The following is a 127744-nucleotide window of genomic DNA, read 5'->3' as shown; positions in this document are numbered from 1 at the left end:
ACATATGACATATGGATGTATTATATGCATTAATTTTTTATGTATCGAAGAATTTACACAGAAACTATACTATTTAATTTGATAAATGTGTATTATTATGGATTAGAAAATATTGTTTCATCAGATGAAGAAGTATATTCTTATTTATTATTAAAACAAATAATTGTTTATTCTTTGAATATGATATACTACTTTTTACTGTTATTATAAATTCATTTTTGAAAGGAAAAATTTAAATATTTTTAATGTTAATTTTGTGTTCCAAATTTTCAGAAACAAAATTTAAAGGAGCTACCTTCATATAAAATATATGTCGAGTTTAATAAGAATGAACATTTAAGTAGTTATTACAGTGATTGTAATGTATTAGAAAGCTACGGGAAAGATGTTAAGACACTATGCACAAAATTTTTAAGAAATTAAAATAAAAATTACAACAGAAGAAAAAGAAAAAGTTAAAATTCAATATTTATTTCTTATATACTGGTTATATTATGCATTCAAGGAAATCAACAGTACTAAATTAGTAAATACTGATGTAAATGTAATTAATTAAAAACTTAATGATTTACAGTTTCTTATTAATTTAAAGGCAACTAAATATACATGATATCATACTTTCGAAGATTATCGAGTTTAATGGCAAGAACAAAAATGTTTGTATTAATATTTTTGTAATTATATTAAAATAGATAGTACCGTTAAATCTGATAAAACTAGGGGTAACAAATATACTGATAACGTTAAATATATTAGTAAATTTTATATTAAAGAAAAAAAAAAGTGACGAAGAATGCTGTTATTCTAATTATGAACTCTGTGAAAATTATTTTAATTGAGATAAAAAATATGATCCATTTGAACTTTTAGTTTACTTAAATAGTCAAGTTGCAATATATGCAATATAATCAAAAGACATAGGTACATGCGAAAATAGTGTAAACTCATAGTTTCCAATGAATGTAGGTTCAAAATTTAGAACATTAATTGAATATCATAGGTGTTATATGTATTATCATTTTAAAGATAAACATTACACATGCATATTATATAATAAAGGTCTAACAGTTTCACAAAATATTGAATACATTATTCCACCTACAAATATGCAAAAAAGATAAGATTCCAAGAATCCTCAAGCAGAAGGTAGAACTTCTTCGTAAAAAGAATTTTAGTGAAGAACTGAAACTAAACTTCAGACAAAACAGTTAAAAAATCCTGAAATAAAAGTAAATAATTCGTGGTCTCCTAAAGTTTCAAAAAAGAAAAATCGAAAGAAATTAATGGAATAATAAATAATTGTGGTAATTCTACATCAGAGGATAACGGTATATCGAAAATTCAAAACCTAATACATTTTGGTACATCTGTGAAAGGGGTATCCAATATAATATTTAAGTATTTTTATCCAAAATATATCAAATCATTCTTACATAAAGATATAGAGAACACAAAAAATCACAAAGCACAATGGAAACAAGGATTTATAAGGGTTTAAGATAAATTAATATCATTTTGCGTACAAAAAAACATAATTTTAATAATATATAACAATATTCAACTGGAATAATAAATTCCAATATTTTCGTGTCATCATCTCAGTTTTTTCCATAATGAGAATAATTACTATTTTTTTCCTTTTTTATAGAGTAATAAAGATTTTTATATAAAATTATAAATTATTCACTTTCCTGTATATAGACTTTCTTCCTAAGAACTTGTAATTCCATAGTAAATGTATAATATATATTTATATATCTCCTTTACATATTAGTTTTCTTTTTTTGGGTCCAAAATACATAAAAGGAAACAGTACAAAAAAAAAAAATCAGTGCAAATATAAAAAATAAGTATGTTTACTCAATAGAATCTACAACAAAATGGAACATAAACATTCGAAAGGTAGAAAAATTCTTAGAGTTAATAGGAAAACACAGTAATCTCAGATTTAATGTCACATAGAATATCAAGCGAATTAGAGCAAAACAATTAGCATTTATATAAATATAATTCTATTTGTAATTCTATCTCAACGAAAGAAAGTAAAATTAAAAACGAAATAAAGAAGATACGAAAAACATATCTAAATATTTTACATTTAATATATAAAAAGTTATTAAATTATTTTATATACATAAAAGGAACAATATTAAAGAAATGTTAAAATGGATAACAAGGAAGCATATGAATTTTTTATTAAATTATGTATAAAATATATAAATACATAACAAATACATTGTTATTGCGTGAAGAAAAAAGAATAGAACTTAATAAATATAAACGAAAAAACATAAAAGTATTCATTTCATGTATCAGTTATATGAATTAGTTTTCTATATAGAGTGTATTTCTTCATACTATATATTGAATCATACTTTTAATAAATCCATAATAATATTTACAATAAAAAAATAATACACTTGTACTTACTTAATTATTAAATAGTAGTCAATTCCATAAACCCAAGCAAAACAAAATATTTCAGTTTTTGCAGAGAACATAAATAAAATAAACATGAATTAAATATAAAAATATAATACATTTATTAATAATAATATAAAGTGATCTTTCTTTTAGACACTATAAATCTAATAAGGGGATACATATTTTAATGTTATGTATTTGAATATATGGAACTATTTATACAAATTGAACAAACGTTTTATTTTTCATAAATATGAATAAATTAATAAAAAAAATATACTTAAAAACTAATATATTATTGTTTTATTTAATCTCTAAATTACATTTAAATAATAGTATTTATATATTTATCTAAATATAAAAAAAACAAAATTTTTATATAATAGTGTTCATTATATTTAAATTTACATATCTTGTTAATGCACATTGCTTTTCCCTTAAAAAATTATTATCTTATTAATATGGTTAATATATATCTTTAAACATTTCTAAAAGAAATAGAAATAAAAATGAAATACAAATTTAAAATTTCTCTTAAAAATAAATATATATTACAAAATAATGAGATATATAATTATAATATTTTCATATAAAAATATAAGCAATTTGTTTAATAATGTAAATATTTATTTTAACATTGTACAAAGACTATTACCAAAATAAGGAAAAGGAACATTTTATAATAATTAATAAAAAAACATTTATTTAACTCTATAAACAATATAAACTACCTGATTTCACTTTAATTTTATTTAATCTAACAGAAAAAAACGGTTAAAAGAGCATGCATAATATATTTTAAGTGTTAAGAAATCGATTCATTATTAATTTAATCAAATCATAATTCATTTTTCAGTATTATAAGAACTATTACTATATTAATTCTCCAAATTTGTTGTTATATTAAAACATAAGGTAAATTTACCATGGTATTTCCCTAATATGACATATCAAATTACAATTAAAATAAGGTTGCTTATAGTTTTTGTAATATAAAACCAATAAAAGTATATTAAATACGGAAACTGAATACATTCATATATGTATTAAATATAATATTAGTAAATTTTTTAAATAGATTTTTTAACAAATAAAATGAAAAAAAAAAAAAATTGACATAAGTATTTATATATAAATGAATTCGTATTAATAAATAAAATATAATTAACATAATGGAACATAATTTTAATAGTCATATAATGAAACAAACACATATTTTTTATAGGAAAAAATACATAATAAAATAAAAAGAACGAACAATTAATGAGAAAAAAAAATATTCATGAAAATCGAAATAATGCAAATGTGGTATTATTAGAATAAATGACTTCTGATTTGTGTATGTTCTATTTTAAAAATTGAATAATTTATTAATCATAATAAAGAGTTTATAAGGTATTTTAACAATTCCATGGAATATATAGTATTAAACAAATTAGTGTGAATGCCATGAAAATAGAATGAATTGTTATAATAATTATAAAATTTATTCTAAATATATTTAATTTATTCCTTTTTTTCTTTGTTTCTATTTGCAAATATAGTATATATAATAATATATTCATCCATGTTTAATTAACGGATATATTTCAGTTCATTAAAAAATTATTAAGAAAAGGAGAAAATAAAGAAAATATCCATTTGATAAATATATGAAAAAAAAAACATAATGAATTAAATATAGAAATCCAACAAAAACTTTTTGGAAATTCATAATTATTATTATACTTTATTATAACTTTTTTTATAATTATTAAAGTATTTATTTTTAACCATTATCAAATTTAATAATATATTCTTTTGAACAATCGCATTTATAATTAGAAAACTTATAAATTCTAACTTAATAGTTCAAATATGTAATATGTACAAATGTAATATATCAAACGAATATTATAGAGGGGTAATAAGGAGATAATTCAAATGAAATATAAACTCTTATATATTGAATTAACGAAAAAAAATAATATATGATTATATTCCACTCTGGTGTATATTTATAAAATTGTATATTATATACTATTATAATATTTTTATAAATAAATTCTATTTCGTAATATAACTTTCATATTTATGGAGTTAGTACATACATAATTATAACACCTACATATACACTTAAATGCAATTAAAGGGGAATATAACGTAATTAAAAAATAATTGCTCATAAGAAAGGTTCAATATAATTATAACATAGGAAAGATGTGTATCCAAAAAAAAAAAATTAACTTATATATAAAAAATAAACTTAAAACTGACGAACAATTATAAGTACTCTTATATATGTATATACTTATAATTATTATTATTAAAATTAATATTTGCTATAATAGATATATAAATTTGTTTTCCTGTATATGTATAGATGAACAATCTGCAAAATATTTCCTTTAATTTTATTTTTTATAATTCATTATATCAATAAATTTTTTATTTTATTCTATATATTAATATTAATTTACCTTATATTTTCTATATTATATCAAGCGATTATTATATAAGCATTAAAAGATATATTAACACAAACAAAATTTTTAGATTTACGAATTATTATTAAATATATATGATATATTATTAAGTCATATTATTTTTAATGTATTAATAATTAAATGCTGAAACTTCTAATTGTTGTTCTATTTTGTATAACATCTACTTAATTACAATTTTAAAAATGGAAACCATAAGGAATAATAATATTCTTTTAAAATAACTATTAATAAATATTTGTACGGATATGTTATTTAATAAATAATACATAAAAAGACTGGACTTTGAAATAAACGTTTACATATTTAATGCTTTAATAATTCATACGACAGCTTATATTTGTTACTTTCTATACTTTGTAAAATATTGCTGTATTAATTCCCTTATAATTACTGTTCATTATATAAAAAGTTTCATTAGTGAATGAAGAATTATCCAAAAATAATGAAATTAATGATGCTTTAAATAAACTTAGCAATATATTTTATATTGATAATGACAATCTAGAATAAAACGAATATCATGAATATTTATACTCCTGTATAGGATATGTAATAGTTGGTAAATTAAATATATCTTATAAATCATTTAAAGGAAAAAACCTTGTACTTCATGAAAGTTTAGATAATGAATACAAAACTCATAAATGTAAAAGTTAGTTTTTAATATAAGTATTCAATTTTTAAAATAACGTAAGCATAGCAAGAATATTTTAAATATTCTTTAATAATTAAATTAAATATTCATAATTCTACTATACATTACGATAAAACATATAAATATATACTTAATGAACATGTTAGCATATATGTGTTAATACACAGTATTTGTGATATAGAAAAAAGGTATGAAATTTACTGGAGCGCGTTTTAAGGAACATTTTAAGTAACCATACAGATTTAATTTCACTGACAAGTGTACAAAAAGGGAGTTTGCAATTTTCTCCATATATATTAAGAAAATCAACACCGTAATGAAATTTCTTCATTATAGCATTGTTATTCTAGTGGTTCTGTAATTTTTGTGACCAAATTTTTTACTATTTAAAAATTTTTACATTTCTTTTCTTTTATATAAAGTTATTACAACATATATTTAAAAGGGAAGATATTATAATTTAAATCAAGTTATTTTTCTTTCATTTAATAAAAGAGTTATAATATATATGTATATTATACATGATATTTTCAAACTATTTTAGTCCAGTGGGATCTTAAAAAAAATAAAGAATAGGAAAAATAAAAATAATAAATAGTAAATTATATGGTATGACTGCACGTAAATTAGCAAAACTACCTTCTGAATATGATCTAGATAAATTGCGAAGGATATAAATCAATATAAGTTATCTTAATATGTGAAACTACTAACTCTGAAATCATGAATATATTTAATTGTAATAATATCAATAAATCTCACAGCAAATATGCTCCTTATATAATTCCATACAAAAGGAAAGAAAATATATTTATTTTACAAAAAAACGTGGTGTTCACAAGTAAATAAAAAAAAAAGGGAAAAAAAGAAGAAATAAACTTTATAATAGTTAAATCACTATATCATAATTATAATTTATTATCATTAATACCGTTACCATGTGCATATTAATAACCACATTAAACCAAAATGCTCTTTAATTATAGACATTTTTCATAACTTAAAACATGATATAATGAATATATAAGTAAAAATAAGCATTATAATATACAGGTTATCATAGCATTTTAATAATAATATTAAGTGAAAATGAATTAAGAATTATTAATTGTGATATTGATGTATTTAGAAAAAAATCATACAATAGATATATATTTCACAATCATTAAATAATAAATGCAGTAACATTAATTTTTATAAAAATAAAAAATAATTTTATTTTCTTATAGTTCTTATAATCAAATTTTTTCACTCTTCCCATGAAAAAATATTCCTATATGTTACTTTCTTATACCCTTAATAATTCTTACAGAGAAAAAAATACCCGTGTATTTTTAAATTCCCTAATAGATGTCTTTTAAGGTGATATGTTAGTGATAATTAAAGAATATAAATATATCATATAATTATTTCATTTAAATATATGAAAAGCAAAATATAAAAAATGAAATTTAATAATGAAAATTACTTGAAAAAATATTATATGGAAACATTAAATATTACTCTTATTTAATCAATGGTTGTAAAAAAAATAGATTAATTTTTTAAATAGATCTATTAAAACTTATATAACATAAAAACATAATTGAAGCATTTATTATCTCTAAAAAAAATAATTCATTCATAAATATTTATTTTATTTAAAAAGTGTGCCTTATAAATATAAAAAAATTAGTAATTGTCAATATAAACTATATATATTTATACACATCTTTAAAATAACGTTAACTCTTTATATAGTATATTTAAAAACAACAATAAATAAAAAATATATAAATTAACACCTACGCATAAAGCAAAGTTTGTTTAATATATATATTTGTTTTAATTATTCATAATATATTTTATATTTTCACAGAAATAAAACACAATTATACAAATCTATAATTATAAAAAGCAAAGAAAAAAGAATTACAAAATAATGTATAATAATATAATAATCATGAATAGAAAAGAAAAAAACAAAAATATAAATAACAAAAATAAAAAAATTTTAAATAATTTTACTTTTAAAAATTCTGTTAAAAATAAGTAATGACAAAAATAAATGATACATACAACAAAAATTAATAATACATGTAAACATCGAAATTTTTTTTTTTTAACTTACATTGTACAACAAAATTTAAACATTTTATAGTTTTTAATTTATTTATTTATAGACTGTTTAATGTTATACATAATTAATAAATTATAAGAATATATTTATGTTACATTTTTTTTTACTTTTCACCAGCTTTATTTTTAAAAAGGAAAAAATAAAAATTATATAGAGTTGTCCAAGATGGTATATATATGTATATATAATTAATACATAGTTAGTTGAACATTTTATTACATTAACATTTTTTCTTTTTTTATATATATACTAATATTTATGAAAACTCATTTAAAAATTCATTTAATGATAATAAGAATATATATAATTTCCATGAGAAGCATTTTTCTTAAGCTTGTAGGGTGTTAACACATGTTAATTATATTTTTATATATATTTATCCTTCTTTCATTTAATATGGAAACAAAAAATGTGCATTTACAAAATATACATTGAATGAATCAAATTTAAATAATTATTAAAATTGAACTAAGAACAATAAATATAATATTCATGTAAATTAATAAAATTAATTTATAAATATAAAATATAATTCTTTTTTTTTTTTTTACTACATTCTTCCATATTTTCACACTGTCATATTTATTTTCTTATTCTTTTACTAATAATGTTGTAAACAATTCTTTTAATTGGAGTATATTTATAACTTACATGAAAGGTGGGCATTATATTCTATTTATTTATAAATATATATACTCGGTTTAACTATTGAACATCTTTAAAGCATACATTTTTACTATTATTTTCTTTAATCTTTTAAAATAAATAAAAAAAATGGAATAAATATAGGCGAATAAATGCAAAAGGAATTTGTACCATTTTTTATATTCATTAATCATGACCGTTTCAAGAACTTTAAGGAATGTTTATATATAATATATATGTTGTTTATTGTCTTAATTATTTCGTATTTATATTTTTTTATGGAATATTAAGAAATAAGTTTTAAGAAAGGAAAAATTATTCAATTATATACTTTGTATAATAATTCTTATTAAACTAATATTGCTTGACATCTTTTTTAAAGATAATAAATAATAATATTTTTATTTATATAATAGAAAAATAATGAATTATGTATAATGATAAAAATGTTACATGTTCATGAAACAAAGTTAAGAATTATTTTATGGTCATCATTATATATATATAAAGAATAAATAACAAGATAAAAAAATTATTATCTATGAAAATTCGAGTAAGGTAAAATTTTTTAGAACTTACAAAAAAATATATAATTACATATTAATAGAAAATATATTAAATAGAACAATTATTACATAATCGTTGCATAAAATAACTATTCGTAATTATTTATGCAATTTTCATTAACCATAGGATTTTTTTAATGACATAACATTTTTTGAAAATCTTTTAATGTATTAAGTGTAATAGTTGTGTTATATTTCAGAAATTATCTAATTATAAATATAATTATAAAGTTATCACTTAAAAAAAAAAGGATTATGTAATATAATCTTATCTTAGAAAAGCGAACAAACGTAATATAATACTAAGGTATTTCAGATGGTGAATATAGGTGTTTTGCAAAAAACAAAAAAAGAAAAGTATTATGGTAATATACCAATTACTTTACACTTTTGTTTGCGAATTATTTTATAAGAAAAAAAAAAAAAAGATTTAATTTTGGATACACCATGTATGTTTTAGTATCAAAATAAAGGTTAACCATTAAATTAGAAGTATAATCTTATATAATATAGGTATTATATACATTTTTATCAAGAATTAATTATTAGATTAAAATTATTAGATGATGTAATAAATCATTATTTTTTTTCTATTATTAAATATGTATATATATATATATATATATATATATATTCATTTTTCTTATATCTTTTTACACCGAAAAACTTTTGCTTCGAATAAGTGTTTAGTAATAATGTTACAAAACAAACGTTTATATTTTTCTATGTAATATAATATCCTTTCTCTTTGGTTTTCTCATTTCCTCTTAATAAGTTACTTTGTAAAGAGCGTATCCTTATAATTAAAAATCTATGAAAACATAATATATTTCTTAATTATTTTATTTTATGGCACTTTGGTAAAGAGATATATACTTTTGAATATAAATTTATTTCCCCTCTTTAATCTTCAAACTAAGCTAATTTATGCTAATCTATATGTAAGCTAATTATTCCTTTTTATTTTATAAAGAAATTCTTTTGATCAATAATCCATTTTAGCTATTTATTCCTTTTATTGTTCATGAATGTACAAACCTTAAAGTGTAGTTAATTCAATTATTCCCCCTTTTCCATATTAATCTATTCCTTCCATTTGAACAATTTCCACCTTTCTGTTATATATATATATATATATATAAACCCTTCTACTAATGTGTTAAGATTCAATATTACCAAGTAAAAACCTATTTTATATATCTATTTTCTTTCTAGGCATTTTATGATTATGCCACTTTTCCAATGAATTCATTTTTTCAAATATGCTGCATTCTAAAATAGTGCTTTCCTATTAATTGAATATTCTTATTCTATTATTATCCAATCTTCCTATTGAGAATAATATCATGGTAGTGATGTTCTTAATGTAGAAGATTTATATTCATTGGGCATATATTTCTTATAACACATCCATTTACTTTCCGTTTATTTTATTCGTTATTTCCATTCCTTTTTTTTTCCTTTAACTAGTTTGTTTTTCCGAACGTTCTTTGCATCTTTGAATCTTTTAAAATTCTTCTCTAGTTTTCCCATATAAACTTCTTTTATTTATCTTTTTATTCCCCTATAGACTGAATGCATTTTTCCTAGAGCTGTTCTAATGTGGGTGGAACATTTACTAATGGTATCATTTTCATTTCCTGATCCTGTCAAAACGATAAAAAAAATATATGTATTATTATGTTTAAGTTGAATTATAAATTTCGATTCATAAAGAATCAATAAAGTATTTTATATAATTTAAAATTTATTTTTTATGTCTTATAGTTGGAGAAACATAATTTAAAAAAAAATCAGAAGAAAAGAATAAATAAAGGAACAGATATGCTTGAAATATTGTAGAACCCGTTCACTTTTGATAGTATTATAGTAACTTTTTATTTTTCATTGTAAAATTTCGAAAAAAAGTTTTCATTTATAATTATAATATAAATGATATATTCTTAATAATTTTCCTCTTTTTTTACATTTTAGTAAAGGTCAGCAGTAAATGGGAACTAGGGGTTAAAAAAAAATATTTCGTCTTGTTCTAAAAAATATTTATATAAAATTCAAAATAGAATTTATATAAGAATTTAAAGGTTCCATATTTTATCATATCCCTCGTTAAAAAAGAAAATTCATCTATATCTATAAAATAGATTATTGTAAAACAATGAAATAAACAAAATAAAATTAGAAAATAGTATGAAAAAAAAATTAAATTAGTTTTTTTATTATGACCATTCAAAAAAAAAAAAAAACATAAATATATGCAAAAAGTTAAAGAGTGTGCAAATTAAACCCTAAAAAATATTGAATTCATAAAAAAGCCAAGTTCATTTTTTTTTTTTTCAGAATTAGGTTTTGGGTTACTTTAATTTAAAAAATTTATAGACATTATATTTACTTTTATGATGTGTTTTTATTTTAACAGTAATCTTTTTTAATAGTATCCAGATTAATTTCCCCGATTTTTAGTTTTAAAAATATTTTCTTCTAAAAAAAAAAATATAATAGTTTTCTCTGCTATAGTTATATATATATTGGTTAAAAATACATTAATTCATTACTCATTTATTTTATAATTCATTTTATGATTATTAATATTTTAATGTAAAGGTATATATTATTTATTTTTGAACATTTTTTATTAACAATTTAATTTTATAAATTTATTTGTTTACGGAAACGTGCTATTTGTAATTATAAAAGATCTGTCTTTATTTTATTTTCTCTTTCTTTTTTTTTTTTTTATAATTATAATTAAATTTTTTTGTATAAAATAGCCCAATTGTATTTATGTCATTTTGTCGTTTACGCAACATAAACTAATTACAAGTTTTAAAATTATACTATTTATTAAATTTAAATTATTATTTTATTGTAAACATGTAAAATGGATATTATAACATACATAAAAAATTTCATGTAAAATTTAATATAAATAACTATTTTTACGTTTTAAGTATTTTTTTTTTTTTTTTCAATTAACAACGTTGTTAGAATAAATCTTATTTTTTTGTCCTTTTTTTGTTACCTTGTATTATTTATTTTTGCAATATTATGTAATTTGTTTAGTTAAAGGAGAATTATTTGGTATATACTTTTTTGTTTTTACAAATTAATTTTTATCGACTTTTAATATATTACTTTATTTTTTTCATTTATGTGTATTACTCTATTATTTTACTTCTTTACTTTTCGTATTTATTTATTTACATTTTTTTTTTTTTTGAATAAAATTGTTCCTATTAAGGTTTAAAAATAAAAAAAAAAAAAAAAAAAAAATTCAAAACATTGTTAAAAAATATATTTATTTTTCGTTTTCGTCTGTTTAATGTATTTAAAACAAGCAAACTAACATAAAAATTTTATTTTTTTTAGAAAAATATTAAATGTATCGTATTTTTATAATAATAAAATCATATGTACGTTTTTTATATGTTGTTAAAATAACAAATGTGTAAAAGTAAAATTACGTAATGGTATTTAAAACAGAATGCCAATTAATTTACATTTATAGCAAAATAAAAATAAAAAAAATAATGGTACAAAAAAAAACTGTTAATAAACAAAATGGGAAAAAGGATATCGTCTCATAAAATTTTTTAAAAAAATTAAAAATGGAATAATCGCAATTTAATGAAAATTAATATATTAAATAGAACCATTGTTGTTATATATTTTTTGTGATGATTTAATTGTTTTGTAACATTTATAACATAAAAAAAAATTTGGTGTGGATTTTTTAATGATTATATTTTTGAATAATATTTAATTAAAATAACATTATGAAAATGATAATTCTAAGCAATTATTATAAATATAAAATAAAAACATTCAAAATATAAGTATTTTTGATATATAATTTAAGTAAAAGAAAAAAAAAAAAAAAAAAAAGAGTTCCTATTATATTTATGTAATACTCTTTATTCTAAAATAATGTATACAAAAACTGTAAAAAGTTAAAGTATTTTACAATAATATGTTGTACCCTTATATAATATATATATATATATATATATTTATTTATTTATTTATTTTTATAAAAGGAGTTAATATAGGGTAGCTAAAAGACAAAATAAATAGCAAGCAGTAAACAAATACCAATGTCGTCACACTTGTACGTTTACAAATTATTTTTTAGAAAAAAAAATAAGGCTATTTAGTTCATATTATTATCTATTTTGAAATGGTAAAATCATTTTTTCCATGAATAGGTACTTTTTAAAGGTAAAATAACAAATAATTCTTTATATAATAAAGTAAAAATTATTTTGTTTTATTGAATAATGATAAAACATATATTTTTATGAAGTAATTATTCTATTTTATTAAAATGTAAAATGTGCTTGGTATATTAGATGTTTTAACGTTACACAATTTCATTATAACAGTATTATATTTTTAATTTTATGTCATCTTTTCCTTTTATTTAAAAATATATTATTTTGTTCTTTAAGAATTGTATTAAAACATAAAATAATTACAAAATGAAAAAAAATAAATAATTATTTACAAACATGCTAATTAACAAATTAATAAATCATTTAAAAGAAAAAAAATGATATTTATTTTTATGTTGTACAATGTGCATGATGTTTACCATGTTAAGATACAATGCACAATTATTGTTAGTGTTATTCGCATTGATATATTAGACGTTTCACTTTTTAAATAAAATAGTACAAATGAAAAAAATGGTAGGAATAATTATAAGAATTACTTAAATATATGACCAAGATTTAGGAGAAAAATTAATTTAATATATAAAAAAAATAAATGTACTATAAAAATTTTAATAAATAAGTAAAATGTGTTTATTATAACAACTGATTTTGAATACATATTAATCCATCTGAAAAAAATACATATAATGTATATAAAATAAATATGTCTAAAATATTGGTTAAATTTTGAACGGTACTATCTCGAAATGAAAAACTAGCACATGTGACAAAGAAGTAGGAACAATAGTTATCTTTTTATACAAGTTGGGAAAAACAACAAATATACAATTTTTAATAATATCCAAGTTAACAGATTACAAGAGACGAAAGATATTTGTTTAAACTTTTATAAATAAGTAATAATCGTATTGTTCGAAAAAAAGAATTTATAAAAAGATTAAAAATTCTAAATAATATAAGAATGAAAATATACGAAACTTTGTGGCAAGCTCATTATTTATTTTACAAAAAAATAAAATAAAATAATAAAGTTAAACATAATTTAGCGAATATTAATTAGTACAATCCTAAAAATTAACGGCAACAATAAAAAGGTATGGAAATATAAAAAAACACAAAATATTTTAAATTCCAAATTTATGGTTGCGATCCTATACATATTATGAAATCAAAAACCAAAAAAGTAATATCAAAAAGTTTAACTTATTTATAAAATAATCATATATAATTTTTTAATGTAATGAGTTTTTTTTTTTTTTTTTTTTTTTTTTTTTTTTTTTTAAAAAACATTATATTATGTTATGTTATTCTAATAAAGACAATGGTTGTAATTTTGTAAGTTCTAAAACAAATTAAAAATGAAAAAAATAACATTTTTATAGAACTCAAGCTACTATATTATGAAGATATGCAAATCTAACTATATTATAAAAAATAGATAATAAATATAGTCTAATAATGAAAAATCCCTAAATGAAATTCCATTTCAATACCTAATTTTTATATTTAAGTACAAACAAAGTAATTATTTTAAAATATATTTGATTTTCTTCAATAATTAAAGAAAGACATATATATATATATATATCAATCTAGTGGATGTAAAACGCATTCTATATAATTAAAAATGGTATATTCAAAATAAATTATTTATAATAGATATTTCCCAAATTATATTTCGTATTTTGTAACACATCTTCCATATTGTTAAATATATTTTCAATTTGTTTACCTTTTCGAATATAAACATCTAATATTCATATATTTTATAATTTTTTAGTGATTTTTTTTTTAATACAAATACTGTTTAAAAAGAATTTATATGGGACAAATTAATATATATAAGACAGAAAGTGTGAGGTTTCTACTTTTTTACTTTTTCTATTATTAATTTTTATTTCCAATTTTTAATTTGCAAGTTTCCAAGTGATCTAAGATATACAAAGAGATAGAAAATTGAAATAACTCATTCTCATTAATTATATATATCACATTAAAAAAAAACTAACTCATTTTGTAAGAATATTTTTTTTATAGTTAATATGATTTGTTTCAACTATGAACTGCGTCTACATTTATTTCGTTTTTCTGCTCTAACTCTTTTAGCCATACGTTCCATTGTTTGTCATCTATCCATATATAAGTAAAATCTTTTTTCCATTGATTAAATTTCGGTGTCCTTTCTCTTTTCCAGTTTTCCATATCTTCTCTAATTGTGTTAGTAATTTTTTTTTCCATTTTATTAACATTATTGAACCAACAATTTATTTTTCCGTTTTTCTCTTGTTCATTCCATACATTTTTGTCGAGTTCACACTCTCTTGTTAACAACCATTTTCTCCATTCATTCCTTATCCAAAAATATAATGTGTATATATTATAATCCATCCATTTTTTAAATTGTTTATCCAAATGTCTCTGTCCATTATCTTTTATCCATTTAATCCAAAGTTCATCATTCCATTTTTTAGAGATCGACAAAAAGTCAGACTTATAATATGAATTTATATTTCCATTAAAATGCATCCATCTCTTTTCTAAGTATATAGTAAATTTTTTGAATTCATCATTTTTCACTGTCTTCCACCATTTTTCGTAATTCTTAACATGTTTCATGAAGGCTGATTTTTCTCTCTTAGCATTATTTATCCACGTACTCCAGAAATTAATCTTTTCTACTGGTACATAGACACCTTGGACCGCGTCTATGAAAGAAACATCTGAACCACTGTCATCAAGGGGTTCTGCTAACTTTTCATCATGTTCATTTATCATATCTACATTTTGTTGTTGTTGTTCTTGCATATCATTATCACCGTAATTTCCTTCGTCTCCTTCAGTAAGTTGAAGTGCATCTATATCATCAATTGGTTGATCATTTTCTCCTGCATTCTAAATGTTAATTTTTAAAAAATTGAAAAAATAGTTTTTCCTTTTCAAGTTAAAAATTAATAGATAATACGAATTTAAACCATTCTCATTTATATATATTATAATAATATATATTATATTTATATGGGATTTTTATCTTACTACAGCAGAAACATATTTTATAAGAACATTTGGAGTTAAAATATATAAGATTCCTGATATAAAAAAGAATGCTAATATTACTCTCATTTTGGGTAAAATTTACATATAATTCTTGATAATATATTCTGTGAATATAATATTTTTAAATAATAAAAATTTATAGCTCTTCTATATTATATTTTTGTATATATTTTAATTTAAAAAAAAAATAGTCTCCCTTTTATTTATTTAGAAATAATGAAAATCTCTAATTGAAAAAAAAAATTTAATAAATTAAGGATCACCGTTTTTCTTTAAATATTATTTTGTATTGTAAATTTTTTTATCTAAAATAAATTATTTTATAATTAAGTATATTTGCAGAATAGGATAATATTTATAATGAACATGAAATAAAAGAGAAAAAAAAAACAAAAAAAAAAAATTCACAAAAAATTGAGATTAATAAAATATATATATTAGTATTAAATTTTTTTATAAATTAAATTGTTTGTAAATTTTTTTTTTATTATGTTTTTTTTTTATATTTTTCTTTTTCTTTTTATTATTATTTTTTTTTAATTTTTATTTAAATTTTTTTTTTTTTTATTTTGTGTTATTTATAAGTATTATCCTATTTTGCAAATATACTTAATTATAAAATAATCTATTTAAAATAAAAAAATCTACGATAAAAAATAATATTTAAAGAAAAACTTATATCCTTAATTTATTAATTTTAGACTTTCATTATATCTAAACAATAAGAAAGGGGGAGGGAGGACTATATATATTTTTTTTAAATTAAAATATATACAAAAATATAATATAGAAGAACTATAAATTTTTATTATTTAAAAATATTGTATTCACAGAATATATTAATAAGAATTATATGTAAAATTTACCCAAAATGAGAGTAATATTAGCATTCTTTTTTATATCAGGAATCTTATATATTTTAACTCCAAATGTTCTTATAAAATATGTTTCTGCTGTAGTAAGATAAAAATCCCATATAAATATAATATATATTATTATAATATATATAAATGAGAATGGTTTAAATTCGTATTATCTATTAATTTTTAACTTGAAAAGGAAAAACTATTTTTTCAATTTTTTAAAAATTAACATTTAGAATGCAGGAGAAAATGATCAACCAATTGATGATATAGATGCACTTCAACTTACTGAAGGAGACGAAGGAAATTACGGTGATAATGATATGCAAGAACAACAACAACAAAATGTAGATATGATAAATGAACATGATGAAAAGTTAGCAGAACCCCTTGATGACAGTGGTTCAGATGTTTCTTTCATAGACGCGGTCCAAGGTGTCTATGTACCAGTAGAAAAGATTAATTTCTGGAGTACGTGGATAAATAATGCTAAGAGAGAAAAATCAGCCTTCATGAAACATGTTAAGAATTACGAAAAATGGTGGAAGACAGTGAAAAATGATGAATTCAAAAAATTTACTATATACTTAGAAAAGAGATGGATGCATTTTAATGGAAATATAAATTCATATTATAAGTCTGACTTTTTGTCGATCTCTAAAAAATGGAATGATGAACTTTGGATTAAATGGATAAAAGATAATGGACAGAGACATTTGGATAAACAATTTAAAAAATGGATGGATTATAATATATACACATTATATTTTTGGATAAGGAATGAATGGAGAAAATGGTTGTTAACAAGAGAGTGTGAACTCGACAAAAATGTATGGAATGAACAAGAGAAAAACGGAAAAATAAATTGTTGGTTCAATAATGTTAATAAAATGGAAAAAAAAATTACTAACACAATTAGAGAAGATATGGAAAACTGGAAAAGAGAAAGGACACCGAAATTTAATCAATGGAAAAAAGATTTTACTTATATATGGATAGATGACAAACAATGGAACGTATGGCTAAAAGAGTTAGAGCAGAAAAACGAAATAAATGTAGACGCAGTTCATAGTTGAAACAAATCATATTAACTATAAAAAAAATATTCTTACAAAATGAGTTAGTTTTTTTTTAATGTGATATATATAATTAATGAGAATGAGTTATTTCAATTTTCTATCTCTTTGTATATCTTAGATCACTTGGAAACTTGCAAATTAAAAATTGGAAATAAAAATTAATAATAGAAAAAGTAAAAAAGTAGAAACCTCACACTTTCTGTCTTATATATATTAATTTGTCCCATATAAATTCTTTTTAAACAGTATTTGTATTAAAAAAAAAATCACTAAAAAATTATAAAATATATGAATATTAGATGTTTATATTCGAAAAGGTAAACAAATTGAAAATATATTTAACAATATGGAAGATGTGTTACAAAATACGAAATATAATTTGGGAAATATCTATTATAAATAATTTATTTTGAATATACCATTTTTAATTATATAGAATGCGTTTTACATCCACTAGATTGATATATATATATATATGTCTTTCTTTAATTATTGAAGAAAATCAAATATATTTTAAAATAATTACTTTGTTTGTACTTAAATATAAAAATTAGGTATTGAAATGGAATTTCATTTAGGGATTTTTCATTATTAGACTATATTTATTATCTATTTTTTATAATATAGTTAGATTTGCATATCTTCATAATATAGTAGCTTGAGTTCTATAAAAATGTTATTTTTTTCATTTTTAATTTGTTTTAGAACTTACAAAATTACAACCATTGTCTTTATTAGAATAACATAACATAATATAATGTTTTTTACAAAAAAAAAAAAAAAAAAAAAAAAAAAAAAAAATTACATTAAAAAATTATATATGATTATTTTATAAATAAGTTAAACTTTTTGATATTACTTTTTTGGTTTTTGATTTCATAATATGTATAGGATCGCAACCATAAATTTGGAATTTAAAATATTTTGTGTTTTTTTATATTTCCATACCTTTTTATTGTTGCCGTTAATTTTTAGGATTGTACTAATTAATATTCGCTAAATTATGTTTAACTTTATTATTTTATTTTATTTTTTTGTAAAATAAATAATGAGCTTGCCACAAAGTTTCGTATATTTTCATTCTTATATTATTTAGAATTTTTAATCTTTTTATAAATTCTTTTTTTCGAACAATACGATTATTACTTATTTATAAAAGTTTAAACAAATATCTTTCGTCTCTTGTAATCTGTTAACTTGGATATTATTAAAAATTGTATATTTGTTGTTTTTCCCAACTTGTATAAAAAGATAACTATTGTTCCTACTTCTTTGTCACATGTGCTAGTTTTTCATTTCGAGATAGTACCGTTCAAAATTTAACCAATATTTTAGACATATTTATTTTATATACATTATATGTATTTTTTTCAGATGGATTAATATGTATTCAAAATCAGTTGTTATAATAAACACATTTTACTTATTTATTAAAATTTTTATAGTACATTTATTTTTTTTATATATTAAATTAATTTTTCTCCTAAATCTTGGTCATATATTTAAGTAATTCTTATAATTATTCCTACCATTTTTTTCATTTGTACTATTTTATTTAAAAAGTGAAACGTCTAATATATCAATGCGAATAACACTAACAATAATTGTGCATTGTATCTTAACATGGTAAACATCATGCACATTGTACAACATAAAAATAAATATCATTTTTTTTCTTTTAAATGATTTATTAATTTGTTAATTAGCATGTTTGTAAATAATTATTTATTTTTTTTCATTTTGTAATTATTTTATGTTTTAATACAATTCTTAAAGAACAAAATAATATATTTTTAAATAAAAGGAAAAGATGACATAAAATTAAAAATATAATACTGTTATAATGAAATTGTGTAACGTTAAAACATCTAATATACCAAGCACATTTTACATTTTAATAAAATAGAATAATTACTTCATAAAAATATATGTTTTATCATTATTCAATAAAACAAAATAATTTTTACTTTATTATATAAAGAATTATTTGTTATTTTACCTTTAAAAAGTACCTATTCATGGAAAAAATGATTTTACCATTTCAAAATAGATAATAATATGAACTAAATAGCCTTATTTTTTTTTCTAAAAAATAATTTGTAAACGTACAAGTGTGACGACATTGGTATTTGTTTACTGCTTGCTATTTATTTTGTCTTTTAGCTACCCTATATTAACTCCTTTTATAAAAATAAATAAATAAATAAATATATATATATATATATATATTATATAAGGGTACAACATATTATTGTAAAATACTTTAACTTTTTACAGTTTTTGTATACATTATTTTAGAATAAAGAGTATTACATAAATATAATAGGAACTCTTTTTTTTTTTTTTTTTTTCTTTTACTTAAATTATATATCAAAAATACTTATATTTTGAATGTTTTTATTTTATATTTATAATAATTGCTTAGAATTATCATTTTCATAATGTTATTTTAATTAAATATTATTCAAAAATATAATCATTAAAAAATCCACACCAAATTTTTTTTTATGTTATAAATGTTACAAAACAATTAAATCATCACAAAAAATATATAACAACAATGGTTCTATTTAATATATTAATTTTCATTAAATTGCGATTATTCCATTTTTAATTTTTTTAAAAAATTTTATGAGACGATATCCTTTTTCCCATTTTGTTTATTAACAGTTTTTTTTTGTACCATTATTTTTTTTATTTTTATTTTGCTATAAATGTAAATTAATTGGCATTCTGTTTTAAATACCATTACGTAATTTTACTTTTACACATTTGTTATTTTAACAACATATAAAAAACGTACATATGATTTTATTATTATAAAAATACGATACATTTAATATTTTTCTAAAAAAAATAAAATTTTTATGTTAGTTTGCTTGTTTTAAATACATTAAACAGACGAAAACGAAAAATAAATATATTTTTTAACAATGTTTTGAATTTTTTTTTTTTTTTTTTTTTCTTTTTAAACCTTAATAGGAACAATTTTATTCAAAAAAAAAAAAAATGTAAATAAATAAATACGAAAAGTAAAGAAGTAAAATAATAGAGTAATACACATAAATGAAAAAAATAAAGTAATATATTAAAAGTCGATAAAAATTAATTTGTAAAAACAAAAAAGTATATACCAAATAATTCTCCTTTAACTAAACAAATTACATAATATTGCAAAAATAAATAATACAAGGTAACAAAAAAAGGACAAAAAAATAAGATTTATTCTAACAACGTTGTTAATTGAAAAAAAAAAAAAAAATACTTAAAACGTAAAAATAGTTATTTATATTAAATTTTACATGAAATTTTTTATGTATGTTATAATATCCATTTTACATGTTTACAATAAAATAATAATTTAAATTTAATAAATAGTATAATTTTAAAACTTGTAATTAGTTTATGTTGCGTAAACGACAAAATGACATAAATACAATTGGGCTATTTTATACAAAAAAATTTAATTATAATTATAAAAAAAAAAAAAAGAAAGAGAAAATAAAATAAAGACAGATCTTTTATAATTACAAATAGCACGTTTCCGTAAACAAATAAATTTATAAAATTAAATTGTTAATAAAAAATGTTCAAAAATAAATAATATATACCTTTACATTAAAATATTAATAATCATAAAATGAATTATAAAATAAATGAGTAATGAATTAATGTATTTTTAACCAATATATATATAACTATAGCAGAGAAAACTATTATATTTTTTTTTTTAGAAGAAAATATTTTTAAAACTAAAAATCGGGGAAATTAATCTGGATACTATTAAAAAAGATTACTGTTAAAATAAAAACACATCATAAAAGTAAATATAATGTCTATAAATTTTTTAAATTAAAGTAACCCAAAACCTAATTCTGAAAAAAAAAAAAATGAACTTGGCTTTTTTATGAATTCAATATTTTTTAGGGTTTAATTTGCACACTCTTTAACTTTTTGCATATATTTATGTTTTTTTTTTTTTTTGAATGGTCATAATAAAAAAACTAATTTAATTTTTTTTTCATACTATTTTCTAATTTTATTTTGTTTATTTCATTGTTTTACAATAATCTATTTTATAGATATAGATGAATTTTCTTTTTTAACGAGGGATATGATAAAATATGGAACCTTTAAATTCTTATATAAATTCTATTTTGAATTTTATATAAATATTTTTTAGAACAAGACGAAATATTTTTTTTTAACCCCTAGTTCCCATTTACTGCTGACCTTTACTAAAATGTAAAAAAAGAGGAAAATTATTAAGAATATATCATTTATATTATAATTATAAATGAAAACTTTTTTTCGAAATTTTACAATGAAAAATAAAAAGTTACTATAATACTATCAAAAGTGAACGGGTTCTACAATATTTCAAGCATATCTGTTCCTTTATTTATTCTTTTCTTCTGATTTTTTTTTAAATTATGTTTCTCCAACTATAAGACATAAAAAATAAATTTTAAATTATATAAAATACTTTATTGATTCTTTATGAATCGAAATTTATAATTCAACTTAAACATAATAATACATATATTTTTTTTATCGTTTTGACAGGATCAGGAAATGAAAATGATACCATTAGTAAATGTTCCACCCACATTAGAACAGCTCTAGGAAAAATGCATTCAGTCTATAGGGGAATAAAAAGATAAATAAAAGAAGTTTATATGGGAAAACTAGAGAAGAATTTTAAAAGATTCAAAGATGCAAAGAACGTTCGGAAAAACAAACTAGTTAAAGGAAAAAAAAAGGAATGGAAATAACGAATAAAATAAACGGAAAGTAAATGGATGTGTTATAAGAAATATATGCCCAATGAATATAAATCTTCTACATTAAGAACATCACTACCATGATATTATTCTCAATAGGAAGATTGGATAATAATAGAATAAGAATATTCAATTAATAGGAAAGCACTATTTTAGAATGCAGCATATTTGAAAAAATGAATTCATTGGAAAAGTGGCATAATCATAAAATGCCTAGAAAGAAAATAGATATATAAAATAGGTTTTTACTTGGTAATATTGAATCTTAACACATTAGTAGAAGGGTTATATATATATATATATATATATAACAGAAAGGTGGAAATTGTTCAAATGGAAGGAATAGATTAATATGGAAAAGGGGGAATAATTGAATTAACTACACTTTAAGGTTTGTACATTCATGAACAATAAAAGGAATAAATAGCTAAAATGGATTATTGATCAAAAGAATTTCTTTATAAAATAAAAAGGAATAATTAGCTTACATATAGATTAGCATAAATTAGCTTAGTTTGAAGATTAAAGAGGGGAAATAAATTTATATTCAAAAGTATATATCTCTTTACCAAAGTGCCATAAAATAAAATAATTAAGAAATATATTATGTTTTCATAGATTTTTAATTATAAGGATACGCTCTTTACAAAGTAACTTATTAAGAGGAAATGAGAAAACCAAAGAGAAAGGATATTATATTACATAGAAAAATATAAACGTTTGTTTTGTAACATTATTACTAAACACTTATTCGAAGCAAAAGTTTTTCGGTGTAAAAAGATATAAGAAAAATGAATATATATATATATATATATATATATATACATATTTAATAATAGAAAAAAAATAATGATTTATTACATCATCTAATAATTTTAATCTAATAATTAATTCTTGATAAAAATGTATATAATACCTATATTATATAAGATTATACTTCTAATTTAATGGTTAACCTTTATTTTGATACTAAAACATACATGGTGTATCCAAAATTAAATCTTTTTTTTTTTTTTCTTATAAAATAATTCGCAAACAAAAGTGTAAAGTAATTGGTATATTACCATAATACTTTTCTTTTTTTGTTTTTTGCAAAACACCTATATTCACCATCTGAAATACCTTAGTATTATATTACGTTTGTTCGCTTTTCTAAGATAAGATTATATTACATAATCCTTTTTTTTTTAAGTGATAACTTTATAATTATATTTATAATTAGATAATTTCTGAAATATAACACAACTATTACACTTAATACATTAAAAGATTTTCAAAAAATGTTATGTCATTAAAAAAATCCTATGGTTAATGAAAATTGCATAAATAATTACGAATAGTTATTTTATGCAACGATTATGTAATAATTGTTCTATTTAATATATTTTCTATTAATATGTAATTATATATTTTTTTGTAAGTTCTAAAAAATTTTACCTTACTCGAATTTTCATAGATAATAATTTTTTTATCTTGTTATTTATTCTTTATATATATATAATGATGACCATAAAATAATTCTTAACTTTGTTTCATGAACATGTAACATTTTTATCATTATACATAATTCATTATTTTTCTATTATATAAATAAAAATATTATTATTTATTATCTTTAAAAAAGATGTCAAGCAATATTAGTTTAATAAGAATTATTATACAAAGTATATAATTGAATAATTTTTCCTTTCTTAAAACTTATTTCTTAATATTCCATAAAAAAATATAAATACGAAATAATTAAGACAATAAACAACATATATATTATATATAAACATTCCTTAAAGTTCTTGAAACGGTCATGATTAATGAATATAAAAAATGGTACAAATTCCTTTTGCATTTATTCGCCTATATTTATTCCATTTTTTTTATTTATTTTAAAAGATTAAAGAAAATAATAGTAAAAATGTATGCTTTAAAGATGTTCAATAGTTAAACCGAGTATATATATTTATAAATAAATAGAATATAATGCCCACCTTTCATGTAAGTTATAAATATACTCCAATTAAAAGAATTGTTTACAACATTATTAGTAAAAGAATAAGAAAATAAATATGACAGTGTGAAAATATGGAAGAATGTAGTAAAAAAAAAAAAAGAATTATATTTTATATTTATAAATTAATTTTATTAATTTACATGAATATTATATTTATTGTTCTTAGTTCAATTTTAATAATTATTTAAATTTGATTCATTCAATGTATATTTTGTAAATGCACATTTTTTGTTTCCATATTAAATGAAAGAAGGATAAATATATATAAAAATATAATTAACATGTGTTAACACCCTACAAGCTTAAGAAAAATGCTTCTCATGGAAATTATATATATTCTTATTATCATTAAATGAATTTTTAAATGAGTTTTCATAAATATTAGTATATATATAAAAAAAGAAAAAATGTTAATGTAATAAAATGTTCAACTAACTATGTATTAATTATATATACATATATATACCATCTTGGACAACTCTATATAATTTTTATTTTTTCCTTTTTAAAAATAAAGCTGGTGAAAAGTAAAAAAAAATGTAACATAAATATATTCTTATAATTTATTAATTATGTATAACATTAAACAGTCTATAAATAAATAAATTAAAAACTATAAAATGTTTAAATTTTGTTGTACAATGTAAGTTAAAAAAAAAAAATTTCGATGTTTACATGTATTATTAATTTTTGTTGTATGTATCATTTATTTTTGTCATTACTTATTTTTAACAGAATTTTTAAAAGTAAAATTATTTAAAATTTTTTTATTTTTGTTATTTATATTTTTGTTTTTTTCTTTTCTATTCATGATTATTATAATGTAAATATAAAGCCTTCATTTTTTTTTTTTTTTACAAAGATAAAATTAGAAATATGGATTTGCATATTAATAAATTTACGTAAAAATATAACTTTAAATATTAATTAAATTATTAAAGAAGTGTTCTTGTTGAAAAGATCTATTTTTCTTGTTAAAAAAGACAGAAAAAGGATGGATACATAGAACAACAGTACAATGTATTGTTCTTACAAATCCTTCTATTTCTACCTTAATGTTAAATTATAACAATATACTATTTTGTGTTAATAAATCATTCTTTAATTCTTCTGTATATATTCTTTTTTTTTTTTTTTCTTATTTTAAAAATAAATTTTCTCGTCAGAAAAATTACATAAAAGGTTTTACAAATAATGTAATGTTTTCAGTTTGTTTGTACAATTTAAAGTAAAAATGCCACTAATAAAAAAGGAAAAAAAGAAAAAAGTGTATATATTTATATAAATATTTTTTTTAAAACTTTTTTTAATTTTTTTTAATTTTTTATTGAAATAGGAAAGAATATATTAAATGATGTATTTTTTACTGTAAAAGTTCCTGATGAAGAAAATGTGGAAAAAATATTAGGAAAATAGAACAAATTTTTAGAAAATAAAGTAGAAGAAAAATTTGAAGATGTTTTTGAATATATAGACACAAATGACAAGACGATAGAAGTAGAAAGAGAAGAAATTAAAGAAGAAGGATCATGTAATGATAAGACAAAAGAAGATGGCGAAAGTATGGACAAAATGAGAACAAATAATACCTAATGCATGAATGAAGATGAAATAAGTATAGATAATAAGACAAAAAATGACATTAATTAAATAAAAGGTGTACAAGATAATAAAAAAAGATAATAAATTGATGCTGATATAAAGGAATCAGTACATAAAATAGAAAAGGAAGAAACAGAGAATAATAAGAACATCAACCACGGTGTAGAAAATTTAGATGAAAACACAAAAAATGATAATACTGTGAATAAAGGTGAACATGATATTAAAAAAACAAAATCAAACGATGTTGATATAAAGAATATTATACATGGTATTAAAAAATAAGATATAATTGACAGTAAGATAAAAGAAGTTATGGATAAAAAAGAAATAAATGAAAAGAGTTAAGAAAAAAGAGAAAAAATCTTTGACAATGTAATTGGAGATAATAACACAAAAAGGGTTGTAAAAATTATTTAAAAAAAAGGAGCTGTTTTCTATTCAGAGGAAAAGGAAATAAAATAACTAGACAAGAAAGGAAAAGTTTATCATAAATCAAACGATCAAAAAGACTAGCACAATAATTTAAATACTGTTGACAACACAAAAGAAAATAGAAAACCTTTGCATAAAAAGGAACCAAATGATGCTAAGTTAAATGGTAATGAGTTTTATAAATAAATATAATCGGAAAATGGTAATAAAATAGAAGTAGATAAAATAAAAGCACAAAAAGAAATAATAAAGGGGAAAAAAAAAGTAAAAGAAGGACAAGCAAAAGATATTAAAAGGTCAGTATGAGAAGATGTAATATGTAAGAATGACTATGATTCCAAAGAAAAATAATTTCATGATGAAAAATCAAAAGAATGGAAAAGAAATGAATGACATAACAATTTGATTAAAGTAATGGAGGATTGGAAACTATTTACCCTCCAATCGAATATACAAAGAATAAGTGGATATGTGAAAAAAACAAAGAATTGGAAGAATGGTTATTAAAAATTGAAAATGAAGCATGTGTTATAAAGAAAATATGGATAATGAATATATATTTGACATTGTGAAAAAAGTATTCAACACGAAATGATGAAGAACAAGAGTAATGCATTAAAACGGAAGGGAAATAATTTATAGAAATGAATTTGAAAAATTGGATTTATGAAAATGAATCCTATTTGGATGAATTAGGTACTACGAAATAAATCTGCTGAAATGGAAAGAAAATTATTTAGTGCCTAAAGGTTGAATGGAAACAAATGGAAGATAAAATTTGGGGAAAACGGGAAATATACAAAGTTTACGAATATATTATTTAATAAAAAGAGAAACATTGGTTCAAATGTAAAGAAAGGACAGACGAAGAAAGCGAAGAATGGAAGATTTAGATCCAGTAGAAAGAATCCTTATATGTAAATACTTAATGGGATAAATGAATAAAATGGAAAAAAGATAAGTGTGGTTTGTTTAATTAAAGATATGGGACTTTTTGTTAACAAGTGTTTAAGTTAAACATTATGGATATTATGGGATGAAATTCGAAAAAGTTTAACTTCTTCATAAGAATTCTTATTAATTAAACGATGAAATAAAATTATTAAGAAAATTTTCCATATTTTCTTTATGCAGCATTTTTCGTTGTTACATAACATATTATTAAGGTAAGAACAATAATTTAATGACCAATAAGGTAAAATAAAGGTATAACTTACAAAAATTTATGATTTTTGTATGTATCAACTGTTCAAGTATTTTTCATTTAAAAGAAGTTTAGGATCGATATAAATGAAAAAAAAGGAGAATAGGTATCAAGATTTAAGAACAAATAATTTAGAAACTCAACTGAAAATTGTGACTTTTAAAAATTATGACATATGGTTATAAATAATATGAAGGAATTTTATTTTATAATTATACTAATAAAATATATTTTTATATAAAAGATTTTTAGAAGTGTCATTTTTTTATATGACTTTTCACTAATATTAAAAAAAACAGTATTTTTTTTAATAATTTAAAAATTTTTCTCATTATATATATAATAAATATACCTGAAAATTACATTAGATATATAGTTTCTTTTTAAAGTATTTATATATATATTGTTTATGTTTTTTTTTTGTTACTTTGAAATACATACTAATGTATTATAGATCAAGCTCACCATTTACTTGTAAAAACATATGAATAAATGACTTATCAGTTTAGGATAATCCTTTTATCCATTTAATTGTGTCATTATATATATATGTATAAAATTTATCTATTAAACACAAATATTCCAATATATAATTAAAAATATTACTAAAAAGGATTAATATTTCATAAATACTCCGTATGAAATCTAAAATAATTCTCTAAACAAAAAGAATCATAAAAATTTTTACCTTTCAATTAATATAATAAGGATAAAAATGTTATAAAAGAACGCCAAATAGATTAATAACAATACATGGGATTTGTCATATTAGCATTAAATGCATTTTTCAGTGCTTATTTGTTTTTTATGCAATTGTTCACATCATATATCAAGAATACTTTATACACGCATTTTATAGTACCAGCTGTTGAATAATATATTACAAAAAAAATAATATAAGTATATAATGAGTGTAATTTTTCCGCATTATTTGCCATGTTTGAACATATATATTTTGTTTGTTTGTTTGTTTTTTTTTTTTTGGAGTAAGGATAAAACTTCTGTAAGAAATACTGTTATATGTGTATTACTACAAAATTATTATATTATAAATTCTAAATGACAACACATATCCACTGTGTTCATATCACATATATATGTTACTGAGACAGAGTTGTAATTATACAAGATCTTTTTTGAGAACATGATTAATTTATCAATTATTATTCTTTTCGTTAATTCAGTTATATACTATTACAATTGATTAATTAATATGCTAGGAAAATTTTTGTTAGTAATATTTTTCATCTATAGTAATGTTTTAGAGAAGAGGTGTGTTTTTAGTCATTGGATTAGTAACCAATTTTTTTGTTTTCAATAATATAATAAAGTGATATATGTGATAACTGTCCAGAATTATTGTTTTTAATGATAAGTGTTTTTAATACACTTTTGTTTAAATTTAGTTTAAGAAAAATATCCTTTTGTAATATAGTTGTTAATATTAAACAATAATTCATCCGTTATAAAGTGTTCTTGCAATTATTTCTTTGATTATATGTCATTCAAAGTTTTTTAAACGGGATTTTTACTGAAGCGATTAGATAAATCACATTTTTAATATGTATTAGCACAAACTTTTTAAAATATAACAATTATTTAAAAATTGCACATAATAATTTGCCTTCATAATTCAGATAGCATTTCTGTATATCATATGAAATAATATTATAATATATGAATGATAAATAATGTTTTTTTTTTTCTATGGTTGTAAAAATCTTTATTTTCGTTCGAAATATTATTCACAAATAATTATTACTTGAACAGGATGAATCTAAATATTTATATGATTTGTGAAGTTATAAACCTTTCACCTATTTAAGAGTGTTTTCAAAACTCTACATAAAGTTGTTATATGTATATGTATAATAACTTCAATAATGATTCATCTATATTTAATGTAAAGGAACCAATAAATAGGGGGTAACTACTCATATAAATGGGTTACAAGAGTATGCATTCTTTTTTACTTTATTATTTTAATATCATGAACGAATGAATAATATAAATTAGAAATACTTCATAAAGAAAATATTATATCTTTCTATGGTTATCAATTTGTATCAGTAAGTAGGTTATAGTACCTATATATAAATCTGCATAATTACACGTATAAAGACGTGATTTAAAGTTCTAAATGGCATCTTTGAGAAACTAAATAATTTAACTTTTTATTTTATTTTTATTATTCTTAATAAAGAATGAATTTTCTTGTAAAAATACACTTATATATTGAACTTCTTCACTAATAAAAACATTATATTTTGTATTATTTTTATAAACATATTATTGAATCTGATTAGGGACAATCAGATAAATTTTTTGCTCTTTTTTTTTCAGATAAAGAAAACAAATTATATTTTTAAGGAGTTTCATATATCATATGAAAAATATTCATTTTTTTGTCAGAGTGACAAAACTCATATCTTACTTAATCATGATATATGTGAATCTAATAATAATAAATTTTATTTTAATTGTAAAATACATCTATGCATTAATTAGAACAATGATTGAGATAATTCATAAATAATAAGAAAAGTTTTAATCACCTATGGACAATTCAAGATTCAAAGAAGCTTAAATACAATAAAGACGCTTTGAAAATATTTAACAGAAATGTTTAATAAAAATATCCTCCTATTTCTAAGGAACGCTATATAATAATAAAGTGTTAAACAACATTTATTCTTCCGTTTGTTCAATTTTCAACAATAGGTAACATATATATAAATTTAAACTAGAAATATAAAAATTAACAGAATTTTTAATCGTTAGAATAAAAACTTGGAGTATAAAATTACAGAAATATGTGTATATATTTTTTTTCTTTTATATAGAGATTTTTTATACTAAATTATTAATAAAATATAATTTCCTCTGTAATTTTTCATTTTAAAAATTATATATTCAGTTTCACAAACATATTTTAATATAATTTAAAACTGAATTACATAAAAAAGCAAATAAACTACAAAATATAATAATTATTATTTTACATATAGAAATATTAAATTTAAAAACATAAAAATGATGTATAATAATGTATGGAAAATAAAATATAAAATTTAGACATTTATGTAGGTTATCTAAGTGCAATCAAAATTTATCTAATGGAGTGGATGCACTTTTTGGAAAAAAGATATTCAATCATTTATGTCGCATAGATATAGTTGAAAATAAATGGGAAATTAATAAAAGAACTGCAAGAAAAATGGCTAACAGAAAGGTGGATTTAGATGTTTCTCCACGCTTTTTAGTTTATTTAACAGAATTAGTTCTTTTTATAATATTTATTATATTAGCTTCAATATACATTAAAGGAGATATAAGACCAATTATCAAAGACATACAAAATGCATTATATCTTGTAATTTTAGTGTTTTTAACATCTCTAAGAATTTTGATTATATTAGCTTTTATTTTTATTCTTATAAAAATTGCAAAATAAGAGAAAATAAGAGCAAATAATCCTAAAATTTGTTATAATATTGTTAAATCCTTTAGTAAGAGATACTTTTAATATGAAATTTGATGATTTATAGTACCATTAAAAATAATGAACATATAATAGAAATACATATAGCCAGAATATTATTATAATACCAAATATATACACATATCTATTGTGATGTAAAATAAAAGAATATGTATTTTTAATTTTTACTGAATTTGAATATTTTATTTTTTAGATTTATACTTTAAGAAGTTGTTTGAACATAATATTTTGGTATAATTGTTACATGTGTATGAAGATGTATTTGCACACGAAATATATGCATGTTGCATAAAGTTCACATAAAAAAGTGAATTTAGTATATTTTCTTTAAATTAATAGGAAATTTCACATTGTTAATCTTAAAAAGTGGATGTAATTTCTTGTCATTTTTTTTACGTTCATTTAGTCTAAAATGATTGTTTCGTGACATAGAATAGTGTATTATCTTTACTAAATTGGTTGTACATATTTTCTACCGTATTTAAAAAAAAAAAAGAGCATATAGTTTTTGAAGAGTTCGAAAAAAGAAAATTTAATTAATTTTAATTATAGGTGCTATTGTAATATATGTAATACAATACATATCTAGTACAAAAACGTTTTTATTATATGTTTTAATTTTTGAATATTTTGTACATGAAAATATAAATATATCATAAAATAATATTGTTTTTAAGAATGAATTAATTACAGATGAATTATAATTTTGAATTTTGTGCTAATTTTACTTAAAATTTTTATTTTTTTTAATTTTATTACTTTTCTAAAAGTATATATATTATTAAAAAATACAAAATATACAAATAGAATATGAATTTTAGAACATTTGACTTAGAAATAATGATATAAATAAAACTTAATATGAAATTATAATTTTAGTAAATTATAAAACAAATATAAGAACTTTGGTTTTTTTATTTTCCTTTAAAATTAGAATTTTATTGTACAATAGATAGTATCCTATAATTATGATTTTTTAGATACACAATAAATCATAAAAATACGAATTTCATAATTAATGTAACAAAAAATTCATAAAAATATTTCTTTTTTGGTTTATTATAACTCCAATTATGTTGTTATGATAATTAATATTTTTTATAAGCAATGCACGGTTTTCTATTATTGTAATGTTAATAAAATTTGTATTATTAGCAGGAAAAAATATCAATATAATTAGCAAATATTTATTTAATATATAGAACAATGTTTTATCGATATTTTATAGATTGTGCATAGTATGTACAATAAATATTTCTAAATAGTGAAAAATCATATTTTTTTTTTTTATTATATATTTATAGAATTAATAAAAATATTATTTAATTACAATATTATTAATTAATTAAATTATATATTTTGAACATTTATGAATACAAAGTGAAATTTTATTATTTTAATTAATCTTAGTTTTTTATAAAAAACAGTGGGATGAAAATTTATCTATGAATTTTTAAATCTGTTTTACTTCGTCTATGTTGTAAAACGAAATTTATTTATATATATTTTATTAGATTTTTACAAAAATAAATTTTTAAATAAACATAGTACCATATATCTTTAAAATATTGTTTTGTTATTGTTAATTTTTTCTTGAGCATATATATTACTATATAAAAAATCTACAGGATGAAACAAAAATAGACGTTAAAATTTTTTATTAAAATTTTAGGGTTTATCCTTTTAACTTGGATATGTCATATTTACAATAATGTAGTATAATGATTTTATTTAAGAACATTTTATATTATTCATATTTTTCGTGTTCAAATTTTATTAATTCTTTTTTTTAGTAAGATATTTTTTATATTTTTAAATTATAAATTTTTAATCAATTTTTTTTAGTGTAAATTTAATAAATGTTTGGATATGATGAATACTATTTATAGAAAATATCATATAAGAACATGTTGATAACTAGGAAGATGTAAACATGGGAAAGTTTAGGTTATTATAAGGGTAAAAGGATACATGTATACTATTGATGAATATGATAAATTATATACATCTAACAACGTATAATTGAAAGAGCTACACAATAAACTTCTAAATGAATATTTATTACTTAATGTAGTAGGCTATTAAGAAGCTAACATGAGCAAATATGATGTATACAATGGAGGGGAATCATATAATGATAAAGAAATATTATATAAAATATATTATAAAAATAATACTACATGTTTTGTGATTACTGATCATAATAAATGAAGGATGAATATAGATATATATTATACTCTACTTTTTGTTTTACCTGGATTGCTTACATTAGTTGGATTGATAATTAATTTTGTTATGTGTAAATTTGGTTTTTCTGAATATGATTATTAGTTTTATGTATTATTTACTATGTCATTAGGAAGTTTGTGTGTTATATTAATATTGGCGCTTATTATTATATTTTCTTAAAAAAAAATTGTAAAAAATGGAAAGTTCATATCTTTAATGAGTGAATTTTGTAATTAGAAAAATTGTTTTTTTGCTAATGTTAGCTTCTAAAATAATTAAGTTCTGTAATATACTTACAGATATTCGCACATGAAGAACATTCCTATAACTGCTTACGCCTCGTAAATCCACCTACGTCTGAATAATCGTTTCAATTCAAAATAGTAAAAATATTATTCTTTAATAATTTTGTAAATTTGAGGGTTTTAATATTTTTAATTTGTATTTAATGTAAGTTTTAGGTTAACACAATACCATGATTAATATATATATTTGTATGTCTACATAGATTTTCATGAAATATATATATATATACACGTTAAGATTGATATTCAAGAGAAGATCTCATATAATTTCACTAATATAATGTATTGATTTGTATTTGTGTAAGTAAAAAATTACCTAATTTTTGCGAAATTGTAGAATTAAATGTTTACTTTTTTACGTATATGAAAAAATGTATTATTTGTTTTAAATTACAAAAGAATATATATATTTTTTGTATTTATTAAAACTAAAAGAATACAAATTATTGCTTTGTTATGGATTAACTTACATTTCATTTTTTACTTAAAAATATACTTAATATTTATTCTACATAAGTTTTATAAGAAATACGTAAAAACATATATGTGTTGTAAGAATTTAACAGGATTTAATGTTTTTTTTTGTCGCATATATTTAAAATTATAAATATACGTTGAAATAATATCATTTTAAAATATGGATAATTTATGAATGTTTAACAAGTTGTGTACTATGAAACTTTATAATAAATTGAAGAGTGAAAACCAATAATTATGTTATTATTTTTCCTAATTGTAGTGTTAATTCTATTTTTGTATAAATTATCTTAATGTATATTATATTGAAAATATATAAATATTTTGCATAATGCTTTTATTTTTTATATCATTAAAAAATAAAATTGATGATTTAGATTTAATCAGATATGAATAGGTAACATTTTTACTTATTTAGATTGTAATACTTAACATTAAAATCTCTATTAGAAGAATATAGAATGTTTATATTAATATCTTGAAACGGAATATATAATATATATATTCATGTTTGTTTTTGTAAATTTATATAAAAGTAATTTTGTTTAATTTTATCTATATTTTCTAAAACATTCTAAGCATTTTGTTAAAAAAATGTAACATTGTTGTATGTTTACTTTTTTAATCTTTTAATATAATAGTATTTCTTATTTTTAATTAGCGAGAATATTATGAGAACAAATAAAGTTTTCAAATTATCAATGATATAACATTTTTTATAAAATTTTTTTATAATTATTTGACTAGTATAATATATTTTATTGGATGTTTATATTAAACACATTTGAGTTCAATGTCCAAAAAATATTTTATCATTTATATTTTGTATATATATTATTTCATATTACTTATTATATCCATGATTGAATATTTACGGAACAAAATATATGTTGAATCATTTGAAATGATAGTTATATAATAGGTATATATAAACTATATAGCTTAAATATATTTTTATATTAATATAAATATTTTTAATTTAATTTAGCTTAAATATATCAAAGCTTCTAATTTTATTTTCTGATAATATCTTTGCAATTACTTTCATAAATCAATAATAATTACATTATATATACTGAATTTTTGATATATTTAATGTGACAAAAATATTGAATTGATAACAGTAAAATCCTTATTTTTATTAATAATATATGTTACAAGTTTTGTTATTTTATGTAATTTTGTCAATATTTTTTTGGATAAATTTTTGTATAACTTTATTTTATTATCTTACTATAGCAAGAATTATGTGCTTGTTTCAGTATCTTCTAAACATTACAATAATGAATTCTGATTTCGCAGATTATGTGCTATTAAAAATACAATTATTTAAAATTTTTTTTAAAATTATACTAACTTGTTTTAATATATGGAACATTTATAACAAATATCTAATTAAAAAATGACTAACATATTTTTAAGGGTTCCATTTCATTTACTCTATTCCGTATGTTATTATATTATAAAATCTGAATCTTAATCACAGTATTGTAAGAATAAAACATTAATAATATACCCATGAAATGTATTAACTTTAGTAGTTAAATATTGGAAAATTTTATAAGTGTTTTAATATTTATTGTTAGATATACTATTGTTTGTTTTATCCCCATTTTCTTTCTAATTTATAGCCTTTTGTTAAATGGGGGTTACAAATTCCTTGTTTATTATTACTAATTTTCTTAACAAAAAAACACTTGCATTAATTAAAAAAAGGAGTTTACCAATTTTTTGTTTTTTCTCTACTTTTAAAATATTTAATTAAATATGATTTTTGTAAATTACTTACCAATTTTTTCTACTGCTTCGCTTCTTTGCGAATCCTTTCCCCCCTTATCAGTCACTTTTTCTGTATGTATGCACAAAAGTCATCATTACATGCCATTCCCATAACACACCAACTTTTCCACCATTTATATGCGTAATATTTGGTTTATGTATGAGTTAAATCATGATATATATGTTTTGTCTACGAACGTACTTCATTATATATTAAATTATTAAATTTTTTTATTTTTCGTTAATATGGAATATTGCATTACAATATATATTGGAAAATGAGGAAAAAAGGGAAAAATATTGCCTTTTATTTTTTGTTATTAAAAATTAAACAAAAAAAAAGGATATATATTTGTATGTAAAGAGGTAATACAATGAAATATATTTTTAAAGGGATACTTTATTAGAAGAAATGAAGAAAAAAGGAAATAATAAAATTTTAGATAATATATTAACTCTGCGACTGTAGAAAAAAGAAATATTCAATTGAAAACCATCTTCCAGAAGTATAATAAATAAAATAAATATAAAAATGTACTAGAGAATATTTAAATATTTTAATCCTTTATAATAATGGTTAAATATATAGCGTGTAATCCTTTCAATTTATATTATATAAAATAATACAGAAACTTCATATACATAATTTTGAATAATATTATTAAATGTCATAATGTGCAACATTATGATTAAAAATGATTATTAACTCTTATTTATCTAATAAAAATATAATAACCTTAAAGTCAATAAATTGAGGGTAATTTATATATATACTTTTACAAATTAAACAAACACAGCTCATGTTATAAGGTGCAAAGTACACTTTTTTATATTCAATTTTTTTTTAATATTAAAGAGATAAAAAAATTTATTCAAATGAGGATTTATATACTTTTTTTTTTAATTTTAATTGTACAGTGAAATGTTTATATTCTCACTAATAAATTTAAATCTAAAGATAAGTGTTTAATTATATGAGATATACTAATTATAGAAGTATGATTATGATATATGGAAATAAATATAGTAATAACTAAGAATTATCTGTGTAATAAAAACCCATAATGGTATATATGATTATAAATATTAAATTATTTTTATGACTTACAAGAAAAAAACAAAAGTACTTTATTAAAATATTATATTTTACATATACTAAATAAATTCAATAACAAAAAAGAATGTAAAAGAACAAACACTATTTAAACACAAATACAATAAATGCTAATAAATTTAAAAATAAATTATGATTTTTTATTTAGGTTTCTAAAATTACAGTTACCATTATATAAGCATTCTATGTTTTGAGTTAATGTGATTTTTCAAATGTAATCACTACCCTCTTCAATTTTTGTTTTCATTGATCCAGCTTTATTTTTATTCTACTTTTTTTTTTTTTTTTTAGAATAGCCATCTTCTTCCTTTAAGAAAAATATAAGATATTCACTTCACATGGCTCTATAATGAAATATAGTTAATTTATAAATCTCTATTATATATATTTTCCATTATGCATATTTGTCTGTCTCATAGCCTTTATTTGTACATGATGAAATATCTACCTTGGAAATTAAATAGAAGAAAATTTTGTAATTACATTCCGTTCATTTTTATATAATATTTATTATTTTTATTCACACGTCTATTTCATCTTTTTTTCTTCAATCCACCTATTCCAGTATTTATTTTCTATCCAATTTATATAAAAGGATATTAACCAATTATTATAAGCCCCCGTAATTTTTTTGCACCACTGTGTCGCTGGGATTTTATTATCTACATATTTCTTTTTAATACGCTTAATTAAATGTTCCCACTGCTTCTTTTCCTTTTTTCTTCTTTTTATCCAATATAAATAGTCTGAAACTTTTATATTAATATCTGGATCTTCATGTAATGCTTTTTCATTCCAATGTACCCAATAGCGCGCTTCGTAAAATCTATATGGATCTGAATTCCATTCATATTTCTTCCTTTTACTGAACTCAATCAATTTGGATGTCATAATTTTATTGTAGGCGGACATATTTATATTTTTGTTGAACCAACTTTCAAAATCTGATATTATATAATCTAATCCACGTGTTCTGAACCACTCTATCCATTCGTCGTCACTCCAGTTAGAACATACATCATAAAGATCTGATTGATATTCTTCGTGCATTCTGGGATTATAATGCGACCATTTTTCCTCTAATCTGTTCAAAAAATTATTAAATGCCTCATTTTTGTTTTTAAACCAAGCAGCATGTTCCTTTTCAAAATCTTCTATCATTTCTTTTTGTTGTTTCCTCAACCATAATTCCCAATCAAATGTTTTACGTGATTCTGATAGCATGTTTTTCTCTATCGTTTGTCTTAAATATGCTATTGGCATATCTTCAGAAGTAGTATAAGATTTGCAAAGTGCAGGTTTTGTTTTTCCACTACATATCTAAATAAAATATAAAAAAGAATATATGTTTTTTATATTAACATAATTTTTAAATAGAATTAACTAAAATTTAAATATATTTATTTGAAATATTTTATATTACCCCACTACAGCAACCATCACTTGAACTGGTTGATGATAAATTAAATATGACAGCAGAAGCCAATAAAAAAAAGAATAGTCCATTCATCTTTAATAATATATAGTTTTATTTTATATTATTTATTTTCCAATAAAATATATTAAATTACAAAAGCATACATCCTAAAATAATAAGTATCAGAATAAAAGGTAACAATAGAAAATGTTTTCTAAAAAATATTTAAAATACTATATAAAAAAAAATAATAATATAAAAATTTTTAAATTAAAAAAGTATATATAAAAACAATTAAAAATTATAATTTTTACAAAGAATTAATTTTTTAGATTATAACTTTTTTATAGAGAAATGTTTATATCTATGCTTATAACTAAATATTTATTTATTTACATGTATCCCCTTATAATAATTTTAATAATATTTTTAATTTTTTTTATTATTATTATTTTTTTCTTAAGTATCTAGTTTTAAAATATAAATAATAATAATATATAAAATTACTGTAAAACATAATCTAAATATATGTATAGATAGATAAGCAAAACTTCAAGTGTTATCATAGCTTATCTCATTTGTTTCTATTCAGCATGTAGAAATATCATTAATATGTGCTATATATGTTTTATTAATAAATGGAGCACACTGCATGAAAATTCTTATGATACTTATTTTTTTTTTTATTAAAATATTATACTGTATAATTATATTATTATATTAAATATACTGATATAGAAATGAAGAAAAGAATTAAATTAGAAAAAAATACAAAAATAAATAATTAAAATATAGAACTCAAACTTATATTAAGTTTAAACATAAATGACAATTATATAAAGGAAACTAATAAGTCAAAAGAACTTTTTAACATTTAAAATGGACTATATTTTCCTTATATTCTTTTACAATTTTTTTCAAGAATCTTTTTAAATTATTTTTTGAGCTTTTGTAATATTATTTTTTATTCTTCTAATTCTTCTATTATTTTTATTCTCTTTTTTGCTTCATCTTTGAATTTTTGGAAATTTTATATGCTATTTATTTTTGCATTTTTTTATTTTTTTTTTTTGCTTCATATTTTATGTTTTTTTTCCAATTTTTTTTCAATTAATAAAATTTCAGTAGAATGCATTTTTATTCATGGCATTATTGCGACACACTTTGTTTAATTAAAAGAAACGTTATTTAGATATTTTTATTATTTTCCTTTTTTTCTGAATGAATAATTCTGATATCGTAAATTAAGAATAAATATAAAGAAATACTCTTGGAAAAGATAATTATATATCTCTTTATTTTGTATGAATTCTAATGAATTTAAAATAAAGAAAACGAAATAAATGTTTCCTTGTATAATTTTTTTTTATTATATTTCCATAAAAGGAATATTTTATGCTATAATAGTAAAATGTACTAATATAATTATTTTTTATTTATGAATATATCATAAGAATTGTAATTTTAAAAAAATTTAATTAATATTTTTGGAATAACGTTAAAAGATCATTTAAACAAAAAAAAATTTTTACTAAAAGGAAGTATAATAATATAGAAAATATTGTTACCGAACAACTATTTATGAATGTTGAAATATGCATAACAATGTAAAAAAGATTTTATATTTTAAAAGTAAATATTAGATTATTTAATATGAAAGTGAATAATTACATAAAAATTGCACAGTACATTAAAGGATAATTAATAACATGTTTTAATGAAGAAAGAGTATGATAATATAATAAAATATACTTTTATAAAATATCATAACACAACAAATAAATAATAATTTTGTATATAGTATTTGTTATATAATTCCCATGATTTACTATATGGTTGTTTTTTTTAGTAATATTTCATATATCATCAATAATAATTGTTCTACCTATTAGCAATTTATAAGTAATATAATAAATAATTGAATCCTTTATAAATGTTATTTATTCCATACCACCTTCTAATTGAGAATTACTAATGCAAGTGTAGTATAATATAAAGCATAATGATTTATGGTATCTTTTTCTTATTCTCCTAAAAATAAAGAAAGACTCTTAAAAAAAATTAAAAATAAAAATTTATAACTATAATATTCCTTTATATTTAATAGAACTCCATAAATAAAAAAGTAAAAAGTGAATGATTCTATTTTGATATATGTTTTTTTCTATGGGACAATAGAATAATATACTATGGAGAGGCTAATACCATAAGTATTAAATACATATAATTTTCAATATAGTAATAGTTAAGTTAGAAATTATTTTATTGAGAAGTTAATTATGACATCTATTTCTTTTACATTTAACAATATTTTTATATTATTAAAAGGTAATCAGCATAGTATATTGAATATTGAGGTATGTTGCATTTTATTACAGAAACTGAATTTATTATATCACATAAAATTTTTTATTTATGCATAATGATTTGCTGTTGTAGTAGATATTTAACAGCCCTCGTAAATGCATAAAAATAATAGTTACATAGTGAACCATTTATAGGTGTGTTTACTAGTAATTTAATAAGTGTATAAAGGAAACATATCATATAAAAACATTTTAAAATTACTTTGAGAGTGTTTATGCTAGAGTAAAATGTAGAACTGCTAATAGATATCACGTTAATTATGAAATTTTATTATTTCATTATTTTGTATAGCATGATTAATAAGTAAAGTAATATCCGATATATATATAATTATAAAATTATCATGAACCCTTGAGAATATTAAAAACGAATTAGTAAAATATATAAGTGTTTTGTTATGTCTAAAGTTGAATTAGTAGTTGTACATAGTAGTTATGCTAATATTAATATTATAAATATTAATTTATACAAAAGAATTAGTACAAATTATGTAGAGTAAATATACTAGGAAGTTTGGTTAAAATTCATAATATATAAATTTGTATTAAAAATGAGGTAAAATATTTTGAAAAAAGAACGAACGTATATTTATCTTTTTATAAAAATGAAAAAAAGGATGATTGTAAATTTTGGAATAATAAATGATATATTTTATTAGTAAGAAAAAATGACAATTGAAAAATTTACACGTTGTGTATATATCTATTGAATATTAATAAAAATTTTATTCCCTCAAATTATTATTATTTATTTGATATCAAACATATTTTTATGTTATTTTTCGACACATTAAAAATCTGTTGAATTTATAATTTTATATTTTTGAATTATTTTTAAATTATTTTTCTAAAGTGTATTAATAACTTTTTAATTTTTGTTTAATCAGTGATGCCTTTGGCGAAATGCTATAAAAGTTCCCCAATTTGTCCTTTTTCTTACGTATATATATTTCCCACAAATTGAGAATTCTGCAAAAGTTATCTATATTGGATTATGTAAGAATATTTTAAGTACATTGAATCCGCAATATATTTAAAAATTTATTAAAAAAAATATAGTAATATGACGTATATTTCTTTATATATAAGAATTACCGTATTAAGGAAATATATATGCATCAAAAATATGAAAGAACAAGTAGAAGAAAGATCAGAAAAAAAAAATTAGAAAGATAATGAAAGTAGTGGATACTTTGAGTTATATTCATTTTTATAGAGAAGTATATTTTAAATTATATATATTTGTTCCAATGAATTAAAGATAAAATAAAATGCATAGTGTGCGAAAAAATTAATATGTTAAAAAATTCTTTCTCATATCTACAATATAACTTTTTATTTAGAAGTTATTATATAAATTAATATTATATTATCATTATTACGAAAACGCTCTTGTACAAAAATTAATATAGCTTTATAATACATTTTCTTTTCTTAAGGGGTACTTATTAAATACATAAAGAGAGATCTCTGAATTGAAATGAATAAGTATTAACAATATATTTATTATAAATTTTTTATAGTTAAATATTGTATAAATATATTGTGATCTGAGTTTTATAAATAGGTTTAATTTACTAATATCTTTATCCGTAAAACTATCTTTCAAAAGACAGTAAAAGTTAAATTTCTGTTGAATTGATACAAACTATTATGTACTTTAATTTGAGTGTCCTATTCCTATTTAAATGTAATATATAAATTATCAATAAAAATATATATTTATATATATATTATAATTTTGTTAATTCTTTAATAATTTCCAAAGGATGAATTGTGTGTTTGCACATTTTATTAAACACATTTAAAATAAAGTAAATTTGCCGAATATGTTCATTAAATTTATATAATTCACCCATGAAAACTAAAAGAGGACAATAATTTTTGTTAAACAAGTATTTTAAAAAATTTCTAAGATATTATAAATCTATCTTCTACAGAAATAGAAGCTCATACAAATAGGGTTATTCAAGGGATACTAATTACTGTTCAAAATGAAGGGTAAATCACTATATTATGCGAAAGTATAGAAACACCTTAATTCTTATTTAGAGTATTTATGTTGAAAAAAAATTAATTAGAAATATATAATAAAAATGTTAAATGTAAGAGGAAAAAGGCTAATTTATTAGGTGAGACACATTTGGGGGGAATGAATTATGTTTTTATATTCGAATATTTATACTAGGTTGAAAATATTTCAAAGGGGAGATATATAAAATATAAGTTATAAAAATATTTTAATTACATGAAGAACAAAAAAAATTCAACTAATAGTAATGAAACATATATATTTAATAATTTATATGGATTCACCACAATCATCGTTATTTCTAATAAATATAGCTAAAAAACTTGAATAGTGTATACTCTAATCTATATTTACAACTAATGAAATACATAAAAATGTAATTATAATGTATATATTGAAATATGTTATTTATTAAGTAACGTGATAGTGTTGTATATTTATTTAAATATTGGTAAAATACTATATATAAGAGGAATTATAGTTTTATGCTTATAACAAGAACATGTTGAATTTATAATATAGATTTGTCATATTTTTAAATTTCATTATTAATTTTTGTTCCATTTTTAGGTTATGTTTGTATCTGATTTTTTATATAATTTGTAAAATGAAAAAAACACCAAGGAATACGAATACTGTAAATTAAATCGAAAGATTTTTTTTGATTAAAAAAATTTTTAAGTGCAAGCGTGATATATATATAGTTAATTCTTCATTTTTTCTGTAGAACTCTATTTTGAGGTTATCATTATATAAGTATAAACAAAAAAAGACAAGTTTATACAGAATTATAAATATGTAATTAAGGAGGGAGCAGTTATTTCTTGCCATTTTATTACATTTAATTGCTCATTTTTGAAAAAATTTTTTACAAAATAATTTGTCATGTTCTTTTATTATTTTCTTATTTATGTATATTCTTTAATAATAAAAATTATATAGAATGTACACACAATATCTAGAAAGGTGTAATCTATGATGAAATAGAATATTTAGATCGTGTATGTTAAATTATATGGACAAAGAATGAACATTTAAGCAATGATAAGTTATAGACTATTTTTCAAATAACACTTTTGTAATTAAGCGGAATTTTCAAATATTGATATCTTTTACTAGAGAAAATAGATATTAATTTTTGTGCATTTCAATTACTTTTAAAAAATGTATTCCTTATATTTTGAAAAAATTTTTACTTATGCAGTATGTCTTAAGTTAATGATACTGTATAAAAAAAATATTTTTATAATGAGTGATAATTATTCTAGAACAGTTTCATCTGCATAGCGTTTATCTTAAAATACAAATAATTGTTAATAACAAATGAATAATTTAATAATCGAAGATTATCTAAAAGTAATATATTAAAATAACAAAAAATACAAATGAATATTTTTATACAAAAAATAATATATATAGATTAATATGTATAAAAAGCTAATTTGTTATATTATTCAACAAAATAATAGGATTGTGTAATAATTTGAGTTTTAAATTTTTGAAAAATGCTATTTCAGTATATAGAATTATTTTTTAAATACTATTCTGCAGCCAAAAACTTCATGTTAATTTTTTGTAGATAAAATTTACACATATTATATCATATGAGAGGTATTATTATCATTATTTAACCATAATAGATGACTACGAAGAAGATATTGCGTAGAAACTCTTCTTTATTTATTTGCAAATAGTTAAAAATAAAATATATATAATTATACAAAAAAATTATGTACTCCTTTTATTCATATAGACTTAAATAACCCCTTATAAAACTTTTTATGCCATTTAATTAAGATGGAAACATAAATTCAGGATAGTACCCTTGAGTTTATAACTGATGAGGTAAATTTTTATATTTTAATTAAATAAACAGTTTCCATAAAAAACTTGAATAGTTTCATTTCTCATTCACCAGAATAAACAAATTCATTCCTTAAAATCTTCATTAATATATGTACAAATTTTAACAATTCCACTAATTGACAAATTTTTTATTATAATAAATGAGATTTATATAAGTTTTATTATCATTTTAATATTGCTACTTATATTTTAGATACTTCTGAAAAATGTGGTAATTCAAATAACCCTATGTTGCTTTAACTTTGTTGCAGTAATGAATTATATTAGTACGGAGTTATAAGTTTTTAGTGGTCTTACAGTATGCTCATAGAAGTTATAGCACATGCTGTGATTATTTGAACAGTGGGTTATATAAAATATTAAGAGACAATAATTATAATATCAGAAATATTAGTGTAATTCATAATTTATGGAAGAAATTGTAAATGGAACTTCTGTTAAGAATAATTATAAAGAACGTTCTTATAAGTTAAAATAGTTTTGAATAATGAGATACTAAAAAATAAGAAAAAATTATCCAATTTTATAGAATATTATGAATGTAAAAAAAGTGTAAAGAAAAATAGTAAGTATTCCATTGACAAAAATGATTCCTATAAAATAAGCCATTTTTTTGTATTTAACAAGAAATGAAAAATGATAATGATTCACATGTATGTAAAGTAGATATGTATTTTAATGGAAAAATAATAAGGGATAAGTTACGTTACGTGCGTTTTCAATTCTTGAGTATTTGTTTTGATTTTGTGTTCAATACTAATAATGAAACTATATACACATTAAAGGAACTAGAGCCTATTAAACCTGTGGATGTGCGTGAATAATGTAAAATTAGAATATTGTTTAAAACTAATGGAGCTTCTGAAATCGTAACAATTTGAAGAAAAATTCTTTAATTAAAATTATTCTTATAACCAATTAATTGTATATTTTTTCCTTGATATAGTAAATAGCATTTTGGGATTACAAACATCAAAATATACTAATACATATTTTTTTTATTTTGTTTTTTTGTTGAATGTTTAGGAATTTATTTTTTATCTTCATATGTAGCGTATAATTTTCTGAGTCTATAACATACTACCACTATTTAAATTAAATACTCTAAAGATATTAATGTTTTAGAAAATAAATACCATGGAATATGTGGTACCTGTAAAAAAAAAATGTAAGAAATTTACTAGAAATGGAGAATTAAGGAATTTGTAATGAAAATGAGGATATCTCACCGTGTGAATAAACAAATATTGTAAGGTTTAAAACTATTAATTATGATAATTATGACCAAACATTTGTTCGTAAAATTTTAAAAGTAGTCTATTATATTATTGATAAACAAATTTTTAATGGTTGTAAATATTAATATAACACTAATTTTAGTTTTAGAGTATGGAAGACAATGAAAAATTTGTATGATTACTTAAAACAGTATGGTAGTAGCATTGAATGTATAAGAGAAAGTGAAAGAAATTACTAAAATTATTGCTTATATTTCTGTAACATTAATGATATATATTAAAAGCATAACCAGAGGAGTTATATATTTTTTAATCATTCTGATGATCAGTAGAATATCTGAAAAAATTACTTTAAAATATATTTGTTTTTCCAAAGAAGTCTTACCAAAAATAGTTTATAAAGAAGAATCCAATGAAATGAAGACAACATATTTAAAGAATTAACTATTAATTGTGAAATTATATCAAAAAGTTGAAAAAGAATGGTAAAAATATGTAAAAAATAAATGTGTTTTTTTATTGTTATCAGATTTCTTTCCTTTTGCATTAATTGGAAGTTTTTTCATATTTTTCGTTTTTCACAATCTATGGATGAAATTCATTTATAATGGTGAATATTTTATGCGGGTATTTATAATTTATTCTTATAAAATTTTATCATAAGGAAATTAATAAATATATATATATATTTCTATTTACATGTATGTTTTATATTTTTGTTTTTATATTAGTTTACTACACTTTGATAGTGTATATGTAAAATTAAAAAAACGAAAAAAAAATATAATAATAATTTAAATCGTATAAACCTACAACATCTATTATAATGTAGCTCCAGATGTACTTATATGAATTTAGACAAGTAAAGATTTAATGCAGTACATCAAGTAGAATGAGATATATTACTTTAGTGTTATACAGAATATGAACTGATTTATATATAAAATACTAATAACTATGTAAATTTGTGAGAGGAAAAACATTTTTCTTCACTACCAAAGATAGGGGAAACAAAAAGATGAGATATATTTGAAATATAACATTTTTTTATTGTTCTTTTAATATTTATTTGAGTATATTTTTTTGTCTTTTTTTTTTTTTTTTTTTTTTTTTTTTTTTTTTTTTTATAATTTTAATATAATATTTTTATTTTTTGTGTAAAACTTCTTTTTTTTATTTAAAAAAAAATAAATAAATAATTTTAATTAGAATATATGCTAATATTATGTCTTATATGTAATGAAATAAACATTATTTTAATATTTGATAATAATTTAAGGCTCTAATACACTATATATTGCAAAAATATATTCAGAAAATATATGTATATATTTTTTAATTATATGCATGATATGCTTAAATTACTAAATTATATGCTTTGTCAATTCTTCATATAGAAAAGTTATATTATGGTTATAGTTAATATAAAAATGAATCTTAAGTTTTGACTTTAATTATTTCATATGAAAAAAGTAAATTAGTATATAAATTAAGTTTATGTATACCTTAGAATGTAAACTTGATAGAACACATAAAATAAAAATCCACAGATTAATTTATTTTTGTAAAACAAATATTTATAAATATCAAATAATGACTAAAAATTATATTATCATCCACAAAGAAACATGATGTATTTCCTATAAAATATGCGTATTATTATTTTACATAATTTTTTGGATAAAATAATATTCCATTATTGTAAAACTAATTTTAAATGTCTAAAACTAAGTATATTAATTATATTATTTCTGTATTTTATAATACATTTATTAAATACATAAAAAGGGAAAGTTGCATATTAAAATTATTTGTTTAAATATTTTATTATTATATGTTAATTATAAGACTAATATATTATAATTATAATAGAAAAATTAAAAAAAGTTCATAATTAAATATTTTAGTAAAATTATTTGCGTCAAATAAAAAGCATCATGATAAAAATAAATATCGCACAAGAAAATTAAACACATTGTCCTTAAAAAATTATATCTTACTTTTATTAATTGACATAATTATAAATAAAATTTTAATTGATGTTTTATAAGAAATTGTTAAATATGTAATTTTTTATTATTCAGATATTCAATATAAAAAATTTTTTTTTTTTAATTTTACGGTTATGGAAAAGTAAAAATAAAATAAAAAAAAAATTTATAAAGAAATTCAATATGAACTTAAAAATAATATAATAAAAAGATAATTGGAAATCAAAAAATTGTGGGAAATACTTTTATTTGTCGGTGCATTTTATAAATGTATTGATAAATATTAATATATAACATAAAAAATGTAATATTGTTTATCTTATATGATATATATTTGTTTTATGAACTTTAAAATTATTATTTAAATTCATTTACTTTACTTTATACACCCATATTTTTTATATATTTTTTTTTATTCTTGTAATATTACTTTTAATATATTACATTTAAAATATTATGCTATATATAAAATTTGTTTTCTAATTTTTTATAAGTTACAGTTCCGGAATATATGAATAATAAAGCACTGTGAATATAATTTTATCTTTATATTATAAAATGATATTCCTAAAGATATTTTTATTAGCTTGATTCAATTTTACTTATAATACAAACGATATATATTATTATTGTAAAAAAATGAATAAATATTATATGATATAATATTATACGTAATAAAAAAAATATTATAATAAAGGAAAAAAAAGGTTTTATTCATTTAGTTTGTATCCTCGTTTATATGTTTTATAATTATCCTTTCTTAAAATAAGTTATATTTACTAATTACAAACTAATTCACGTTGTATCAGAAATGAAATTATTGGGGGAAAAAATAGCACTACAATATAATTGTTAATAGTTGCGAGAGAATCATAATTATTTTTGTAAAGTCACTTTTATATATATATTAATTATTTTTCATTTGCATTTTTCCTTTTAATTTCAAATTTTTTGAATTAATGATAGCAATAAATACTATAATTAATAAGAACTATTTTGTCCTTAATTTTGATAAATATGTAATATTTTGTAGATATAGAGACCTCTATTGTACAATAATCAATTTTCTATTATGATTTATTATTACAAAACGGAAATTAGGAACAAGTATTGATATTGTTTGAATAGTACATAATTCTTAATACAAATATGTATAAGATACATTATTCATATATCTATACTATAGTTAGTGAATATTATATATATTAATTATATATGGATCAACCATTTAAGTTTTATATATAGGTGTTAGTTATAGAATTATTTTAACATATTTATATTAACCCTATAAATATACAATTTTATTTCTATACTTAATAAATATTATTGCGAATATATTTTAAGAATAAAAATTTTAATATAGTTTTTGTGATAAAAAATACCATTAGTAGTTATTAAAAGGGAAATTTAATTAATAATTTACATCAGAATAATTATAGGTATTTATTATAAAAAATTTATAAGAACAATAAGTTTAAAGAAAAAATAGCTTATTTATTTTTTACATAATAACGATTAATTCACTGTCATATAGACTAATTTATATTACATTATAAAATATAGAATAACAGAATTCTTATTTCATTTTTATGTGAATGGAAAATTCTAGGTTAATATATTAATAATACTTTACTGCTTTTTTTTCTTTCTAATATATTTATATTTATTCTAGATATAAAAATTTAATTAAAAAAAAAAAAAAATGAATTTGAAAATTTTCATTTAGAAATAATTTTATACATTAAGCTAATTAAAATTATAATTTTTAAAAACTATCTATCTCATCAGAATGTTAAATTAGCCTTTGCTAATCTTTAAAACACATTTTAATTTATAAATTAAGAATAATATTATACATTAGATTATTTAAATATATTATGGATGATAAAAGAACACATATTATATACGAGGAAACTAATGGAACACTATAAATGTTATATCATGTAGTGTTGTACGGAATATTTTTATTTTTATATATTATCACAATTATTATATAGTTGTAATAATATTTTATTAAAAATAACTTTTTAGACAGTATAGTATTTATGAAATTAAAATTATTAATAAGAAATCATCATTAAAATTAGATATCAAATTTTTATTTTATACAGAAATGCCTAATTTGCGTTCTACATATTCTATATTTTGTATTATTTGAATATTTATAAACATTAAGAAAACACATATATCTTTTATACATTGAAAATTAATAAAAATCAAATTATTTAATTTTTGTACTATATTGAATAATTTTAAATTCTATATTTTTAATAATTTGGAATAAATATAAATTATATTATTTTTATTAAAAATAATTTTTTATAAATAACATTAAGATAATAATCATATAACATATTTAAAAAGTTTCAATTCTTGGTGTCTTTTGTAAAAAACATTTTGTTATATATATTTTATTATGTTATTATAAATAAATAAAAAATTAATAAAATTAATATAATAGTATTTGTTATAATTAAAAAAATATTATAACATTGCTTGTTCTTTTTCTAATGAATATATTAAAATTTTAAAAATATATAACATGGAACAAAAAATGATGTCAATCTTTTTTATTAAAATTGTTATGTTTGTCCTTTCAACTTGGATATGTAATTTTTATAATGATGAGATATGATAATATTATTTAAAGATATATGTATTTTTTATTTGTGCTATTTTTATTTTAATGAATTCTAATTTTGAGAATTATATTATTTATGCATTTAAATAATAAATATTTTCGTTTTTTATTAGAGTATGTTTATTATATCGAAGGAAGAGCATAAATATAATAAGAAATTAGATTTAAGAAATTTTCGATTATTAGAAGAATACGAAGAAGAAAATGATTCAAATATTATAAAATCATTACAAGGGTTATTTAATGTTGAAGAGAAAGACGAGAAAATTATATCTAACAAAGGGGATGAATAGGAAAAACATACCCTCAAGAAGTTCATTATATGAAGAAGAATTCAATATGAAATATAAGAAACGTAGTAATTTTATATATGGTAAGAAAAAATTATCTCACTTTGAATGAAGTTTTTATAAGAAACTTGATTTCATAGATTTTATTAGAAAAAAACGGTCAATTACTAATAAAACATACCAAAAATTAGTAATTAAAAAGTTGGGACTAATGATATATTTACCTGGATTAGTATTCTCGTTTTTATTATTAACAGCATTAGGAGGTGTAATTGTTGGTTTTATTGATGGAAAAAATTTACATATATCAGTAATATGTGTGGCATTTGGGGGTATATTATTTTTCATATTGATTATATGGTCATCTTTTACTTATATGAAATTTAGAAAACATAAAAGAAATATAAAGAGGAAATGATAGAATGGATTAAATAAATATTTTTATTTTTGTATACTAATTAATATAAATAAATAAATATAATATAGTTATTTACTAAATAAACTTGTGAATGATTGCTTAAATTACATAAATGTACGCATGAATAGCTAAAATTTTTGATACACAGTAGTAAATAAATATTTTATTAGTATTTTTGTGATTTTAAAGGTTTTATTGTTTTTCAATATGTATTATATAGTGTTTCTTCAATTATAATAAGTATCATTGGGTGATACTTTTATTTATGTATTTAGATAGATTATTACGAATATTATATATGTGTACGTTCAAATTAATATAAAATAGTATAGTTCATGGATTTTTTTTGAGATATGTTAATATGTGCTTTAAATAAGAAGTGATCGTTTCAATTTTTTATGTTATTCTGTTTAAAATTTGTTATTTGATTACATAATTTTAACACGATTATCGTTAGTTTTAAAATAAAATAAATGTGTCTTACGCTATATTTAATAAGACAAAGTCAAAATATTATGTTATATTGACATAAATATATATTAACTTAAAAAAAATTAGAACTTATTTTGTAACAATTATTTATAGGATGCTTTATATTCATTTTTAACGTAAAAATCTATTTATAAATGTGTATTATTTTTTTATTGTATAATTGTAAATTTATAAAAATAAATGGAAGTATATACTGTATAATTGAGTATTATATATAATAATTAACCATGCGAAACCACGTCTTTATAATTAAATGAAATATTAATTTCATATATAATTTTATTGTCTTTTCTAATTGTTGAGTTAATTATATTTTTCTTCAATTATTTAATATTTTTTACAATAAAAATTTATAGTTATATATACTGTATATAATTCTTACATTTCATGCTGTGCTAGAATTATATTGGTAATTTAAATTTTATTAGAAATTATTAGATAATGTGCAGAAATACCTCTTTTTATATGCTAATTGTAAATTTCTAAGGATGAATTATATATATGTAGAAATTTACATGACTTTATAACTATCTACAATATATTTCTAATTTTCACAATGCTCTAATAATTAGTGATAATTTATTTATATATTTGTAATACAATTTATAGTTGTCTATAAATATATCAAGCAATGATTTTATATAATTATAAGGATATATAAAAATACATATAGCTTATAATGACTATTGCTTATTCTTTAATATTTATAACTTTTTTTTTTTTTATAATATAAAATTAGAAGAAAATTCATTTTTTTTTATATATAATTCATAATATTTATTCAAGTATTACATTATTCTCAAGAAATATTAATTACTTATTAGAGTAATTTTATTTTTAATAGTATATTTATATAAGATATTATTTATTTTGTTTATTGTTATGTTGTTTCGATAAATATGAGGATATCAAGTTATATATTTATATTGTTACACATGTAAATTTGATTTAACTCTATAAAAATTACATACGTATGTAAGATAAAATAAATTAATAACAAAAAACGTATGTATATTTATTCTTTAATAAATTATGCAAATAAATCAAAAAATATTTGTAATATATTAGAAAATATAAAAGAAAAAGATTAAGAAATATAAATATTCCCAAGGATACTTGAGAATGTGAATAAATTAACACATTGACTTCATTGTATTAAATAAAATATATACGTTATTGTATTTTATATCGTAAAATAGGTTATAAATTGTTAGTTTTTTTTTAAATATTTTATATATTATATAATTTTAAATGTAGAAAATTTGGTTTAATAGCTTAAAATATAGTTCGATGAAATGATATATGTTTAGAATGATATTATAACAGTCCCATTATGATTATTGCAATATATAAAAATAATGTAATATAATGAAAATACATCTACTTTATTTTTTGTAAATTAATATAGTAATTTAATATTATTTAAAATATGACCATGATTTTATTTATTTTTTTTTATTAAAAATATAATATTTTTTCATGTTATAAATTATAATAATTAAGAACTGTGTTATGTTTTACAAAGGATAAAAATAATGTAATACAAAATAATTACGTTGTTATAAAATTTCTTTTTGTTATATATAAATGTTTAGTATTTGTGATAAATCTTAAAAAAATTCATTTTAAAAAAATTGTATATTACGAAATCTTTCATTATATCTCTATCAGAAAAATTATTGAATTTTAAATATACTTAAATTTTTTTTCATTATCCTTTTATATATTTTTAATTTTTATGATATATAACACTTTTATTTGTTATTTTATATGCCTATAAATAATTGTGATATTATTGAATTTCATGCAATGATTTCATAATTGATTTATTTATATCTTAAATTATTATTTTTTATTATATTAGTATTTCTTAAACATATGTGTTTGACCTTTTAAAATTGAACTTAAATACGAAATTTATAGGTTTTAAAACTTTTCATTAAATAGCTATAAATTTTTATTTGTATATAGCTAAAAATTATAATACTATACAAATTTTATACAAAAATATATAGTTTGATATTGTAGAAATTTTATAAATATACTTAATAACAGATTTGTGGCTAACAGTAATTTTTAATAATATATAATAACGATAGAACATTTTTATTTTTTTTGTTAGATATTAATGTATATTTTATGTAGCAAAAAGTATTTTTGGTTACTTTATTTCTTTTTATATTATTTTTTCTGTCATAATAATTAATATTATCTAACTATATCACTGAAAGCTATAGAAAATCATGTATAAAATTAGAAAAATTAAGTGAACACAACATAAGAGTTCAAATCTAGCTTTTATATATCCATTAAGAATAATTTCTACATTTTAAAATCAATTTTAAATTAATCAGAACTATTAATGAATGATTAAATAATTTTTATTCTATTTTATAAATTTAATAATCGCATTATCTTATTTTGTTTTTGTTTTTTTTTAATGATTAATAAATTGAAAATTTTATTTATTTATTATCAAATATTTAATTTGAAAAGTTATGAAGCATCAGGATTTATTTTTATTTCAACTAATTTCACAATTAATTTTTTTTTTTTTATAATAAACACTATATAGAATATGTACTTAAGCTATTTTAAGGTTATACTGCAATTATAACTTGTAATATAAGTTATATATATATAATTAATTTTATTAAAATTAAAATAAAATGAACAAGTAAAAAATAGTGAATTAAACTATTTATTTTATTATTTTTAAGTTTTATAATGTTAACATTTTCATTTGTTTATACATAATAACAATGAAGAAATATACATTGAAAAAAACATTTGAATATCCTATATTTATTAAAATTTCTACTATTACCCTATTAATTTGAATATATTGTTATAACGATAATTTGTTATTATCATAATATTTCGATAATTCTTTTTCGTTTTTTTTTTTTTGTTTTATTTTTAAAACTGTATTTTCTTATTATTGAAAATATATTTCCTTGTAAAAAATAAATGAGTACTTTTTTTTTTTTTTAGAATAACTGTAGTGAATTATTTTGTAAGAAGTATAAGTTAGATGTGCGCTTATCTTTATTATATAATGGACACTTATTAGAGGATTTAGAATATGTAAAATCCATTAATGATATATCATGTAACAGGAAGAATACTAAATTACTATACGAAATAAGAAGATATATTTGTAAATGAAAATAATCACGTAACAGAAAGAGAAGAATTAATAGAATGCGCATTAAATAGGGGGAGATGGGATAAGATATCTAGGGAAAAAAAGCATCCTTTACATATTAGAATTGATATATTTTTTGAAATACAAATTTTCAGTATATTAGATTCCATGGATAAAATTATGACTAACGTTTATATTAATAAAACCTTTAAATGAATAAGGCTATTTGGTACGATAATTTTAGTATGTTTTCCTTCCTTCTTTATTTTTCTCTGAAGGATTGATTTTAATAAAAATTTTATCTTCATTATTTTATAATATTAAATTTAAGAACAATCAATAATAGGTAATTTAAATTTCATATTTACCTCTTTCTGCAGTATGCCATATATTAATTGTATGTATACAACTATGTAAATTATATTAGGTATATGTATATTTTGAAGAAATTAGGAAAATATCAAAAAATAAAGCTAAGAATTTCTAAAATTTGCTATAAAGTTGATAATAACATGGGTAAGAAAAGCATAATATTATGTAATAACGTACATACTATCCTAAAAAGTATTAGGTACAAATAACAAATGTACATAATATTTCTTAAATTCTATAATGACATTTATATACAGATAACTACTTTGATATAAAATATATAAAAGTATATTCTTAATCTTGAATAAATGTGATTATTTTATATTTTAAACTTACATTTGCTGAACTGTTGGAACTTAATTCAATATTTCAATATAATATATATACATGCATATTTGCGGACATTTGTATGTAAAACTTATGTATTCTCTATTAAGTTCATATAAAAAAAAGTGCAGTTATTATTATTTTATTAATTATTAAAAAAATTAATGTTGTTACTATTAAAAATTATACCTTTTTAGTTTTTATATCTGTTAATTTTATATAATCCAAATTATTTGCTTTGTGATTTAATTAATGAAATATTTAATTTGATTTAAAATAATTGTAAATGTCTTTTTTTGTATATAATAAATAGAAAATAATTTATTTTATCGTTTTGTAATAAGAAAATTTATTTAATATTTATTATAAATGGTATTATGATAAAAGTATCGTAATACGTATTTGATGAAGAATCCTTTTTAATATATGTTTAAAACATTAAATATTTTATATAGAAAATATAAATAGTTATTAAAATATTATTCTTTTTAAGAATGAATTATTTATATTTGTTTTCTAATTTTGAGAATTATTAAAACTTGTAACTAAATAAGGGATAGGTCTACTTAATATTTTGCTTAAAGTATTATTTTAATACAGTATTAAAATATTACATAAATATTTATTATATAGAAACATTAAAAATTTTTATTTAACTTCTATTTTTACTATTTAGTTAATATTAAATATTGCAATATTCTATTAAGTTATTGAATGCGATGTATACATTATATATATAATTTCGTTGAAAAATATTATAAATACAAATAATTTTCGTAAGAGAATAAATTATATTTTACATAGAGAATTTTTAAGTGGAACTGATGCATATGTTTAAGGTTCCTATATACATTCATTTATAATAAGATAAAAAGTATACTATAATAAAAATTATATTTCAGCTTTTTCTTTTTTGTGAGTTTTACTTGATAGATTATATATATTTATATAATGAAATTTATAAAAAAGAATATATATATTCAAACGAATATAAATTTTTTTTTTAATTTCCTTTAAACTATATATTTTTATAAAACGTTTTTGAGCATACTTTAGTACAGTTTTAATCTCCAGTGTGAAATATATTTACACTTGATAACGGTTTCATTTCCATTTTCATTAAGGTGTTAGTTATTTAAGTAAGGTATACAAGATATATGGACATACATTTACTAAAAAATTAGAATTTAAACAATTTAAAATGTTTTTGGGAATAATTAACTAGTAATATTCATCAAAACTCAAGGGGAGAAATTTGTGTATAGGAAGGTCTTTATAGAAAGTTATTTTATTTTTTATATATTTTGTTGAACCTTACAAGGAAATATTGAAAATATAATTTATTGTATTTTTTAAAGTATAATTATGTATATTAATAATAATTTAAGTATTAAAATATTACATATGATTGTAATTATTATGGATGAATTAGAAACAATTATTAAAAGTTTTAAAATACTTTTTTTTTTATTATAATAAGCGATAAATGAATACAATTAATGTACATGATATACTTATTTTTAATGCCTGTGATGAATTAAAATAATCCATAGAAATTATATAATTATTGAAATATTTTTTCATTTTAATATATTATTATATTTTATTTTTTGTTAAAAGAGCTTAATACATGAAGAACTAAAGAAAAAGAAAAACGAATATATTTAAATAAAGTACATAATGAAATAATAAAAGAAAGGAAAAAATTATGAATAAGTACATTAATATAAATACGACAAAAATCAACATGGTAAATAGTTATATTGGCATTAAGATACGTTTGAGAAATTGAATAGTGTATTAAATTTTGTATTTTAACATGTAACATGGAGAATATTATTTAAACAAATGTTTATTGGAGAAGACACCTACATTAAATTACCTAGTAGATGATTAATACGTACTTATTTTAAAACGTTCTAATATGTACAGTAACTTTTATAGAAGGAAAAGAATATATTATTAACAAAATTATGTGCAAATATAAGTGTAAATTGTCCTTTTTATATTATTTATATAGGTCATTTGTATATATAGAATTTTATATAAAACATTAGAATAAATTAGTATGTGAAGAGAAGGTTATATTATACATGGCATATCCTATAAGTGAGATTCATAATATATATATTACTATAGAGTATGTTAATGGAAATAAGTATAAGAATGCCTATAATAAATATTTGTATAATAGAGAATTACATAATTTATAAATAATATATTAATATATAAAGTTCCCTAAGAAATTGACAAACTTATCGTAACCTGTTATAAATTAAAAGATGACAATTAAATTCTACTATATTTTTTAGTATTTAAGTTTTATTTTATATAAGTAAAAGAAAAAATATACATAAACAAACACTGTAAATTTATATTTAAGTAATTGATCAATTTGAAAAATACAAACATACTTTTTGTTTTTTTTTCATTATATATATGTGAATTTGTAAGTACATAGTACAGTAAAATCCATATATATTATGGATTATTTATAACGTCTTGCAAATATTTGATCTTTAAAACATTACAATTAAATAAATGGTTACACCGATTATAATATTACTATTGTTCCTAATTGTTATATTAATTCAATTTTAGTAAAATGATATAAATATAAATTATATGAAAATTTTACAAATTAATGTAATATATATATATATTTTATTTCCCACAATTAAAATATTAAACTAATAAATTAAATACAGGCAAACATTAATAGAAAATATGTATAAAGGTCTTTTGACGATTATACATTAAAAAACAAATTTAAATGTGTGAATATGTATTTAAAAAGTTAATTAATCATTAAAGGTAACTATAATAGCTATGTATGTTATTAAATAATATAATAATATGTATATTTTTTAATATATATATATTTTTTTACTTAATAGGTATATAAATATATTTAATAAAGTTTTAATGTTTTTTTAATGATACATTAAAATATATATAGGTTATATTGATCATAATAGTTTTTTTATGTTGAAAATGTTCATTTTTTAATTAAAGTAAAAAAAAAAAAAAAAAAAATTATTTTTTAATATATAATTCTTAAATGCAGGTTATGTACTCAAGTCAATTCTACATGATACAGCAGATTTATTAGTGTAATTTTATTTTTAATAGAATATTTGTGTTAAGTATTATTAGTTATATGTTATTATTCCTTTTCAATAAATAATGGAATCTTTACATTTATTTTTTTATAATTATGCATGGATAATTATTAATTCAATTTTATTTTTTAAAAATACTTCAATATCTCTTATAATACAAATTAATAGCATAAAACGTTTTGTATCTTTAATCTTGATAAAATTTAACAAAAATAAATCAATAAACATTTTTATTAGAAAAAGGAAAAATTAAGAAAAATTTTAAGATAAATAAGTGTTAGTGTGAAGTCTTAATAATACAAAAAAATTAACTCATTTACTACAGTATATCTAATAAAACTTATATGTAATTATAATATTTTTTATAATAAAATTTATATACTGTTTATATTATTAATTTTTATGTATTAACAAATTTAAATGTAAAATAAATTTGTTAATTCATTAATATATTTTTGGATGAAATTGTTTTAGCAAATAAATAATACTAAGAATGAAACTATTCAAATGTTAAAATATGCCAATATAATGAAAAGGAATAAAAATATATTTATACCATTTTTTGGAACTTAGTAATTTAGAATAATAATTTTAACTGCAATAATTATTTCCTTTTTTTGTTTTACTTAAGTAATATTAAATTTTTTTATATAATAAATTTATAATTCTTTGCTGCTGTGTTACAATGTACAAAGCGTAAAAACCTTAAGATGTAAAATAATTTTCTGGTTATAAGAAATTTTTATGTTATATAAAAGTGTTAATTGTTTTTATTTCCTTTTAATGATATATTTTTTTAAAATTTATTCATATAAAATAGTTTAATATGTATTCTGTCAAAAATATTCTTCTACAAATTTAGTGTATCATCTATATTACAAAAAGTTTTTTATCACTCTTTTATATAAAACAAATATCAAATTTATGTTTTTTGAGCCTATATTTTTTATAATATTATATTGCTATAATTATTTTAAAAATTAATGAAATACATACAATAATTTTATAGTGTATATATTTTTACCTCCATTTTTTTTTTTGGACGTATTAATATTTCTCTAAATAAATGCTAATTTATATTTTAAAAAAAACATAATACATGGCCGTTTATAAATTTAAAAATATTTCATTAAATAAAAATGAACTTTATTAGTATTTAAATATATGGCATAATATTATAAAAATATAACGCTTATTATTATAGTACTTTGAAATATATACATAAATTGAATATTTTTTACTAGATATAAATTTTATTTTATAAATATATAACATGTTATAAAAAAAATATTATTTTAGAAGTGTAATAATATATATAATATAATAAATTATATATTACTTGATCCATATTATTTTAGTATTATTTTTATTTTTATAATAATTATTATTATTTATCTATAAAACAAAACGCTAGAAAAAACATGTATAATATGTGAATTACAAATTAAATATAATATATAATTCACAGTTAGCTTTTAAATATATAACTCTAGATATTTTCTGAAGGATATACTCTCTTATAAATAAAAGAAATATTATTATAACTTATTAGATAATTTTATATTTTATTCTATCTAAACTTTTTTTTTTTTCTTTTTAAAACAATCAAAAAAAAAAAAAAATTCATCTATTCATAATAAATACATGAAATACTTATGAATGTGTTTTATTTAAATAATATTCTAATATTCCTTTTTCTTTTTTTTAATTGTAACAAATATAAATTATAATAAATCAATTTCAATGTTTTTTTGTATTTTGCTACTGAATAAGTGCTGTATATATATAAATTCATTTTCCTATATTTAAGAAAAATAAATCAAAAATAATTATACGAACAGATCCTTATATAATTTTAAGTATTTTAATTATAATTATTTTTTTATTATTCAATATATATTAGCATTAAAGTAAACAATAGATGATATATACAAGTCTCTCTTCTTAATTAAAATCCTTGTATTCATCATTTTATTTTTGATATGCCACTTTAGCAATAATTCGGCATCATAATAATATTTAGTAATTTTCTTATTTTTATTTATATTTTGCTTTCAAAAATAATTGCTTAGCATAGAAATATGTATATTTAGAAATAATAAATGTTTACTTTTATTTTTACTTTAGAATAACTATAGTAAATCATTAGATAAGACGTATAAATTAGATAGAATTATATATTTAACAAAAAATTGAGTACTAAGAGAGAATTCAACATTTCTAAATTTAAGAGAAGATACATTATGCAAAGGATGGAATATTAAATTGCTAAATGAAGGAGAACATATACATAAAAATGACGAAGATAAGGTATCAGAAATAAAAGAATTAGAATCAAGTACATTAAGTACGAAGGAATGGAATAAGGTAGTTAGGGAAAAAAAAATCATATTGCGTTAGAAGAAAGGATAACTATTTTGAAAAGTGTATATTCAGTATATTAGATTCCTTTGACAAAATTAGGAATAATATGACAATTAACAAAAGGACTGAAAATAGAACGTTACGAAAGAAAATAGTTTCATTAGTTACTCCAATCTTTTTATTTTTATTGATAGTATTAAAGTTTTTATTATCTAGTAATTCATTTAATTATGTAGATAATAAGTGTGATGTAGTAACTCAAATAACCAAACAATCTAGTGAAGGTACAGAAGCTCAGTATCTTTTAAGAGTGGGCTCAATATTTTTCGCATTTGAAATTTTCATACTTATAACAGGTATTATTTATACTTTTATAAAAATTCTAAAATATAAAATTATAAAGGAAAATAATCCTAAAATTTGTTACAATGATTTATGTTCTATCATAAGTATGTCTTTTATAGTCTAAAAAAAATTTATGTAGCATTCTTAAAAGTATTACATTGAAAAGAAGAGTACATGAAATTAGATAATTATTATAATATGAACGAGTATACATTAATATTTTGATATAAAATATAAATATATATATTCTTAATCTTCAATTAATATCATTTCTTTATTTTATAAATTTGTATTTTAAAAAATAAATTGTATGTAATTTAATACATTGAAATAATATACGTATTCTTTTTTTTATATATTTTTTTAAATATATATATATATATATATATATATATATATATATATGTTTAATTAAATTCATTTAAAAAGATACAATCATTCTTATTTCGTTAAATTAGTAGGAATGTTCATATTTCTGTATTATATATTGTCCTTTTTTTTTTGTTTGTTTTTGTTTTTTTTAGTAAAAAGTGATTACTTCGTTGTCCAGTTAAAAATGTATGATTTGTTTTAACTTAATTTTAGATGTCATTTTGTGTTATATATTATAAAAAGAGAGTATTTTTTTTGTTTTTTTAAGAAAAGAATATTTAATTAATATGAATTACAAATATCATTATTATGAATATATTTAAATAAGTATTTTTTACAAAAGGACTCACAGTATATATTTATATTTTAGAATGATTTATATTTGGAATTATAATTGTGTAATAGTATCACATTTTTAGTAAGAAAAAATTATTTATTTATGATAGTCAATTGTAGGAATTATAAATAATTGTAACTAATTATGGAATAAGTACTCTAAATATTTTGATTATTCAAAATGTGCTTTTAATTCAGTTTATAAGAATTACTTAAATATATGTTATAATGTAAATTTCTATATATATATATATATATTATACTTGTATATAATAATTTATTTTTAGTGATAAATTTGAGAGTACTAATGAATTTAGATTACTATTTGATTTACTTTTCCTATAGATATATACTTTTTTTTTCTTTGCAATAATAATAATTTTCTAAATATGAATTATAATACATAATGTTTCAAGAGCGAATAAGAACAAAGGGTATAAATACATTTTTTTGGGATACTTAGTTAAATAAGAATATATTATTATCTATTTTATTTATGATATTATCTGGAATTATTTATGTATGAGCTGAAAATATCATTAGTAAGTTAAAAGTTTTTTTAAATATGCCTAATTAATAATAAAAATATATCTGTACTATAATATTAACTGTGCTCCTCTTGTATATAATGAGACGCGTTAAATACTAACCTATATCAATTACTCTTTATATACAATAATATAATTTGGTTCTTATTAATTTGATAGATTATAATATAACTTATCAAATGTATAATAATATATCCATAAATATTTCATTAAAAAAGGAGTAAATATTGCATTTCTTACGCCATGTACATAACTTTATGGAATTATATATTAAATCAAATTTGTTCCTATATATGTTCTAAAAAAAACGGATGTTTTATTTAAAATTTGTATTATTTATTGGATTTATAATGATATTATCATTTCTTAGCATTGATTCAATATAAATTTGTCTTATTCATATGTGTAAGGTTTAAGAGCTATGAAAGTTTAACAAACAAAATATTATTATTTCGGAAATTTATAATAATGATAATGAAAATTTAAATAAATTATATATTTTTTTTTTTTTTGTTTAATATTAATTATTACAGCATTCTATAAATTATTTAATTTTTTATTTAGTATGATTCCATTTTGAAAAATATTATAAATAAAAATGACTATATGTAACAGAACCTATTTATTTTTACGCAGTGCACATCTGAGAAGGCATAATATACATAATTAGGGCTTGCTCATATGTTAATTTTTCTGGGAAAATCTGTATATCATAAAAGAAACTTTAATGTAACTTTGTTTTTACATGAGTACTACTTTATATTTTGTATTTATTTATATAAAAATATTTAAGAAATAAAATATATGCATCAGAACAAATACAATTTTTTAATTACATTTAAACTATTTATTTTTGTAAATTATTTTAAATATATTGTAGAACAATTATGTAATTTAAGATTCTGTATATTCACAGTTGGCATAAGTGTAGTCTTACATTTTCCGTTAATTATTATGTATAATGGCTACTTATACACGTATGAATCCAGATGAATTTTTAAGATAAAGAAATTTATGCTATAGTTTAAATAATTTTATAGAACTATTAACTTATGATATCTATCACTTCTCATATAAATATTGTATAGCTGAAATTTATCATACAATATATGCATTATTTTATTTTTTATCAATATTGTTCATCCGAAGAGGAATTAGTATGCATATAATTTATGATGTCCGTCCATATAATCTTAGTATATTAATAATCTATGTATTATAATATTATCTATAGTTATAACTATTTTGAATAATTAGTATATAGTGCCATAGCATATAAAATACCTTTATTTATGATATTAAAAATCAGTAAAAATTATTAATATACATAATGCACTTATTTTTTATTGAATTTTGAGGAATTAAAATAATCCACAGAAATTTTAATTAACTGAAATCAATTTTTAACTTAGGTTATGTTATAATTTATATTGTAAAAAATAGTACTTGTAATATTAAAAATAAATAAAAATAACAGAATTATGCAGAACGCATGAAAATAAATATTGTTTTAATTTATATTTTTCTATATAAATTATATTTTATTTTAATATAATAATAAAAAAGTTTATTTCATTTTTTTATAATTATGAATGCTAATTTTATTCTCCATTAATAGAATTATATTTTAAACTTGAATGATATTTTATTCGTTATTACTAATATATATTAATATTAATTTATGTATTGATTTAAGTACTTGTAAATGAAATGAATTTATTCCTTTATATTTTTTTAATTTTGATATTGTATTCTACAAAATTTTTTCTTTGATCTAATAAACATATATTAAAGCTGAATTGATAATAAATATAAGAATTTATAAGTATATATTAGGTTAACATTGAAATAATTATGAAAATCTCATTATAAATATCCTATTTTAATTGAAGAATTATAAGCTGTTTTTAAAAAACTCAACATAGTTTATAACATTTATTTCCATTATTTTTTGTAATATGTTTTAAAAAAGTTAATTTTATATTAAAAATATGATGAATACCATAAAAGAATCATTAATAATGATTTCCATAAATATTGTTGTGAAAGTATTACATTTAGAACAATTGGGGAATTGAAAAATTAATAAAGTAATTGCAAGAATTTTTAAGAATATAATTAAAATAAAAAATGAAAAACACCTAGATTCTTATTCATATTTCATATGCTAATTGTATGATGAATTATTGAAACATTTTAAGAATGTTTCTTGAGGAAATTTTATATCGTTACATGATATCAAATTTAAAATACTGAAGAATTTTATTTTTATTTATACATTTCATTGATCTTGTCCCCATTATAATGAGTATTATAATTTGGATTACTTTTTTTATGAGGATTATATCTATAATAATTTAAAATTATGTTGTAGTACTGAGATTGATATTAATTTTGATATTGATATTCCCGAAAAACTAATAGATATATTAAATATATTATTGAAATATATGAAAAACATATGAGAAAAGGGAACTGAAGTGATATTTGTAGATGACATGAGGAGTATTTCTATTGAAATAGAAAAAATAATCTCAAAAAAATGGTATCTACATGAAAATTAAGTGTAATTAACCGCATGGTAACTAATAAAAAATTAAGAATAAGATCTCGGGGTAAGCTGAGAACTTTGAGGATTCATTTTCAGATATTCTGAGTATCATTAATATTTTTAAGGGTGATAAAAGGATTTGTAAATTGTACACATTGTGTATTTTATCTTTGATAACTAAGGAAAATTCTAATAAAGTAATGTTAGGTTCGAGTTCTCAAGACACATAGAATAATAAAGATTTGTATTCGGTATTTGGAAATTCAGAAAATATATTAGCTAGGATATGAGATATTAAGAATATGGTGATGAAAATGATAAATCTATAAACAGAACTTTCAATAAATTAGGAAGTGAATATCACAGTCAAATAAATTACAGATGAAAGGCTTCGTTAGAAATTCACATAAAAATATCTTTATGGAGATTGAAACAAGACAGATAAACGCTATGGAAAAACAGTTCGACTAATTTTGAAAAATATTAAGGCAATATCATGCATTAAAATTAAAAACAGTTTTAAAAACAAAATTTTTAGTATATTAATAACCAATGCTGATTCATAATATGATGTTAATTCTGACAATCTTATTAGTTCTGTAAGTACGTACAATATAAGTAAAACTTCTCCGTTATAAATTTATGTGCTAGTTGGTTTTGGCAACTGGAATATGTTTTCTCCTGTTTTTTATTTTAGAAATTTAACAAAAAAATACTTTTTAATATATAAATTCTTTTTTTTATTATTTATGTTTTAGTTTAGTGAATTAAATTTAAATATAAACTAGATTTTGATTATACATGTTGCATATTTTTAATAAGCATAATAATATATGGATTTGGGATCGCGGTTAAGTAGGATACTATTAGGGAAAACAAACGTCAAAGGTGAGAACAATAATATATTTAGGCATGAATTATAGAGTAATATGTTACAGTTTTATTGCATAAGTAAAGGTACATATACAATAATGCATACCATCTATTATTTCAATCCTTCTTTCAGAGCAACATAATGGGAGATTATTTAGAATAAATATTTTATAATGTAAATATAGCTTTTTTATTTAAATTTTTTTATAATCAGAATGAAATAAAAATTAATATATTATTGAATTAAAACATATAATATTTGATGTTAACCTTCATGTTAGTATAATTTGTTTTGTGTATTTTTAAATAATAAACTTATTTGAATAATTTGATTATTATAATATTGCTTTTATAAAAAAAGGTAATTAATTTTTTTTAATGCTTTTTTTTTCTTCATTTTTTTAATAAATATCATAAAAAAATATACTGTAATTAAATTAATACGTGTAAAAATGTATTGTACAATATTGAACATATTTTGGCTATTGTATTATATCATAAATTATAATTATAAGAAGAATAATTATTTTAATTTTATTTATTATATTAATCTAGAATATTAGATATTTGAATTTTGGTTTAAGTATTTTATTTCAGCATTCAAAATATTGGTGAAAATATATTAAAATTTGTATAAATTTAACTTTAATGAGATGTACGTAGGGCGTTATTAGTTGTGAGTATTACAATGCTATAATAGTAAATGGAAGAATACTTAATTTATTATTTAATTGTTATAATTACGTAATTTAATATATATTATATACTACAAAAATAACGAAATATATATAATATAATAAATTGATAGGAAAAAAAGAATATGAATTACATTATTGAGAGGACAAATATATTTTTGAAAAAGGTTTATTTTGAAAATAATACGTTTAATACAAAATTTACGCATTTTGGTGGTTTTTGTTTTTAATTAATTAATTTAAAGTTTCTTATATGTATTTGTATAAAAAAAAAAGAAACATTGTAGAATTAAGACGAAGAATTTGAAAGCATCCCATTTACGTATATTAATATTAATTAAATATAAAAATTATATTTTATTTACCTTTAAAATATATTTATTTCTATAGATTTTGTAATAAGCTGTAAATTTTATTTTTTAAATATAATATATAGCATTAAAATTTAAATTCTTATAAATATTATAAAATAAAACGTTTTACAAAATACTGATTTCTTCTTTTGTAGTTACTATTAATATATCATTATTATATTTAATGTTATTTAAAATTACCTTTTTTTCAAAAATATAATTTTTATAAAATTATAATTATAGATTTAAAAACGTCTAAAAGTATGTTGTTATTCTTCTAATTTTTACAATGATATATTACATATATTATGTAAAAACTCAGTATTTATAAATATTAAGAGAGTTTATAATTATTTTTAATTACATTTTTGAGAGAGCTAATAAAAATCATTTAACTATTCTACTAAAATAAACAGTTAATTATATTTTTCAATATTTATAAAAAATTTTAAATTATTTTATTATAGATTATATTATTAAGTATAAAATTGAGATAAAAATTATATAATATATATTTTCAATTGCTTCTTTTCATTTTACCTTTTTTTTGGATTTTCTGTAAACAGTATTATAGTTACATACTTTTTATTATTTTTCTATAAAAATATAATTAACGAAAACTAATAAATAATGTATTCTTTATAATTATGAGAATACTACATTAATTTTAATTATTTCCTTAATGAATATATTCGATTCTTAATTATATATATATACCATGCAACAAAAAATTAGGACAACTTTTTTTATTAAATTTGGTATGTTTATTCTTTTAACTTGGATATGTTATTTTTATAATAATATAGTATGACAATATTAATTAAGGCAATTTTTGTTTTTTACTTTTCTGCTTATATTTATTAATACAATTCTTTAGAATGAGGTTATTTATTGTTTAAATAATAAATTTTAATTACTTTTTTATAATAATTTTAATATAATATTCAGGGAGTAAAGCTCTATAGAAAAACAGATATAGAGAATTATAGATTACTATCAGAATATGAAGAATAAAATGATTAAGATATTGTAGAGTTTAATGAAGAGATACTTAATGATGAAAAGTATGAAGAAGTTATATATAACAATGAAAAGAGGGACAAAGAAATAAAAAAGCAGTCGTGTAGTAGTTCATCATATTAGGTGGAATTTGATAAATAATATATTAAATATAAAATAACAAAATATAGGGGAAAATACTTAAGGCATTTTGAGTAAAAGTTATATAAGCATCTTGATTATCTATATTTTCTTAAAAAAAAAACCGTTATTTAGTAGTAAGACTTACAAAAAAATAATGAGTAAAAGGTTTGGAGTACTAATGCTTTTATCTGCTTTGTTTATCTTTTCTGGATTATCTTCTAAGTTGGGATGTGACAATTTTAGCAAATCAGATAAATTTATTGTTAATGGATCAATAGTTTCTGCATTATTTGTTGAATGAGGTTTTATGTTTTTGTTAAGGATTGATTTCACACTGATAAGTATTATATAACACAAAAGAATTACAGAGAGTAAATGGAAAAATAAATAGTAAGTAATGTTTTTCATTTTATAGAGTATCTTTTAAAATTAACTGAAAAATATAGTATTATTGGCATATCTTTTATAAACACATACGTAATTGCTTAATTTTCATGAATGAATTTATGCACATAAGGAATTTTTTATAATCAACTTAAAAAAAAATAATTTCTTAGTTCTGTGAATTTGAAAACATTAACTTTTTAAAATTTTGTATTTTAGTGTACTATCTCAGTTTAATTAAATATTATGGCATAATATACACGTATGAATATTAATATATATTTTTATGAAAAATATATGTTTGTTCCTTAATATTAATATATAATATAAGAACAACTTTAATTTTATACGAGTCATATGTTAATTACTTACCAGAACATGATATAAAATATATCGTAGAATTTTTTATAGTTCACATATAGATGATTCCTTGTTGCATAATTAAAAGTATATTATTAGTTTTAAATTAAAAATAAATGTCTTTTTTGTGTTTTTTGAAAAAAATTGAATGTATATTTGAATTAATATATTTATATCTTTTATATAGAAACAAACTTGATATTTATCCTATAAAATAAGTTTTATAAATATTATATTCTAGAATATATTTATTGAAGAAAGCTTTTTAAAAGCGATTTGTCTTTTTTAATGTTTTAAAAAGAAACTTATAAATATAAAATAAAATGATATTTCTGTTGAATATTGATTATTTGTAATTATTTACTAAATTCAATTTTCTAATTCTTTACAATTAAATGATGATTTAATATCACCTAATTTTTTCTAATTCTGGTTAATATGGGTTTTTATACAATTTTGCAAAAATATTTAAATATATAGTGTATTGAAGATTTATAAATAAATATGCTATATGCTTTTTCTTATTTTCTACATGATTAAAGAATAAACTTAATCAACTAAATATAATCATATTTTTATAGATATAATGTGTAAATATATTTTTTGCTTTATCATAATAAGATTTTATATATTTGTACATGTCCCTGAAAAGCTATATTATCATTAGAGGAATAAATAAAAATATATATATATTCTACATTTATATGATATTGTGTATGTATATATATATATAGATTGATATAGAAAGTATACTTTTACATAAATTATGAAATTTTAATAATGTAAGAAGGATCATATGAAAAATTTACTTATACTACTATATATGAACAATTATATTAAGACGACATTCTAAAATTATATATGAAAAAATAAAAAATTCTAATATTATGTAATTGTATTAGGCATATATTTTTTTACTATTAAATATGTATAATTTTATATACTTTTAAATTACTATAATAAATTTTAAAAATTTATAAGTTTAATTTTTCACAGTGAATATTTTTTTCATATTTATTACTAGTTTTAGATTTATTTATTAAGTTGTTTTATACACTTTAAGTTAAACGTATCCATCTACTATATTTGAATGTGTACTGAACAAAATTTTTAGCATCTGGATGTGATTGCTCACAGAACAGTAACATTGTAATAATAATACATAATATAATTAAAGTAAAACATACTAATAATCTCTTTTTAATCCATTTTTTGTTTAATTTAACTGAACAATATACATGGCGGCTTTTTCTGAAATATAAAAGATTTTTATCTATATCTTGATGTTTAAATGAACGATGATTATTACTTGTTCTGTTTTGGAATAAATATAACTCATTATTTGAGCCTAATTTTTTTTAAAATATTTGTGAGTTTTGATGTTTTTCAAAATTATTATAATGTTTTAAATAATTATATTTCTTTTTTAAATTATGTTCGATGTTGTGTGAATCATGTTGCTTTTTACATTTTGTATATTTCATGAAATCATTAAATTCTTGCTCATAAATGTCTCGTTGCGTTAAATTTGTTAATCTTTTTCGAAATTCATCATCATGATATAATGAATTTAGTCCTTTTATATATGATTTATCACTTTCGTATAATAAATAATTTATTTTTTTTTTAATATTTCACCTTTTAGTTCTTCCGCTGTTTTTGTTTCATTGCTTAATAATCTTTTAAATCTTACATTGAATGTGTTATTTTCGTTGAATTATTTGTACTATGATTTATTACAAATGGTTAACTAAAAGTGAAGATTCACATCCAATATTCAAGAGTATATTTATATATTATTTTAATAAATTTGTTTTTTTTTTTTATATAAAAAATTAAAATAGCAAAGGATAATAAAAAAAGTTTATAAAAAATGATTATGGTACCTCGTCTAAATATTTTAAAGTTCGTATTAAAATAGAAAAAATAATTTCAGTAAAAAAGTCAAACATATTTGTATATTGTTTTATAATTATATTTTTAAGGTTGATAAAATATTTCCAATAACGATGGTATTAGATATATATAATATTTTTGATAATAATAAGTAAATGTTTGGTTTGTAATTTATATTAATTGTTTTTTATTATGTCAATACAAAAAAAATTTATATATTTTTTAAAATAAGTATAATTGTAGTATATAATAAAGAACAAAAAATTATATATAATTAAAAAAATTAATATGTGTTTTATTTAAAATATTTAAAAAAACATATTAAAATAGAATTAATAAAATAGGGTTTATTAAATTTTAACTGTATAAAATTGTATAAAAATCGTAAATCTACAACATACAACTTATTTCGAAAAATTAAAAATCATATATACTATATACAGATAAAATACGTCATTAAGGATATAATAGAGGACAAAATTCTAGTAATATATTTTGCATTAGCACATATGGAAAGAATTTTATTAGAACAACTTTTTTTAAATATATTGTTATATCATGAATAATAAATGATTATCTAGAGATTATATACTAATTGTATTGTAATATTTTTTAGAAATACTTATGATAAATATTATAAGTGGACAAGGAAGACTATATATATACATAACAAAATTCTAATATATCACTCATGTTTATATATATATATATATACTATTAATTTTAAGTATAATTGCATATTAATGAAGACTGTGTTTTCGAAATATAATATATAAGTAGTTTTACTTTATTTAATAAAAAATATAAAAAATTTTCGACATGTATAAGAATTTTATACTATTCTCCATTTACTCCTTGAAAATGTTGTATATTCATATATAAGGTTAACAATTCTAATAATATAGTTCTCAAAATAATATTAGAACGGTAAATTATATACTCTTATTATGGCTAGTTTTATTAAGATAGCAATTATACAATTAATATGATATATATTAAGAAATATGAACAACTAAATAAAAAAATATTTTTCTATAACATACATTTTTGGTTTCAACATTTTACTCGTATTATTTTTTGTTCTTTTTCATGTATTTGTAATTTTAGGAGAGTACTTTTATTTTCATTTTTTTTTTACCATTTAATAAATTTATTTTGTTTTTGTTAAATAATTTTGTACTTTTAATTAAACACAAATAACATCAGAAAAAAAATCCATGAAATTAATTGAAATATCTTTTAAAACTATGTTAACCAAATTTTGATAGAATGAATGTTATTTGATAAAATTAAAATGCGAAGGAAAAAAAAATAAAAAGGAAAGAGTTTTATATTGTGTTAATATGAAATATTTTATTTGTTTACAATTTTTTGTATATATATGAAATTCTTTTTTCTTTTTTAATGTACGTTTTATTTTTGTTTTTAATATATTATGAAAACCATAGCTTTATACTGCAAATTAAGTATGATATTTATTTAAAAGTGATATAAATTTAATAACAATTCATATGATTTAATGAATCCTTTTTTATAGCTTAAGAAATATATTATATATTTATTTATTCGTTTATTTATTAAAAATATAATATTAAAATTGATATGTTCAATATATATATTTTTAACGTAATATAAATGGAAATATTGTAATCATGAAAAGTAACACAAAACAAAAAAAGTATAATTAAATGTAATTATAATTAAGAGAATATATCTGTTTAAATAACCAATTCTTTTTTTCTTTTTTTTATTTAATGTATATAAATGCCCAAGGTAAGAATTGTTGCATATCTTATTAAAATATATTACTTACATATTTAAACTTGTAGTTCATATTATTTCATTCTTGACTTAATAATTACCTACATGTTATGATAGGGAATACTATATTAAAGAATTAAATAACTTCAAAATAAAATAAAAAATATTTATTTTGAAGATAAATATAATTTTATTTTATGTACATACTTTTAGTTATACATATAAATATAGAGTCATGGAATACCTTAAAATAAGCTTGTTTTATATTTGATTATACTGAATATGACGTAAATAATATTTATATATGTTATATAAATATAATATACGTCATATTATTGTTATATTCAATTAATGTCGTTTAATCTTATTGGATTACAAATTTTCGTTATATATATAATATGTTTAATATCAAGTCGTGTAACTCTAGCACTGATATATCGAAAAATATTATATAATATTTTATCACATAACTGTCTAATTAGTTAACATAATATAAATATTATTATATTTGTATTAATTCTACATTAACTTATAACATATTTTTTTATTATTACAACTTATTAGATAATATAAGGAAAATTTTTATTTTTCACTGTGCCTAGTAATAGTGTTATACATAATCATTTATTGAATTATCCTTTTATAGATTATATAGATTAATATTTCATAAGAAATATCATATATACGATGTTAAGCTTAAGTAATAACATTAGTATTATTAATTAATATTAATGTATTTTTAAACTGTAAGTTATTTTCGTTCATGACATAAAAAATTTCCACAAAAGAATTATTATTTAAATTCAGGTTGTTTTTCTTATCTCACTAAAATAGATAACACTTTTCTTTATATAAGAACGCTTTATAATTATCTATGAATCGTGCTCAGTTGTATTCTACCATTTTGTAATATTATTATTATAAAAATTTATTTTATAATTTTTGTTTTCTTGTATTTTTTTATAATGCTCTTCATTAAACTAGTTAAACTATTTATTTTCTATTTTCATTGGCTATTATAATTTAAAAATTACCAATTATAAATTTTTGCAATACGATATGTTATATAGTTTGTGCTGTTACTTATACACATCTGATAGTTTTTAGAACAACGACTACTTAATTGATCATTTTGTTCATCTACGTAATTAGAAATTCTTATATTTTTTATATTGAAGACAAAATCATTTTCCAATGATATTAAAATAATGCTAATAAATACATATTCTTAAATGTATCACCATTACAGTATTAATTCTATCATATATTCAATTAAAAGGATTGTATAAGAGTATTATTATTTTTAATTGAAAAAATTTATAGTTTGAGAAAAAAAAATTTGAAAAATAATACAATATATGTTAATGTAATTATATTTAATTTTTAGATAAATTGATGCTAATCATTATCCATATATACATATTCTAGTGAGTAAACTGCTTGAGTGTAGTTTTTTACAGGAAATGAGTTACATTGATATTGAGTGGGTTCATTCCATTAATTGACGTATTTTAAGAATTGTACACTATAGGACATAGTCATATAAATCTTACAAGTACCATATTCATAATTAAATTTTTGTAATTTTGTGGAAAAGTAATTACTCTTTTATATAATACTGCTTTATATAGATTATTATATAAGTCTTATATTACAGCATATATCTAAAGCCTATTTGTATTTACTGAAAAATAATAACTTTTTGGTATAGTAAAACTAATAATTAATATTAAAAATATAAGAAGAAAATTAATAGTGAGCTTTCCCTTTTTAAAATAAAAAATTATAGATACATATAAATAGCTAATAGTTGTAAACATATAAGCGATATATTAGAGTGTATAAAAATTAAATATTTAAACGAATTTTTAGTTTTTTGTAGTTATTTTACTATACAGATATAGTATAAATATGATAACAATATTTTGACATATGATATTATTTAGTATTTAGCTAGTTTTATTTGTGCTTATTAATTATAAGAAATAATATTTATAATATGTAAAATAATCATAATATATAAAAAAAAAAAAATTTTTATTAATATATATATGTATTTAATAGTACATCTAACTTATAATATATATGCTTAATAAGGTGAAAATTTAATATTATAAAACGAAATTAAATTATTAGCAAATAATTTCTTAATTAAAAAAAAAAAAATTATATAATTTAAGGAAGTATATATGTATTATTTAAAAATATAGAACAAGAAATATTTAGATATGTTTAGTGTTTGTAAAATTGAAGAGTCCTATTTATAGTTGAATTTTTAGAAAAATTATATTATGTAATTCACTCATTTTTTATTTTTATTTTATATTTTTTTTATTTATATTTGAATAATTATTAAAAACAGAATATTATACACTTTATATAGTAACATTAACTGTTATATAAAGATAAGAAGTTTCAATTGTGAGAAAATCTAAAAGAAATTAAACTTACGTCTTCGTAAATGTTATAAGGAGTATAATATGTGTACACTGAAAAATAAAATATAATAATTATAATTTTTGTATTTTAAAAATAGCTTTGTAAATTTAGCTGTTTTTTCTCTTTTTTAATTTTTTAATTATACACATAGAGGTTTATTCTTCTTCATAATAATACTATAAAATTATATTTTGTATAATTAAAATAATATCTCGTGTATATAATATTTTTGTATTTATAATTTCCTTCTACCTAATACAAAATATATATAAAATTTTGGAATAATATATTCTTGTTGTTAAATGTTCTTTTAATAGAATATTATTTATTCATATATTCATATAGTTTTGTAATGATGTATCAATGAAATATATTCCTAACACCATGAATTTAAAAAAAAAACAAAAAATATTTTCTTCGTAACGTTTTTAATAAAAAAAGTATATTAACACATATATTAGTAGATTATATTATTTTTTGTTTTTATTTGTTATGTGCTTGTTACATCCTGTATAATGTTGATAAATTTATTACATTTGATATATTTTTATATAATAAAAAAGTATAAAATATTTTTATAACAATATTATTTTTCTTTTAATTTCTCTCTTTTTTTTTTTTTTTCCGTATTAATATTTCTTATAAACACATATAATTAATTTAAAAAAATTAAATAAATAAATATATGAATATAAACCTTTTTTTTTAAATAATGGCATAAATTAAATTTAAAATTAATTTTTTAAAAAATTGTGACAGAAAAATAAAAAATTAAATACTTATGTTACTTTAAAATATGTGTTTATTCATATAATATGTAGTAGAATATAAATAGGATTTTTTAATTGTATTATAGTTTAGGAAAGAGTTAATATACTCAAGGAGTACATAATGAATTTTTTATATTTAATATAACACGGAATGCTTTTTTTTTTTTTTATTATTACTTTATTATATTGTTACAATAAATTACATTTTATTAAAAGTAATTATTTTTTCAGAATAGAATGCTCTTAAAATAAAAACTATTAACATGAGAAAATAATTAAATTTAGTAATTGTTTTAAAATTTAAACCAATATACTATTATATATATATACATATTGTATACATTCTATATTTTATATAAAATGAATATTTCCAAAAAGTAGGAAATACAATATTTTTTTAATTTGTTCTGAAAAGGATTAGCAAAAATTTCATTTAATTAGTACACTAAATGAAATAATTAAATAATATATTTAAAATAATTACGAATAAATTTAAATTATTTTATTTTAGTGAAGATATATTTTTTATAAATGTTGTTAAGGTAAAATTTTGTAATACCTTTATAAATATTTATGTTTCTTTCCATATATTTGGTTAAATGAATTACAGTTATATAAATTTCATTAATTACGAAGTAATAATAATTTTTTTTTTATGAAATTTATTAATAATATAGAAAATGTATATTATGGAACGAAATATCAAAATTCTGTTTTTATTTAAAATTTCTGGGCTTATTCTATTAGCATTATTATGTTATTTTGTGAATGATATGGTACAATAATATTATATAAGGATATTTTTGTGGTACACATTTTGTTAGTGTTATTTTTTTATTAATACATCTTTTTATTATGGAATTATTTATTCTATAAAAAGTGAAATATTTTATTTTTTTTTTTTTAGAATGGGTTTATCAGTTCTTCAGATGAGAGCTATACTCTTGATGAAAATTTAAATAAAGGAACCTATAGATTACTAGATGAGTATAAACAGAGTATAAATCCCAATAATGTAGTATTTAAAGAAGATATACCAAATTATAGTGAGCATGAAAAAAAGGATATATATAATAATAAAAGAAGGGGAATACGAAGAAGCGAAAAACTTAATAAATCTTTAAATAATGAGAGATTTTATACACATGTTACGGATTATAATAAGGAAATGTTTGATAGAAAATACTTCCGTTTTGAAAAAAAATGGGTTAATAAAAAATATTATGGGGTTTCTAAAGAACAAAATGGAAGAATTCGTGATATAGATATAAAAAAAATAAAATTTAGAAGTTACAAATTTTTAGTTGCAGTTATTTTTCTTTTTTTCTTGTTTGGAATAGGATATCCCATATTACAAGGATTAGAGAAGTTGAAAACTTTAAGGGCGTATCTTCTAAGTATACTAGGTTATTTTATGAATGATCCTAGTCCAGCACAACACCTTGTTTTATCAATATTTTTTGGAGCACTTATCATTATATTAGCTATCATAATTATAATAACGATACCTAAGATCCTAATAAATAATGAAAAATGTAACAAATTTAAGTTTATGAATGTACAAAAAGAATAATAATTTGCATTTTTCTGTAAGGAGTTTATTATAATGAAGGAAGAGCTATAATATCTTTTGATATATATTCTTTGCGAATACAGCTATAATTTAAAAAATTTTTAATGGATGCACATGTATATATCATATTAGGTTTTTATGATACGTAAAAAATTATATTTTTAACCGTTTTGGTAATTTGAAAGTTTTAAAGTTTTTCGTTTTGTATTATAAAAAATAATTTCAGAATAGTTAAATATGATTGATTAATATAAATATTTGTTGATTAAAACATATTCTTATATAGAATATATATATTGGAATTGAAATTAGTATATAATATAAAAATTATTATAATTTCATGGATGTCCTGTAATAATTCATATTTTAAATGAAAAAGGGTTTTCTCTTTTTTTATTTTATTCTTGTCTTAAAAGATTATTTGTAAATAAAATAGACTAAATACATAACTATCTTTATATTAAAAATAAATATGTCTTTTTTCCTATTTATTGGAGCAAAGTGAACGAATTATATGATATATATATATATGTCGTTAGAAAGTATATTTTTACGTTAATTTTGAAACTTTAATAATTTAAAATAAAAATTAAAATCCAAATAATTTACTTATATTATAAGAAATATAAAATCATATGAAGACAAATTTTTAAGATAAAATAAAAAAAAAAAAAATTAATTCATATATTAGATAATTGTATTGGCGGCATATATTTTTTACACTTGAACTCATAAAATTTCATTCAATTTCAGGTAACTATAATAAATTAATAGAATAAATTTTTTACAGTGACTATCTTTTTATCACTTTATACTAGATTTAGATTAATTTATTAGATAATTTGATGTATATTAATTTAAAAAAATTTAATTATCCATAGAAGAACATAATATTAAAAGAATTTTACTAGGTATACTGATAAATGGTGGACTATAACATAAAGGAGAAGCAGACATAATTATAATATGGAAAGAATGAGAGTACGGTTTTCAATTAAGAATCCAATTAAACATACAATTAGGAAAATGAATATTGTTAATACCAAATAAATAGGGAAGAACAAATTTTCATTTTTTGCTGGATGTTTTTGCTTAGAATTTAAAGTAGTATTAATCTTATCTTCCTAATTAAAAGAACTATATTTACTTCTCATGTTGATATAGTGTAAAGACGATCAATTCTTTGATGGAAATTTTTTTAAAGATATTGACAGGTTTCTATTGTTCTGAATATTATCATAACGTTTTAATGTAGGAGATTTTTCTTTGGAATTATGCTTAAAGTTAAAAGCTCCATATTTTTGAGGTTTTTTATGTTGCATTAAATAATTCATTTCTTCTTGGTAAGTATCACTGTAGAATGATTCATTATCTTGTTCTTGGAAAAGGCTATTATGCTCTAATGCATATTGTTTTTTTTCCCATACTTCAGTACCTTCGTCTTATAAATCCTTTATTTTTTCTTTTAAAAATTTACGTTTATCTTTCGCTGATGATCTTGTTTGACCACATAAGAATCTGTTAAATTTAACATTTAATATATTATTTCGCTTCATTTCCTTGTTCCATGATTTATCATAGATGGTTGAATAAAAGTAAAGATTCATGTTAAAATTTCAAAAAGTGTATATTTATATAGTATATAAATAAAATTTTCTTCTCAAATAGAAACATAAATTAAAAAAGAAAAAGAATCATATTTAAGTACAATAACTATGATATCACGTCCGTATATTTGAATGCCTATATTAGACAGGAAAAAATAAAAGCTTTGATAAAAAAAGATTAACATTTTGTATGTTGTCTTATAATGAATTTTTTAAAGTTGTTAACTCTTATAAAAATAATTTACTAGATATATCTGATATTTTCAAAAAGACTGAATAAATGATTAATTTACAAGTTGTCTTAATTATTTTCTGTTTTGTCTATATAACAAGTTTTTATATATTTTTTTAAAATAAATATAACTGAAGTAATACTGAAGTACAAGAAAAACGTTATAATAAAAAGGAATATAATTTAGTAAGAGCTAAATTTAAAAATGTCAGTAATTAATAGAATTCAAAGTAAACAAATAAAAAAAGATTTAATATGTATTTTAAGACAAAATCGTATTAGTATTATAACTGAATATATAAAAATTTTATTTCAAAAAAAATTATATATATATATATATACATAACATAAATTGATAAAATATTGCTTTGATCTGGGCATACTATGAGATAAAATTTTAATAATCAAATATACATAAAAATAAATTCGAAAAATATTTTTAGAAGAATTATGTTTAGTTCTGTTGTTAATAAATACCTTGTAAAAACTTTTTAGAAATTATATATTATCTTGTTGTAATTATTTTTGAAAATATTTTTTATAAAAATTATTAATTATAGAGGGGAAGGCTTATATATAGGAGTAACAAAATTATAATATATTACGTACGTTTAATATTATATGTTGTATTGTATTCTGATAAATTTTATAGAGATTAATTAATAAAAACTAAGATGATAAAATATAATTATTTAACATGTATATAGTTTTAGTTTTATTTTATAAATAATGTATTAAATTTTTATTTTGAATTATAACTTAAAACTTGTTATTTTCTATGCAGATAATGTATAATTATATTTTATGTTAATAATTCCTTTAATATATTGATAAAAATTAATATATAAACTATAAAAGTTGAAAGGCCTTTATACTTTATTTTATAATAGTTTCATTTATAAAATAATATATGATATATTAAGAACAAAAGAAATTAAATTAAAAGTAGTATATTTAAAATATACTTTTAATTTTTTAATATTTTATTGGTATTATTTGGGTACACTATTTTTATTGTTTTATTTTTTTTCATGCAATAAGCTTATTTGTTTTTTGCTAATTTATATTTTATTTATTTTTTCATTACAAAGAACATTATCAATAATTTTGATAAAGAGAAATATTGGTTAAGTATATTTCAACGAAATCTTTGAACAACCATTTTTTTTTAAGATAAGATGGCAATTAGAAGAAAAAAAAAGAAAAGTATAATGAAAGAGTTTTATTTTGGGTTTTTATGAAATATTTTATTTATTTATTATTTTTTTTTGTTTTAGATTTGTTTTTACTATAATGTACAAGAAGTAATATTTATAATTTATAAAAATTTATTTAAAATAAAATTTTACTAATTTAAAATTAAGAAGGTCTTACAATAAAAATACAAATTAAAAATTTTTCGTATGCTAATATTATATGTAATATTACTCTGAAAACATGTACATGATAAAAAAAAAACACTCTTTGCTAATTTTATTTTATATTTATACCTAATATATATATATATATACATAATTATTAACAGAAGTATAAATGAACTATTTACTATTATTCATAAGAAATTAACATTTAAACATTTTTAAAGAAAAAATATATGGAGGATGTAGATATCTTTGAGTAGAAGTAAATAAAAAGAAAAAAAAAAGATGTTTTATTGTTAATTTTTCAATTACCCTACTCTTACTAATTTACGTTATTCTATTAGCTTTATCTATTCTTTAATTATAGAATAACTAGTTTAATATTTAAAAAAAAATAAAATTTGCAGTTTTTTGTGTATATATATATTTTTAATTTTAATCGTAAGAAATATAAAATAAAGTAAAAAATACCAATATGCATTAAAATACATCAGAGCTTTGAAATGGACATCTAAATTAAAAACTTTAATCTTGATTGTATGATATTTAATATGTAGATTGTAGAAAATATTGATGTGTTTAATGAAAATTTAAATATAATTTAGCATATATATATTCTTTAAAAATGTGTTTATTCCCTGTATATTTTATATTAGAATTAAGTAGAAAATATTTTATACTTATATTATTTCGACGTTCTAAGCAGTTTGTTTGAAGTGGAATTGTAACATTATACTATAGTTATACCAACTATCAGTAAAAATAGTGATATTCTTGAATTTCAAAAAATCATAGTTTATTTCTGGAAAAAAGAAAATGAAAAGAAAAAAGATATGGAAATAAAAATTTTAAAAAATATTTTTTTTAATTTTAATAAAATATTTCTTTACTTACGTTTTATATTTTTTATTATACATGAAGGTAATTTGATTACTCCTGTAATTATTTATTACAAAAAAATAACCTTATTAGTAAAATTTTGAATTGGCTAATATTCTAACTAATATTTATAGGCTATGTTTAAATAATTTTGAGTCGATATTATGGAAAAAAAAACTATGAAGAAAAATTGCTATGTAACTATTGCATTTTCTACTTCTTTATGTTATAGTTTAATACCCAATGTACCCATATATATAAATATATAGTTTAATAAATAACTTCCACAAATTAAAAAAAATAAGTAAAACGTTATAAGAGACTAAATAAAGACTTTTATTTAAGTAGAAGTAAGAAAAATGTACTGAACACTTTCTTAAGTACTAAATTTATGATTACTATAGAAAAATGGCTTGAAAAATAAAAATAAGTTCCTCCTTATCGTAAAAATTTTTTAATTTGTTTTTTTTATATGAGCTTGTTGCTGTTACAATAATATGGTATAATTAGAGTATACAAATTTTTTGTTAATCATTTTATTTATTTTTTGTTGTTTCTTTTTTGATTTTGTAAAAAAACTTTTTTCTTTTGAGGTGAAACACTTTCTGAAATTATAATATATCTTTAAGTCTTATTTTTATTTCCCCATTGGAAAAACTATAAACTTTGGGAAAAAAATAGACTTTGCATTAAATTACAAAACTGATATATTATTAGTAAAATAGATAAAGAAAACTGAAGAAAAAAATGGAATTTTGAAAAAAAAAGACAATCAAATTTTCAGTAAGGAAATAAAGAAAAGAAAAATATAAACCAAAGTTAGAAAAAATTAGAGAAAATATTAATTTAAAGAAAATACAAAGACTGAATAAATTAAAAGATATAAGGAATAACTCAAACCAGAATACAAACAGTTAAAACATACATTTAGAGTTATAAATGGAAATAAATTTATTACTGAAAAAATAAATTATATGTCAAAATATCTCAAAAAAAATAGAACATATATTTTGAAAATTGCGTAATGGACATACAGTATTACACAGATGAAAATAGAAAAATCCGAAATTTAATTAATGTATTTAAAATAAAACCGATTTACACAATTTACTAATATTAATTGATGTTCCTCTTTTTTTTTATTATTCTTGTTTCTTTGTTTCCTAAATCAAGTTTATGAAGTTTTAATATTCACTAGTACATTTAAGATAATAATTACCTGTTTTTACATAGGCACTCTAGAATATGATATATGAACAAAAAATTGTTTATTAAATTATATAAATAGACTATTTGTAATCTTACTAATAAAACATACTGGAAATATTTTTAGGAAACGTGTAATCATTATGATATCAACAAGATGTACTTTAATGTTTTGATATACAATAAAAAATTTAATGGGTATTCTTAAATATTATTAGAATTCGGACAGATGTTCTTCATATTTATTATATATAGCGTTTTTTTAAGATGTATAAATGTTCTTATTTATTATATAAATATATATATATGTATATATTAATTTAGTTATACTAATTATATATAAAATATATATTTTCCTAGGAACAATTTAAATATTTAGAGAATAAATGTAAATTATTTTTAAATGATACTTTTATTTGAATGAATATAAATAATTAATTTAGAATGTCGAGAATAATTTATTAGATATCGTATACAAAAAAATTATTTATGAATAAATAAAAACGCCTAAAAATATACATATAAATTAGTTATAGAAGAATATGGAAAATTTTTATTAAATAAAAAGTTATATGCTTACATAATTTGTATTTATATGTATTAACAGTAATATATTGCACTAGTTATTATGATGTGCTTTTCTATTTTTTTATATAAATAAAAATTTGTAAAACATGACAAATTAAAATTAAGTGAAGTAATATAATATATTATGGTTATGAAGAGTTTATTCTTCCAAATGCTTTTTAATTATACATATAATATATATAAATATACATACTATACACATATGAAAACATGAAATAAAAAAATAATTATCTTATTTTAATTTAGTGTCATAGGGTAATAAGAATAATATCGCAAAAATAAAAATATAATATGTTTTTTATTCTTATATATAATTTATTTTTTAGAATAATTATTTAATTTGTCAAATTATATTAACATAATATTCCATAATAAAAAAAAAAATTTATTTAATTTATTTAGTTTATAGATTTCTTTAATATAAAATATAACCTTGTGTAGTAATCATTTATAAACAAATAAAAAATAAATGTATCGTTTCTCTTTTATAAATTTTTCAACAACAAGAATTATATATCAGATATTTTCCTAAATTTTATTATATATTTTTTTATATTTTATCTCTTATTATTTTTTTACGTTATTATTTTTTGTTGTAAATTATTTTTTTTACAATAATTTTCTAGTGGAATTATTTTTTAAGTATCATATTTACTAAAATTTATATTATATTACATTTTTCTTCTTTTTTAATTTAGTCATTCCTATAGATCTTATAAATTTATATTTTTATTTAATAAAAAAAAGTAAATTACTTAATTCATAAATCTAATAAATTTCACTTTAGTCATGATAAATAAAATGCATTGTTTTAAATTACATTAAAATTATAGTGTGTCATTTATAAGAAGATAGTACAAATATATAAAAGTGTTAAATTGGATAATATTTTTTAAAACAGTAAAGTTTGCACGTTAGTTAAATCCTAGAATATAAATTTTATATAATTACAGTATAAATGTTCTACATGTCATAGGTTTATGTCATATGCTAGATTAATTATATGCCATATAAATAATTTGTCATTTTTTATTTTTTATTTTGGTTATTTCCTATTCATACTATTTTATTCTATGAACCAATTTATTTTTTTAAATTAATATATAACATTTTAATGATATAAACCATATAAAGTAGTAAGATCATTCTTAGATGCTAAGAAAAGAATTAATAACTATATTCCAAATATAAGCCAATGTATCTATTTTCACCGCATACATTTTATTATTCTAAGTGTAAAAAAAAAATTTTTACGAACTAAAAAAGTCTTTTTATTTTAATTTTATTATAGAATTATTGATAATAAAATTTTAAAATTGTTCTCTAAGTATATAAATATATATATATATTCTTTTTTTTTGAGATTTTATGAATGATATTAGATTTACAAAAAATGATTTATTTTATGTTGATTTCTCTATATTAGCTTTCTTGGAAATATTTACGAAGGTATATGTACAATTATACTTCATTACTTATAATCTCTATTTGTATTTTATTTATGTAATTTTAAGCTTTTTTAAAATATAAAATAAAAATGTAATAAATATGTATTTTTATCGCTACCATGCAAATAAGCAGTTGTTATTTTACTTAATTAAAAATATTATAACATCAAGCAATTCTAATAAGTAAAAAAAAATGTAATCTTTTACTATATTAAAAACTTTTATAATTATATTTTTTATATGGCGATGTTCTAATTCATGTTGTACGGTGTAATGATAGCTTAGCTTAAAATTTACCTTATATTTTTTTATATCTCACGTTAAATGTATTATCAGGAAATTCTCATTATACGGAAGTAGATTTATCATATCATAAATAATAAAAATATATTTTTTTCATTGTAGTGTATCTTAGATTAACCATTATGTAATTAGAACTACGAATATGGTTACCTTAGATTCAATAAATTATATATTATTATCATAAAATGAAAAAGGAACAAATAATATACTATTAAAGATATATTAATTGAAAATTGATAGGATAATTCAGATAATGAAGGTGATGATATTGAATCAGCATATGGTGGAAATGTTAGTGTATGTTTAAAGATGATTCAAATACTACAGAAAACAAGTTAATCAACAAACGAAAATCTATTATATGTGAGTCATATGAAGTGATAAATATATTTTTATTTTTGAAAAACATTTGTATTGAGGATTTAGTTCTATATACTAATGTCGAATATATATCAAAACTACCAATAAAAAAAATATAAAATGTTTAGCATGTATGACTAACTTTTTATTATTTAATCTATAGGAATACTTTCATTTATAATATTTATTTTACTTTTTTTATATCTAATACCATTGGGAATTTATTGCTTATTAGGAATGAATTATGAAGAACGTTATTTTACTCTAATGGAGATATAGATACTCTGTAGTTAGTTATTTCATTTTTTAATTTAATATCTATTTATATACTGGTAAAATTTAAAAAATAAACCGTTGTAATATGAGGTAATTAAATTATATCATATTCGCATTATATATATTATTTTCAGAAAAAATATTCTTCATGAATCTAATGAAGTTTTTCTTTATACTCAATGAAATTATATTCTTGTCAAGAACAACTATTGTATAACTATAAATTGTTTCTTATGCGCCCTAGATATTATACATATATATATTGATGTACGAAAGTTAAGAAAAATATATTAAATAATATTAACATTTTGCATGTTTCTACATTAGCTTTATAATAATAATGAATTATTTTGGCGTAATTTAATATTCTTATGTATTAAATATAAATATATATTTTTCTAAACATATAAATGTAACATTGATGTTTCTCAATATAGACAATATAAATATGTGCTTTATAAGAAAAAATTATATATATAATATGTATCATATAGATTTACATTATGATAAATATATAATAGTTTAATTTAATGTATAAAATCGAAGTTAATATAGCATCACTAATATAGTGTAGTAATTTATGTTTTTAAAAATAATTTTTTTTTTTATGATTTTAAGTGATCTTTTGAATGATCTTTTAATAACATTTTTGAACATTATTTTAAATTTCTATATATTACGTTGTTCTTCTTATACCAAAATCAGCACCATATTTATTTTTGTGTTTATATGTATTTTTTATATAGAAGTAAATATAACAAGTCATATTTATAAAAAATTTATTATGCGAAATATATGTTTCAGAAGTTATTTGATATAATGTTTTATTAAACGGATATTTTTTATTGTTCACGTAAAATATTATGAATAAATAATAATATAATTATCCTTTAATGTATCAACTATTAATGGAATATTATTGATTTAAGAATTCTTGAGTAATTATTTTTAAATGAAGATCTTAAATATTTGTAAGAGTACTTTTTATTATTATGTAATTGTTGGATTTAACTTTTTAAAAATTTACTTAAATGTATTTATAACAAAAAATTATATTTATTTTACTATCATAATAATTGAACAACTAAATTTATTACCTATTATAGTCTTATATAATATATTTTGTACAAAATTAATCTTTAAATATTTATTTCTATTTTATTATATTTTTTTTATATATAAATATGGCATTAAAAAAATAAAAAGTAATAGAAAAAAAAGTCACCTAATTCATAAGCGTTTCTATTATATATAATAGTGTAAATAATATCTAATTAAACACTATAACGTTCAGAAGATATATTGAAAAAGGATTAGTTTTATATATTTTCTAAATATATACATATTCAGTAGTTCATATACTATACAAATTATAATATAAATACTTTATAAATCATAAAATAAAAAATATGTTTATGAAGGAACTAATGACAGCACTACAAAGGAAATAAAACGAAAATTTATACAGAATAGTTTTTTTTTCATTTATTGTTTAATTGATATAATAATCAATAAATTTTTGTGAATAACCTGTTTTTCCATAGTATAAATGTTATGCAGTTATAATAATTTATAAGGAAACATCAATTAAGTAACTAATATTTCACTTAATATACAGAAGAATCTATTATCTATATTCTATACATTCTATATCATATATATACATCGAACTTCGAAATATTAAGAAATCATATATATTTTTTTTATTTTATTTTGTAAATTAAAAAAATAATTATTAAATTCATTTATTATATTAAATAGATAATTTATATATTTTGAATATTTATTATGGAACTTAATTTATAATAAATTTTATAAACTTACATTCTCCTAAATAATATTCATATAACAATTTTAGTATATATTTTTAAGGTTACTTTTCTTTGTCTCTGCTTTAAATGAAATTGCATATACATGTTTTAAATTTGGGTTTATGAAAATATAATAAAACAAAATAGTTAAATAAATAATAAATAAATAATAATAGTGTCCTTTAGCATTAAAAGTATATTATATTATTGTTAATTATATCCTTTTCCGGCATATTATACAATATAAAAGATATATATTATGGAACAACTAATTAAGTCATTGTTATTTGTTAAAATTGTTGCTTTTGTCATTTTAAGTTGGATATGTCATTTTTACATATATATGGTATAATAATATAACTTAAAGGAATTTTGTATTATTTATATTTTTTGTATTTTATTTTAATAATTCTGTTTTTTAGAATGATATTATTTAATCGTATACATAATAATTACTAATTTTATTTTTTTCAGAGGGAATTTAACAAACTTTTGATATTAACTACAATCATCATAGAGAATTATGTTCAAGAAATTATCGTTTATCAAATGAAGTGAAAAATAATAATAATATACCTATTAATGAAAAATGTGATGAATGAAAAAAGGAACAATCAAATGGAATTTTACCAACTAACACAAGAAGTCATAAAAAATATACAAAAAATAAATCTTGTATATTTGAAACAAAAAAATATTCCCGTTTAGAAAAAAAAATATTCAAAGAATTTGATTATGAATATTTTTTTAAAAACAACAGTACAATTAGTGATAATGTTTATAAAAAAATAATATTTAAAAAATGCGGATTACGATTTGCTTTACCTTTGTTACTATTTTTGGTGTTAGCATTATCTCTTATATTAGATAAATTTTGTGGATATGGACTTACATATGGTTTTCTTAAAGTGATACTTCATTTTTCACCCGTTTCAACTGCAGCAAATGTGCAAGGTGTAAATATGTCCCCAGCAATAAAATCATTATATGATTTTTTGAATAAACCATCTTTAAAATGGTTCACAGAAGTTTTGGTAAAGAAAAGCGTTAAAACTGTTAACTACTGTGTGCGATATTTTTTTGGATTTCTAATATATTTTGTGCCTTTATTCATATTAGGTATCATATTTATATCAGCGGTTTTTTATTATAATAAAAAAGTTAAAAAGTTCGAAAAAATTAAGTTCAGGAAAAAGTAAAATGAATAATAAGTAATATTTTTTTATGTGTAATGAAATACTCAATATGAATAGTTATCTGTAATATTTTGAATTGTATTCATAAAATATATACTCATAGTTGAATAATGGTTATAAGTGTAAATACATATACCTGTTCTAAATGATACACACCAGTAAAAAAAAATCTTATTTTTTTTATGAATTTTAATATATAATATTTTTTGGTTTTTAGTTTAACGTATCGTTTTATCCAAATTGAATATTATGGATTACTGCAAATATTTGTATATTTTCATATATTCGTACGAAAAATATGTCTTCGGGCATTATAATTAATATTAAGTAGAACAATTTATATAATTTTATTTATTGTTTGCGTTAATTTATATTTTAAATATAAAAATACTTTTTTTTATGTTTTTGTTTTTCTCTAGTTTAAAATGAATATTTGTTGGCATAATTTGAAATATATTTTATTACAATTAATATAAAAGTAAATACGTCTACATTTATTTTTATTGACACGATAAAGATGTATTTCGTTGAATTGTAGTACCTATATATATTGTATAAAAGAAAACATAATATTCATTATACAAAATAGGTTTTATGATAAATAAACTGTGTTAAATTTACGTTATATATATTTATAAAAGAAACATAATATTCATTATACAAAATAGGTTTTATGATAAATAAACTGTGTTAAATTTACGTTGTAAATTCTTTTTTAACGGGTTTTTATTTTTTATTTTTTTGCTTGACATAAAAAATAAAATATAAATATAATACCTTTATTAATTTTCAGGTACTTATAATAGTTAAATAACATATTAATACTAAATATCAACAATTAATTGAAAGGTAAACTATTTATTATTTACCTTAATAGTAGAGTTAATTTTATATCTAAAAAATTAAATAAATATATATTATATGGGAAATTTATAAATATACCATATATATTTTATAATTTTTACAGTATTAAACGTTTAAATTAATGAATTAAATGTAATCAAATATTAAAAAATAATATGCATAAATACTTTTTTTTTTTCATAATATTAAAATTTTATATACATTCATATCTATGGAAAAAGGTATATTATCATTACGGGTAATGAAGAAGTATGTAATTTTTCTACTTTTATATAATAATCTATCTGTGTTTTTTATTTATATTTCTTCATTTTTTATGTCCAATAATATATTATGTAAATGATTAATATTATATTATAGATGCATAGAAATATATGTAGTTTATATTGAAAATTACTAATAAGTTTATATTGATAACACTTTTTTTTTTAAATAAAATTAAATTAAAAAGAAAGAGTATCTTTTTTTTAAATAATACATATGTACATTAATTTTTTTTTTGGTTACATATGTTTTAACTGTGTCTGTTAAAAAAAATTTCCTTATATTTTTGTAGATGTTTTAATTAAAGAAGTGTAATGATTTATTATTAAGTATATGAAGAATTTGTAATCGTTAAAAAATAAAAAAATGTTGTAAAATTACTATTGTAAATGTAAGAATATGTTAATTTCTTTTTATACAAAATTAATGAGGGGAAAAAAAAGAATTATTTTAAATGCTTTTATATTTGAAAACCATAATGAAAAACACAATGCATTAGTAAAATAATTAAATTCAGAAGTTAATATTGCAAAAAACAATATTGAATCTACAATGAATGAAATAATAATAAAACGTTAATAAAATATATATATAAGAGAACATTGCATTTATGGTTTACATATTAAAGAAGTATAAAATTAAATATTATATAAAGATATTAATCTATTTATATATTATTACTTAATTTAGCAAAAACACAAATAATATAGAAAAATATAAAATATTTTAAAAAAATAGGAGCAAAAAATATTTAGTTATCGTAAATGTTGCTCAAACAGAAAAATTGTATTTTTAATAATTTTTTAGCACAATTATATGTTTTACTGTGCTTATATTGCGTAATTAATTTTATAATATATTTACATATAATTATTATATTACATTTAAAAACTTAGTTTCCTTATATATTTACATGAAAATATTATATTAGAAAAATGTTAGACGATAAAAGTATGGAAACATATAAACTAGTTAAATATGTGTCTTAATAAGTTTACTATGAGTGTATTAATAATGTAAAATTATAAAAATATAATAGTATTAGTATTTGTAATATTTTCAACCTATTAGTTATTTAATTATTCAATTGTAGGAATAAAATTTTTTAAAAAGAACAATAATAAATATTATATATCAGATAATTACAATAATTATCTGTGCATATCATGTTTTCATAATTATCACTGTTATGTTTTAGTACTACGGAATATATATATTGGACTATAATATTTTTTTATTGGTAAATATATTTTCAATAAAGCATTTACTGTTTATATATTTATGCCTATTTATTATATGATCGTTTAAATTTGTTCTTGACTTCATGTATCTATAAAAAATATATAAAATATAAAATATCCGTCTAAAGATAAAAATAGAAAAATTACTAAATCATACATTTAAGTAAATTACAGTGCTATCCTTTCTTATTTGTAAATTTATTTCATTTGTAGTATCCTTAAATTAATGTGAATAAAGTAATATCTTTGTAACAATTTTTTCATTAGGCAATTTTTTTTCTTTTTTTACAATATTATATTAATACTCCAATAATTATATACATAATTTAAAAAAAATTATAAAACTAAGTACATAAATATAAGAGTTTTAATTTAAATATAGTGACACATTTTGATCTTATTTAAAAATTGTAATATTCAAAAATTATTTACGAAAATAAAAATCAATCCTTATTTGCTTTTAGAATACATATATCTTCATTTATAAAGTAGTGCTGTATAAATTTTACATTTTAAAAAATATTATACAAATAAAATATAGTTGTTTATTGGAATCTAATGCACTTTTTATAATTAACGCAAAACAAAATGTTGTTTCTTTCATTTAATAATATTATTATTATAATAATATTTTATTTAAAATAAATATGTTTTCCAAAATACAATGTTTGAAATTTTTGAATTATTAATACGATAATATCCTTAAATCAGTAATTATTATTTTAACATACAGAGAGATACATTATATATATATTCTCTATATTCCGTATAGTAGATGAATTCAATATTTACATATAATAAGAAATAGCATATATAATTGTTTATTCTGAAATTGATAAACAAAACGTATAGATTAATTATTGCTATATATGAAGTATATTGTATACTTTAAATATTTGTGAATAAATTCAAATTATTTTGTTTTAATGAAATTTATTTTTTTTTTTTTTTTAAATAATATTATGATAAAAATATATAATATATTTTAAAAGTTATATTATTTTGTATGTGGTAAAATCAATTATAGATATATACTTTTTATTATATATTTATGAAACAGTAATAAATAAAATTTTTTAAATAAATATAGTATCTTTTGTCATTAGATGCATTTTATATTTTTATTAATTATTTTCTTTTTGAATTAATAAAAATATTTAATATCTATATAATGGTTCATAAAATTAAGCTGCTCTTTTCTATAAAAATTTCTACATTTATACTTTTAACATGGATGTATCATTTTAACAGTGAGCTGGTACAATTATATAATTTATAGTTATTTAAGTTATTTATATTTTTAATGTTTTATTTTATTAATAATTTTACGTAGCGTGAATTTTTTATCTTTTATAAAACAAATATATTTTTTTTATTTTAGTGTACGTTCAACAAATCTGTTGATAAAAGCTATAAACTTAGTGAAACATTAGATATAAGATGTTATCGAATACTGGCAAAATATAAACAGCATAATGATTCAAATAATGTGTATTCAAAAGAAACGTTTACAAATAATGAAGAAAATAATCAAAAAGAAATATATAAAAACGAAATGTGCAGAAAACGAAAGAGCATACAATCAAACAGAAGTATGTTAAATAAGGCGCAATACTATACAGAAGTTATAGATTATAATAATGGAATTTTTGATGGAAAACATTTCCATTTTCAAAAGAAATGGATAAAAAAAAAAATTATGATACTTTTCTTGAAAAAAAAGGAGAATTTGTAATATAGCTTTAAAAAAAATAAGATTTAGAAGATACAGATATGCGGTTTTTATGCTCTTTTTTTTTTTCTTTTGGGAATAGGATTACCAATGTCATGTACATTCGGGACTTCTGGAGAAGCAGGCGCTAGTAGTGGAGCAGATAATCAGATTTTACAATTCCTTAAAAAAATACTAAGTTTAAATAATGAAGGACATGCTTTTATATTATTATTTGCAGTAACTTTCATTATGTTATCAATCTTAATTATAATAGCTATTTATAAGATCTTAAGAAATAATGAAAAATATCAAAAATTTAAATTGATGACAGAGTAAAATAAACAAAAGAAATTTGTATTTTTATATAAATTAATTATTAGTAAAAAGTATTATATGTAATATCTTTATTGTTGTGTACTTTATAGTCATACTTATTATTGATATAATTTTATAAATATACATATGTATAAGGCATTATTTTTATACGAACAATAATAAATTATGTTTTTCGCTTTTTTGTGTATTTGAATATTATAGTGGTTTTCATTTTGTATTATAACTTATTGTTGCAGAATAATTAAATATTACTGCATAATATATATATTTGTGTGTTAAATATACTGTTATTAAAAATGTATATATTGAATCAAAATTAATATATAATATTAAAATTAATATAATTTTGTTGATTATATATTAGAATTTATTTATTAAATAAAAATTACATGTGTTCTATTTTTTACGTTCTTTAACTATAAAATGACTAATGGTAAACGTAATTAAACAGGTACATGGTTGACTTTATATTAAAAATATAAATGTTCTTTTTTGTATTTAATCAAACGAAGCGAATTTATTATATTTTATTACATATATTTTGCTTAAAAGGAAAAAGATAATTTTTATTATATAAAATAAATTTTATTAGAAAAATATTATAAAATATATTTATTACTTAACCTTTTTAAAAAAATGTCTTTTTTTTTTACATTGTATGTGGGGAATTATAAATATATAATAAAATAATAGCATATCTAAATAAAATACTGAGTATAATATGTTATATAATACATGCTACATCAATAACACGTCTTATCTTTTTCAGAAGTACTTGTTGTTATGGGGTTATTGTATTCATCTATATATTTCCATGAACTTTCTTTCTTAATGAATACAACATAATTTTCCAGATGAGGTGGTGTAGTTGACAAAAAATTACATATTCGTAAATTCAATACTACTACAGTAGTAATTTTATGTCCTAGTAAATTAGAGAGATTATGGATGTTCATTGATTATTTTAATTGGAATATTTTATAGTGTTAACAAAACAAAAAATGCGAAAAATGCTGTATTAGTTGTTAATGTAATTATTAGAAATTAATAAATAATTTCATATCTTTTAACATGAGTATTTTTTTTATTCATGGTTGTGATTACTAATGAATTTCTTATAGAAACCTGGATCTATTTAGATTTAAGGGTCTCACTTTTATTCTTAATAAATTGTTAAAATGGCATACTTTTGCTTTTAATCATAGGTATTTTTTAAGTAATATGTTCAATTTTAATGTTTTGCATTTGAATAAAAAAATTATTGCCATTTTACACTATACATTTATATATATGATTGTTTTATAAACAGTAACATGTTTCATAATACATGAGAAGATATCGTGTTTAAATTATATTAGTGTAGCTTTTTCGAAATTGTAAAACATATAGTATATATGACAAATTATAAAAAAGGAGATCATTTTATGTATTTTTTGTTTTGTTATAGAAGAAAAAAACTTACGTTTCACTATATGAATTATATTGAAAATATAAAATTTATTAGATTAAATAAAAATTTAATATTTAAATTAATATTTTTTATCTTTAATAGTGTACAGCTACTATAAATATGGAAATTATGTTTGAAAATTGAAAATTATTATTGCTTTATATTTAACTTGTTTTATTATTATGCAATAAAATTTTTTATTAAATATAAAGAAGTTATAATGGTAAATATATGTGTAATTTATTGAGTTATGCATATACATATATATATATATATATAAGAATACAATTGTCTATTAGCATGTATAATTAATAAGAAATTTTAAGATATTACTAGGAAGTTAGAGTATTTGTGTACTATTTTTTTAATTTAAGAATAACATAAATAATTCATACAGATAAATAATTATTTTTTAAGAAAAAGACTCATAAATATGTTTACAACAATGAATGTTACTATTTGGGAAAAGTTGTGTCCATATGCAAATGTTTATCATGATTTTATAATATATGCATTTATTTTCCATAAATTATTTAGTAATTTTACTATATAGGTTATTGTAAAATTTTAATTGGTTTATCTTATACTATACATTAAATTATTAGCTACGTAAAAAATTGACATAATCCAAATATACTAAAACCTATAAGAAACTAAATAAGATATTTCACAAATGCTAGTCTTATAGTGAATTTAACTGAAAACAATATATATAGAAAAATTTTAATTTTAAGTATATTTTTTTTTTTTAATTTTTTAAGTTTATCCTTAGAATAGAAACATTTTAAAAGAAAAGAATTGAGTTCTATATTAAATGATCTATATTAAATTATTAATTATATAATATTTTTGTAATTTATAATTTTTCTTTCTCCAAAATATATAGAAATATAAATATGTTAATAGAGAATAATTTTGCTGTTATAGATATATTTATCAATATATAGTTTTATGTTCATTAATTTGTATTTCTAAAAACTGTTTTTAATATAATGTATATGTAAATGAATTAACTAAAAATTATTTATTTTTTCAAATATTATTAGCAGTAAAATTACTAAATCATACATTTTACAAAATTACTATGTTATATTTTTATTTATTATATACATTTAAAAACGCGTATATAATATTCAAATGGTAAATATATTTCGTTAAAAATATCTATTACTTTATTATATTGTATACACAATTTTTACACCAATTTTAATTTTAATCTCCATTTCTTTTTATTTTTCTTTAAATTTTATTAATATTTCTTAAAAAAGTATACTTTTTATTAAAAAAAAAATATATAAAGAGGAAATTTTTAAAAATTTTCATTTAGAAGTACTGGAATAAATTAAAAGATAATTATAAATTATAATTTATAACATTTATTATACGAATATAAGAACTCTATTTTTTTTAATTGATTTTAAAATTCATATTTTTTTAGTACATAGGTATCATATAATAATGATTTTTCAAATATAAATAAAACTGTAAAAATTACAATTTTTAAAATTAAAATTATACAATATTTGTAAAAATGTTTCTATTTTAGTTCATTATTACTATTATTATATTACTATAATGTTTTTTAAAAATAATAAACTTTTGTTCCAAAATACAATGTTTATCTAAAAGTAATTATTAGTAAGGAAATATAATTATAATTAGCATTTATTCTCTTAATATACAGAAAATTGTATAATGCACATTTTATACATTGTATATTTTATATAAAATGAATGTTTTCAATTATTGAGAACTCATATATTTTTTTTTATTTTATTTTGAAAAGGATTGGTATAATAATTATTTAGTTATTTTACTGCGATAAATAACAAAATTAAGTATTTTATATAATTATTAATACATTAAAATTATGTTATTAAATTAGTGTTTGCCTTTTGTGAATAATATTAAGGTTAAAATATTTTAATACAATTCTAGAGTTCCGTTACATTTTCCATGTTGTAATATGTATTATACTTATTATATGCATATTATTATTTTTTTATTAAAAAAATTTAGTGTCCCTTTTCAATGAAAATATATTTATTGTCAATAATTTGTTATTATCAAGGCTTAATACTATATTAAAAATATACAGTATGAAAGTGAAATCTAAGCTATTCTTATTTATTAAAATCGAGACATTTATCATTTTAACGTGGATATATCGTTTTAATAGTGATGCCGTATGACCTATTTTAATTAAAGATACCTTTGTTGTTGATTTTTGTGATTTTTATATTTCTATTGATATTTCATATTACGATTTATTTATTTTTCTATATTTTGAATATTTCTTTTGTTATTTTAGAGTAACATTTGTAAATATTTGGATGAGAAGGACGTTATTGATGAAAAATTATGTAAAAAAAAATTATCGCCTACTAGCAAGGTATAAAAAGGAAAAGTGTTCAAATATCGTATGGGAAAAAAAAGATATTCTAAATAATGACGAATACGAAAAGAAATATATATCTAGGAATGGAAGGGTATCCAAAGGAAAAAATAAATTGCCAAAAGTGTATGCGTCAGATACTATAGGAGGCTGTAAACAAGCAGGGAAAAGTAAATCTTCTGAATATAATAACGTAAATACCTATTATGGGAAAAGAATGTTAGACAAAATATATTATAAAAATGTAGTTAGGTATAGTAAAAATGCTGATTTTAAGTTTATGAAAAAATGTATACAACAAAATGATGGGTCATTTTTTGCTTTATTTATCTTCCATTTAGTAGTTGGGGTAGCATTCGCTATGTTAATGTATTTGTTGTATGATAACCTAAGCTCTATGAGCACTAGAGATTTATTAAAATATTTTGGATCATTATATATATTATGGATTGTAGTTTTAGTGAGGCTTTTTTATATCCTAAGAAAAACTGCAAAACATAAAGAATTATTACATTTAAAAAGTAAAATGAACTACATAGAATAACATTCATTACATAAAATAGAATTTTATGACGATTAAAATATATAATTTCCTAATTGATAAACACAATTAACGAACATATCTATAATTTCAGAGATGCAATAGGTAGACCTGCAGACGACGGGTTTTTTTGATCCTCAAGAGTAAAAAGTTACATTTTTAATTTTTTTTTAAATGTGAATATTTTAATTTTATTCACATTTTATTTTAAAATATCTTTTCATTATAAAACAATATTATCATTTATATATATAATTTTGTATATATCAAAATTTTTTTGAAAAATGTATGTAGCTTCATAAATATATATAAAAGAACAGTTTATATATTTTCATTGATGTATGTGGCAATTTATGTTTGTAATCGTAAAAAAAAAAGTCTGGACTGATTTTTATTTTATTTTAGTCTTATTTTCTGTTTTTTGCAGTAATTAAAAAATGGAAGATTAATCTTTCTTATTAAGTATAAACGTAACTTGTTTTTCGTTTGAAGAAACAATGTGAATGAATATACTAATATGGTTATTTATATGTTTTCATTTTTTTCTGTTTTTTGTTTGTATATACATAACAGATTAATAACGAGTTGAATCAATCTTATCACAATACAATTTGTTTTTTTACATTTAATTTATATTTTGTTTATAATAGCTAAGATTAAATTTACAAAAAAAAAACCAATGAATCCTAATAAATCAGATAACACATGCAATTTCATATAATATATGAAATAATTAATTTTCATTTATTTCGATTCATTGTCTTTTTACTATTATAATACAATTTGTTTAATCATTGATATAAATTTCTTTGGAGGGCACAAAAAGGTATATGTTATTTATGATGTTTTAGATCGTATAAGATAATCGTAAGAGCCATTTTTGTGTATTTTAATAATTTTATTCAGGAATATGCTCCTTTTGAATTATAAATATAATTATATTTAAACATTTCGCTTTACAGTTTTGGGTTAACAGTAGTTTACCCTGTTTAATGTAACATGGAATATTACATTTATTTTTTTTTAACTGTTTTAGAAGGATACACCTTACTAATATTTATGCATAAGAAAAGGAGTAAATAATTAATAATTCAAATTAGTTATTTTATGTATGTTTATTTTACATTTTATTTGTATATTTATTGAATTATATGTTTTATAATAGGAGAATTAATTTAACTTTATTTACTTTTTTTTTAATTTTATATTTGATAAATGTAGGTAAATGTACATCCTATATGAATAAGTTCAATAAGTTTTTAAGATAGTAGATTAATTGATAAAAAATTAATATTATAAAAGTATTATAGTAAAATAAGGAAAATGTTATTGTGAAAAAACATTAGATGAATATAGAAATGTCACTTATTTTTCTTATTGATTAAAGTATATATTTTTGTGATTCTACTAGTATTAATAGAATAGTTGAGAAAAATTAATAAATATTTTGTAAATATCAATATATAATGGTTAGTGAAACAAAAGGAAAAAAAATTTTGTGTGAAAATACAAGTAGTATATTTTCATTTATTTTTAAACAATATACTTCAATGAAAAATGTTATATACACTATAATTATATAACATTTATGATATTATTGATTGGAAGAATCATAACCAATTATTGTAGAATATATATTCAAGATAAATGAGTATTATAAGTGATAACATATCTAGAAGAAAGAAAAATATTAATATATATATATACCTTCAGTATTGCTATATACTTATGTTATATGCATTTAATCAAGACCAAATAAAGCATTTCAAGTTTTAGAGATAAGGTTAATTCTATGAAATATAGAGTACATATTTGTGTTATATAATTTTTAGTAGTATTTTTTTTCGACGATTTTTAATTTTGCATATTGGTACATTCTTCAAATGAAAAACAAAATTCTTATATTTATCCTTTTATTATTATACATATTTAATTTATATTTAATTCTATTTTATAAAAATATATTTAAATATTTATGATAAAATAAAATGAATGTTACGCATTTATAAATTATCTATAAAAAAATAATCCATTTTTTCAATTTTATTCTGTTTTAAAAATAAGATTTATTTTTTAAGATATTATTAACTGTCAGAATAAACTATACATATATTTATACATCTTAAAAACGGTATTAACACTCTATATAATACATATATAAACCTTAGGAAAAATTATAACATATATATAAATATATGCATACATATATTTATATAATTTTATGAAAATTTATATGTAATTTTGCTACCTTAAAAGAAAATTTTTATATTTATATATATATAACACGTTCTTGAAGTGAACAATTTTGAAAAAACTACGATAAAAAAGGAAGAATTTTAAATATATTTTTTCTTCATATATGTGATAATATTTAATTCATTATTTTATACATTTAATGAACTAAAAAAAAAAAATGTATATATATATATATAGTACATTTTTAAGTTTTCACTATGAAATTAGCCGAGTAATTATAAATATTAATAAAACATTTAATGGCTTCAATAATTCATTTAGTTCTGATGACTTTGTTGTCTTAATTCATCAAAAAATTTTAAATAATACACATTTTATAGAGACATTATTTTTTAATATATTTATAAAATATGATATATGATTTTCAAAAAAAAAAATAAGAATATATTATAATGTATGTTACAAAATATATAGATTATAATATATTTCTCATAATTATTATTTTATAAAATAAATATTAACAGTTATTTTTTAAAGTAAATAAAATTTGTTTTTATAGGTCAAAGAAACAATCTACGTTTACTTTGTTTAATTAAAATATAAAAAAGTCATATTTATTATCATTTTAAGGATAATTATGAATTTTTACCACAAGATGAACCAATAAAATTCTTTCATTCTACAAAAATATAAAAACATAAAGTACCATTTTTAGTTCGAATATAGCTAAGGCATTATTCGTATACAATGATTTGTATTGTCCTATTATATATTAATTTTAGTGAAATATATTTTTTATAAGATCCTATTGAAATAGAAATATTATATTTATTAAACCATAATATGCAATTAAAGTGAAAAAATAATATAAAATAAAATTTTAAAAATATCATAACATTAATATTAATGAAAAAATGATTAATTTAACTTTTTTTTTCTTCTGTATTAAAAAGAAAAATTATACATACATGTATTTATAAAATAATAACAGTTATATGTATGTTTTATAAGAATATATTCCGTAAAAATATTACATATATTAGTTGATGTTGATAACCTCCTTACATAAAAATGTTTATTTCTAATTATTCATTTAATTCGGACATTAACTTAATTTTATTATATTTTTCATTATTTATTAAGAGCTTATATAACGCTATTACAAGTAAGACAGATAATATAAACATTAATATTCCAAATGATATTAAGAAAAAGTATTCTTTCGCTCCCTTCAAGACACCTTCTACTGCTGTCCATACGTTATCCAAATCTAATGCAGTTTTAATAAGCCATTCTCCTGCACTTTTCAAGTATTTAAAATGTTGTAATATTGGCAATCCAATTGCGAACAAGAAAAAAAGGAAAGTTATAAAAGCTCCATATCTGTATTTTCTGAATTTTATTTTTTTTAAAGCTATATCACAAATTCTCCTTTTTTTTTCAAGTAAATCATCATAGTCTTTTTTCTTAATTAATTTTTTTTCAAAGTGGAATTGTTTACCGTCAAACATTCCATTATCATAATCTATAATTTCTGTATAGTATTGCGCCTTATTTAATGGGCTTCCGTTATATAGTCTGTTTGTTTCTTTGTACTCCTCTCCACTAAATGGTTTATCCCCTTTCAAATCTAAATTATTTGAATCCTTATTCTGTTTATATTTTGCTAGTAAACGATAATTTCTTGTATCTAACCTTCTACATGGTGTCCAATTCTCATCCAAAAATTTGTTAACAGTTCTCTAAAAAAATTATGTTAATATATATTATTTCACACAATAAATAATCTAATAATAGTAAAAATTATTAAAAAAAAATAAAACACGAAAAATATATAATTTACAGAAATCCATATATAACATTATTATACTGTATCACAATAAAAATGACATATCCAACTTAAAATCATAAACGCAGAAATTTTATAAAATAAGAAGGAATTAATTTTTTTTTCCATTATATAGATCATTCGTATATATATATATTAAGGGAAATATTAATAATAATATATATTGTTGCTAATTTTAAGAGATGTTATATTTATTTAAAAATACTTTTTTTTATTGATTTATAAATACTTAATAAAATATATATAATTACAATGTATTTTACGGTATATACAAGAAATAAATCTTTAAAAATATTTAAAAAATTTTTAACATTAATGATATGAAAAAAAAAAAAATAACTAACATTCATTAAAATAAAATAATATATATTTATTTATAAATATTGAAAAAATATTATGTAATTATTTACTCTAAATAACTGATTAAATAGATTACGTATTAATCTTATTGAGAATAAACAAAAAAAAGATATACGATTTATTATTATACAAAAATATTTAGTTTACATAGCATGCAGAATGTAGAGAATATATATATTATATAATGCTCTTCATATTAAAAATATAATTGCTAATTTTAAAAAGGTTATCCTTTAAATAATTCTAATTTTATAAAGACATATTTCAATAAATTAATATTCCTAAAATATATTATTTACTGAAATATAATAATAGAGGAAGAAATTTTTTTTTTGTGCATTTTGTTCTGTTATATATAGGAATTACATTACTTATTGTGTAAACATGGGTATTTCTTTATAGGCTATAATATAATTTTGAAAAATCAAAATTTTAGCATATTATTTAATCTATGAAAATCATATATAATCTAAAGATTCATAAAATCTAACTTTTTATTTTTCTGCCATGATTTTTAAAAATTATAATTCTAAATTAAGATTAATGTATAATGCTATTTCTACATGAAAAACATTCATATTCATCTAATTTACTTTTTTTAAATAATAATATATATTTAGAAGATATATGAATAGTAAACATAATTTTAAATGTACTATTAATATTCTAATTAGAAATATTTTTAATTTTTCTATGCTGATATGATCATATGTACCTGCCTCATTTTCTGTATATCATATGCGGAAAGTTGCAAAGGAAAAAATATGCATATGTTATTTCACCTATTTAATGATTATATTTAAAGGGTATGTAAATGTAATAACTAGAACTTATATTCAAATTATAATTTTCATTTGAGTCTATTAAAAATAATATTTAATATTTGAAAACTACTCAATAAAATGCTGTAGACAAAAACTTACAAATTATATTTATTTAATTAATCATTTAAAAAAATATTTACTTTTTAAAAATAAATTATACTTATCCAAAAGAAAAAAAATTATAAGTATTTATATATTATCTACAAAAAGATAATTCTTTTTTTTACGTATTTTATTTTTTTTAAAATTATTATTAGAATAGAGATAATTAATAATGCTTAATATAAATAACTTATATTTTTGTACATCTTTAAAGTGCTAACATATTACACAATATATTTATGGACAAACTAAAATTAGAATATATAAAGAAATATTTATCTGTTTATCATTGTATTATTTCAGAAAAAAATACTTTTTTATTAATATTTTATATGAACATTTTTATATTTATAGTTACATAATACCATTTCAGCAATATATCATTATGAAAAAAACTAAAACAAAAACAGAAAACAATTTAAACAAATTATTTTTTAATATATAACCGTATTTTATTTGTTAATTTAATCTTTGAAAGAATGAAATGTTTATATTTCTTGTATTTATATACTTACGTTATTATATATATTTAATTCGTTTATTTAAAATTTAATTTACACCACAATTAATACGAATAATTAAATAGTAATTTATTTGAAATCTTAAATGTTTGTAAGGATATATAATTCATAATTCATATAAGAATTATAAATAATTAATAATTAATAAGAATAATTTATTAATATGCATTTATATATACTTATATCATATACAAAAATAGGGATGTTCGTGAAAAAGGTATTTAAATTAATACACTTTATATCATGTTCCACATAGAGTACAACTTACAGAATATTAAATTTAATATATAACTAAAATATATATATATATATATATATATATATATATATATATATATATATATATATATATCAATATAACGAATTATATTCACTTCTTTTCATTGAATACAAAATAAGATACTTTTATTTTTGATTCAAAACTAATAATATATTTTCTTAATAGACTAAACAAATTATCATTTTAGACAGTAATAAGACAAAAAAGAAAAGAAACAATTTTTTGGTAGAATATATATATTTTACTTTAATAATTATATATGTTGTGTGATGTCATATGCTAATTTAACGTATATATATATATATATGTGTGTTTTTTAAATGGAACTATGCTTAAAAATATGTGTGTACGAATTGTTAATATTTAGTCAAGTTGAAACAATTTTTTATATTACAAATTAAAGGACATTAAAACGTTAAAATTCACGAAAAAACTAAGAATATATTGTTTCATTGCTGTGTGTCAAAAATGCCATATATATATTGGGATATATAGAGAATTTAAGAAATTATGATTATGTTTATTAAGAATAAAAATATTATATCTATTACTATATATTTGGAAATTCTTTAGGAATATATATATATTCCTTACTATGTATATTATCTTTTAGTGAACTTAATTTTTTTATATTTTTAACATATGATCGTAAAAAAACTTTAATATAAGTATGATACCTAATACAGTGAAAGAAAAGATATATATTAGTAGACCAATTGATTGTCCTAGAAAAGAAATTTGGGCGTTAGTGGGATCTGCATCTAAGACCTTCATATCCATGGGAAACTATCTTTTAACTTTTCTAATGCGGTTGACAATATTCTCTTATCTAATTCTTCTATTTGAGTATTAGACCAATTAAAATTCAACAATCACATTTTCTTATATATGAAATGTGATGTTAACTCTATTGTGGATATTATTAATAAAAACAAGAACAATAATACAAGTAAAATAATTCTTAATCCGTATTTTTTAAGTATTATTTTTTTGTAAGTCTTGTTACTAATTGCCATATATTCCTTGAGAAAACCTAGATAATTAAATTATTTGAATATTTTTTTTTTCCAAACATGAATATTTTTTTGTTTCAAATATATAAGAATTATATTACTTACCTTGTTTATTATATTGCGTATTCTTTGATGAATCTTCATTCGATGCTTTTATTTTACTTTTACATTTTTTCTCATTTTAAGTTGTATTTTTTTTTTATTTTTGTGTCTTACTTTTTCTTTTTCGCATGAACTGTTGTGGCACAAGCATACATATTAGTAGAATCGTATATATTGGTTGGTTAATATGGAATAGAAATCATAATTACTTTTGGGTAAATCCCTTGGTGTAGATTTATATATTTTATATGGTTTTCTTCTAATTCCTATTTATATTCTAAAGATGAAGGATTTAGTAATGATATATATTAAATTCTGCGTATTCCTGTTTGATTTTCTAGTATGTGCCGCGTATAATTCTTTATAATTTTTCTTTTAGATTCTGTCTTCATATTTCTTTTCTTTTTTTTTGTATATATTTTAAAAAAAATAATTAAGAAGTTTGTACACCCTGTATGGAGATGAGTAAACTGCATAACATAGAATTTTAATATTTTTCTGGTTATAATATAATGACGTATAGGAAGCAATTTAGGAATGATGAGGTGTAAACTATTTTTAAAATAGGAAATTTATAATTAAGTGGAATTATTGAATAAAGATATTATTTATGTGGCAAAATAACTTTTAACTTTTGAGTATTTCATTTACTTTTAAATAATTTTTTTCTTTTATTTATAAAAATTTTTACTTATACTATGGGCATTAGGTTAATGGTACTGTGAAAATAAATAATTTATATAAGGCTTGAATAATTATTCTAGAATAGTTACAACGGTATACATTTTACAACAGAATAAAAATAATTGTTCAAACTAAAAGAGTAATTATAGTATAAATGTTTGACAATGAGCAATACATTAATATAACAAAAAATATAAATAATATTAATGATTTAATAGAATTTAATTTAAATGTAGTAATGCAATATTATAAATGTATATTTTTTAATCAAAAGTGCTTAATTTTTTGTTTGAGATCAAAAATATACAACTTAAGATAGTTTACTTTTATTATCTTATATAAGATAAATTAATCTTATACTTTTTTTAACAATATTATACGTAATTTTACTATATGATTTTAGATTTAATTGCATTTAACAGCAGTTCAAAATTTTTAGTAATATAAGAAATAGTATTAAAAATAAAAATTTGAACATATAAAAATTTTTTTTCTTTATTCAAGCGATTAGAAATAGGATGATATAATTAAAAAAAAAAATGATAAATTAATAAAAAATAATAATTTTATATATTTTAAAATTGTTATAAAAAATTATACATACATAATTTAATGACACTCTAAAAATACTTTATGATCGAATTATTAGTTATTTTACATTATATAAGAAATTAACTTGTATCATGATAGAAAAATGGATAATATTAAATATATTAGAACTATCATATTTAGATTATTAACTAACAAAAAAAAAAAAAAAATGAGTAAGTTTTACGAATAATAAATAAATTATTATATAAAATTATATACGTCATTTTTGCAATATAGTATTAAAATAAACATTTTTTTCTTTGATTATTTATTTATTATAAAATAATAAAAATTTCCTAAAATAATAAAAATGTATTACTCCTTAATAGATCATTTTGACCTTATAAAGGGATAAATAATAAATAATTTAAATTCTTCCATTATGCATTAATTAAAATTATTAAAATCATACATTACTAGGTTTATTTTTGCTGTACATTTATACATAATTGTATATAAGTATAGGTGAGTAAACAATTTTTTTTTTTTTATGTATTTGGGTGATCAATAAAGAAAGATCATATGAAACTGATATTTACTTTACAATATTATTGTATTACATATTTTAACCTTTCTCTTCCTCTTAATTATTTTGTTAAGCTTTTGCACAAGTTCTTTTTGCTCATATTCTTATCTTTATTTCTTTATAATATTTTTTGAATTATTCCTAGAATTTTAGTCAATTTAGGGCATTCTATCTTTTTAGGTGGTGATACTTAATACACATATGCCTCTTATTCCTTCGTTGTGCAGTATATCTTAAATGCTTACTATTATATATATATTTCAACATTTTTTATCCTTCAAAGAATGACACTAGACTTAATATATATATTTATAAATGTTATTGTATGAAATTTTTTAAGAAATTCTTATTTTTAAATACTGTTCCTTTTACAATATAGTCGATATATTTAAAGCTATATAAATTATACATTTTAATAACTTCTTAATTATTAATTATACCATATATATTTTTTTCTTTTTTCTGCCCTCTATGTGTCACTTTTCCTGTTTTTTTTCATTAATCTCAAGTACAGATATGACACAATATGCACGTTTGCTTATAGTTATATTATAACTAATTTTCAGTTAAGTGTTATTTTACGTTTAAACTGGTAATCAAGAATTACAGGATATATGTAATAGCCTATGTTTCAAATTGATATACGTGGGTTCTGATGTTCACGACCGAGATCGCTCTTTACATCTTTCAATATTGTCATGTTTCTTTTTCCGTAGTATTATAGGATGGAAGCAGAGTTCAAAATGAATAAAGGGATACACACATATATATATATATACATTTATTTATTTGATTGACAAGTATACTATGAAATGTTTCCATAAAAATAATGTTACCAAAATGGTTGAGCCCAATTGTTTTAAAAAGTTGCAAAAAAAGGAAATCAAATTTTATTTTAATCTTTTAACGCGCTAAAAATATATTTCCGATTATAAATAATATAAAAATATAGTAATCTATAGAAGTAAATTATTATATGAAAATACATTTAAACACGATTTTTCGTTTTTCCTATATTCAGTAATAATTACTAAATCCTAAATTATTAACGCATATTTATGTTGTATATATTTGAATGTATCATTTATTTCTATTGTAGCTACCGCGATACTAATCGAAATAAACAGTTTAAAAAAAAATAAGAAAAGTTATAAAAAGTAATTCTTATTTTACTTTCCTTATACAAGATTGCATTTGAAACTATTAAAACTGTTTCCGCGATATATGTTCTATGTACACAAAGTAATTGCTCCACCATACCTTAATAATGCTTACAGCTTTCCACAAAATTAAATATATATATTAATGGAATATTACAATTACTGATATGCATGTAAACATTTGCAATGGATGTATTGTTCTACTTATTTTTGTAGTTGTATGTGGGCGGAAGCTAAATTAAAATATATTTATGGTTTTATAACTTATCCATAGGAAACAATTTTCCAAGTTAGGAAAAATATATAAGAAATATATATATTTGTAAAATGATATTATTATACACTTTTTGAATTGTCAAAATATAAGAGGGTTAATAATATTTTTTTCTTTTCTCTTTTAATCTTTCGTTTTTGCATTTTATTTTATATATATTTTCTTTCTGTACCAATATGAGTTAAAAATGCTTTTTCTGAATATCCGAAGTTTAGACGATAAAATTGTTTTTATTGTAATTTCTAATGGAACTGCACCTAAAAATGTACTTATGTATATATCAAGAAAGAAAATATTACATATTTTTTTGGATACCTTGGATTAAATATTAAATTATTATATCTGCTTTTTTTCTCGTTTTATTTGATACAAATAATTGTATTAAAATTTTTAATGATGAACTTTTTTTAGTTTATTCTTATAGAGTTTCTATGTACTACTCTAATACTTAATATATATTACCAATAAAAAAATCCAGCGACACGTTTAATATGTGTTCTGCTCTAAGTACATAATATTTACTTTATATATATAAAAACTGTGTTCTACAGATACAATGTTATTTTATCCAAAAGATTTGGTCGAATATTAATATATACTTTTTATTGAAAAACCAAATAGTTTGAGCACTGATTATTATATAATATTTAATCATAATTTGATAAGTATATTTTTACGTAAAAAGAAAAAAAAAAAAAAAAAAACTGTAGGTTTTTATTTCACGAGTTACATCAATTTTTTTTAATAACGATGCATTGTCCTAATATAAGGACTAAAATACTAGTTCCAGATAAATTCAATAAATTCAATTTATTTTTACATTAACTATAACTATAATATATCTCAAATATTTTATGCTTTAAGAACACATAATAAGAAGTCAGGGCACAATACCATGAGTACAATTAAATAAAATTAAAATGCTCTACGAATATAAGTATCTGAATTGTGGTACATTAGAATCATAAACTATTATTAGGTAGGAACGTTTTAGTTCTTTTTTCAATATATAAAACATATATTATTGTAAGTTCAAATTAAATTCATTAAAAAAAAAAAATTAAATAAATACAAAAAAAGTATTTGACAAAAAGTTAGAAAAAATAAATTATTATAAAAGGACAAATAAAAAAATATATATAAAAAGTTAAAAATAAAAGTTTCTATATTTTATTTATGCTCATCTTTTTATTGTTTGATCTTTATCATTTGTACTTAATAGAAATGTATATATAATCCAATTTTGTGGGCTTCTTAATATCTTTGATATATATCAGTTGATATTTTGTAAATCATTTGATGAATGAAGTTCATCTTCTATATTTACTACGTTAAATCTCCTCCTGTCAGAATGCCTATAAGTACGTTTTAAGAAGCGCCTTGGTCGTCTGCGTGTACTTAAATCGGTAAAATCAAACCTATACCTTTGTTTCCTTTTTCTATGTCTACGTAAACGTGATCCGAAGGGAGTAAACTAATATATATATGAAAGTAAAAAACATGTATAATATGTTTATTTCATAATTACAGCATTTTAAGAAAAATATGATATAAATGGTAACTAATAATGTATACATACAGAAAAAAATAATTTTGTATTTACTTTAAAAAAAAGGTAAAATATAAAAATAATTCCCATTACTAAAGTAACTCCAGTAGAAATACGGACAAAAATGTTGTTTAATATATTTGATTCATTAGCTGACCTCCTTTTCCTCACTCTTTCGCGTGCTTGTTTTAAATCAGCCTCTGTCCATTTAGTTCCAACCTTCACTTTGTACCTCCCAGTACCCTCTATTTGTGTAGCAAATTTTCCTTCAACCAATTCTTCCATAAAGTTGCAAAGTTGTATATCGTGTTTACTTTTGCTTTTAGTTCGACAATCTAAGTTTCCATCTGGGTTAAGACTCCATTTATATTTAGCAAGGGAGACTCTATTAGATATCACTTTACCATTTACTTGGGCATCAGAAGAGTCCCCTCCATTTTCTATTGTTTCAGATTTAACTTCTTCTGCTTCACTTTTTTCGTGTATCGAATCTACTTCACTTGAAGGGGATTTAGTATTAGTCACCTGATGCCCAACACTTTCAGATGTAGTCAGAGTACGATGTGACTTGCCAGATGCAGATACTAAACTACAGTGTAGTTGTTTCTCAGCACCTACTGATTTCAGTTGGCCACTTTCCATATTAAAGCATATAACATGAGTAAATGAGTCCAATATTCCTGGATCTGATAACTTAGAATTTAATATTTCTTCATCAATATTAGCTGTAATACTATTTAGTCCATTACATTCTTCTTTATCATTAGTACCTAATGTAGATAAGAGTACACTCGGGTCAAATTTATTATTACAAGTCAAAAAATAATTTGAACAATCCCAATCCCTTGTTATACAACAATCTTCCTTTAAATTTTTATATATTTTATCTATCGACTGAAGGTATTTTTTATATTTACCATTGTTACAATTATTACAAGTTTCACTACTTTTAATAGTGTTAAAGTTTCTAAAATAATCGTGCAATGATTTCTCTTCTATTTTATAATGCAATCCCTTAAAGGTATTATAATCAAATCTATAAGAACAATCACGTTTTTCGTGCTTAGTGAAATGGTCAATCTGTAATTTATTAAATTTCTTAATAACATCTTCAATAACACTATCTGATGTATTTTCATTAAACAAATTTTTTACTTCTTGATATACCCAGTATTTATAATGTGTACAATAGTCTTTAAAATCTTTCGATTTATCCTTTTCATATACAAATTCTAAAAGTTTTGTTACTTTTTTACAAAGTTCAATAGATTTATCTTGGTAATCGTTATTTACTTTTTTAAATTCGTTACAATATTTGTTATCTGTTGCACTTACAACTTGCTCATTCAATTCCTTATATATACTGTAAGGATATGACTCTTTCAAAAAATTTTCCTAAAAATTCAATTGATGAAATAAATTTTGAAAATACTTAAATACTTATAAAGAATAAAATATATCATTCTGTTCTATATAAGAAATGGTATTTTAACAAATTAATATAAATATTATTATATCTATAAAAAATGAAAGCATCCATAAATTTCTTTTACCATTTCCATAACTTTTCATCATTACCATGTATTAATTAAATGATACCATTAAAAATGTATATATGTAAATATTTATACATAAATAATATTATATTTACAATTTGTTCATTTAGAGAATTTTCTTTTTTTTATTAGTAATTACTTCTATTTACATATTTCATAAAGAAATATAACACTAATTTATTTCATAAAATAAATTAAAACTGTATTGTTTTTGTCATATTAATATTATTAAATAGAACCAAAATAACTTTAACGTTGATACGATATAATAGTAAATAATAAAAAAAAAAGGACTGTAATTATAGCGAAACTTTATTCTATATACAAATATGCATAAACATACATATGTACATATGCAATTATTATTATCCATTTTCTTTAATCGAAAATATAATTTTTAATATAAAAAATTAAAAATTGTAATATCCTTTTATATATTTTTTTTCAAGCACTTTTGTACTTTTAAGTATTTGTATGTATCTTAATAAGATATCTCTGTAAAATTAGCAAATTTGCTTTTTGAAATAATTTTTCCATAAATAAGTATAATAACACTCCATTAAAACTTTATCTTTTGCCGTATTATATGCAATATGCTATAATATTATAAGCGCATTACTGTAATTAACTAAGCGCATATTACAAAAATTATAAATATGTATATAAAAAAAAGAATATTTAAAAAAAAGAATAAATGAAACTTAAAAAAATAAATTATTTTTAATATGATAAAAAATATTACTTGGAATATATTTATTTTATTTTTAATGTCATAAATTTTTAGATTCCCTATATATATATAACTATAGTACAAATTATTCACCTCTATTAATAACCACAATAAATTGTAAGTCGATATTTTTTTTTGTTTCATTATTACAGTTCACATAGTGTATATTATGTTGTACATCAGTACACGTATAAATAAAATAAACTAATCAGATCAAACATTTTTATTAAAAACTTTAAAATATTTACTCCCTTAAAAAAAAGAATAAAAGCATTTTTGTCTCTCGTAATAAAAATATTTTTTTGAATATGACTAAAAGGCAATTAGAATAATTCAAATGTAGTTAAATATTAAATTTGGGGAATATATTTACAGTATTTGTTTAATTTTTCATAGAAATAAAATAATGTTTAAAGGGAATATTATTATGAGGCACAATTTGTATGGATTATTTAATCCTTTTTATACATTTTGTTTTTTTTTAGTGATAAATGAACTAAAATATAATTTATTATATCAGTAAATTAAGAAAATATTAGAGAATGTTTTCTTATTTTTTTTAAATATATATATATATAAAGCATTCAATGTTTTAAAAATATAAACGTATAAAATATTGCATTTTGGGCATAAGTCGATTATTAGTGTGTTTTAATAAAATTATAACACATGAAAATTAAGAAAATAATATTACAAATTATATTGTATATATTAATATACATGGAGAGAAGATTTATTTTCTTTCAATTTTATGAATAAGAGAAAATACATAATTTTTATGTTACATATAACATTTACTTTTTATTTAATTTTATTATATTTTTTGTTTTTTTGTTTGTTTAACCTGTTGGTTTGCATACTATGCTTATGTTTTGCTATATAAATATAATATATTATTATGCTAATATTAATATAACTTATTTACATGCAAAATAAAAATGCGAATAAAAGTATGTTTTCTTGATGAAGTTTCATTAGAAAAAAAAATAAAACATATAATAATACTTCCTTATACATTGAATAAAAAAAAATAATAGTATTGCATATTTTTTCAAAAGGTATCATATGTTAATTTTTATTTATTTTGTTCTTATAATTTACTTATTATGTTATATACTTTCTTTGGTTAGAGGTATTAACAGCTGTAGGATTACCTTATTGTCACTCATGAGATTACACAGAATTACCTAATAATATAATAGTGGACATTGCATAATATAAATAAAATGCTTTAATTATTTTTGTTGAAATATATCTTCCTTAATTTCATTTTAGAAAGTTTTTTCTTATTATGATAGATTATTTAGTTCATATTTTGCGAATCTCCATATGTTAAATTCCTTAATTTATACGCTTCATAATTACTAATCATAGGCATCATATAATTACCATTAGATATACAAATTATTTTTATAATCCTCGCTTATTTTTATTTATTACTTTAAATATCTTATACTTCAATATATTAGGTATACCAAGTGAACCAATTAATCCATTAATTTATTAATATTTAAGTTAAAAATTCTTCTCAGTCGTATTCCCGTTCTTGCTCTACTTTTTAGTTTTAAGTTAACTTGAAAGGAAAATGATAACATTTTCTTTATTCTCGAATGTACGTAGTTATATACATAATTTATTTTTAGAAAAATGTGCAAACAATTATTAATTACTTCACATTTTTTATGTTCTAAAGAATATAATATTATATGAAAAAAGTAATACGTTCGAAAAATATCCAAACTTAATATTTTTTCCAAAAAATCCTTATCTGCTGATCATATATAATATAGTATTTCTTATTATCTATTTGTTTAAAAATAAAATATTTAAAAAGTATCCATTTTTGTTAGCTATTTCGTAAGTTCAGTTTAAATGTAAATATAGATATACTCTTGGGATAACCAAATTATAATATTACTCAGCAGTTAAAATAACTGATATATTTAAAGAACTATTAGATATACCATTATTAATATTGTTTTATATACATTTTTGTAGATCATTAATTTGAAAAAATATATAAAAAAAAAAAAAATTAATTTATGAATTTATTAAATTAGAAAATACATTACATGTAACATTTTCTTTAATTGAACGATTGTGTTAAAGGGGTATATTTTCCATATAATTCATTCATTTAAATTTTCTGTTTCAAATTATATTATGTGGTATTATAAACTACTTTAGTGTACACAATAATGTGCAAAGTAGTCTTAAATATTTCATTTATTTGTTATATATTTACTAAGTCTATAAATAGATATATAAAATTATATGCATATTCATTTGGTCAAATGAATGGATAGACGAATAAAACACCAATGTACCTCAATTATAAAAAACCTATTAATAAATACGTTATATTCTTATATATCTTCTACTAAAGGTATATAAAAAAATATCTTATTCTTCCTCACCTCTTCCTATTGCGAAATTTTTAGTAGTTCGTTAAAGGTTTAAGAAATATTTTTTAAAATTTTAATCGGAGTAATAACCTTTTGTAAATAAGTAATAGATATGATGATAAAAAGACTCGTACTATTGCATTATATATAATCATAAAACATATAAATTATTACAAAAGTGTTAAATTTATTAGTTTATTAACTTCTTATATTTTAGAATATCACTAATAATATATATAATGTATTTTACTTATTAATACCATACAGGGAATACAAAGCGTTCAATATACATCCGTAAATTTCTTGCAAAATATTTATTCAGAAAAAAATATTAATATAAAATGCATATATATATATATATATGCTATTATCCTAAATTTAAAATTCTATAGAATATTGGACTAGCAAATTGATAATCAGGTTAGGGGATATATTACATTATGCTTATAAATTAACTAATTTTTTGTGTATGGAGAGATGGAATGAAAAATTCTGTATATAAGGATAAATACAAAAGTCAAAACAATTGAAGAATAATTAACTAATAATCCATTAATCATTCCCATAATTAGAATTCTCTAATATGTTTATTTAAACGATGCTAATATATTTACGCTACACTCAGTAGAAAAAGGTAAAGAAATAACTCAATCCAAAAATTAAATTAAAAAAAAATAAGGATACTCCTTACACAATAAAAAGACTAACACATATTATTAACAAAATAAGGATTTTATTGTTTCTAATTCGATAATAATGGCAAATTGCATGAAATATTCAACATATTTAATGCTACTATTAGTGAAGTATCAAAAGAGTAGCACAGTTCTTAGGAGTATATAAAAAATATGCTTTCCGGTATTTAAGCAAAAATTAATTAATAATATTTAAATAAATAGTAAATATATTTAAATTATTCAGTTTGTATATACCTATTATATAGCTTTTGCTTAAATGCTTTAATATAAATACATATATATATATATATATATGTCGTTCCTTAACTGTTCTATCGTCTAAGCTGTGAATAACTTAAATAAATGTAGAATAAATATACAACTGATACAACAGTATATGAACATTAACACCTAATGTGTTACATATATATATTTAACAGAACATTTTAGACCAGTGAATAACTATAAAATAATTCTTTGAAAAGTACTGGAATTTCACTAGTGATGCGAATCCCTATAAATATATGTTCTACTTACGCCTTCTCTAATTAATATTAGAAATAAGAAAGAAAAATTTTTTAAGTTTTTTTTATTTTAAAGCAAAACATATAGTTATACATAGAAAAATTATAGCTATCTTCATATAAACGATATACTGAATTATATAAAAATTGATTATTAAAGTGAATATTACATAATTTGTAAATATTTTACTATTTAACTTGTATAAATATGATTATAATATTTTTAAATGTAATATTATTCTTTATATAAATATTTTTAACTGTATATATTAAATATTTAAACGACATAATATGAAAAATAAGCAAAATTTATTAAAGTATGTATATATATATATATCGCTAGAAAGTAAATTTTTAATTATATTTTAAATCTTTAATAATTTAAACTAAAAATTAAAGTACAGAATATATACTTATATTACAAAAAATATAAAACTATATAAAGACAATTTTTAAATAATAAATGCAAAAAAATATAAAAAATCCATATATATTAGATAATTGTATTGGTGGCATACATTTTTTTACAATTGAATAAATAAAATTATATTTTCTTTCAGATTACTAAAATAAATTTATAGAATTAAATTTTTGCAATAAATAATTGTTTCTCACTTTTTACTAGACTTACATTAATTTATGAGATAGTTTTATGTATATTAATTTAAAACAGTTGTATTCTCCAAGGAAGCAGAATGAAATATAAAAACAATTTACTAGTAATACAAATATATAATGGATTATAATATGAAATAGTAAGAGACATAATTATTTTAGGCATTATAGGATACTATAAAAAAAAGCATAACAACAAATTAACGGATAAAACAGTATTAAAATAAGAATAAAAAGGACATGCGCAAATGCATATTTTACTGGATGTTTTTTTTGATTGTTTATAAAAGCATTAATTTTATCTTTATTAATAATACAATTACGTTTATTACTTGAGCTGATGTGGTCTGAATATGAATCATTCTCTGAGTATAACTTTTTTAAAGATTTGTGTAGGTTTTTATTGTTCTGAATATTATTATAATGTTTAATGTAGGAGATTTTTCTTTTAAATTATGCTTAACGTTAGAAGCTCCAATTTTTTGAGGTTTTTTACGTGGCATAAAATAATTCAATTCTTCTTGATACGTATCATTGTATATTGATTCATTATCTTCTTCTTGAAAAAAGTTATATTGCTTTAATGCATATGGTTTTTTTTCAAATGATGCAGTACTTTTTCCTTTTAAATCATATATTTTTTCTTTTAAACATTTATGTTTATCTTCCAGGGATGCTCTTATTTCACTGCTTAACAATCTGCTATATTTAATATTTAATATGTTATTTATGTTCAATTCCTTGTTCCGAGTTTTATCGTAGATATTTGACTATAAGTATAAGTTCATATTAAATATTAAAAAAATGTATATTTATATATTATATGAATAAAATATTCCTCTCATTTAAAAACATAAAATAAAAAAGAAAACGGGAAAAAATTAAGTATAATAACTATGATACCTCGTCAGAATATTTGAATATCCATATTAGACAGGAAAAAATAAAGGATCTAATAAAAAAAATGATCATTTGTGTATTTTGTTTTATAATGGATATATTTAAAGTTGTAAAAGCTTATATATTATTTTACTAGATATATTTAATATTTTTCAAAATAAAACAAATACATGAATAACTTAGAACTTGATGTATATATTTTATATATTGTCTATACAACAATTCTTTAAATTTTTTTTAAAATAAATATAAATGTAGTATTTAATGAAGTACAATAAAAAAGTTATAATTAAAAAAAATATTTTCGTAAAAGCTATAATTAAAATACTATTAATTAATATTATATAAATAAAACAAATAAAAAACTATTTAATGAGCACGTTACGGAAATAATTGTGTTAATATTATAATTCACCATACAAAATTTCATTTCGAAAAAAAATTATATATTTATATACATAATGTATATTGATAAAATATTGCTTTAATGAGGATATAATACGAGAAAAAATTCTAAAAATAAAATATGTATTAGAATGTATTTAGAAAATATTTTTAGAACAGTTATATTTTGATCTATTGTTAAAAAATATACTGTAATATTTTTTTAGAAAATATCTACTATCTTGTAATTATTTTTGAAAATATTTTTTATAAAAAATTATTAATTAAAAAACAGAAGGAATATACATAGCAGTAACAAAATTATAATATATTATACTTACATTTATATTATATATAGTATTATATTTTGATATAATTTGATATAGCATAACTATTAAATGCTTAGTTGATAAAAAATATTATTATTTTACATATACATAGTTATATTTTTATATTATATAAGATATATGAAAATTTTATTTATTATAATATCTTCAATTTTGCTGTAATCTGTGCGGATAATGTACATTTATATTTTAAATCAATAATTCCAATAATATAGTTATATAAATGTATATTAAAACAATAATATTTGAGCGGTTATTATACCTTATTTTATAAAATTTTCAATAATATATGATAAATTAAAAACAATAATAATTAAATTAAAATTTGATTATTAAAAGTATACATTTAAATTTTTAACATTTTACTAGTATTATTTGCGTACATTATTTTTTTTTATTTCAAGCTTTTTTTTTTTATGCACTAAGGTTATTTGTTTTCTCTTAATATTATATTTATTTTTTCATTTCGAAGACTATATTCAAAAATATTGGTAAAGTGCCATATTGTTTAAATGTATTACAACAAAATCATTGAATAATTATTTTTTATTAAATAAGATGAAAATTAGCAAAAAAAAAAAAAGTGTATAATGAAAGGGTTTTATTTTGGTTTTATATGAAATATTTTATTTATTTATTATTATTTGTTTTTAGATTTTGATATATGTTTACTATAACGTATATAAAATAATATTTATAATTTATAAAAATAATTTTAAAATAAAATTTTATAAAGTTAAAATTAAAAAGGCTTCAAAATAAAAGAACAAATAAAATTTCGAATTGTGCTATTATATGTAATGTGATGCTTATGGACATGTTCACGATAAAAAAAAAAAAACTAAAAGAATCTTTCCCATTTTACTTTATATTTATATTATATATATATATATAATTAATAAAAAAAATGTAAATAAAATATTTGTTATTATATATAACAAATTAATATCAATTCTTTTTTATTAAAGAAATTTATAGTGAAAATACTTATCTTTGTATAGAGGTAAGTAAAAAGAAAAAAAAGAATAAGTGTCATTGTTAATTTTTTAATTATTCAATTCTTACCAGTTTACATTATTTTACTAAGTTTATGTATTTGTTAATTATAGAATAATTAGTTTAATATTAAAAAAAACTAAAATTCACAGTTTTATGTATATTCTTGTATTTCTTTATTTATAAAGAAGAAAAATAAAATAAAATAAAATAAAACAAAGAAGCAAATAATAAAATGGATACAATTATACTTTATTTCTAAAATAGAATCTAAAAAGAAAACTTTAATTATGATCGTGTGATATTTAAAATATATAAAATAGAAATGATTAATACGTGTATTAAATAATTTAATTTTTTTTTAGTTCATTTAAATAATTTTTAAAAATATGAGTATTCCATGTAGTATTTACACCAGAAATAAGTAGGAAATGTTGTTTAGTTGTATTATTTCGATGGATAAATTATTTTGTTTGTAGAGGAATTATAACATTATACTATAGTTACATCAAATATCAGTAGAAATAGTGATATTCTTGTATTTCAAAAATCATGGTTTATTTCTGAAAAAAAATAAAACAAAACAAAATAGACATGAAAATAAAATTTCTAAAAAATATAATTTTTAATTTTATCTGAATTTTTCTTTTATTTATGTTTTTTATTTTTTATGTATAAAGGTAATTTTTTTATTCCTGAAATTATGTATTATAGAAAAATAAACTTTCTAATAAATTTTGGATTAGTTCCTGCACTAATTTATATATATTATATTAAAAATATATTAAGCGTATATTAAGTAAAAATATAAAGAAATATTACTATATAATTATTGTATTTTTCTTCTTTACGTTATTATTTAAAACGAAATGTGTACATATATATGTATAGTTAAATAATTAATATCTATAAACTAAAATATATGATTAAAATGTTAGAAGCGTTTAAATAAAAACTTTTAATTAAATAGAATTATGATCATTATAATGAACAGTTTCTCTTATACTAAATTTATGTGTAATATGGAAAAATGTCACGAAAAAAAAAATTAAGTTCCATCTCATCATAAAAATTTATTAATTTGTTTATTGTATATGAAGTTGTCACTGTAATAATAATATGACATAGTATAATTAAAATATTCATACTTTTCTTTTTTCTTTTTGTTTATTATTTTTTTTTTTTTGTTTTGCTGCTGTTTGCTTAATTTTTGTAAGAAGAATTTTCTTATTATGAGGTAAAACACTTTATGAATTTATAAAATATATTTTTAAGTCTTATTTTTATTTCCAGATTAGAAAAACTATAAACCAGGGGAAAAAAAGGAACTTTTCAATAGATTAGAAAAATATTATATTAATAGAAAAATACATGACGGAAAATGAAGCAAAAAATGCAATTTTGAACAAGAAGACATCAGAATATGATTAATATGGAAATAAAGAAAACGAAGAAAAGGAAAAAAAAAATAAATAGGAAAAAAGAAGGACTAATTAAATTAAAAGATCTAATTAAATTAAAAGATATAAGGAAAAACTTAAATAAAAATATAAAAAATTAAAACACAAATTAAGGGCTGTAAATCGGAATAGATTTATTACTGAAAAATAAGTTATACTTTAAAATCCTTCAGAAACTATAGAAAATATATTTTTAGAATTGTGCATTGGATATACCGTGCTATAAAGATAAAAATAAAAAAGACCAAAATTTAATTAAAATATTTATAATAAAATACATTTATGCGATTTACAAATATTACTTGCTGAAACACTTTTGATATTATTAATCTTCTCTTTGTTTCAAAAAGACACTTTATAAAGTTTTAATTTTTGCTAGTATATGCCATGTAACATTCACATAACTTTACTAGAGCTTAAAATAGGATGTTATCAAAAAGAAGAGTTAGCTTTATTTTTAAGCATAATATATTTCAGCAAAAAGTTATTTATTACATAATTTAAAACAATATATAGTACTCTTACTAATAAGTACTCTTACTAATAATTTTCGACTAATAATTTATCGAGGATGTATATTCAGAAAATATGTAACCATTATAAAATCACCAAGATATACTTAAATGTTTTGATATACAGTAAGATGATTAATGTGAATTATAAAATTTTAATATATTCTGATATATTATCTTCCTATTTTTTTTATATAGTATTTTTTTAAACTGCGTAAATGATTATATATATATATGTATGCATTTAATAATAATAATCATTTATGATATATATATTTATTTAGTAAGAACTTAAATATATCGAGAATAAGCTTAAATTATTTATATATGATACGTATATTTGGATAAATATGAGTAATTAATTTAAAATGCGCGAATATTTTTATTGGATATAAAAATAAAAAAAAATATATAGGAAAAAATAAGTTTTGCTAAAAATAAACATTTCAATTAGTTACATGAGTATACGGAAAATCTTTTATTAAATAAAAAGTTATATTTATAAATAATTCGTATCATTATGTATTTCTCATAATATACAGAACTATTAATTAAAATACGCTTTTATATTTTTTTGTAGAAATGGAAATTTGTAATATTCGAAAATTAAGAGGAAGTGAAATAATGGAATATGTTATGGTTATGAAACGATTATGTTTCCAAATACATTATATTTATAATATATATAAATATATATCCAACATGTATATAAAAGCATAAAATAAAAAAATAATTATCTTATTTTAAGGTCAGTGCCACAGGATAGTATGAAACACATGGCATAATTAAAAATATAATATGATTTTTATCTTAATTTATAATTTATTTTTTAGAACAGTAATATAATTTGTCATATTAATAAGAATTTACTATTGCATAATAAAAAAATATATTTAATATATAATATTTTTTTTTTTTATGTTTATTTCATTTAGATTTGTATGATTTTTTAATACAATATATTATTTTGTGTAGTAATAATTTATATATAAATAAAATATAATAATGGTTCTTTCATTTATAGAATTTTCAAGGAAAAAAACTATATATCGAATATTTATCTAAATTATAATATATTATCCTTAACATTTCGTAACGATGATATCTTATATCGTAGGTAATTTTATTTAAAATTCTTTTAAATTATCATAATTATTAAAGGTGTTTGTATACAATGTTCACTTTTATATTTTTTTTTTCTTTTAAATATGCATATTTTGTCGAAGATATAAATTTTTTATTTTTGTAAAAAAAATAAATAGAAAATAACGAAAATAAATGAACTCTTATTTTTAAAAAATTTACTTTTAGTAATAATAAATAAAATATATTTATATAAATTATATAGTAATTATTAGGTTCTATTTATAATTATTAAATATAAAATTATAAAACCACTAATTTGGATTTACCCTTTAAATATATCTATCATAAATTTTGTTTTTTTGCATCATAAAAGAATGAATTTATAAATATTGAAAGAATAGGCATGTTAAATATATATCATCTATAATTATTTTCTAAATTGGGATTATATATCATTACAGTTAAATGAAAAATTAAAAATATTTATCACTTTATTATTGTTCTTTATTATTGTGTTAATTAATAATTAAAATATTTAATTAAATTTATATTAAACTGAAAATTAATATGTAAATATAGTATAATGTTTTTTAATTATTATGTCATTAAAATATTAAATAAATGAATAAAATTTAATCACATATTAAAAGATAATATGCACAAATCCTTTTTTTTACATACGTATAGTAGTGAATTTCAAAAAATGTGACATATATCTACAAAAATTTATATCGACATTAAAAAAAATTAAAACAAAACTATATTTTATACAACACTTTCATCGTGTATAGGTATTTATTTATGCAATGGAGATATATCTTAATGCTGTCTATAAATGTTTTAAGTTTTCATTTTATTTTAGGAATATATAAATATACATAGAATTTATATTAACTATTAGTAAATCTTTCCTATAATTTATATTTCTTTAATAAAATAAAAGTGAAAAAATAAGAATTTATTTCATATGTAATGCATAAGTATAATATTAATTTTTAATTTATTTTTCAAAAGTCAGTTCTCGGACTATTTCTAAAAAATAGTCAATATATATACATGTTAATTTAATTTTAGTAGTAATTAAAAGTATGGAATTATTAATTTTGTGTAGTACTCTTCTTTTCCAATAAGTAGCAGGATACCAATATTTATTAACTTATTTTTTTATATAAGTAATTTTGGTTTAATTATATTTTATAAATATTGCTATAATATATATACTAAAGTAAATAAATGAAACAATAATCTTTTTTTATTTTTACTCTTCATAAAATTATATAAACCTATATTCTAATTTAGGTTATTCTGATATTTGCACATATTATACAAGTTTTAATTTATTTATTTTTTAATGCTTATATATATATATATATATATATATATATATATATACATTTAATTAAAAGGAGTAGTAATTAGATACATTCATTTACAAGCATTCTTTTTAGAAATAATGATATAATTTAAACCTTAATAAAAATTATAATTTTCAAGAATAATTATAGAAAATAAAAAATCACTCTTTCTATACACTTGAAACATTTATTTTTACTTATGATATGAAGTATATTAGCAAAAAGTTTTTTAAAATATATAAAAGATAATATAGGAATGAAAATGCCCAAGTACTAACTAATGTGAATGCTATAAATAATATAATACATAAAATTACAAGTAGTATTATTTTCTACATTTATTATTAATATTATAATAATGTTATAATAATCAATATTATATTAGCTATAAAAATTTTTTCCAAGTATAATGTATATAATATTATAAGTATTAATAAGAAAACATTTTTAATATTAGAAATTATTTTATTAATATGCATAGAAGTGTATTATTTCAATTCTATATACTATAACAAGGAAATACATCAAAAAATTAAAAAATGATATATATATATATATATATATTTTTTATTCTAAAAATAATCAAAAAACAAGTTATTTAATTAATTTGCTATATTAAATAAATAAATAATGTATTTTGAATATTTATCAATAGTTCAATTTATATTATTCTAGTATATTTTAGTGTTTTGTATATAACATTACGATAAAAATTTTACATTATATTTCTAAAGTTAATTTTCAGTCAATTCGTTGTAAAAAAACTAGAGTTATATATATTTTATTTCATTTTTATGAAAATAGAAAAAAGTTAAATAAATAATTATATTGTTTTTTGTCATTAACAGAGTATTTTATTATTGCTAACTGATTATATAATAAATATATTACATTATTAAAATTATACAACATGAAACAAAATATTACGATACTTTTATTTATTAAAATTTTTGTGTTTATCCTTTCAACTTGGATATACCATTTTAACAATGATTTGGTATAATAATATTATTTAACCATATTTTACATATTCCTGTATTTGATTTTTTATGTTTGTTAATAATATTTTTTTTATGATGATATCATTTATGTTTAAATTACACATGTTATCTTCGTTTTTTAAATGTATGTATAATATATATTGGGGGATGAAATGCATCCTTATTAGAAAATTAGGTATAAGAAATTGTAGATTATTAGCAGAATGCAAGAGATATGATGATACATTTATTAGAGGTTTTATAGAAGATATACCACATAATGAAGCGTGCGAAAAAAAAGATATATATTATAATAAAAAAAGCATTATGACAATGAAAAAACAAACGTGTAGAAATACATTAAATTATGCTAGTGAGAACAAAAAGGCTACGAAAAATAAATCTTGCATATTTGAAACAAAATAATATACTCATTTAAAGAAAAAAATATTTAAAGAACTAGACTATATGAATTTTCTTAAAAATAACAAAGCAGTGAGTGATAGGATTCATAAAAAAATAATATTTAAAAAGTGCGGACTACAGGTTCTTTTACCTTTCTTGCTGTTTTTGTTTTTCTTAATAGTATTCATATTATAATTAGCACTAGGATTGTCAGGTAAAGATTGTTTATTGTCTTACTTCGGTTTGAAAAAAACTCATTTAGAAAAATTAGTAAATTATAGTGAGGAACCATTATATACATTTGTAAGTGTGTTGAAAAAGATAACTGGTTTTTGGAAGCAATCGGAAAGTTTGGGTTCTGGGACAACATGTACGTTGTGCAGTGGTACAACAGTTACTGATGCGTGCATATTAGGTCAAGTGTTCCGTATTTTAATATATATGGTACCGTTCGTTATATTAGGTATCGCAATTATATCGTGCGTTATTTATTATCATAAAAACGTTAAGAAATATGAAAAATTTAAGTTCAGAAAAAGTAAAATATGTAGTAAATAATATGTGTCTTTTTATAAAATCGTTTCTAGTGTGGAATAGCAAGAGTAACATATTTAGTTATATACTTATTAAAGGTTCCTACAGTTTATTATTTTTTTATTTTTGTACATAGATTCTCGTGATCTTTTTGATAAACACAGTAAGAAATTATGACTTAGTTTTTTTGGTAAATTAAAATGTTTTAATACCTTGCATTTTATATTTTAAGATTTTTTTTCCGCATAATTAATTTTTTCTTTTTAATAAATGTATTTGTATATTTAAATAGATATTTATAAAAAATAAATTTGCGTTAAAATTAATATATCTAAAAGGAAAGTACATATAATTTTATTGAAGTCGTGTGCTCATATATAGTTTAATTACAAGAAATACTACATTCATAACATTATCCTTTCATATATTATTATTATTATTATTAGTTAATTAGGAAAATGCGTTGTGTGTTTTATATTAAAAATAAATGTGTCTTGTTTTGTATTTAATGGAACTACTGTCATGTATTTTTCTGTTTTCTTATACATATATGTATATTATTTTTTTAAATATAAAAAACTTAATTATTTTTCTGTAAATAATATTTTACGAGAAATGCATCATGAAATATATTTGTTGTAAAATTATTTTTCATATAAACTTACCTCTTTTTTTTTTTGAAATCTTATGTGAAGTTATAAATATATGATAAAATAATGTTTTTTATAAATATATATTATTCATAATAGTTTAACGAATTAGTATTTCTAAATATTTAAAATTAAATTAGGACTTAAAAACATTTACTACGCTATTATTATGCTTAATTGTAGTGTTAGTTTAATTTTAGTAGAATGAATTAAATATATATATATTGAAAATTTATTAATATACATTATATATTTTTATTTTTACAACAATAAAATTTTAAATTAATAAAATGAACTTGTATATTAATAGATATTGTTTCGTAATTTATTCCTTTTTTTATCTTTGATTTTTTATGGTTATACGCCTATAAAAATGTATTATATATCTATATAAATGAAAATTTTCACTAAGTGTAATGAGAATCAATATGTTCTTTTGTGAAATAATGGAATGATAAGTAAATAAATATATATACGTATGTTATATTTTTTGATCTTATTTATAAATATATAGTCTATAGTGTTAACATCATTTTTTAGATATAAAAATATACATATAGTTTGAAATAACTAGTAATTTCTTCAATAAATTAAGATAATTTAAAAAAAAAAATGAAAGTGAAAAATTGAATTATATTTTTTGGTAATTTATAAGTACGTAATGCTATTTCACTTTTTTAGAGAAGTTTTAATAAAATATATAAAAAAGGTTACTATATTTTTTTAATGTTTAACTAAATAGACGTAATATATATGGTTCAAATGCAGCTGTTTTTAGAGTAATTTTCATTATTAAATTTGGTTCTTTATAGATTCATATGAGCGTGATAATATTAATACATATTTTAGTAATAACATTTACATAGATATTAAATAGTATTATTTAATCAATTATATAACACATAGATATATTTTTCTTGTAGAAGAGTACTTAGAAATTAAGAAAATGAGACCCTCATATTTGAAAAATATTGTATTCACTAAATGAATTTGTTGCAGTGAGATTTTTAATTGAACGTATATACTTTTTTTTTTTGTTACTATTCATTATTATTATATTTTAATGAAATATTTCTTCCATAAATATTATATATATATTTTATAATTCTACTTTATATTTTTTTTTTCTTTTATGATGTGTTTTAATATTATTTTGTTTATAATAATTCTTTATTTATTAGTAGATGCATTGTAATCCAAAAAGAATAAAAAAAATAAAATATAAAATACCATACTTATATTAAGATAAATATTTATTATATAAAAATTTTAAACATTCATGTGGTTTAAAAATATATTTGTAATTTATTTATTTATAGAAAAACAATACAATATAAATTATTTCTATATTTTTTCATCAAAGAAAATACTAAATCTTTCATATACCAATTTTCAATTTTTTTTTATTTATTCTTTTGTATATCACAAAATTATATTGTTAATGTTACATTTATTTGTAATATTAAATTGCTACAAATGTTTCTGAAATTATTGGATTTTACAAAATTGTTTTATATGCTAATTTTATTTTTATCTTCGTTTT

At 18.7% G+C, this 127744-nt stretch overlaps 14 protein-coding genes across 14 annotated transcripts in view; 8 read left to right on the top strand and 6 right to left on the bottom strand.

Annotated features, from left to right (window-relative positions):
• Window positions 1-1498, top strand: part of MKS88_004743 (uncharacterized protein) — a gene marked incomplete at both ends in the record, with an annotated part of 1933 nt that extends 435 nt beyond the window's left edge. Inside the window, 4 exons of the mRNA XM_067217945.1 lie at window positions 51-132; window positions 274-387; window positions 693-742; window positions 1255-1498. Of these exons, the coding sequence (XP_067071126.1) occupies window positions 51-132; window positions 274-387; window positions 693-742; window positions 1255-1498 (490 nt within the window). The remainder of the gene's footprint in view (window positions 1-50; window positions 133-273; window positions 388-692; window positions 743-1254) is intronic.
• A 13621-nt stretch (window positions 1499-15119) lies between these two features.
• MKS88_004742 (uncharacterized protein) lies at window positions 15120-16187 on the bottom strand (the record flags this gene model as incomplete). Its single annotated transcript, XM_067217943.1, has 2 exons — window positions 15120-15959; window positions 16101-16187. The coding sequence occupies 2 exons, from the start codon at window positions 16185-16187 to the stop codon at window positions 15120-15122; spliced, it is 927 nt and encodes a 308-aa protein (XP_067071125.1).
• An 805-nt stretch (window positions 16188-16992) lies between these two features.
• MKS88_004741 (uncharacterized protein) lies at window positions 16993-18060 on the top strand (the record flags this gene model as incomplete). Its single annotated transcript, XM_067217942.1, has 2 exons — window positions 16993-17079; window positions 17221-18060. The coding sequence occupies 2 exons, from the start codon at window positions 16993-16995 to the stop codon at window positions 18058-18060; spliced, it is 927 nt and encodes a 308-aa protein (XP_067071124.1).
• A 7412-nt stretch (window positions 18061-25472) lies between these two features.
• On the top strand, window positions 25473-26739 carry MKS88_004740 (uncharacterized protein; the record flags this gene model as incomplete). Its single annotated transcript, XM_067217941.1, has 4 exons — window positions 25473-25495; window positions 25588-25598; window positions 26282-26413; window positions 26564-26739. 4 exons carry the CDS (start codon window positions 25473-25475, stop codon window positions 26737-26739), a joined length of 342 nt encoding a protein of 113 aa, XP_067071123.1.
• An 11288-nt stretch (window positions 26740-38027) lies between these two features.
• On the bottom strand, window positions 38028-39009 carry MKS88_004739 (uncharacterized protein; the record flags this gene model as incomplete). The annotated part of the gene is made up of 2 exons (XM_067217940.1): window positions 38028-38819; window positions 38923-39009. The coding sequence occupies 2 exons, from the start codon at window positions 39007-39009 to the stop codon at window positions 38028-38030; spliced, it is 879 nt and encodes a 292-aa protein (XP_067071122.1).
• Window positions 39010-61689: 22680 nt separating this feature from the next.
• Window positions 61690-62052, top strand: MKS88_004738 (uncharacterized protein; the record flags this gene model as incomplete). Its single annotated transcript, XM_067217939.1, has 1 exon — window positions 61690-62052. One exon carries the CDS (start codon window positions 61690-61692, stop codon window positions 62050-62052), a length of 363 nt encoding a protein of 120 aa, XP_067071121.1.
• A 15046-nt stretch (window positions 62053-77098) lies between these two features.
• Window positions 77099-77982, top strand: MKS88_004737 (uncharacterized protein; the record flags this gene model as incomplete). The annotated part of the gene is made up of 2 exons (XM_067217938.1): window positions 77099-77185; window positions 77317-77982. The coding sequence occupies 2 exons, from the start codon at window positions 77099-77101 to the stop codon at window positions 77980-77982; spliced, it is 753 nt and encodes a 250-aa protein (XP_067071120.1).
• A 1175-nt stretch (window positions 77983-79157) lies between these two features.
• On the bottom strand, window positions 79158-79589 carry MKS88_004736 (uncharacterized protein; the record flags this gene model as incomplete). The annotated part of the gene is made up of 2 exons (XM_067217937.1): window positions 79158-79381; window positions 79460-79589. 2 exons carry the CDS (start codon window positions 79587-79589, stop codon window positions 79158-79160), a joined length of 354 nt encoding a protein of 117 aa, XP_067071119.1.
• Window positions 79590-88312: 8723 nt separating this feature from the next.
• On the top strand, window positions 88313-89268 carry MKS88_004735 (uncharacterized protein; the record flags this gene model as incomplete). Its single annotated transcript, XM_067217936.1, has 3 exons — window positions 88313-88370; window positions 88762-89087; window positions 89173-89268. The coding sequence occupies 3 exons, from the start codon at window positions 88313-88315 to the stop codon at window positions 89266-89268; spliced, it is 480 nt and encodes a 159-aa protein (XP_067071118.1).
• A 3521-nt stretch (window positions 89269-92789) lies between these two features.
• Window positions 92790-93353, top strand: MKS88_004734 (uncharacterized protein; the record flags this gene model as incomplete). The annotated part of the gene is made up of 2 exons (XM_067217935.1): window positions 92790-92876; window positions 93000-93353. The coding sequence occupies 2 exons, from the start codon at window positions 92790-92792 to the stop codon at window positions 93351-93353; spliced, it is 441 nt and encodes a 146-aa protein (XP_067071117.1).
• Window positions 93354-97217: 3864 nt separating this feature from the next.
• MKS88_004733 (uncharacterized protein) lies at window positions 97218-98057 on the top strand (the record flags this gene model as incomplete). Its single annotated transcript, XM_067217934.1, has 2 exons — window positions 97218-97276; window positions 97430-98057. 2 exons carry the CDS (start codon window positions 97218-97220, stop codon window positions 98055-98057), a joined length of 687 nt encoding a protein of 228 aa, XP_067071116.1.
• A 3278-nt stretch (window positions 98058-101335) lies between these two features.
• Window positions 101336-102207, bottom strand: MKS88_004732 (fam-m protein; the record flags this gene model as incomplete). Its single annotated transcript, XM_067217932.1, has 2 exons — window positions 101336-101992; window positions 102121-102207. The coding sequence occupies 2 exons, from the start codon at window positions 102205-102207 to the stop codon at window positions 101336-101338; spliced, it is 744 nt and encodes a 247-aa protein (XP_067071115.1).
• A 7602-nt stretch (window positions 102208-109809) lies between these two features.
• On the bottom strand, window positions 109810-111647 carry MKS88_004731 (uncharacterized protein; the record flags this gene model as incomplete). Its single annotated transcript, XM_067217931.1, has 3 exons — window positions 109810-110010; window positions 110179-111480; window positions 111639-111647. The coding sequence occupies 3 exons, from the start codon at window positions 111645-111647 to the stop codon at window positions 109810-109812; spliced, it is 1512 nt and encodes a 503-aa protein (XP_067071114.1).
• A 5325-nt stretch (window positions 111648-116972) lies between these two features.
• On the bottom strand, window positions 116973-117564 carry MKS88_004730 (uncharacterized protein; the record flags this gene model as incomplete). The annotated part of the gene is made up of 2 exons (XM_067217930.1): window positions 116973-117362; window positions 117496-117564. 2 exons carry the CDS (start codon window positions 117562-117564, stop codon window positions 116973-116975), a joined length of 459 nt encoding a protein of 152 aa, XP_067071113.1.
• Between the last annotated feature and the right edge of the window lie 10180 nt (window positions 117565-127744).

This window comes from Plasmodium brasilianum, chromosome 13 (genome assembly GCF_023973825.1).
Source record: "Plasmodium brasilianum strain Bolivian I chromosome 13, whole genome shotgun sequence".
In the NCBI taxonomy this organism is placed as follows: Eukaryota; Apicomplexa; class Aconoidasida; order Haemosporida; family Plasmodiidae; genus Plasmodium; species Plasmodium brasilianum.
The sequence above is the reverse complement of the archived record's forward strand: the minus strand, read 5'-3'. Positions and strand labels throughout refer to the sequence as shown.